The sequence below is a fragment of the Glandiceps talaboti genome, chromosome 14 (assembly GCF_964340395.1).
Source record: "Glandiceps talaboti chromosome 14, keGlaTala1.1, whole genome shotgun sequence".
In the NCBI taxonomy this organism is placed as follows: domain Eukaryota; kingdom Metazoa; phylum Hemichordata; class Enteropneusta; family Spengelidae; genus Glandiceps; species Glandiceps talaboti.
In genome coordinates, this window is record NC_135562.1 from 7,161,839 (window position 1) to 7,306,017 (window position 144,179).

At 36.0% G+C, this 144,179-nt stretch overlaps 7 protein-coding genes across 7 annotated transcripts in view; 4 read left to right on the forward strand and 3 right to left on the reverse strand.

The window, feature by feature from the left end:
- LOC144445620 (nucleolar protein 4-like) overlaps positions 1 to 6,436 on the reverse strand; it is an 82,290-nt gene extending 75,854 nt beyond the window's left edge. The window contains exon 1 of the mRNA XM_078135235.1: positions 6,176 to 6,436. Coding sequence (XP_077991361.1) covers positions 6,176 to 6,436 — 261 coding nt within the window. The remainder of the gene's footprint in view (positions 1 to 6,175) is intronic.
- A 40,623-nt stretch (positions 6,437 to 47,059) lies between these two features.
- LOC144445674 (DNA primase large subunit-like) lies at positions 47,060 to 59,341 on the forward strand. The gene is made up of 14 exons (XM_078135311.1): positions 47,060 to 47,237; positions 48,444 to 48,550; positions 50,386 to 50,480; positions 50,990 to 51,110; positions 51,325 to 51,420; positions 51,859 to 51,915; positions 52,801 to 52,881; positions 53,350 to 53,493; positions 53,633 to 53,815; positions 54,411 to 54,537; positions 56,264 to 56,346; positions 57,016 to 57,084; positions 58,062 to 58,156; positions 59,152 to 59,341. Exons 1-14 carry the CDS (start codon positions 47,072 to 47,074, stop codon positions 59,339 to 59,341), a joined length of 1,614 nt encoding a protein of 537 aa, XP_077991437.1. The 5' UTR covers positions 47,060 to 47,071.
- A 1,409-nt stretch (positions 59,342 to 60,750) lies between these two features.
- On the forward strand, positions 60,751 to 81,045 carry LOC144445723 (cytochrome b5 reductase 4-like). Its single transcript, XM_078135366.1, has 16 exons — positions 60,751 to 60,943; positions 61,978 to 62,209; positions 69,409 to 69,509; positions 70,942 to 71,023; positions 71,698 to 71,787; positions 72,549 to 72,603; positions 72,950 to 73,007; positions 73,967 to 74,060; positions 74,567 to 74,599; positions 75,778 to 75,903; positions 76,753 to 76,893; positions 77,444 to 77,596; positions 78,070 to 78,220; positions 79,046 to 79,129; positions 80,010 to 80,174; positions 80,757 to 81,045. The coding sequence occupies exons 1-16, from the start codon at positions 60,896 to 60,898 to the stop codon at positions 80,809 to 80,811; spliced, it is 1,668 nt and encodes a 555-aa protein (XP_077991492.1). The 5' UTR covers positions 60,751 to 60,895; the 3' UTR covers positions 80,812 to 81,045.
- A 4,167-nt stretch (positions 81,046 to 85,212) lies between these two features.
- On the forward strand, positions 85,213 to 97,114 carry LOC144445912 (ADP,ATP carrier protein 1-like). Its single transcript, XM_078135554.1, has 5 exons — positions 85,213 to 85,335; positions 88,179 to 88,613; positions 92,282 to 92,625; positions 96,432 to 96,573; positions 97,037 to 97,114. Exons 1-5 carry the CDS (start codon positions 85,213 to 85,215, stop codon positions 97,112 to 97,114), a joined length of 1,122 nt encoding a protein of 373 aa, XP_077991680.1.
- An 18,813-nt stretch (positions 97,115 to 115,927) lies between these two features.
- LOC144445913 (uncharacterized) lies at positions 115,928 to 116,686 on the forward strand. The gene has a single exon (XM_078135555.1). The coding sequence runs from the start codon at positions 115,928 to 115,930 to the stop codon at positions 116,684 to 116,686; it is 759 nt and encodes a 252-aa protein (XP_077991681.1).
- A 1,605-nt stretch (positions 116,687 to 118,291) lies between these two features.
- Positions 118,292 to 124,730, reverse strand: LOC144445700 (uncharacterized). Its single transcript, XM_078135345.1, has 5 exons — positions 124,561 to 124,730; positions 122,820 to 122,928; positions 122,455 to 122,568; positions 120,708 to 120,786; positions 118,292 to 120,021 (listed from the first exon to the last, which is right to left on the reverse strand). Exons 1-5 carry the CDS (start codon positions 124,659 to 124,661, stop codon positions 119,930 to 119,932), a joined length of 495 nt encoding a protein of 164 aa, XP_077991471.1. The 5' UTR covers positions 124,662 to 124,730; the 3' UTR covers positions 118,292 to 119,929.
- An 11,577-nt stretch (positions 124,731 to 136,307) lies between these two features.
- Positions 136,308 to 141,918, reverse strand: LOC144445980 (regucalcin-like). Its single transcript, XM_078135635.1, has 5 exons — positions 141,756 to 141,918; positions 140,396 to 140,578; positions 139,574 to 139,789; positions 138,517 to 138,648; positions 136,308 to 137,093 (listed from the first exon to the last, which is right to left on the reverse strand). Exons 1-5 carry the CDS (start codon positions 141,916 to 141,918, stop codon positions 136,888 to 136,890), a joined length of 900 nt encoding a protein of 299 aa, XP_077991761.1. The 3' UTR covers positions 136,308 to 136,887.
- Positions 141,919 to 144,179: the final 2,261 nt, after the last annotated feature.

The following is a 144,179-nucleotide window of genomic DNA, read 5'->3' on the forward strand; positions in this document are numbered from 1 at the left end:
TGTATAGCTCCTAATTAGAATGCAAATGCATATCACTACAACGAGTCACATACTAGTATTCCATAGACGAAAACCTGTATCTGACAAGTTCCCGGATGTCCACTGATCCGACCTGAAGGATGACGGGGACTGATCCGGCTCACCGTGCACTAGTGGCGTCTGGGTGTTCCAGATGCCCCAAGATGATAGTCCTGTGTTGATTTCCTCTCTACGTGATCGAAACTATATCAAATTGAACAAAAATTTAGTCTCTAAAATTATGCATATAATTTTACTGATTAACTTCGTAGTGTGTGCCATATTTGTAGTAAAATATAAAAGTGTGTTTAAAGAAATAAAATTTTTATGTGAAGCCTTTACTTTCTTTTAAATATTTACAGTATATTAGCTTAGTTTTTTATTCGGCATAATTCCTGGCACCGTACAAAGACCATAGAAATCTGCACGACAATAATATCTGCAATTTTGCAACATTTATAGTAGGTAAAAATAAATCCTGAAAATCTATATACATGTACTATATTAGAGGGGTTTCAAATTTCTAGAGGTCAGGCTGTGACCTCCTGCTTAATACGGGACAGTAGTGCACTTTCCTCGAGTTATTATCGACACGGATAAAGCAATACATTTGGCTATGCGTGTTACAGTTACCGTAAATTGACTCAATCTCGGCTATACCTACGACATTAACCAAAATGCAATAAATTCCAGTTAGTGTTGGCCTAGTGGTACAAACCGGCAAACCCTTTCTCATATTAGCAAACCATGCATTCTTCGGGTCTTACATTGCCAATGGCGACTTCGGAGTAAAATAACAAGTAAATCGGGATTTAGTCCCGTTTGCTTTAGACCAATTGAGATTAATTGTAGGTAGGAGATTCTCGATGTACCTGGCTCCATAGAATCTTCAATTAGTATGATTTCGGAGTAACTTGTACAAATCACTCGTGTGTTAGATAAAATCCATTATCTGTTCACAAAAAAGTCAGACGACTTGATCAAATAACAACGTAACTTTGATTTGCAAAATTATTTACAAATATCAGTATTATTAACAAACCAAATATCGCTTTGCTATTTTTTTTCCTGATTAAACTATTTATGGCGAGTGATTCGGAAAATGGACCGAAGACCCTCCAACACAAGGACCCTGTCATTTTGTATCTCAACTCGCGTGCCATGATTTATTTTGCTTTATGGATTTCCACAAAGGTTTTTAACAAGCCCCACGGTTGAAAAAATTTCGTAGGACCGACCAATTAAGTTTTTAATGAGCTGGCGCTAACCAGGGACGGGAACACGCACGAACGTGCCTCGCAATTCGAAATGAGCTCGGGATCGATTTTCTCCTTCCCGATTAAAACCATAAACCCCCATCACTCTTATCGGTTCTTAGCGTCGGTCACAGCAGGAAATTTTGATCCCACCAAAATTTATAAGGTTCGAATTTAATTAAGTATTTTTTTTTGGTCTTCGTACATGTTCAGGCACCTCTAAAACATGCCTGGACGATATGGTGAGCATACGCGATCGCGAAGCCATATCATACCGACAATCCACCCTTATTGTGTATTCCAAAATGGGTCGTTTTCTGCCGAAGGCTTTAACTTGTTTATTTCAAATTGTTGTCGTCTGCTACATTTCGAGGCGCGTTTTCACATTTTGTATTTCTGAAGTCAATAAATATCATGAATTCAAGATTTTGGGGTTTTTGCCCCTTTTTTACAGTTGAAAATGAATGTTCCAAAATTTTGGCGGGAATCTTGTGGTCGAAAATACATGTATCTGTAGATTCAGAACCGTCTGAGTTAGAATTTAGTTACGCACAACATATGGATGAACTACTTGTAACCTGAGGTTTGGGAGAAAGCAAAGCGTATTCTGTCCGGGTTAAAATGGCCTACTTGGTCGCTTTATTATTTGAAAAAACACTAACACATATCATGGCTGTATTAGGGGAGACATCCATGCACATATCACGGTAAAGTGGACGAATCGTGTGACTACAATTGTGTGAATTTAGAGAGGGGATTAATACAAAAAGTGGCAAATGTTACATATTTCTGTTTGACCAACCGGTTGCGATTAAATAAAAAAAAAAACATGATGTTTGTTTAGCGACTAAAATAGATGATGGCAACATTGTGGCACTTATAAAGTACGCAAAATAAAGTGAAAAACATATTGATGAAAAATATAACAGGGTGTCTATTTCACGAAAAACATGTGTATACCATACTCCTCAAAATACAGAGTACTTTTCTTCCATACCCGCCGGGTAAAAGGCGTCCTGCGTCACAACATGCTGAAAAAGTAACCGATATATTCCATAGTACACTAGTAAACTCCTATTGCATAAACGTACCTTAAAAACAATGCAATAACGCTAAGTTCGATCTGTCTTCAATCCATAACCGATGTCGGCCAGGTTGACGACCTATCAAGTATTTTCCCGCTAAAATCATGAACAGAAATTCTTGTTGACTACTATTTTTTTTCGGATGTCAACTTTTCAGAATCATGTAAATACTCACTGTGTGTATAAGTCTAAAATTTAGTCGAAACATTACCAAAATATAAGGGTTTGTTTTTTAAAAAGGGTTGAGGCTCAGATTGTTACTCTGCTTGAGATTGATTATTCCACTCTAACCAATCCCGCTAGATTAATTTGCCTCACTTTGGGTGTACTGTTTCTTTTTTCTTCTTATACACAACTATACAGCAGTTCTATAAAACTACTAAACGACACGCGTGGCAGAGATTACATATATTGTTGATACAGATCACGAGGTGACATGCCCAATTCTGTTCACCGTTTTTTTTGTTCAGTACAGGCCACTGCGACAGGGTCGAAATTAAGGGGAAAAATGTAGTTCTGAGTACGGATTTTCTTCTACGTGCGTGGTACAAAAAATAATGCGATGGAGTCGCCCCACACAAAATACCTGATACGGTTATTAAAAATGAACGACAGGGTATGATAGTGCTATAGTGATCACCTTCAGCAACACACCAATCGAAATGTGATTGTGAGCGTAAGCGCTTTCTCATGTAAAAATTGTTTCCTCATAAGGCACGCAACACAACATCATTAATTTTCAGTAGAGAAATTTTTATGTCTTTAATATTTGACGTTTTCTTTTAGTTCTCGGGCCTTCAAATAATTCCTTTATCTTTTGAGACTCTTTTAAAACGCTGTGGGGAAAAGGATTTTCGGGAAAATAATTGCGGGGCGTAGTTCGTAACCATGACGGGAGGGAAGAAACTATTATTCAATAGGGGTAGGAAGGTTAATGTGAGGGACGGTTGCCTCGTTCACTTTCATTTCCTGGTTGGTGCTAACAATGGAAAGTCATTTTGTGCGTCATTGTTCACAACGCGTTCATCCTTCTGACGTTCGAGAGAGGCTCTTATTGGCGAACAAAGTAGGAGAGCTAACGACTTCAAGTCAGGAAAAAAACTGACGTCGATCTAACGACTAGTCCCATACCCCTGAAGGAGTATTCCTTTCTGGCAATTTTCTGAAACGTGTCCGCGCACCCGATAACGTCATTGCGTTTCCTTCTTTAAGTTCTTTTTTTTTCTCGTAAAGGAAAATTAAAGGGCAGTCCATGGATTCAAATCGTATGAAACTAGTAGTATATATTGCAACCATAATACGATCACCATACGGGCTCGGATTTATTTTTCTTCTGCACAGATCATATATTACAATGACATAGAGAAGGACGCGACGTCTAGTCAATCAATTTTCCCCATGTGTGGAATATGTTGTGGTATTGGACAGTACAAAGACGCCTGTCCACGTCTTTGTATTGCCGTGTATTTGTCAAACTCTATTCGACTAAACCAACCCCGGCATCTGTGTTTTTAGAGAGAGGGGATCCGTGGGATAAATTGACCCCCATTAAAAAAAACACCGTCTCGTTCCTGGGGTTCCTGTCCCATTTCCTCGCAAAGTTTCGTCAACCCTTACGTCACAATCACCACCTACATGGAATCACCGAATCCTTTTTTTTATTTCCATTAGCTGCTTCCATTTCTGGCATACTGGATTTTCTTCTTCGATATTCACGCTAGGGAACAACTCAACTAAGTGGCTGAACGCTCACGACGCATGCCTCTCAAAGAATGGAGACGAAATTACTCTCTTAAATTGGCAAATATCATTTGGGACAGTGAAGGCGGCTCCATATCTTTGGAGCAAAAATTTCCTATGTATGCAAGCGTAAATTTGCCAGGACGAAAGTGAGCTATGCGTGTTAAGTTTTGTTAAAATGGTGATATGTTGTTTTATTTTTTTCCATATGGGACGGAGATTTTCCATAATCGTAACTGATTGTATGTGCGTTCATCCACATACACACGTACGAGTTTTCATCGGCCGTGTTTTTATAGCATACTTGGTGATTGGCGTCTAGTCTGGTAGACAAGTAACATGTGACACATCGACCAATATTCAGCTTTGCGTTACTCTCTCCTCACAGATCCTTCCTATGAAAATAAATAATTTGTAGTACTTGTATTGCTGATTGTATCAGGCGCCACACGACGCACATCCAGTCCGTCTAGTAGGAGTGATTTTCGTCCTGCGTAATTCAGGTAGCCGGTTGCAAAAGTGACTGTTGCGATGAATTTATTACATACACGTCACATAGACCTCAGAAAGAACGATATATTACTAAAATGGAAATTTATTAGCGAGCGAACGATCGAAGCGAGAGGTCAGAGAAACCGTTGTGATTGCGGTCCTGGGACATTACACGTTACCTCCATATGTGTGTGAGTAACGCTCGGGATGGATGATGCAAATTTGATCGATCGGTCAACGTCCACACAGCGGACATAATACGTCGCAGCTGACGGAAACAAGAATATATACAGGTTATCCGCATGTCGGACGATTCGTAAACGGAACCGTCAACTCTAAAGGCAATGCTACTTCCTGTCAGGTTATTAGTGAAAATAGTAAAAAAAAAATTATTTCAAATTTTGAGTTGCCGTAAATTAGGATGACGGAACTGCACTACGTTGGCCTCTACTCTACCACACACGTCATCCGGCCCGACGCAGCATGGACCACCGCACACGCGAAGTACATGTATTCGTATTCATATTTATAAGCCAAACTTAAACAATGCAGCGAGATTTCAACTCACTGGGGAATTATACAGACTGAGAATGCTTTAAAACGATAACACATATGTCATGGGCTGAAACGCGCCTTTTGCCATTCTGGCTCAATGTAGCAATTTGAAATTTGAGAAAAAAAATATCAAAATCCGAATTGAAGCCCCAAATTATCGTTTCTTGCATATCAGTCACATACAAAATATTAAATGCGGGGCGCAGAGGTTTCATTTTTCATAGCACTGGGCGATTTTTTAAAGTCCAACGTCTGCAGGCTTGCTCGCGCATGTCTTTTATATATGGATGCTTATGGAAAGGTGATTGACACGCACATACAGCCTACCTAGTGGTGCATATAATATTAAAAGTGTGGGAAAAATACAGGCATGTATTTGGAAATGCATAGTGTGAAAGCATCATAGACTTGTCTCTGTTACATTCAAACTTTAATATGTTCGAAGTAGAAGTTTCTAGAGCAAACATACGCCGTTTTGCTCATACAAACACCGGTCGATATAAGCACTTTAATCGGCGCAACGGCGTATAACGGAGACCACTGTATAGGATAGGGTAGGATACAAAGAACACACGTATACATCATTACCCTAGTAAACAGAATCGAAAAAATAACCATCCCAGTTTTGAAAAATAAAAAAATAGGGATAATATTTGACTGTATGGGCGCACTGGATATTATTAAATCAAAGCATGGTATTAACGGAGTTTCAATTTTGAAATACCCAATTTGGGAAAGTGGTGTCAAATCTCCAAAAATATAAGGCTAGAGTGATATTGTGGATATGAAGGTGCACTGCCTTTAGTATTGGTTTCCCTCTTCGGCAAGCTTTAGTACTAAGGTTCTATGTCGTCAGAAGCATCCCTCCGAGTTCGATATATAAGTAATGGCGCCTCGCTCTAGCTGGCGTGTTTTGGTATTATATTATCATCGTATTTAGTGTTGGGCCACCAGGTACATGTACATGAAAGAAAATAATATTAGAGATTGGTATTTTACTCTAAAATGAGTCAAAGTAAAATATATTACCGTAGTTTTGACCGGGACGTAGAGAACATCCTTCATGGACTCGTCACCTTCCCCAGGTCCCAGTTTAAATCCCTTCGCTTTAACCCAAAATCTGAATTTCGCGTTCTCCGTCGTCGGTGCTTCTTCGCCGTTGAGAAATCGCATTATCCTATCGTGCTTTCTCTTGGTAACCGTCTTCGTCTTGCCACTGTCGCCGTAGTTTCGTAGAGCCCATGTTTGAAACTGGTCGAACATTTCCGCCTTTGTTTGTCCGTTTTCCATGTCGTCAGGTCTGCGGTGTCAGTAAAAAATATGTGTGCTGTCCGTCCCGATCCGTGTGGCCAACGCGACCGTAGAAATTTCCTGTACGAAGCGCTATGTAGTATAGGTCCCGGTAGCGTAGCAGAACACGGATTGAGCGTATTGCCAACCACTAGATATACATACAATGAATATGTAGAACACACAGTGCGCACATTGTAATCAGGACAACCTATTGTCAGAGACTGTCATCTGGCCGATACGGCCCGGTGATTGGTCGGTGTACACAAAAGCCTCCAATCTCTGTTGGCTTGTCAATCACAGATGTCCCATATTGGAATATAACAGAGACCCGCCCGCCTTGAAAATTGCTACGACAAGTAACTCCAACGAAAGACAAAAGGATGAATTTACACCAATAACCCCCAACAACCCCACGGAAAAATATACCATCCCGGGACAGCCATAACGAATACGTGTAACAGCCATATTGAATTGGCGGCCGGGTACTTTCAGCATATAATTGTATTTTGTTTATTTCTGATGCACTTTTTCATATTCAAAATTAAAATGATAAATGAATCGACCCATTCTTTTTAGTTGGGTGAACGATTTTTCTACGTTTCATCATGTCTGCCGCGGAGACGGTGATAGAGTGAATGCACGTTCCACAGCAGACTGCAGGGCATAGATGGATAACCACACGTTCTCAACGCAAGGGTACGATTCGGTTCTTCAATTTTACCGTCGCCAGCTGGTAATATCTCGACGGAGATGTACTGCCACATTTAAACGTCATCGAAAATTTACAAGGTGCAAAACCAACGTTCATGAACGTCGTAAATTTTCCACTTTCCGTTTTATCAACGAGGCATTGGCCTAACGATGACTGACACTGAACCCACCGCGGACCACCACTACACTACATACATTCGTAATCGTGATTTGATGTTATCACAAAAAAATGTTGTTATATATATTTGATTTTTTTAAAGGTGAGACGAAACCTATCAAAGTGATACAGACTGAAGGACATTTATACGGTAATTTTTTTGCGGGGCAGAATAATTTTGTCGGTACTGTCTCTCAGATAAGTAACTACGTCATCTAATGAAGCTTATTGTTTACTATCTACTCTGCCGACCCGAGTCTATCCTCCTCACAAAAAGAATTACCTGTTCATCCTGCTATAATCCTGGAGATAAACCATTTCTCAGGGGATGTGTCTCTTTCCCTAGGCAAACAAGTCGGAGGGGCGCACCCAATTTGGCTGTAAAACTACCACTTCCGTCAATTTTGACGGAATTTCCAACATTTTTTGTGAATTCAGTTAGTTTCTGTTGATTAAAATATCGTAAGACCCTTGGGAACATTGTCAAGGTGTCGCAGATGTGTGCAGTACCCTCCCATATGAGAATGGTACTTTCCAAATCTGGTCATCTGTGTATGACTGTGGAGTGTGTCTCCTTGTCTCCATTGTGAAATAGATGTTTGAAACACAATTGTGTCAAACCTTTACGTTTTCATAAAAGTCAATTCAAATTGCATCTCGACGAAACTTGGGACTGGAAATCCTTGGCATCAGCCTGTCAATGAAAACAGTCTTGAGATACGAGTGTCGGAGACAAAAAGACGGACTAGAAGTACATCTGTGCCATGGTTACTTAGCCCAGGGCACTTAAAGGGATGCAAATTGATCACGGAGCAGGAACAGTACACCATGGATATTCACCTAGACGCTGATTTACAAAGTAATGCTCTAAAGAAGTGTATCGGCCATGTAGTATGCCAGGGGCCTCGATTCGGGAAATCAGTGTCTTTCGGATGGACAGCATGGCCTCGCAAAGAGAAGCGGTAATCGATGGCAAATCTTCAACGTTTTGACGTTAGACACTGTTGATTACATCAGACCAGTAATCAGAATAAGAAATAACCCCGTACAATGTCATGATGATTTTAATTTCTCCAAAGTACGATTTCCCCCTTGAAATAATTACATTGAAAATTAGCCGGTGCATTTTTCCCCACGATTCCCTTCGCAGCGTCTTTTCGGTAAACATGTACTATTCGGTATGAGATTAGCTGTCGGATATTCATTTTGTCCTCCAATCACGTCTCTAAATTGTAAGTACCAGAAGCTTGACGGGATGGAAATCGCTCGATGCCACTCAGCGCGAATTGCATGTCGGTTTTATGTCTTCTGTTCGGTCCAGAACACTTTCCCGCCAAAAAACCTTAACAATTTTCTCGTTTTTCTCTAATTTTTTTTGCACATTTCCACTTTATTTTGGACCAAAATCATAGAAAAAGAAACGTTCTGATATGAAACGAGTAATTTTTTTGGTTTTAAAAAGGACCACGTCGACAAATAATTATAACCGAAACGGGGTCATTGGAGAAATCATGGATACACTTTAGTCCAGCAAGAAATGAACACGATCCCCCGAGAGTATCAGTGCCGTCCTAGAAGGTTCGTCCGAAATATTGCGCGGTGAGATTTACATCATTATCAGGAACAAGTTACTGGCCCACAACATAGTAAGCTTTATACAGTTGCAAAATATTTTTGAAACATCTTTGATAATTAATATTTCATAATAGCCTGACAATTTACTTGGGGTAATCTCACAGATTACAGATGTTTCATTTTTTGTACTTGTTTTAAATCTAAAATAGACAGGAATAAATCACATGTGGATTGTACCTATAAGTGTATGACTAGTTAAAGCAATAAATAATCTGCATACAGCTAGAAGCGTGAGGAAAGTTTAGTTTGGTTATTTTAGTAGCAGAGTTCAAACTGAGGTTGCGGCAGACACTCTCAACGTGTTCAAGTAACACCAAGTTTGACTTTTATTTAAGATAAACATTGCTGTATTGCATATTTGGCCATAAATCATTGACATTTTCACTTATCGTTAAATCGGAATAACTTTGCCAGTATGATTTGGATGGCACAGATAGCAGTTTGCTAAATTTAAAGATGGCCTTTCACAAATTTCAGATATTGAATATTCATTTTGTATTTTAAGACCTGTATAGATCTCTGTCTGTAACTGCCATGCTCTGTATTTCTCTATGTTTCTCCCTTTGGCTATTCTCTCTGTCACCCTTATATAATTGTTTAACTGTGTATGTATGTATGTATGTATGTATGTATGTACTAGTATGTATGTATGTATGTATGTATGTATGTATGTATGTATGTATGTATGTATGTATGTCTCCCTCGCTCTGCCTGTCTGTCTATCTGTCTGTCTGTCTGTCTGTCTGTCTGTCTGTCTGTCTGTCTTTCTGTTTCTCTCTGTCTGTGTCTGTGTCCCCCCTCTCTCTGTTTTTTGGTTATTTTGATTGTTTCATTTTAAATCAGAGTCTGGTGTTATTAATTTTATGATATTATGTCGTTTAAGAATATACACACGTTTAAATATATTCTGATAAGATTGATTTGTGATCACAAGTAATTTCCAGTTCCTACCGACTGATTCAAACCTAGGGAAGTGGACCAAACAGACCGTATGTAGTCATTTAGAAAGAGAAAATAACACGAGCTGGTGAAGCGTCACACTTGCCAATGTAGCTGTTGGCAATTTACACACGTTACGAAAAAAAAACGGAGACAGTTTCCTACAATCATGGTGTGATTTAGAAAAAAATAGTCACGTGATAAGCGACCGATGTGATTTTATTTCCTTAAATATCTTGATAGTTTCACAAGGAATCATTTTGTATTTTGCATGCATGCACGACGCGACGATGACGTAAAATGCAATAAACAGTGAATATTGACAATTTAGATTATTTTTCACGATTTGTGATTTGGTCTGAATGTGACGTTAGAGCGATTCTATAATGAGAGTCTACCACCAAGATCACCAGCCAAACCGACAAAGAACTTAATTACGATGGACTAAAATTTTGCGGCTTTCTCAAAATTTATTCAATATAATCCAGGAACGTATATTACTTCCATGAGCTTAGCCACCTTCCCTTGGAATTCACTGCTTTCATGTTTGATCTTGACGTAGTGATTTTATTTCTTAGTGGGGAATTGTAAGCTAGACATGAATACTCAGGTCGAATTCCAACTGGGTATCAACACGAAGCCTGGTTCAAGCAATTTCGACACTATGTTGATTTTCTGGTGAGATATTATCGTCGTTTCGATGGTAACGCGACAATTTGCCGCGACTAGTGTCCCATGAATATCTTAGATCCTAAGGTAAAGTCCAATTTTGCGGTTTGGCAAGTTTTGTACGTACACAAAGAATAGAAATAGAAACCTGGCTTGACGAGATGGAATTTCTGTAAAGCTTTGTGGCGCTAAGTGACGATGCCTGGGCGAATGTAACCGTTGTCGTCTGCTCGTGACGTCAGAATCCCGAACGACCTTATTAGTTGTTCACACTTATGACACGACCACTGTGCTAAATCTATAGAATGACCTTTAACCTATTTCATTATCAATAGCAAGGGATGTGGCGGGTTGTTGGGTTTTTAATGTTTTGTTAAAATTTGAACAGTACATAATATTTACCATTAATAAGATTATGGCGCTAAAGTTTATGCAACTCATTAATATCAGATTAACATAATATTGTCATTTCAAAAATGGCCCGGGAGTTGGCGAGAGTGGTATATTGTTTTTACATAAAACATTTCCTCAATCCATCAAAGTAAAGCAAAAAGTACATTTTGCTATCCTTGGGACGAATTCTTTACGTAGGTCTGGGGTGTAATTTGAATACCCATTTACGTGAACGTTTTCAAATGACGCACTGGAGTGTAAATCGGCAAAATTGTATACTTATGTTCGTATTAAACAGGTTTTATGTACCAATCATCCAGCCCAATTCAAAACTATCATTTAATAGTGTTATAGGAGACAGCCAAACATATCACTCAAATGTATGTCTGTCTGTCTGTCTGTCTGTCTGTCTGGCTTTCTGTCTGTCTTTCTGTTTGCCTATCTGTCTGTACCATTTATTCATCATCATCATCATCATCATCATCGTCGTCGTCGTCGTCGTCGTCGTCGTCATCGTCATCATCATCATCATCATCATCATCATCATCATCATCATCATCATCATCATCATTATTGTCCCGGCGTGTTAACCACACCATACACGGATGATCTGTGTAATCAAGGCACTTGACTTTATATCTCGATCTAAAGCATCACAGTCTGTTAAGAAACATGTCTATAAATTGACGTTATTTGCACCGAGTCCCGACAGCACCACATCATCATATAATTAATTCGTCAACACTGAATACAAAACAGAGGGAAAAAAAGTCAACAGATACTGTGATGACTGTAGAGTCGATCCCCAGAATGGGTGATTTAGTAGAACGCTATCAAAATCCTAAATCAGTGTCTCTGTTATTAATATCTCTATTAATATCATACTTCATCTGGTCATTGAAGACAGAATACACTCGGAGGATGAGCGAATATAATTCTAATCTCTCTAATTTCCGAAAGAAGATATAACCTTCAGATCCTTGTGCACAATGCTCGTTTATCGTATATATCGGGACGGTTACGTAACGGAACGGAAAGGTGGAGATAATAAGATCGGGGGGATTCGTTCAAGATGTAGGATTTATATGTAGAAGTGTCTGAAAGATAAGTAACACCTCTCATCATTATGTACAACGGACAGATAGATCTTTTGTGTGTTTTTTCTAGCCCACTACATTCTGAATTCGAATTGTGTGCCCAATTAGCAGTTGGTTTGTATCGTGTTTTTTTCCACTGCACACACACACACATGCATAGTCTCATAGAGCAATTTTCGTGAAATGATGCCCATTTCACATGATGGTATCAAAGACGCTGAAATCTGATGTTATTGTCGGTTCGACTTGCTCATTTCGACCAGTGGCATGAAATTGATTATCCCGATTCACTGCCATGAAGGCCAGTTTGTTACGTATGAAAATTGAGCTTGATTAAGGCGGGAAGGTCACACAATAATCACGTATGTACGACAAATTAATCAGTCCAGGAGAAATCATCCTGTCTATATATGTTTCACAGAGATTCAGTCTGAAGTCGAAGCTCGCCTTGCGGCTATGTCATCCAAGACATGACTTTTTTTTTCGGTTGCGGATTAGCGTAAAATGTGTGCGTGTGAATATCACAGGGTTTAATGAACAAAAGCGTCAAACTGCACCCATAATCGTAACATATTGCGATGAACGAGTTATTCATGTTTATGCCATTAAAAACACGCCAGAAAGTCAGAAAAGGGACCAATTAAAAAAAAGAAAAACAGCACAAAGGGTTACGTGGTCCTATATCGCCTAAAATCACGGGTTTCCAATTATGTATTTCGTTGAACTAGGTATTGTTGTCAAACGCAGTTCAAACCATCTAAAGGTTGCCGAAAAGGACGAAAAATTAAGACTGGAATGAATAACTAACGGCTTCTATTTCATGGACCTCTCCTTACTTAAGAAACACGATCTTTCAAGATCTTACAATTTATTTAGAAGGTATTCGTTTCAAAATCATGTCGACATGTTCGGAAAAAAATAATAAGTGATCCTACACTTGCAACCCTGACTTTTGGTGTTCGTATTTCCCCGGCCCTGCTTCAGAGATCGGCGTTGTTCGATTTCATTTTTTTTATCCCTAGCTTTGCGTTTTCTATTTCGTTCTAATCCCAGAATCGGTTTTACAGGATGACTTCGAGACAAGTGTTATATTTCATACTGCAATATAGTCGCAAGATGAATACTTGGTGACATCTATAACATAACCTAGGTATGAAAACCAGTAAATGTCAACTTTTTGCCATATGGACGAGAAATTGGTATTTATTTTTAATAAAACAACTTTTCTATATTTTTCTATTTCAAAAAATTATGAGAAACAACATATACCAAGTCCATGTTTGTAACTCAATAAAATTGCAAAAAATTAAAAAGTGTGTAAAATGTTTGTTATTGTACGTACAATAACAACATTTTCTCACTCTTTTTTATACAGCGTTTTGCTATTTCTTGAATCACAAACATGGAATTTGTCGATGCTGTTTCACATTTAGTTTCAAGTTTGAAAAACATGGTAAAGTTGTCCCCTTTGTCATCGAATAATAACGAATATTATTATTTTGGCATTTTACATTTTCACATCAGAAATAATCGAAAAGGAAAAAAATGGATGGCTGAAATACATTCTATAAGCGTTTTTACTTAACGTCAGATATGAAGGTAGGTCAGTCGGTCGGTCGGTTGGTTGGTTGGTTGGTTGGTTGATAGGTAGGTAGGTAAGTAAGTAAGTAAGTAAGTAAGTAAGTAAGTAGGTAGGTAGGTAGGCAGGCAGATGTGTGTGTGTGTGTGTTCGATCGTTGGGTGGTGGGTGGTTGTTGGGTATGTATGTATGTATGTATGTATGTATGTATGTATGTATGTATGTATGTATGTATGTATGTAAATCTGTCTGTCTGTCTGTCTGTCTGTCTGTCTGTCTGTCTGTCTGTCTGTCTGTCTGTCTGTCTGTCTGTCTGTCGGTGACAAACGTTAATTTTAGTGAACCAGTGTTTTATCTTTGCATATTCTAGCATTAATTCCAATATCAAAATAAAATTCGCATGACAAAGATAATGTCATAACATTATGACTAGACACTTTGTTTTCAATAAATGATTAATTATAGCACGTGAATGCAATTTCGACATTATTCATTACTTGTAACTAATAAGGTTAAAATCTTACCAATTTGTCAAGTTAGTATATAGCACATTGCAAGTTAGTGGTCACTGGCTCTGTTTAACACAACCAGACATAAACCAGGAAGAACTGTGCATTCTACACCTTTAGATACCAATATCGTAATTTTCGCTACATTCAATCTGGATGAAATATATCATTTTTAAACATACTGCAACTAAACTAGACACAGACACACGGGTGCCAATGTTTTGACGTCTGCATTTGATATATGTATGGTGGGACGGCAATTCATTTCATTTTGACAAATTGTAGCAAGACACTGTATTCATTCAATATTGCTATCTTAATAAAGTGTAGCGTGCGCAGTTTCTTATTGGTTTCTGCATGGCTGCATCAAAGAGGGCCAGTGAACACTAACCTGGAACGTGCTGTATAGACATTTATTGTCGTGATTTAGAAAGTCACGTCCTACTTCATGTACTTAGAAATACGCGGGATATAATCTTCCATAAGGTAACTAGTAACTAAACTATAAATAGTTGAAAATTTACGTTTTTTCTGATACGATCATCGTCTCCATGGCAACAAAATGTACGAATAAATTTGTACTATATCGGGTAGTACTGGACAATTCTGTAAGTTGAATAAACTTTTGTTCGACTGGTACATTTTGTATTATACCACCCGTGGTCAAACTCGCTATACAGAATAATATATTACCATGGAAACGTTTATAAACAACAATCGTACTGAAAAGTAAATTATGTTATGTTATGCACAGAACAAATTTTCAATGATTTTAAAGAATAATTCTGTTTTCCGAAAGGTTTGTTCAATCGTATTGATTGTTACTATCAACTTGCAAGGAAATAACATCGATAGATACCACTGTTGTGGTAATTACGACGTCATTTCCTGCAAAGTTTTCCCACAAACCCTTGCAGGAACCCCCCCCCCCCCCCATGGAAGAACACGTGCAATATTTGCAAGACTTAAAAGTCGTGTACGTTAACAAGCGCTCTTTTATCATATCGTATGTAAGTTGATAGCCGTAATCAATACAAGTGTACTTACAGCAGGAATAAGTCTGACTAGACCTTTCCTTTAATGATATTGGGACTTTAAGTGAGAATCGACCTCGAGGTCAAATTTTCTTTAAAATCATCACGATAACACTTGCTGACGTTCATAAACACGGCTTCAAGTTGGCAACAATGTCGCATCGAACTAAGAATAAATACTTGATATTTCGTACTCAAATAAAGAATATCGACCACGTTTCTCCAGTAACTATGCCTAATTTGTAGCTTTAAAGACTAGCTCTTGCTCAAGTATCAACAGACTCCCAAGCCTTTCAATTCTTTTTCGTGAATGTTGACGTCAGCAGTCTCTATAGTGAATACAATTTCATCGCCTGGAACTATAGACGTTGGAGAGACAAATCACGACAGCCTTGTGATTTATTTCTTGTATTTACAAAAAAATGTATTATGTACAAGCACAAAAAGAAGTTACATCAATCCTATCAGGTTTTCGAAACTTTCTAAAACACTCTCTTCTCAGCTTTTTTTCACTATCAAACCTGAATGCAACTTCATTCTTAATGGGAATTTATATAGGATTACTACTTCCTGATATCCACTATTTTTGTGGATACTCCACTTACCCAGTAGAATTAAAAGCTGGACAGTTTTATAATCTGTGTTCTTTGTGATTCTTCCTAGAGGTTCTATAAACTAATATTCTGTTCAGTAATTCCAACATCATCTGGACAAAGTTTACAAATAAAATTTCTCATAAAGTTCAAACTCTGCAAAGCAACTTTACAGTGTAAATATCTGTGTTCGACGTTCATCAACACAGGTTCATCGCCGTGCTCACAAACATCCTGTCCATTACGTGATCACGACCGAGTTAGACTTTTCACATGGCGACTGCGTAACAAGTGAATCTGTATCGCTAACCACTGACTAAGCACCGTGAAAAAGAGTTTCAATCATAAATTAACTTGAAAGTTGTCACAAGAATCAATATTCCCATTCATTTGATCAAATGACAGATATTCTTTTCAACATCTGGCACTTTCCCGCCATTATTCAATGAACGACATTTTATGTAACCTTTTTTTGTAGTTTGTAAACTTTATTTTGGGCTGAAAATATAAGTGATCGTTATTTATGAATATAATTAAAACTGATCACATTCAACACCCCCCCCCCCCACTTTGAAATTGATGTAAAATTGACCACATTTCTCCCCCCTTACAATTTATGAAAGTGGGCTTTGCATGTCATGTCATCGTCAGTCTCTTTCGTGATAGCCTTAAGGTTCTAGACGATTACATACTCACCAAACAAAAACGACATGATACTTTGAGACTTTTGTTTGAACAGAACCATTATATTCCTCTTCTTTTCGAGTAAGTGTTTCATTCCCTCTGTGGAATATCATATTTACATCGGAAATCAATATTTATGGGATTTTTAAAACTTTGATTACAGTGACTGATCGTCTGGTGTATTTTTGTTCTGTGAGGTGCATAACCTGCTGTACATAATATCTAACCTTACTAAATACAGTGTCGTCTTTTCGTATCTGATCATGTAGAACCATAATTGTCAGGAGTTATGACATCTGTAGTCACAATGGGTCAAAGGTTACGACTCGGGGGTAATCATAAGCAGGTCAAAGGTTACGATAGGTCAAAGATTATGACATCTGTAATCAACGTGTAAGTAGCTGTCGATAGTTCTTTCTGTAACTAAACAAATTGCGCGAGTTTCACTGTAAGCTATCTCGCCCAATTTGAGGTAATGTTGAGCAATTTGTGATATTTTGAAACAATCTCACATAACAAAAGTAGTTTTCTTTATGACAGCTCCCCAATTACATGTATTACCTACAGATAATTGTGCATACACAGGCAATTTTGAAGAAAGGTCGTATTCTATTATGGTCAAAGACAAGACAGGGAAACTGGCCAACATGATGTAGGTTTTTAAACACAATAAAAATACACATACATACTTTCCAACCACTACAATACAAATTAAAACTAAAATCTGTATGTTTCAGGCTTATTCCAGCTCATCTGTATGACAATATGCAAATATACAAACAAACAAACAAACAAACAAACAAACAGACAACAACAACACCAAAACAACTTACTAGTAAAATAGGCATGGCTGACATCTTAATTACTATTATTGTGGTTTTTTTTAAAGGTAAAATCCAAAATGGGGATATTTGAAAAAATGGCCATAGCAATTTACAGTTGTGTATGTAAATATGCGCCCTGATAGTTTCAATACATTTTGATATTTTCAATTTCGATGTAAGAAAACATTCAATAACGTAGAAAACGTTTACCGTGTCATCAAAATAACGATATAAACCTCAGTACATATGATATGGACAGATATTTATCAATTAGTTCACCGATGCTTTTGAATAATCCTATTCCTATTCGTCTTTCTTGAAGAAAAAGCACCGGGAAATAAAGCTAGCTTTAAATATACTAAAAGGTCGTTATAAACAACGATTTTCAGAACTCAATTAAAATGGCCATATGAATGAGGAGGATTGGGTATTTATTTTGGATTTTTAATTTATATATTCAATTTTATTATGGTTTTCTACTTGAAAAGTCAATGTGAAACAGCATAGACTAATTCTTTGTTTGTAACTCAATACATTGCAGAAAGCTAAAGTGTAAAATGTTTGTTATTGTACGCACAATATTAACAAACATTTTACACATTTATTAATCTTTTGCAGTTTATTGAGTTACAAACAAGGACTTGACATATGTTGTTTCACACTGATTTTTCAAGTAGGAAGTCATGATAAAATTGTTTTGTAAATTATAAATCCTAATTTAAATAAAATTGCCCGATCCTCATCGATATGGCCATTTTAATGTTTACAAAAAGTTGACGTCAGGTCTTGACATTTTGTGTTTTCATAAGCTTTGTGAAAATGAAAATATTCTGTCATTTCAGGAATTGAACAGGTTTCTCATTTCATGAGTTTATACGTTTTGGTGATAATTTTACTGCATATCCAAACGTCTTGTAGACTGAAGGGTTCTTTTGTTTTTGTCATACTATGATAAACTAAAATAGAACAGTGATTATAGTGTAGCCCAATAGGTATTTTGCGTGACTAAATCCGGAAATGACGTCGAATGACGTAACAAGTTGCAGCGAGGCTATCGACTGATAATTTTGCATAAAGCGTTCAGACACTTGTAATATTGTGTGTAACGTGAGGTATGAACTGTAAGTTGTCTTTTTGACGACGATTGAAGACAGATACAGGTGGGACTGACATCTCTCGTTTGTGTACGAAATAGTAAAGTGACATTATACGTCTTACAATAAGTTGACTGTCCATTTTTCAAACGTTATTATGCTCAACCGCGTAGATCTTGGAACGGCCGCACCAACTTGAAGGTCGAAACGTTCCACGGAAAGGTGGTCGCAATATCATATGACATGAATACTATACACGATCATGACTACTACACTTCACAAAGGCTAAACTGGACAGAGACAAACATGCAATTTTATTACACAATTGTTTTTATTTACCATATGTTTTCCAATTTCTTTAAGTGCGATATTTAGATATTGTTCCCCAATATCTTTCTGTGTTCAATCTAGGAAAATATGAGTGACATAAGGGGCCTTGCCACTACAAGTCGAGAAGTCGAGGATGAATAGTGAGAGAACACTTAGATGTATATTTACAGCTTTGAGTAGATTTTATGCAAATAGCGGTTTGGCACAATTCGTTTCTACTCTTCAAGAATCTTCAAGCTTCATTACCTATTCAGTCAGTCAGTTATTAAAATAATTGTTGGTCCTATCAAAATCTAACTTAATGATTTCCTATTACCAAGTGCATTGTGCTTTACTTCATGCTGTAACTGGCGAGTGCTGACTTGATCCAGGAATCCGAACTTGATTAGCCAGGCGGGACAAATTTGGGGTATCAGACGACACTGCTGCAGGTGTCAATCATTAAACGGCTTTGTGATTGGATTTCAATAGGATGAAAATAGAATACAGTGTAAGAACATATCAACGCTACAGTAGTTGGCGCCAATCAGTGCTAGGGTTCGTCCATTCTACAGACGGGTGGGGCCCCTTTGCTGCATTGTGTTACTCTTTCACAAAAAACATCTTGAAGTCCTCGTTATCGTCACAAATTCAAACCCCTTTGATGACCTGTGATTACCTTCGTCAAATCCCGTCCGTAATTTCAACAGAGTAATCGAACTTCATTAATATACAACACTCATGAAGGCTTGTAGTTCGGACTGCCGCCCCTATATTCTACGCCATTTCCAATCAAGACTTGGGTCGTCCACTAAAATTCAGAAATAAATCACCCACCGCGCGCACGCGCGTTACTGTACAATTTGTAAAACGCCATAGTAAACAAGTTAAAAAGATGTACAGCTGAACACAGAATTTTCCCCCAAACAAGTACGTATGGGTGACGGTTCAATTTCGTTTTAAAAGTTTTAAAAAAAAACACACGAAAAACAGATAAACATATGGTGCCCTAGTAGTAATAGAGTATCATGGGTATGATAGATATAGTATGTATGTATGTATGTATGTATGTATGTATGTATGTATGTATGTATGTATGTATGTATGTATGTATGTATGTATGTCTGTCTGTCTGTCTGTCTGTCTGTCTGTATGTATGTATGTATGTATGTATGTATGTATGTATGTATGTATGTATGTATGTATGTATGTATGTATGTATGTATGTCTGTCTGTCTGTCTGTCTGTCTGTCTGTCTGTCTGTCTGTCTGTCTGTCTGTCTGTCTGTCTGTATGTATGTATGTATGTATGTATGTATGTATGTATGTATGTATGTATGTTACAGATTACTGGGTCAGGTCTGACAAAATTGCTGAATTTTCGTTTAGTATATTATTACGTAATTTTTTATCCAATTTATCCACTTTCATTTTATTTGTTTACTTGACCTGTGTTACTTGACCTGTGTCTTTTTTATCATTACTCAACCGAGGTCGTCGACATTTGACATTTCATATAATCGGCCAGGTGGTCACGTGACTAATCGATCGGCCTACGGATGTCACAAACCATATATGTCTATGTTTACAGCAAAACGAAAGACGAACAAAAATGAAAGGTCGTGATTCGATCCTAGATTCTAGCATTAATGACAATACTGATAAATGCATTTTATCAGTATTAGCGTAATCACTTAGGATGGATTAGGATTAGTCATTTGTGTAGGACCAACTATTTCTGTACCTCTACCAGATAATTGTTTTCCCGCCATGATTTAATCTTAATCCGTACTGGGCCTTTAAGATTACACGATTACACAAACGGCTTAAATTAATCTTCTAGTTTCCCATCTTAGCAGGACCTTTCAAGAAATTAGAATACATTTATTATTATTATTATTTTTTGCACATTTTTGAAATTCATCTGGTTGCCTTCTGACTGAATGAAAGTGCATAAATATGCCCACCAACAAAATTCTGTAAAACAACCAGAAAGTTTGTACTATTACATTATGTAGTATAATTTTCTTTGTCGTGGATAGTAAGGAAACACTATCACAAACGAGTAAAACTATACGTAATTCTATGTACCATGTGCGTCACACAGAAGCCAAAATGGTTGTCACAGTGACGTTGGAAAATGAAAAGAGTCTAAAATGTATCTTGTAAAACAAATCTGATGCAATCATATTTTTACACCACAATAGCCTGGAATACAGGGTAGTAAAATAGAAAGAGTCATGGCATATTAAACCTTTAGAAGATATAATGGAAAGACTTAATACTACTGCGGAAAGACAGCTATCAGATGACTAAGATAAACACAAACTAAAACTCTTGTTTTTGTTCAATATTGTACATTACACAAGAGGACGTTAGTGTTGCCTTGGTTATGTGGATACAATCATGTTGTAATCACTACACTGTGCGTAGACACTGAAGTTGTAAATGTGCAGCCTGCTGAGGGAAATTTGCTATCATAGACACCACGCTGCTGTTAGTATAGTATGCACCAACTTGCACTGATACCTTATATCAACATGGTGCAGCGTTGGTTTTAGTTTGTGCCTGTGTTAGTTTCTCAGTGATAGCTGACTTGCCTTCGTCGTACTTAATATATGTATTAATCGTACTCCATTTGCTCTTAATGGGCCACGATAAAACACTCGATGTTCTCTTAATGGCAGTCTACATACGGGTATTTTGAAATATTCGCGAATTTCTTCACTTCTCAACTTGTAAATGAGTATTGTTTGAGTAATTATCATTATACTAACACACAAGACAAGGTGAACAAAACAATATGGGGCCCCGGCGGTCTACATCACGACAACCGTGACGTGTGTTACGTCATTCTATTGTGTCTGAAATATAAGCCAAAACGTTCAAAATTGCCATTGCTTTCCCCCGATTTTTCTTTGACATTACTGACGCTTGTATAATTATAGAATTCTCTAATATTTTTCTTCATTCAACCGGAAAATACTCGTGACAAAAGGGTTTGTCTTGCGACTAGTAGTGACAAAGCCCCTTAGGCCACTCGTTATTTTCTCGGCTGAAGGAAGGAAAATATGATCTAAGTATTGTACACCGCCTGCAACTGTTTTATCAAAATTTCAAAATGATTGTCATATAGATAAATACGGAACTGCAAAAATACTAAAAGTTACACCAAAGTCAAGCTGGAATTGTGTACCTTTGAGGTTTGTTTACGGTAGAATCCCTGAAAATCTAATCATAGTTGTTCAAATCTCGCCAAACTTTCCCCTTATGAAAGTTTGTTCCAGCCCCTTTTGAAATCATAATGAAAGACAGTTTGGTTTCACCTTCTAGTTTTTGAAGAAATCGACCATCTCGCATATCCCCATATTGTTAACACAGCATTCGGTGGCCATATTGGATTCTAAAATGGTTTGATTTTGATGTCATTTTCACACCTATTTCAAAAACTTGTACGGTAACCCGTGATTTTTTTCCCTTGATGTTAGCAGAAAACGAGATGGGATTCCTTGACTAAGTAACTGAAACAGTTGGTTTTTTTTCGACGCATACACTAAAGGAAATAAATTGTATAGGGAGTTTACTTGTCATATTTCTGGCTTTGTTTTTATTGTCCCGATTCGACGAAGTCATTTGCGTGAAATGATGACAGTTTATTGCACTTCATTAGATTTTATCACTGATTTTCATTACAACTCTACCAAATACAATCCCCAGTTCAAGAAACATCCCAAACGACAAAGCCCTAGAAATTATCACGCGATCTTTGATAACACAATATCGTGATTGAATGGCGGGAAAATATTGTATCAGACGCAGACGACATCATAAATACGTAGATATCAAATGACAGCCAAGGAGAAATTCTTTTGATAACAACAGCTTGATTCTCCGTTCGATATTCCCATTACTTATATGCATGCTGATTTTTCAAAGCCATTTTACGAAGACTATATTTTCTTATTAGCCGATAACCATTTTTATTTGGGCCCACATACACGCACGCATCGACACAGACTCAACCTCACGAACATCAAGAGCATTACACAATGACACACATGCACATATGCATGTACTCACTCACTCACTCACTCACACATACATACACACACAAACAAACAAACAAACAAACAAACAAACACACGCACGCACGCACGCACACACATATACATACATACACATGCATGCATGCATGCATGCATGCATGCATACATGCATACATACATACATACATACATACATACATACATACATACATACATAGTCACATACATATATCCATGCATGCATGCATGCATTCATGCATGCATGCATGCATACATACATACATACATACATACATACATACATACATACATACATACACACGTACACACGTATACGTATGCCTTTAGTTTGACGTGTTATCAAATTGAAAAATGAAATAAAAAATAAAATTGCCAATACAAGTCTACGTAGAATTACACAGTCGACGAATTCAATTTCCGTCTCAGAGTTATGCCCATATATCCAGTTTTACCATCGTATATATTATATAACACACAAATGGCCGATAAGATCAGATTTGGGTCTCAGGATAGATTTCCACTGGCGAGAGTTCGAAATCATCGAATGTTTTCATCCGACATTAAACTTTGATATCGGCATCAACTGTTTCCTTGTGTGAGACAGGTAGTCGAATTTTTAATAGCACATTGCTCGCGTCGATAGCTCGTGTAACTTGTGTCTTAGATGCAGGGGGAAACTGTTTGGTTGTAGTAAAATAGATCTGGTTGTGTTTCTAATTATTTCAGTTTCCATCCTCTCAAAAATAAAATATCTGAGCTTGTTTCAGCACTAGTATTCGTTTGTGTTCAAGTTATGATCCGCCATTTTGTCGATCAAAACCAATTTGGCTTTCATTTCGCCATAATTTTTCGATTAAGTGGCCAGAATTATGTAAATTCTGTACCAATGCACAGCTAGGTCCAGGTGTAAAATATTCCAGACTTCACATCAATCGTCCCTAGATCGTTCAGTTGTTTTTATATATCTGTCCGACATTGTTAGAGTATGTCTGAACAAATCACTAGAGCCCTGACTGATGGCGTGCCGCAAGGAAAATAAAGCTTAAAAAGAATTAAACACATTGTCGTCTTCAGGGTAGTTTGTATGAATAACACAACGTCTGTCTGACGTGCAAATAGTGCAAGGCAATTTTGGCGGGAATCGACGTAACCGACACTGCAAAGGTTCAAATTAGATATTTCGATTGAGGATGCTTCAACAGTGGAAACGAAGGCTTCATTATAAAGGTAAACGGTGGGCATCTGCGTCCCTCCGCTTACATATTCCCAGAAAGCTTTTAACTTGAGGCACCGTCTGGATTCTTTGCGACTTTTTAGCAAACATCTTGAGGGCCCGTACTCTACTACGGTTTAGGATTACGTTGTAGTATGTGGTGTCGCTTTATCGCGCTGAAGCTGTCAGCGTGCATTAGTGAGCTTGCAAGCAGTGAATAATTTATTGTCGCTTAGATGAATCTGGGACACTGAAAGCTAACCGTACGATGGACTGGAATCCGTTTCCATTTCACGGGTCACCTAAAGCTCACACACAAAATCGTTCACTAACATCGGCAGCCAAATTCTTCAGTTTGCCTTTTCAAAAATCTCCTCGAAACCGTCACTAAATTTTGATGAAAACTCAACCGTAAGCATGAATATACACCCATTCAAACATCGGTGTAAAACTGAACAATACAAAATATGAAAATAATCGAAGTCTCCGGGAGATTGGAATTCTCGTTAACGAAACAACCTGAACCCTATCGACCACGCACGTATATCTTACGTCGGTCGTGTTTCTATCCGGTAAATTGGTCACTCATCAGCGTTATCATTGACAGTCAAAGTGGTTCTTTAAACTCGACGCACTTGCATGTAATCATTTGTAGTTTGAAATGTATTTATGCATGGTCCCGCCGCTCTGTGTCCAACGTGTATTTGTTGAATTAAAAGGACAAAGAAACGCTGTATAAATTTGTAAGTATAAAAAGGCCATTGATCTGGAACCGTTGATGCTCGTTTTAAATGTAGGAGTAGTAGTAGAAATATACACGTACTAGCATACTTATTATTTGAATCCATCACGCAGGGGTGCAGGGTCGATCTTTTACATTTTTCTATATATTTCCCACTTCCTTGTCTGTGGTTTTTCTGTCATGTACTATTTGCTTACAGTTAAGGTTAAATTTTCACTCTTTGTGGCGCTCCCCCCTCACCGTTGTTATGTTCTGTTTGTTTGTTTGTTTGTTTGTTTGTTTGTTTGTTTGTTTGTTTGTATGTATGTATGTATGTATGTATGTATGTATGTATGTATGTATGTATGTATGTATGTGTGTGTGTGTATGTATGTATGTATGTATGTATGCCTGCCTGCCTGCCTGCCTGCCTGCCTGTCTGTCTGTCTGCCTGCCTGTCTGTCTGTCTGTCTGTCTGTCTGTCTGTCTGTCTGTCTGTCTGTCTGTCTGCCTGTACATTTTATATATCTCTGTTTCTCATTGTCTCTTTCTCTCTCTGTTTCTTTCTCCCCCACCCCTTGTCTCGTCATCCCTTCCTATCTCCCTCTGTTGTGTTTCCCAAGAAAGTGCTCGTTATGATTGATTGGTGTTGCAGCAAATAGCTATCTCACCAAAGTAGAAAGAAGCGTCAGTCTATGTCTTGCGGCTCATCATAGTAGGCTGAACTAGGCTAATAGAGATCACATCGTGACATCAGTAAGAAGCGAGGGCTAGTTTACAACATATAGAGTTGAATCTAGATTATTTTTTACTGATTTCAAGATCATGATGACAAACAAACACACACTTAAAACAATTATCACTATTCAAATCTAAAATCGATCCAGCTAAGGTGGGTCGTGATAAATCTCTGATGGCTCCACTGGTCGTTTCGTACAACGGTTCTACTAAATATAGATTAAGTGTACAAACTTCCCTTTGTGGTTTACTATGACAGGTTACTTTGCTAAAAAGTCAGATTATCGTGACATCAGATTTTCTCTCGTATCTTAACTCTGGACTCGAGACGCAATGTGGGAATGTTTACATGTATGTATGTATGTATGTATGTATGTATGTATGTATGTATGTATGTATGTATGTATGTATGTATGTATGTATGTGTGTGTGTGTGTATGTATGTATGTATGTATGTATGTATGTATGTATGTATGTATGTGTGTGTGTGTGTATGTATGTATGTATGTATGTATGTATGTATGTATGTATGTATGTATATGTGTGTGTATGTATGTATGTATGTATGTATGTATGTATGTATGTATGTATATGTGTGTGTATGTATGTATGTATGTATGTATGTATGTATGTATGTATGTATGTATGTATGTATGTATGTATGTTCTTACGCATGGTGCACATCTCGCACGTACAGTTACAAAACGTGCATACATTCTATAGTTATAAAACGGTTCTACATTTCATAGCAAGGTATGACAAGTTCAATCTACTGTAACAGTTATAAAATGATCGTAAATGTCACATACAGAGTTAAAACCCGGATGTACATTTGACATATACATATACATATACATATAGCTATAAAGCATTTGTACATAATACGCTGGAAATTTCGCATACATGTACTTTTCATGTACAGTTATAAGGCGATTGTATGTAAAATGGTACAAAGTGTCGATTGAGGTTCTTAGATTAGTACACAGCTGGGAACAGGCCCAACAATAACCCTTCCTGCCCTCCAGCCTTCAGTCCTGCTAACAGTAATATAAGATTTAATCTTGCACGGTGATCGGTTAGCTGTTACCAGAGAAATACGACAACAATCAGAAATTGAGGGGACTGTAATTATCCTTGTCACTTGTCGATCTCGACATGAATTACTGCCTTTAATAACCATACACTTGAACAGATTATTGACATTGACAGTGACTGTGATGTCATCCACAGACACATTTTTTCCTCCTTTTCACTTTGTGTGTTTGTGTACATGTGTGTGTATGTATGTGTGTGTGTGTATGTATGTATGTATGTATGTATGTATGTATGTATGTATGTATGTATGTATGTATGTATGTATGTCTGTCTGTCTGTCTGTCTGTCTGTGTATGTACGTATGTATGTATGTATGTATGTATGTATGTATGTATGTATGTATGTCTGTGTGTGTGTGTATGTATGTATGTATGTATGTATGTATGTATGTATGTATGTATGTATGTATGTACGTACGTCCGTCCGTCCGTACGTACGTCCGTACGTACGTACGGACGTGTGTGTGTGTGTGTGTGTGTGTGTGTGTATGTATGTATGGCCATTACCTTTAAATTTCCTCTAAGGGTTTGTGATCATAGGGGAAAATTAATGTTCATACATGTTGTTTATTAGATTTGACGTAGTGCCTGTTTTGTATCTAGATGTATGCCATTGCAAACTAGGAGAAAACCAATCATACGGTGAAACATATACCATTTCGGAACTTGGAACTTTGAAATATTTGTTTCAAGGGCGAGCGTACGTGTGGAAAAAATCTATGGGTATTGTGCAATTCTGATGTTACCATCACAAATGACACGACTCTAGTTAATCCTCCTGTAACAAATGAAAACAAAACTAGACACAACCTTGAATTTCTAATAATCATGAAAAAAAATAAAGGAAGGAAACATTTACTATATGTAAAATTCCCGAAGCATTTGTTTTCAGGGTAAACGATAGAGCATAATTGGTCTTCATTGTACAGTTCACTTGTATCAATTCGCTGTATATATGTGTTTAGATCGGGTTTGATTTAGAATGCTCTCATTCATATGTTGTCCCTAGAGTGTCACTGTCTAAAGTAAGGTACATTTGGATTCAGATTTAACAGTTTCTATTTATTAGGATTCAATTATTTATGTAATAAATAACGTAAATAATTCAAGTCACCGTGTTGCTGATAACAGATTACGAATCTCCCACTATCGTCAAAAATCCCCATTTCGTATAAGCCATGGCTTCTGCGCTTACCGTTCCAGGTTTTGATTACGTTTGTTCATCTGTCTACCTGCTTGCCTGTCTACCTGCTTGCCTGTCTGTCTGTCTGTCTGTCTGTCTGTCTGTCTGTCTGTCTGTCTGTCTGTCTGTCTGTCTGTCTGTCTGTCTGTCTGTCTCCCTCCTCTCTCTTGCTGTCTTTGTCTCTCTGTCGCTCTGTCTCTCTCCCTCCTCTCTCTCTGTCTGCCTGTCTGTCTCTATCTCTGTCTGTCTGTCTGTCTGTCTGTCTGTCTGTCTGTCTGTCTGTCTCTTTCTCCCTCCTCTCACTGTCTCTCTCTCTCTCTCTCTCTCTCTCTCTCTCTCTCTCTCTCTCTCTCTCTCTCTCTCTCTCTCTCTCTCTCTCTCTCTCTCTCTCCGCCCGCTATCTCTTCCTTTTGTTTATCCTATTTGTCTAAAATAGCCTAGGATATTTAACAATCTCATATTGAGGCCACCTTGATCTTTTTGGGGCGTGTGAATGTTTTCTTTCACTATATGGTGTTGTATCGTCCAGCCAATACTAGATATGAATGAATGAACCATTGTTCCATACTTCAAAGTAGTTCCCGTCTGAGAATGTATGTTTTCACGGTATGACAATATACTTTTCTCGATAAGATTGTATTCCATGCATGTATATTGAGTGAAGATGGTTAGATTCTGAGGAAAGAATTGTTACGTCTAAAGGACACTCAGCCCAGTGATGACAATTTCGCTGCTGGAGTTGGGGTTGATACTTTGCTCGGGAAATTCATCTACCGTGAAAGTATGTGTTGATGACGGAATGTCTTTGTTATTAAAACGGACAGGGTCAAGATCTTCAATTTTCTCTGACTTTCAAAATCGAAACATGCTTGATAATGACTAGAAATTGTGAGATCAGTAGAACCATTTGTCAAGATGAATAAACAGTTCGATGGTGTAATTTTTGGTCACACCATTAAACTGTCGTTGATATCAGAAACGAAGAAATAATAACACACATGTAAAACCATGGTGATTTTGAGCATATTTCAAGTCACAAATCAACACGCATTTTCTGCAAATATCTAAAATTTACATGGAAATGTATTTCACATTCACCATTAAACACATTAAACAACATAACCCATACAATCTTCCACTTTCAGCATTCCCGGCCATTTCCCTCAACGATTCCATCTTTCCCCGTGTTTACTTTTTTGGAATTAGGTGCTTCGAAGGTGAACACTCTCAAATTATTCAACATGTATGTAATGTTGGAACGAAACGATTAATGTACAAATTGAAATTCTATCTTCGTAATTCGTAATTCAACACTTATTTTTCCCGTCACGGTAAATTGTACTGGGGGACCCACTTGCCCACCCCTTGCAAGTGAATCCGTCAGTGTCGGGGTTACACCACGTTTGCATCAAAGTTTAACTATATCTTCAATATCTGCCGCAAAAATAGTAATTTAACAAAAACGTTATAGGTATACTCTAACAGTCAGCATAAACAAGATGGATGGATGGGTTTTGAATGTTTGTCAGTGGTTATTTGTCACAGTTAGCCAACCAATCAGCCAACCAGCCGTCACGCGTCCCAACGACCCCTCCTCAATCATCAGGATGTAGACATTCTGAATTCAAAGCCGGTGATCAAACCAACTTGTTCACTATGTAGACAGTGCATGTACTAGTACTGCTCCAAAATGACCCGACAGATGTTTTGACTTCCAGTGGTACCAAGCCCTTTCCCGCCAAATAAAAAATAATGTATACGAAAGAAAAAACACATTCCCAGTACATATCATTTTAGTCAGGACTTATTATCGATACAAAATTGTTATTTAAAAAAAATCGAATTTAAAGATTTTTTTACGAAAAATTTATTGTCTCTCTTAATTTGTCGCCGCGTGACGGTTCTGGTTAACAAACATTTGGTCTTCGCCCCTCCATTTTGTTTATTAGAAGTAAATGATCACGAATAACGTCCCATGAAATGTTTTCCTTAAAGACACGGTGGTTTTAGTGACTTTAACTTTAACTATATGGGCTTTAACGATGACCGAAGTCACACCTATCCAATCATCTGTTAAAATAATGTAAGATTCGTGTCTGAAGATTAATTCAATATCTCTATTTTTCAGATGTGTGTGTGTGTGTGTGTGTGTGTGTGTGTGTGTGTGTGTGTGTGTGTGTGTGTGTCTGTGTGTGTCTGTGTGTGTCTGTATTTAGAGTAAGGCTGTCCTCATTTCCCGATGACGTATTACAGTGTCTAGTCTGACGGCCATTTTGAATTAGAATTTCGATACATTTGAAGTGAATCGTTTACTATCGTCGGAATTGACTACTCAACCGTGTCTTCACCTGAGATGTAAATTCAATTTTAAAAATCAAGCTGATCATCTCGCGAGACTTTGCTCATAGCGAGACCGACCACAACCACTGCATATCCAATTTCATTAGTGTTTCCAGGAGACGAACTCGTTATGATGGGACCGTTCGTGAGGCTTTCTAACCGGAGGGTTCCATGCGGCTCTTTTGTTCGTCATAATAAAGGGAAATTCGGTACATATTTTCCATCTAATATAACTCTGACTGCTTTCGTCCCAACAAATATTATGAGCACGTTTGCTTAATTTCGGATATTGTAAGAGTTATTGAGAGACTGTTATACGCCTTAACAAAAGTAGGAATATTGTGAATGCAAATAACCGGGGAATCAGAGCATACCATTCCAAAGACTCACTCGTTTCCCTCTCAGTAAGTGCAAATGAAAACCGCCATCGCATATTGCGGGTCGGATTTACCATTCATGTTGGTACGGTGTCAATTTTGCAAATTGTATGTAAATTTTAATACTTGAAAAATGAGAGTCCTTTGCTTATAAAAAATGCTGCTCTTGCCATGCATGAAATAAATGGTGATGGGTCACGTCACCGCGATACATTTGTACGGTACGGTTAGGGGGACCACTGTCAACGTTGTCAGGTATACCATTAAATATGCCATACGGACCATACTACAAGACAAACGCCGCTTAAATGAAGCAAGAAAATGAAAAACGACGCTAAATTGGGTTCTGTGTTCATTCTAAGCCGGTTCAATCGAAACACTGAAGTGGGACTCGCAATGGACGAGAATGGAATAGAAATGGAAGTACGTGAAATCACTTACAACAAGGCTCTTTGCGGGTCTTTGAAATCGGCGGGACAGAAGAACTCAGCCACGCAATCTCTCCTTTTATCACGGTTAATTCGTTCGCATGATTCATCTCTGAAGCACCATGGGTAGTGTTCATTTTTTTTGTTAAGTTCGGCGAAATCTAAGCGTAATATTTCGCCGACAGAGAAAGCAACCAAACAACTCAAATTGAAACAATAAAACGGATTGGTATTTCAAATGGAGGCGTTTTGAGCGCGAAATGGAAGGTTTTTTTTTTTTACCAGACTTCAAAGGACTGAAGAGTGAATTCCGGCGATCCTATAAGCTTACCCCCTTTTATCGGGTTTCTAAATACGAGGAGAGCCGTGTCATATTGGACGATTCTGACTGTGATTGCCGCGACGGAAAAATACAATCAAATGAATTCGTGCAAAACTCAGTAAAATTCGTCCGACAAGCGTTTATGGCGCAAATTATAGGTACAGTTTTTTTTATGGCTTCGTTGAATTTTTTTCATGCCGGAGGCGCTATTGCAAATCAGCGTTAAATTTTATGGGCGACCAGATTCGTTCAAAATTGTAAACCTACACAGAATTGAACAGGTAGTGAGTATTCGTTGTACTGGGTTTTGCACCGGAACGATTCAACACACTCTAAAATAACACAAATTGTCACATATGTTGTTTGTATTGAGAGAAACTGATTATTTGAGATCCCAACAGACTACAGACCATAACTTTCATTGTTTAATTAATCTGGCAACATATGTTATCGGACTCTGTGTATGTGTATATTTATTCAAACAATTTGAAAAGGTTCAAACCCTTTCCGTTTAAGTTCTGAGTCAGTATTTTAAAAAACCCAAAAATGTTGCCTCATTTGCATATTTCCATATTTGGATGAATGAAAAACAACAACGATGCCATATACACAAGTACGCCGAACAAACAAACAAACAAAACAAAGGAAGAAACAAAGAAACAGTCATACAAACACAAACAAACGAACAAACAAACAAACAAACAAACAAACAAACCTGACACTGTATATATTCAGATCATATAATATTATTCGGAACGTCTCAAAAACATTGAATGCAAAGACTTACTCCCTCCATTTGCGTAAATTTGAACCGATGATACCTCAGGTTTTAGAATCTCGTTTAGCAACGCCCAACGGGCTTAGAATTGTTTATGACGTGAATAAAAAAATATCGAAAAAACGATGACATCATAAAAATCATATATTGGGAGTGGAATTTGTAGTAGTGGAATGGAAATGAGATCACCCCCCCCCCCCCCGTGTCATTCGCTAAATAACATAGACAAACATCATAATCAATCTACTTTTTTTTAATTGCGACTATTTCACAACAAAAATGATCATCTTTTCTAAATTAACCAAAACAAACAAGGGAGAAAAAATTAGAGAACGAAAAATGTGAAATATTTTTCACTGTCAAGTACAAAGCGACGAGGACAGTTGCTACCGCTACAGCGCATACTATGGTATACAATGTAGTTATACATAACACCACTGTACAAATGAATGATGTGGTCGAACGTTACCATATGTACCGTGAGCGACCATATGAGGATATGACGCTATCATCTCAGTTGCTTTGATAACATAGCCTATAAATTTATGAAGAATGCGTCTGTTTTTCTTTTTATTTAAAAGAGCATAAATATAATTTTTTTAGATTCTTCTGTGATGAGTACAATTCAGATTTAAATGGCACCTCACTTCAAATTTTAACACATTCACATCAGGATCCAATTAATACTGCTTCTTACAAATTCCTATTTCAGTTGGTATATTGGCATATGGACGAGTCGTATTGAGGAACATAGAAGTATAAACATGTATATCCGATCACCACCATTTGAAATATGGATTGAGGGCAAGGTAGTGTATGTGGGGAGAGAGAGAGAGAGAGAGAGAGAGAGAGAGAGAGAGAGAGAGAGAGAGAGAGAGAGAGAGAGAGAGAGAGAGAGAGAGAGAGAGAGAGAGAGAGAGACAGAGAGAGACAGAGAGACAGAGACAGAGACAGAGACAGAACGTGAGAGACAGAGACAGAGAGATAGAGACAGAGAGAGAGTGGTATAGAGAGGGAGGGAGGGAGGAACAGACAGACAGACAGACAGACATCAGACAGAGGTATACAGATAGAATTAGAAAGACACGCGAAATACTGTGAAAGAGGCAATCGCCAACGAGAAGAAGACTGAAAAGGGAGGCCAACTATAAACTAGGGACATAAAGCTAGAGACAGATAGACGCGGCCAGGGAGAGGCAGAGAAAGACATAAGCTTACCGTGGAAAGTGGAACAGTTACTGAGCAAGTGAACACGCAATTTTCATGAACTCTTCACTCACCTACACTGCTTTCCCGTAACGAGGGTAATATTGCAAGATAGGGTGAACTTTTACTGGTAGGTGTATTGTACTAGTGCTATGTAACTTATTAGGTTCATCTAAACATCCAATAAAAGATTGAACATTTCATTCAGTATTGCCTCGCTTATACCTGCTATAAATCTTGTTTATAAAAAGACAGAATATTTGAGGCGCCTTTTTTGGTTACCAAGTCGAAGTCGGGTTTATCGTCAGGCTCAAGCTTTGCTTTACGACTAGGTCTTTGACTACTAAAGACGAAAAATTCCTTAATTAAAATCAAACGGACGGGTACATTTCATACGATAGCTTGATTTTCACTTGATTATATTTTTTTTTTCTGTGTAAAATTCGATTAACGTGAAATTTTCTAATCAGGAGTCGGAATCGAAACGATTTTGATCAAAATAAGAAAAAAAAAGTTGGGCCAAGGCTAAAAAAAATAGAAACAGATAAATTGATTCGGGTATAATTAATGAACCCTCACTGAACGATCAAACTCCGTCATTACAATTTGCAGACAGGACTGCATACAAAGTTAAAGGCGTCGAAATTGATTAACTTTGTACAGATAAGGGGAAAGTTGTGATATTGCGTTGAGTCGATCAAAGCTGACAAAAGATTTCGTTTGGAGTCAGCCATTGTGAATGATGGCCCGGTCCAGCAATAAGCTACAGTGCCATTGATTTATATTTCGTAACGCCGTCACGAGCGAATAAATAGAGTATAAGAAATTACGGACTGGCTAATTTTCATTGACAGAGAGAGTGGGTCACGTGTTTGTAATCGTTCAAACGAACACATAATAGTTGATCGCAGAAAGCGGGAGAAATTGGAACGTTTATTGAACGGGCCCGATAACAGGGCCGCCATTTTGTGTTTTTTTTCCTCGGCGTTGGTATATTATGAAGACAAGGGTCCTGTTTTTTTTTGTCTGCCGCTTTAATTTTGCCCCATTATGCTTCAAGGGTGGATAATCTAATGCTACAAGATCGAGAATAGTAATTTTGTAAAAAAATTTAGAATAAAAATACGGAGAGGGATAATTGTTTCAATTATCTTGGGAAATTGTTCGCCGCAGTGTGATTATTATCGTTTGGTTTGGTTAGGTTTTGGCGGGACCAATGCAGCGATCGACACAGATTCGCCACATTGTTCGTAGAGGGGCTATGTTCAGTCGTACATAGAGTGTTATAACTACTTTACCTATGAACAAAAATTCAGCTCTTTTCTTTTCTATCGCCTGAGAATTAATGTTGTATGTAACTGATTAATGATGTTACTTTCGCGAGTAATGATACAAAAATATCGAGGCATTTTATGAAATTCTCAGTATAAATGTTTCCTTCTATAGTTAAAGAAAACATATTACTTGGTGTTGGAGTGACTGGTTGCTCATAATTTGAAAGCAGTGAGCTCATAAAATAGTAAAACGTGCAGTAAAAATGTTTGTCAATGGTCCAAATTGAGCTGAAATTACCAAGCACCACAATGTTATGCACGCAACCCCTTTATACATCATGACTTTATGTACGTTTAGATGGTTGTACTATTTGTGTGTAAATGAAAATGACGAACCCTAAAAATCTATTAACAACTCATACGATTCTATCTAAATATACTATAAATTTATCATGTACGCAAAATGTACAACTGGAATACAATAGTGAAAAGTGGTATTTATATGGTAAAAAGCCTGCATTGATGAATTAGTATTCCATTTCTATTAGTATTATCATCCGATGAAAGGATGCGTTGGGGACATCTGGTCGTTGGTGGCGCACATCATTCGATGTCTCAAAATGTTTGAATTTTGAGCAAATATGTAGTTTTGAGGTTCCAGCAAAAATTTCGATAATATGATGGAATTATTTTTTCGGCCAAAACCTCAGCCGATATCTCACTGCATGCAGTTATTTTAATTGTTGTTATCTGGTGAATTGGCAATGGGTATTTATTTTAGATCATTTTTTAATTGTTTAAACAACTTCATTATTTTGAAAGCATTTTCCTAGTTTATTTTCAAAACACTTCCTGTTCTTACAAAATAAAATTTTTTAAGATAATTTTTGTTGTTGCAATTATTGGGTTAAAAACATGGACTTGATCGATGTTATTGCCTTTTTTTTTCTTTGAATTTTTTTTTTGAAGTAGAGTATAATTGTTTTGTTCATGAAAAATCCAAAATAAAATACCGCTTTGTTGTTATACGCAGGTAACTTAACTAAATACAATTATTAAATAATTAAGTGGACACAATTCAAAATTAAGAACATGAATTGAAAAACAGAAAATAAAAAATTGAAGTGGACAATACATTCTGATAGCTGAAAATACTGTGATTTTATTACCGACACCGGTACACAACTCGTCATTTCCCACTACACCAAACCTCGCCGTGATGGCGGAATTTACAAAAAGAATTAAAATAAACTGGCGACATTATATATATATACGATAACATTGTTTTGTCATCCAAATCCTTTTATCAGCCAATCGAGATTCTACAATTTCTCACATTGACTGATGAGCACTTTTAAACCCGAGAGGTGATGATTCGTAATAACAAAAAAGAAATTTCATCAAACCATATTGCACAATTACGACGTGACTGAACCATATTTTACGAGGTAATATTTCGTTGCACGGAGCGATGCAGTTTGAATGAGCTGGGGAATTTAATGCGATTGTTGGGCGCGGGGCAACGACATTCAGCGTCCCAGGAAGCCCCCGTAATAAGATACCTATCTCCGGTGTCGTAAACATTGTTTTCGACATCACAAGCTGTTTCGTGCATGCGTTTCATAATAAAATCATGGTGGTATAGTAGAAAGGGTCTTTCAAACGTGCGATAGTAAAATCGATAATCTATCCGTGACACCGAGTCGAGTACCATCGCCTCGTATATATTTACTCTACAAGTACACGTAGTATGGATTCATGTGGAATAAAGTGTGCTCGGCCCACAGCATTTACATCGTACATCGCTTTGGGAGTTCCACTCCTATAGTTACGGGCCCGGGTACGTGCATTTGGGGGGGGGGGGGTGGTCAAGGGCAAAAATACTTCGCGTGCGATATCGTAATAAAATTTCAAATTTACTGGAATCAAACAAAATATAATTCCTAAAATAAAGCAATATACTTTATTCCGATGGGATCACGCAGAAGGCCGCGTATACGTAGTTACCAATTCTATCGCAATGCTATTTTCACAGTTTCAACGAGAGATTTATAAAAAAACAACAAAAAAAAAAACAACAACACATACTGAGGATGTAGGCCTAACCAAAATAAATGGGTGGTTCCGATTAAGTTCAATTTTAGAATAGGTGGGGAAGGTAGATTCTTTATTTTATTATATAATATATATACATATCTCTCTCTCTCTCTCTCTCTCTCTCTCTCTCTCTCTCTCTCTCTCTCTCTCTCTCTCTCTCTCTCTCTCTCTCTCTCTCTCTCTCTCTCTCTCTCTCTCTCTCTCTCTCTCTCTCTCTCTCTCTCTCTCTCTCTCTCTCTCTCTATGTGAGTGTCTAGTTCAGGTAGTTATGTTTTCCATTGTTTCCCATATGTTGTATGTGTTATTGGTTTCTTCTCATCAGATGTACAACCATCACAGATCGGAAGAACAGTTTTATATTATATTGTCTTTTTAAGTTGATGTTTATAAATGTTTCTATTTCTATTTCTTGAGAGACGTCACAATTTTCGCCATCTTATTTTTTTTCTCGAATACGTTAAAAAAGTTTAGGGTTGGAAGTTAAAAACTAGGTGGGGTCGGGTAACTGGAACCAAACTATTTCTTAGGCCATATGAGGACTTCATCATATATATATATATTTCAGCGAGAAAGAAATAACATTATTAGCATTGATCGATATACATTGCCATTACACTTTCCTGCAGCATTTGACCAGTATAGGTAAATAATAGATGATATCTGGAGAGAAATCTACCAAGTTTATCAAAGAAATTAAAATTGTGCAAAAAAAAATTCAAAGTTCGAATAAAAAATAAACTCAAAATTATGGAAACTAGAAAAAAGTTTTCCACAGAATTTTAATTATTTGAAGATATGAGGTTTGGAGATATAACTTAGAAAAACAACCGGAATAACGTGATTCCCCGTAAATAGTTGATCAAAAACGAAATATTGTTACCTGGTATTTGGGTATTGGTTTGACAGGGTTGGGATTGTTAAAAGATTGGCAGCCTGTTTAACGAAGTTGTTATAGAAAGTGTACATTAGTATTTTTTTAACACCTTTTCATGAGATCATTTCACAACTCCATCTTTAGTGAATAAATAAAAGAAAAATAAGCTAAGAGTGAAGAGTGGATCCTACATTCATTATCAGAATAACAACGTCTCTTTATCTTGATTGTTAGCAAAAAACGACGACTCCTTTGTCAGGGCCTCGGGTTTCAGGGATGCAACGATGTGGTTTCCATGGCAACGAGTGTATAATGATCACATATATACACATGTGTTGTCGTTATTACCTACCCGATGGGTGCTTTCATAGCGTAAACTGATGATGGTAAACAACGGAGAACCGTTTTTGATAGATAGGTAGGTGTGATAGTTTATGAAATTTGCGACTACTGTACTGTACTATTCCTGTTGGTATTGACACAGTACAAGTAACCAACCGTAACCAGTACTTAACTAGCGATCAACATGTTTATCGTGAAAACAATCCACCTATCCATACGGATTTTTGCCATCAAATCCGAACTCTACCAGCATAAAATGCAAACTGTAATAAACTGTTCGTCATGGTGATCATATGTAGTGAAAATTAAACTAGACCGTACATGTATGATGTACAGATCACACGCTGTCTCCCCATGTGTCAATTGTAACACACTTTTGTTAATATTCGTCAACCGTTTCACTCAATGATCATGAAATATTGAAAGTACATATCGTTATGTTTTGTCACATTCATGTACACGTATATATTAATTTCAATTATTATGCGACATGTTGCCATGACTATAAACACACTTGTACCAGTACAATTATGACAGTTTTCAGTTATAATATACAGAGGGCGTGCTTCTACTGATGCTAATAATACTATATACAGGAAATTTCGTCTTAGACGGCAAATGCTATTAAACGATGTATCAAGATCAGTGAGACTGATCACAAAGTTTCATGTTGAGATAGATACAATAAAGATAACACACAAACATCCCTTACATAGTGTCTGCTCTATAGACACAATAAAGATAACACACAAACATCCCTTACACAGTGTCTGCTCTGTAGACACAATAAAAATAACACACAAACATCCCTCACATAGTGTCTGCTCGGTAGACACAATAAAGATAACACACAAACATCCCTTACACAGTGTCTACTCTATAGACACAATAAAGATAACACACAAACATCCCTCACAGTGTCTGCTCTGTAGACACAATAAAGTTAACACACAAACATCCCTTATACAGTGTCTGCTCTGTAGACACAATAAAGATAACACACAAACATCACTTACATAGTGGCTGCTCTGTAGACAAAATAAAGATAACACACAAACATCCCCTATACAGTGTCTGCTCTGTAGACACAATAAAGATAACACACAAACATCCCATACAGTGTCTGCTCTGTAGACACAATAAAGATAACACACAAACATCCCTCACAGTGTCTGTTCTGTAGACACAATAAAGATAACACACAAACATCACTTACATAGTGTCTGCTCTGTAGACAAAATAAAGATAACACACAAACATCCCTTATACAGTGTCTGCTCTGTAGACACAACAAAGATAACACACAAACATCACTTACATAGTGTCTGCTCTGTAGACAAGATAAAGATAACACACAAACATCCCCTACACAGTGTCTGCTCTGTAGACACAATAAAGATAACACACAAACATCCCATACAGTGTCTGCTCTAGATCTGTAGACACAATAAAGATAACACACAAACATCACTTACACAGTGTCTGCTCTGTAGACACAATAAAGATATATATAGTACACAAACATCCCTCACATAGTGTCTGCTCTGTATTTTGTTACATTTGTCCCTTACACAGTGTCTGCTCTGTATTTTGTTAATGATAGCAAAAAACAAATACAAATATAACAAAATACAGAGCAGACGCTATGTAAGGGATGTTTGTGTGTTATCTTTCTTGTGTCTATTTCGACATGAAACCTTGTCATCAGTTTCAATTATCTTGATATATCGTTTAATAGCATTTGCAAGCTAAGACGAAATCTACTGTCAATACTAGCTGCTGCAGCGAGTGTATTTTGACTGTGATAAACGAAGGATCGATTCGTCAGCAAAGTGCATCTAGGGGTGAACATTCCTTGAATTGTTTGAATACACTTTATATCAACGGTGAGCGAACTAAGTTGTATGTATGTGATTACGATGCTGGAAGTTCACGTTGCGGTGTCGGCGTTTGTACGGTTATATATACACCACAGAGAAGTAACGAGACTTGTCTGTGCATACACGAACACCAATACTGAATTGTTTGTCGTGTTAATATATTCAACTTGAAATGCAAAGCTTGTCCCCGTTTCTCGACACTCTGTACAAAATGAGAACAACTCTCAATCTGGTCTTAGATGATCGATTCTCGGTGATGTCAGGTAAAATGTAGAGAACACTTGTAGTAGTTCGCAGAATACAATTAACCGAACGGGTATCACTTTCAGCACGTGATGATCATGAACAGAGTACATGTAAGAGAGTGCCGTGCATTCAATTTGCCATAGGCACCATATGATGTCGCACAATCTCAATATTAAAACGAAATCGTGATGAAAACTGTAGCGTTCACACCATGTATGTATGTATGTATGTATGTATGTATGTATGTATGTATGTATGTATGTATATGTTATTTGCCAAATACCGTTCCATATCTTGCTGCGAGAGGTAATTTTTCTGGTATAACGGAGAGCCGGAGGCGAGCCGTTATACCAGAAAAATTACCTCGAGCAGCAAGATGTGGAACAGTATTTGGCAAATAACATACTTATACGTCACCTGTGACTATGAATTCATTTTTGAATGTCTAAAAATGCTGTTTCATGTTAAAATAAAATCACTTCCGCGTTATACTGTTGAGCGTAGTATCATGCACCTCTCTGGTAACTGCAATGCGGTTGTTTACATGTCAGCCTTAACTTTATCATCCAATTAGAGTGCGCGTTTGCTCAGTAGTATGACGTAATGTTTACTATTTGCATATCACTCATAGATATATTCAAACTTATAACCTTCAGCAGAAAAATGAGTGCGTCTTTGTTTTGCGTACTGTATTCCATTAAATTTACATAAATGTTCGTGATATACTTTGTTGTTCTAGTTAAGCCAAAAATGCACACTCTGTGGTGGTAATTTTGATATCCTTCATAAATTTAGGAATTCATGTTCACGATCGCGTGACGACCGTATCTGGACTATCGCCGTTCTGCATGGAATTTTTGACATTTTCCCTCTGACACAAAACATACAGTTCAAAGACTTGTTACAATGTATACAACGGTGATATTTTGTTCGATTGACAACAAATTTGGCATTGGAAATGCTGGTTATAGCTCGATCTCTAGTTGTCTGCTAGATTTGTTTACAAGGGGATGTGCAGTGATCACGTGATACAACAAGCAAAAATACGGCTGTTGGTGAAAAATACGCCTGTGTATCTGCAGGGCTCTCAACCAATCAGAATGCGAGATTGGTGACAGGTGACGTATAAGTGTGTGTGTGTGTGTGTGTGTGAGAGTGCGCGCGCACACATGCGTGCGTGCGTGTGTATATGTTGTCGGTGGCCAAGTGGTTAAACCACTTGCCTCTTACCACTGCGGTCGGGGTTCGAACCCCATTCAGGGTTCGTTTAAATTTACCACGCTGTAAGTAAGAAGAGTGTCGTTCAGTTTGACTCTACCGAACAACGCAGGTTTTCCCCGGGTACTCCGGTTTCCTCCTGCATTAACACTGAACCCATGAGGGATGGCCCTCACTGGACTTCTTGGGAGACAAGTGTTTAAATGCTTAAAGAACTATCCAGTATAAATAAAGATTATTATTATGTGTATGTATGTATGTGTATGTATGTATGTATGTATGTATGTATGTATGTATGTATGTATGTATGTATGTATGTATGTATGTATGTATGTGTGTGTGTGTGGGGGGGGGGGGGGGTTCTGGACACTCCATGTCTAATACCGGTACAGGACCTGACGAACCCTTCTCACATCAGAGAAGTGGATCACTTTTTTTCATGGCTTTCTAACAGTTTTAGGTTTTGTTGGGCAAATATGGCCTTTCAAAGTCAGTTTCCATAGCAAACAGCTAAAATGAATTGTTGTCCAAAGTTTACATTTACTGGCTATTTAAAAATAAGTCCCTCCCCCTTTATTTTCGAGAACAGTCTGTACATCTGTTTGTAAGTAGCTTACAGTCAAGGGGGATGTCGTCCCAATACTCAAAATTACGTCACAGAATTGACGAAGCTGTCAAAGTCTAGTGTTAGAAAACTCTGTCACCTATCACGTATACGTTTTGTGGAACCATCACAATCAACCAACATAGCTAGGTTTTTCAAACGTCTTGCAAAACAACCGTTACACACCTTTAACCTAGCCGTCTAATCTCAACAAATTCTAACCAATACTACACGTTGTCTTTGAGATTCGTTAGATTTCATCAAAAGTATCTGAAAAAGTGTGTAAATTTGATGTTGGCATGGAGAGAAGTAATTCCCAATCACAACGAAGTCCGAAGTGTGCTCGCTGTCGTAACCACGGCGTGGTTTCGTGGCTAAAGGGACATAAACGGTTCTGTAAGTGGAAGAACTGCATCTGTCAAAAATGCATTCTTATTGCTGAGAGGCAGCGTGTTATGGCGGCCCAGGTGGCCCTACGGAGACAGCATGCACAGGAAGAAAGTCTTGGTATCGGAGTACCTGTTTTATATCCGACTTGGTCAAAGCATCAGGAGTTGACGGTACCAGTGACTGGTGACAGACAGGCAGTTGTTTTCAGTAAAACCTGTACAGATGCTCCCATGTATGTGTCGACGAATCCAGGTTGGCCTAGGTTTAATAATTTCTTAAATCGTTTTAAATTGATATGATATAGTATTAGGTTGAACGTGCTTTCTCTTCAGGGGAGAGAGAGAGAGAGAGAGAGAGAGAGAGAGAGAGAGAGAGAGAGAGAGAGAGAGAGAGAGAGAGAGAGAGAGAGAGAGAGAGAGAGAGAGAGAGAGAGAGAGAGAGAGAGAGAGAGAGAGAGAGAGAGAGGAGGGAAAGAGGGGGGAGAGGGAGGGAGTGACACATACACAGAGACAGAAACAGAGACAGAAAGAGAGGGATAGAAAAGAGACAGAGACGGAGGGGAGAGAGAGTCGGACAGACACATGTACAGACACACATACACGGAGAGTTTGTGTGTGTGTGTGTGTGTGTGTGTGTGTATGTGTGAGAAACACACATATTGAGACGGAGAATAGACGGATGAAGACTTATTTTAGGCGGAGGGAGGGGACACAAACGCACAGAGACAAATTGTGGGGGAGACATACAGAGATGAAGAGAGAAAGACACAGAGTGACAGATAGTATACACTGTAGACTCTGCAGTTTCGTTATATACAACAAACTAATACTTCATGCATGTTGACTTTCACACACGGTTTACCTAAAATAAATCATAATTCCAACAGAAACTAGATCCATATATAATTCTGTGTTGTAGTTTCTGATTTTGTCTTATCTTTTCGCAGTATATAATTTCATTACCTTTCTGTGAAAGTTTACGAGACGACAGACGTTGTTAAGATCCGAAGTCGACCATTGACTTCTTAAAACTTGACTACGATTAGATTGTAAATTAATATGCAACAAAGTATCAACACTGTGCACCCCTCAACTTACTGTGGTCGAGAGTTACATGTATCAGTATAGGCAACTAAGGTTTACTTTCAAGTCGGGTCTGTCTATTCAACATGATTGAGCTTTGAGATGATGATGATGATGATGATGATGATGATGATGATGATGACGATGATGATGATGATGATGATGATGATGATGATGATGATGATTTCTCTTTGTAGATTTGTACTTAAATGAACACAATACAACGAAATGCCGTTATACAGGAATACCGCTGAATCAAACAGGACGACATATTCGTAATCAGCCATTGATGGTGACGATGACAGCCAACAGTGGAAGTATAGAACAAAAAGACATGCCAGCAGGAGAATGTACCACTGACATCGAAGGTAAACTTGTTGGCATCGACATTACATAACCCCTTGTGGTTCCATGATTCCTTCTCAAATTTACGTCCCTGACCCCTACCTAGAGCAACATGCACACCTCCGATAGCTCCTTGCTTCATCAGCTCCACATACACCAAATTTTGTGTCTGTCTGTCTGTCTGTCTGTCTGTCTGTCTGTCTGTCTGTCTGTCTGTCTGTCTGTCTGTCTGTCTGTCTGTCCCATTAACCTCACCCATATATCATTGTTTTTTGACTCATGGATTGGTCTCCTCTTTGATCTTTCGAGAACTTCAATTTCAGTCATCACGTGATATCAATGTCGAAACATGTACTATTATACAACAAACAAACCTTCCCGCCAAAAATTGATTTATGAGAATACTTTCCATTTTTAAACAGTATTTAACCCATTGCAAATTTACTTCAGATAATGTTATTCTTTATAATTTATAATGTGAATTAGGTTTGTGTTCATACAATGGAGTCATCATCGTCATAAAATCACAGGCCTATTGCGGCAATTCTAAAACATGTATATATATACTGTATATCTATCTATCTATCTATCTATCTATCTATCTATCTATCTATCTATCTATCTATCTATCTATCTATCTATCTATCTATCTATCTATCTATCTATCTATCTATCTATCTATCTATCTATCTATCTATCTATCTATCTATCTATCTATCTATATATATATATATATATATGAGCTTAAATGAGTTTATAAGCCTCGGTGGAAAAAATGATGCTCTAATTGTGAAATATGGTTGACTTTGTAGAAATAAATTGGCTTAGAAATAATGTTCTAAGACAAATATATTTTATTTCTGTTTTTTTTTTTGCCTTCGAAGGTGGTGACCATTCACACCAGCCTATTTTGTGTAGAAGTACGGCAAGTGCATTTACCGAATACAGAAGATTGTCAAGTTCAAGTACTTCCATTGAATTTCATCTTGGACGAGAACGACGACGTCACATCGAAGAGACTACTTCCCAGGTACCGGTAGGACTCCCCGGACAAAATTCGCTCCATCCCCGGCATCCTCCCCAGTCCTCGCGATCGTCAGTTCATACACCAGAGGCGGCTGTATCCGCGACGCATTCCAATTCACCGGCTAGCACACGAGGTTCAAGCTCATTTCTCATCAAACATATTTTATCAGAGCTGTGAAATAAAATGAGCATATTTAATCAATTCAAATGTGTCCCTTGCTTTAACAGGGTAACATGTTTAATTTCAAAGGGAACGGATCAGAAAATAGAAAAAGAACCCCTAGCATAGCCCATATTTCTCATCGTCGTAAACTATACAACCTCTTTTACGGCAGCGTCCAAAACGCTATGGTTTGCGAGAATGATATCTAGCCTCGAACTTCAACCTATAGTCTGAACCTTCGCTGGGATGATCTCGACAATGACCGGTCTCAACCATAGGTGCACATTGTCAATTATCAAAGTCAACCAAGTTCTACTATCTAGGCTAAAATATTTCGGATTTTTTTAGATTTTAATAATTAGCTTACCCATATCACATGAACGACTGTTATGGAGAATATTCACATTAATTTCATTAGTTCATTTATAAAATTCTCTCTCTAATTTTCCTTGCCAGAGTAACAAACACAACAATTTCCATTTGTAATGAGCATAACACCCACATATCTATTAATAATAAAATAATACATGGATGTGGTATATTTTGTTAAAATAATAATAATAATAAAAATTTATCTGACTAATGAATTAGGATGACTAAAACCTGCGCATGCGTAATTGGTAACGATGATCGATACACTCGACTCTAGGAAATATTCACGCTGCACACCGAATATTCATGATTCTAGTGATACCGATACCTTTCAGTGCTCTTCAGTATGTAAAATAGCTCTAATGAATATTCATTGTGCAACATGAATATATTATTTCTGCTGACTCCCATGATGCAATAGCCCATAGCACCGTATACCCTATAAAGGCACAAGATCAACTTGATGCCTCTCTGAAATCGCAAGTAATTGTAGATGATGTAACATCGTGATCATAAAATGACTCTCCAGAACCTACAGTTTGTGAAAATGTCTCTATTTCCTGGAATGGCGTTCTCTTTTAATGCAACAGACAAAATGTGAAATATATGAAACATGCAAGAACTTTGAATACTTTGAAGAGGCAGCACTTTATACATGTAAGCTTCTGTACAAAATTTGTGGATAATTAAGTCACAACGTTGTAACGAGTACGTAGATGTCACTAACATTCAAGGGGAACACCAATCCGAGAAATGTATGTTTTTTCGTAACTTTTGATTCTGGATAAAGTCATTTCATGATTTCACATCACATAAAATTTCTTACGATTCCGTGACCAAGAAACACCAAATTGTAATTGCTTTACTGTCATTTTCCTAGCACTCGTCCAGTGTTGCATTATGGGAGTTAGCAGACATGCATATGTATTAGAGGAACAATAACTATTAAAAAATGACTATTTATCTGAAGATAATAAGCACTTGGGAATAATCTAATTTCTACTTTATAATCATAGTTCTCTGTCGTTTTTTCGTCTTGTACCCCATTTTATTGTACTTATGTTATTTTTAATATTTTCTCCTGGAATTATGATGTGTTTGAAATCAAACGGTGCTAGCTCGTGATTCTCCTGTGGAAATGAGATATAGATCAAAATGAATCGTAAAGTACATGTACAGTTATTTGTGTAATAAAATTCATGTTCGTGATTCTGGTTTGTTTGCTGTACATTTTTCCTCGATCGAATTCAATCGATTTGCGTTAATTGTACTGTGCTGTGCATGCATGCTGTGCTGTGCTGTGCTGTGCTGTGCTGTGCTGTGTGTGTGTGTGTGTGTGTGTGTGTGTGTGTGTGTGTGTGTGTGTGTGTGTGTGTGTGTGTGTGTGTGTGTGTTGTAATAATACATGATGAACTGTTTAACTTTTAGAATAAAAATCCGGGTATGGCCAGCCAAAGGCAAATTACACTTTTTGACGTTGGAGGCGCCATTGCAAAAATGGCCAAGTGCTATCGCGCATATTATGCATATCGAGTAGACTAAACTTACAACTTTTATCAAATTTGAAATATCATAAAACATTTCAATATAGAAAGTGTGACTCGAATAGTAATGCTTGTATGGTAAATAACCATAAATAACCATGATTTGCCTAATTAAAAAAAAAATCAAATTGATATTTGCTTATATAACAAAATTCTAACCGAAAATGGTTTTTGTCTCTACTTATCAAATCGTAATCAACCGCATTTTTCTTGGGAAGAAAGATTCAATATAGAAAATATATATTGATCATCAATTCAATCAACTGAAAAACATGTCTCACAGCCGTTGATATCTCGGCCACTTTTAGTAAATCTCGCGTGAAAAGTCTTCATACATAACTGCGCATGCGTTAGTGATGAGCTCAAAATATGGCGCGAATGTGAAGCTACCCGATTGTAAACATTATTGAACTTGGAAGTCCCGATCATAACACAAATACTCATAATCGTTCTTCGATATTATACATTTTAAAAAAAATATAATGGAGTTTGGAACAACAAAGAAAACTCGACGTAGGAAATCAGCGTTACTTACTGGCGATCGTCGACGAGGAGCGTACACTCACAACTTATTGTTTTACACCTCCCCACCGACAGACAACATATCCTTGGTAGAGTTTGAAGATTTTGCCATTGATCGGTTAAAAGGTAAGCGAAAATGCAATAATAACGTGCTGTTCTCGTGGTTGACGTTACTGTGTGTGTGTTGGGGGGGGGGGGGGTCACTCACGTTGACCTTGGCACTTGGATTCGTGGTGGGGACCCTGGGGTACAGGAGTGAGTGGGGATAGATCAGTGATCATGGATGTTTTTCAGTGCTTTTGATGGGGTGTGTGTGGTGGTGGTGGTGGTGGTGAGGGGTTGTTGTTGTTGTTGTTGTTGTTGTTGTAGTTGTTGTTAATGCAACTTACATATAATAGATTTCCAGACCATTTTAATTTTGGCATAGAATCCTGGTAAAGTACCCAGGAAGTCAGGTAGGTTTTACCATGATGGATGTATTGTATTGTATACTAATACTATTAGGGAGACTACTAATACATCTATGATTTTACCTACTTGTTTTAATTCTAAGTTACTCCGTCTACCCATTACAGAAACAAGATTTGAAATTTTACTCAGTGAAACTTGAAAGAGTCTCCAGCAAAGATAATGGAAATAGAAAGTGCCAAGTAGTTGTACTTGTAGCATTGTTTTTTCCCTTGACTTTTATCAGTCCAGATTTTGAACTCAAAGATAAAAATGAAATGTTTTTGAGTACGAACCCCAGAGCAATACAATATGCAGGCATTGTAAATAGATACCAGGTAAAAATTAAGAGAAGGAATTTATGAAAATTAAAATTTGGAAAATTATTTTTTATCAATTGCACATAACTGTAAATACTACTCTGGCAATTGAAAATGTGGTTTACTTGAGATAAACACAAACTAAAACTGTTGTTCGATGTGGTAGATTACACAAGTGGAGGATACTAGCAGTTCTAATATAATCACCCATCATCGCAAACCACAGCCACTTTTATGGCACCGTCGAAACTTGCCGTCTCATTATTTCGAAGTGTAACAGAAGAAATAAGAGCTCTGGTTTGCAAGAATGATAATCACCCTGTACTTGAGATAGTGTAAACATGGGAAGTCCCAAAATTGTACACTGCAAGATCACAGAAGTCATCAAAAATGCCACCCTACTATAATGAATACAATTTTGCAGTAGAACTAAAAAGGCTAAAATGAACTCTTATAACACAATCAAAACTCTAAGTTAGTTGGTAACAAAGCTACATGTTCACTGTTGTGATATAAGTTGTTACGATGTTTTTTGAATGAAAGTCCAATTGTTCTTGTCCTTCAGTTTTGAAGCATGTAGAATCTACTGGTATCAAATATGTCAGAGGTAATGAAAAATATCAAGAAGCCATGAAGCAGTTGAAAAAGACGATGCCAATAATGGTCAAAAATGTAAGTATTTATTATTCATATTTGTATAACTGTAGCCCAGATTACTCACACTGCATGCTATGATGGTCTCCAGTAAACTTTAAATTGAGGAATTTAACACGATGATGTATCTTACAGTGGTTTAGAAGTCTGATAGGGCTGAACAACACGACGCATCTTACAGTGGTTTAGAAGTCTGATAGGGCTGAACAACACAACATATCTTACAGTGGTTTAGAAGTCTGATAGGGCTGAACAATATGACATATCTTACAGTGGTTTAGAAGTCTGATAGGGCTGAACAATATGACATATCTTACAGTGGTTTAGAAGTCTGATAGGGCTGAACAATATGACATATCTTACAGTGGTTTAGAAGTCTGATAGGGCTGAACAATATGACATATCTTACAGTGGTTTAGAAGTCTGATAGGGCTGAACAACATGACGCATCTTACAGTGGTTTAGAAGTCTGATAGGGCTGAACAACACAACATATGTTACAGTGGTTTAGAAGTCTGATAGGGATGAACAACACAACATATCTTACAGTAGTGTAGAAGTCTGATAGGGCTGAACAATACAACATATCTTACAGTAGTTTAGAAGTCTGATAGAACTGAACAACACAACATATCTTACAGTGGTTTAGAAGTCTGATTGGGCTGAACAACATGACATATCTTACAGTGGTTTAGAAGTCTGATAGGACTGAACAACACAACATATCTTACAGTAGTTTAGAAGTCTGATAGGGCTGAACAACATGACGCATCTTACAGTGGTTTAGAAGTCTGATAGGACTGAACAACACAACATATCTTACAGTGGTTTAGAAGTCTGATAGGGCTGAACAACACAATGTATCTTACAGTGGTTTTAGAAGTCTGATAGGACTGAACAACACAACATATCTTACAGTGGTTTAGAAGTCTGATAGGGCTGAACAACACAACGTATCTTACAGTAGTTTAGAAGTCTGATAGGACTGAACAACACAACATATCTTACAGTGGTTTAGAAGTCTGATAGGGCTGAACAACACAACATATCTTACAGTGGTTTAGAAGTCTGATAGGACTGAACAACACAACATATCTTACAATGGTTTAGAAGTCGGATAGGACTGAACAACACAACATATCTTACAATGGTTTAGAAGTCGGATAGGACTGAACAACACAACATATCTTACAGTGGTTTAGAAGTCTGATAGGGCTGAACAACACAACATATCTTACAGTGGTTTAGAAGTCTGATAGGGCTGAACAACATGACATCTTACTGTGGTTTAGAAATCTGATAGGACTGAACAACACAACGTATCTTACAGTGATTTAGAAGTCTGATAGGGCTGAACAACATGACATATCTTACAGTAATTTAAAAGTCTGATAGGGCTGAACAACATGACATATCTTACAGTAATTTAGAAGTCTGATAGGGCTGAACAACACAACATATCTTACAGTGGTTTAGAAGTCTGATAGGACTGAACAACATGACATATCTTACAGTAATTTAGAAGTCTGATAGGGCTGAACAACACAACATATCTTACAGGGGTTTAGAAGTCTGATAGAACTGAACAAAAAAACAACATATCTTACAGTCTATAATGTTTTCTACAAATCTGGTAGTTGTCTTTCCAACCCATCACATTGAACACCATTACTATAACTAAACCTGATTATGTTACATTTTTTTTCATTTAATCTGATTATGTTACATTTTTTTCATTTAATATTTTGAAGTTTCAGATATTTCATTGTTTGTAGTATATTAATATGTAATTAAATATTCTCTATTTGTTTCAACTTTTATCATGTAAATGCATTCATATTTTCCATTTTCAGACCAACTTAGAAGATGAAGAAAGTGATACAATATATGACGACCGAAGGAAAGATCACATTTCACATTTTATCTTAAGACTGGCGTATTGTAGGTCGTAAGTAAAGTTTGCCTCGATAGCTGTCGCTGTCTTGTGTTCAGACAATAATCTGCATATCAAATATCCCTTATGAAAAATTTTATGAGTGTGTCCTCTTGTGTAAAATTTACATGAATTTCTCTATAGTGGGGAGAACACATCATGGCAGAAACATACCAAACATGGCAGGCTGTGTGGCAAGGATGGTGTATATAGATAGCATTATGATTTCTCTATAGTGGGGAGAACACATCATGGCAGAAACATACCAAACATGGCAGCCTGCGTGGCAAGAATGGTGTATATAGCATTATGCTTTCTCTATAGTGGGGATAACACATCATGGCAGAAACATACCAAACATGGCAGCCTGCGTGGCAAGGATGGTGTATATAGATAGCATTATGATTTCTCTATAGTGGGGAGAATACTGGGTAGGTACATTGTAAATAGTGGACTGTAGCCATTGGCTAATGCTTAGTGAATACACTGTAGATAAACTCTTTTTATGTGGTGATTGTTTACAGGGAGGAACTGAGAAGATGGTTTATAATGCAAGAGATGGATTTATTCCGTTATCGATTCCAACAAGAATCTAAAGAGAGTATTACAACATTCCTACAACAAAATAATTTACACTATGAACCTGTAAGTACACATCGATGACGGTATTACTTCTAATGTGAATTTGTGCATCTTTCTTACATTCCTCTTACAGTAAACATCTCTTCAGCGGAGAAAATGTATTTATTGCCAACCAAGATTGGCTTTTAGAAGTAGAAGTGTTTTGAGATTGTTGGAAGTTCACGGTCAAAGCTTCATGATGTTGATGTACATATTTATGTGATTTCTTTTTAAACAGATTCCAGATAAAGAAAAAGTAAAGATTGCCAAGAAGTTGGCAGATTCTAGTTATAATATGTCAGTTACTACGGTGGATAACACAGATTTCTTCAAGGTTAGTAGTTTCTTTTACATATGATTTGAGATGCCTTGATGATAAAGTGTCCGATTTTAATGGTATGATTAGTTTAGATGGCGAAGAAATATGACTCTGAAAATACAAATCCCACGAACAATTGGTCTGTAAGGGACGGTTGCATGGTGGTACATAAACTCAATAAACGAACTTTCTTCATTTAGGCCAAAACCCCCTCTCAACAACTTCACAAGTGCGTCACTGACACCTTTTTTTATGATGTAAACCATGGTGAAATTTGTAGCAGTCACACCACTACGATTGTTGTCATGTAAAAGCTGAAAACACAGGAAACACATTCTTGCTTGGTGCTATATAGTCCATATTTTCTGTTCAAAGACAATAACTTGGCTTGAGTATGGTATAATGTATTGTGTAGCTAACATGTATGTCTATTATATCATGTGATACCTGTAGGTTCCATTTATTGAAGCTTTGGATTTAGTCAAGTCAAGGAAAGTATACCTAGAAAGAGTAAGTATAATCTCTTCTCAGTTTCATTTATCTTAGGAGTGAGATCAATAGTTCAATGTAGGATAAAAAATGCACTTCTTTTAGTTTTGGGTAGGATGGATTCAGCATTTTCTAATCCTTCCCAAGAAAGTGCATCTAAATACATTGATCTGAAAAGCAAATTCTGAGTACAACACATGACATCATGCTATGTTTTATCTGTTCACCACTGCAGGGATTTGCCTAGTATGTATGATTCTAAATCATATTTGGTTTGTTAAACTTTGTTCATTAGCGCAGGAATTTGCCTATAAACCTAATATGATTTGGTTTGTTGTTTGTTATTTCAAGGCTATGCCTATGTACCGAGATCTGACTTGGTTTGTTGTCTGTTTGTCATTACATGGCTATGCCTATGTACCGAGATCTGACTTGGTTTGTTGTCTGTTTGTCATTACATGGCTATGCCTATGTACCGTGATCTGACTTGGCTTGTTGTCTGTTTGTCATTACAGGACTATGCCTATGTACCGAGATCTGACTTGATTTGTTGTCTGTTTGTCATTACATGGCTATGCCTATGTACCTAGATCTGACTTGGTTTGTTGTCTGTTTGTCATTACAGGGCTATGCCTACGTACCGAGATCTGACTTGGTTTGTTGTCTGTTGGTCATTACAGGGCTATGCCTACGTACCGAGATCTGACTTGGTTTGTTGTCTGTTTGTCATTACAGGGCTATGCCTACGTACCGAGATCTGGCTTGGTTTTTTGTCTGTTTGTCATTACAGGGCTATGCCTACATGTATGTATCGTGATCTGACTGGGTTTGTTGTATGTTTGTCATTACAGGGCTATGTCTATGTACCGAGATCTGACTTGGTTTGTTGTCTGTTTGTCATTACAGGGCTATGCCTACGTACCTAGATCTGATTTGGTGTCTATTATCCTGAGTGCTTTCAGATCTAATTTATCCCATGCACTGGCTGTAAGTACATATAATAACTTTATACTGTAAAATTATCATGTGTGAACAGACACTCTATTGACTGCTAGCTAACTTGGAGATACAACACTACATATACTCTAGTTACTGAGAGTTCTGAGCATTTATAGGTTTCTTATGGGTATTATTAATAATTACTGCTTGAACAGTTCAACTTAGAAAAAAAAACATTGGGCTTTTGATCATTCCTGTTAGACGATGCTCATCAGAATGACAAATTCTATAGTTCCAACTGACCACTAGGTGGCGGTATGATCAGCCGATTGTAGATGTTTGGTAGTTCAAATCCCCATCTCTGTTGATCTTGGGATTATAGCATCTGATGTTGATAACCTTCCCACTAGATTGAAATCTCTGTATTAAAAAAAGTTAAACTGATCGTGATTTGTAATTTTTGTAATCTTTTGAGCTACCAAGCTGATGAATATATGCCAATATCTTGTTTCCTAGGTAACAGCAAGAGCAGTGCCATATTTGGAAGAGGACAGTCGCTTATTACCAATGTTGACATCACTGAGTAAACAATACTTGGGTCAAGATTATACCAGTAAAAAAGGACCAGGAGAGAAAATATCAATTGATCAAATTGATTCTGTGAGTTTTTACCTGGTTATCTTATGTATTGTGATATTCTCCCTGAACATGTTAGTTTGTGAATGTTTGTGTTTCTATTCATGTAGCCATCTATCATTTTGCTACTTTGAAACTATTGTTATTTTTTTTTATTTTGTAGCTTTCTAAGAAGTCCTTCCCACTATGTATGAGACACCTACACGAATCATTGCGACAAGAACATCATTTGCGCCACTGGGGGCGTATGCAGTACGGTTTATTCCTCAAAGGCATCGGTATAACCCTGGATGATGCCCTGAGATTCTGGAGGTCAGAGTTCGCCAAGAAAGTTGACCCAGACAAGGTAGGTCAAATATACCTGGATTTCCCAAGTTCATCAGCAGGGGTTCTCACATTTCAAAATCTTATTGTTATACAGTGTAGCATGGATCAATTTTTAAAAGGAATGTACCAACATTTGCTTAAGACTTTCATACATACGCCGTATAATTTACATGAACCAACATTTGTGCAGAAATAATTTCCCTAAGTTTTCATGAACTGAAATTATAGATCTCAAGAGCTTAACGCTTGAAGAATGGATTACATAGCTATTAGACTTGCTGAAGTCTGTTTTTTTTAATTCCTTATTTGAGTAAAATGTTTTTTCAACACAAGTGTGTTCTTTTGTGTGAAACAGCAACCTCAGTGAGTGGTTGCAAAGTTCCAGTCTTCCAACCGTTTGCTGCCAAGTCCATATGTAAAAAAGGTATAAATGTTTTATCATAACTAAAGGGTGAGATCAATAGATCAATGTACATGTAGGATGAAAAACTAAATTATAAATTTTTAAATATATATAAGATTTTCCAAAAAAAACCCAACTGTGGCTGTTTCTTTTACATAATCTATTTTTTAGACACTAATCATTTCAACCTCTTCCCTGTTCTCACTTTTAGTTTGATAAGTCGTATGCGTACAATATACGTCATAATTATGGCAAGGAGGGCAAGAGAGCTGATTATACTCCATATAGTTGTATGAAGATTATTATGAGTAATGCACCTGCTACAGGAGACTTCCATGGTAAGCTAATATCATGTCATACTATCATAGTGTGTCAGAGACTTCCATGGTAAGTTGATCATGTCATACTATCATAGTGTGTCAGAGACTTCCATGGTAAGCTGATCATGTCATACTATCACAGTGTGTCAGTGACTCCCATGGTAAGCTGATATCAAGTCATACTATCATAGTGTGTCAGAGACTTCCATGGTAAGCTGATCAAGTCATACTATCATAGTGTGTCAGAGACTTCCATGGTAAGCTAATATCATGTCATACTATCATAGTGTGTCAGAGACTTCCATGGTAAGCTAATATCATGTCATACTATCACAGTGTGTCAGAGACTTCCATGGTAAGCTAATATCATGTCATACTATCATAGTGTGTCAGAGACTTCCATGGTAAGCTAATATCATGTCATACTATCACAGTGTGTCAGAGACTTCCATGGTAAGCTGATCAAGTCATATCCCTCATCTATCCATGATATACAATAGGCCCTCATTGAGTTGCTCGTCTTGTGTTGGGCCCAAAACCACAACCCCTGCTTGTAAGGTTTGGACTTAAGATCTATATGTGTAAACTTTATATAACCTCTCACTGACTACACTTGAGATTTATCATAAACAAATTGGAGCAATTCATTGATATGGGAGTGTTGTTGATAACGTGACAACTATGATGACACATTGATTTTTGACACAGATTGAGTCTACTTACCACATTGTACAATCACATTACTGTACCTCCATCCAGGGTTTTCACTAACTTTTAGAGAGGGGGGGGGGGGCAAGTCAGAAAAGTGGGGGGGACCAAACAACTGTGGAATGTTACAGTAATAACGCAACAATAACCAATCACTGCTCAAGTTTGTACAAATTATGATATGGGTATGTATGCTGGTATAATCTATCTGTCATAGTTTGATTCTGGAAGTCATTAAGAAAAGTTATCTTTCAGTTACATAAACAAACTAAAAAAGTTTGGTAAATGGCCGCAATGGGACAAGTAGTCAGCTGTATGGCCATTGGCCAGAACTCAGTGAAAAACACTGTTTATAGCCGCAATGGGCAAGTAGCCAGCTGTATGGCCATTGGCCAGAACTTGGTGAAAAACACTGTTTATAGCCGCAATGGACAAGAAGCCAGCTGTATGGCCATTGGCCAGAATTCAGTGAAAAACACTGTTTATAGCCGCAATGGACAAGTAGCCAGCTGTATGGCCATTGGCCAGAACTCAGTGAAAAACACTGTTTATAGCCGCAATGGGCAAGTAGCCAGCTGTATGGCCATTGGCCAGAACTTGGTGAAAAACACTGTTTATAGCTGCAATGGGCAAGTAGCCAGCTGTATGGCCATTGGCCAGAACTCAGTGAAAAACACTGTTTATAGCCGCAATGGGCAAGTAGCCAGCTGTATGGCCATTGGCCAGAACTTGGTGAAAAACACTGTTTATAGCTGCAATGGGCAAGTAGCCAGCTGTTTGGCCATTGGCCAGAATGCAGTGAAAAACACTGTTTATCCAAGTAAAAACATGATCAATATTTATTGAAAGGGAATGCCACTCCAGGAAATAGAGACATTTTCATACACTATGGGTTGTGGAGAGTCATTTCATGATTTTACATCACCTACAATTACTTGTGATTTCAGAGAAACATCAAGTTGTATTTCGTCTTGGAGTGGTGTTTGTCTTTAAAAGTCATAGAGTAATATTTCAGTGTTTTGATTGATTTATACAGGGTGTCCATTCCGTCACTTTGATCCTAATTTACTAAAACAGAGACTTGGTTCATACGGTGTATCTAAGGAAGGCATAACTGAGGTAGGGAAAGTATCCTGTACATCAATTCTTCAGATTTTGTTTGTTTGGTTACATTTTCTTTGATTGTAATATCCTTCCCAATGTTCTCTTTAGCCCCCTAATGGACACAGCCCGGAGGGGCGTATACGTTAGGTTCCATCCTCGGCCTTTGACCTTGACAAACATTTTCAAAGTGAAATGACTGAAATGTTTCTTTCTATGTTAACTCAAGAAGTTGAATACACAAAGACTCCATTTGAATGTGTATACAATATAAATAAACAAAGGAAGCTTTCTTTTTATACCTTGACCTTTGACTTTGACCTCCATGTTCAAGGTCAAATGAAATATTGGTCAATAAATTATGAAGTTTTGTATCTAGAGACACCATTCACATTTGCACAATAACTTTTGCCATACAATACACCAGTTTGGGTGCTATGTCTTCAGTGAAGGCTTGTTCTTTTAGCCAAGGAAAATATTAATGATGTAATGGTCTCTCACTGTTAATGGAAGAAAAGCACTGAAAATAAGCTTTACACCATGAGGTTTTTCTGGTTAAGTGACATCATTGTGACTTTAGTGAGGTTATTATCATAATGTATAATGTATGGCATCTGTTTAAGACTTCTTTTTGTGTTATTGGCCACTGTTATGTCGGTATTGAGAAAATTCTTGACTCTTTTCTAGATAATGGGTTTCGTAAGTGGAGGCCACTATCAGTTAGCTTGTACCAAATACTTTGATCTTACACATAAGGTAAGTATTGCAACACTATTACAACCTGCAAAGAAAAAGACACCGATGTGTTTGCCAGAATAAAGTGAGCCTAGGAAAGATTTCATGCAAAGGCAAAATTTGGTAAAAACAACAAAGCAACTGATACAAAAAACAACAGCAGATGCCTTTAATGTAGGTTCATGCAATGCTTTTGTCTGTTGGTTTATATCTGTTGAAGTTATAATGTAACAGGAACAGTCGTACTTACGTAGCCGTATGTTTGAGGATTGGGTATTTATTTTGGATTTTTAGTTTACAAAACAATTTTATTGTGGTTTGCTACTTGACAAATCTATATGAAAACACATTATGTTAAGTCTGTGTTTGTAACTCAATAAATTGCTAAAGATTGATAAATGTGTAAATGTTTGTTATTGTACGTACAATAACAAACTCTTCACACATTGTTTAGCTTTTTGCAATGTATTGAGTTACAAACACAGACTTGGTCTTTGTTGTTTCACATTGAGTTTTCAAGTAGGAAGCCATGACAAAATTGTTTTGTAAACTAAAAATCCGAAATAAATAACCAATCCTCATCCATATGACCAATTTAATGTTATAATGTCTATCAGTAAACAGAGTTATATGATCTGGACTTCTGTGGTGTTTATACTTTGATAAGTTACTGGCACTAATTATATTGTATGTCTTTGCAATGAACCTTCACTCATTCCTGCTTACCACAAGCAAGCATATGCATCTGTGCTTTTTTTTTTGCGGGTTGCAGCTCCCTGTATCAGTGTGGTTATAACTCAGAACCAATCTAATTAAAATCTGATATAGTGAATATGGCAGAAGATTAGTGGAGTCAGGACACATATTGTTTCCTTTGACCTCAGATACCATTGTTTCATTCTTTCTGATTGTGCAATGAGTTAGCAAGGATCGTCAATATATTGACTTTTATTCCAATTCCAATATAATGAATTCCGATTTGTGATTTTCTTTTTCAGTTGGAAGACTCTGGTTTAGGTTTGAACCATCCTAATCAATATTTTGATGAGAGTCAAAAGATATTGAATCCCACAAGCCATGAAAACAAAGGTGAGTGAAAATTAGCTATTTCAACTAGTGAGGGCGCCCTATCAGAAATGCCCATGTTTTATGTACTCCTTTTTACTCTGTTGTCATCTTTGAAATCAGAGTTTGTAAAACATACAACACTTGCAGCAGTTGTCTAGACATACTGCTGATCAGAATGTTGTTTTATCGGTGGTGGAAAATTAAAACAGGTTTTGAAAGTGCCCAAAAGATGTCTTATTACACTATCAAACTGACTGATATTGATACAAAAGAATAGCTGGTGCCACTGATGTAGATTCATGCTATGCTTTTAGCAGTTTGTTTATGTCACTGTAAAACATAGTCATATCATTATATACCATGTGACTAACTTGCAGACAAAAGCATGGCATAAATCTACTTCAGAGGCAATTGCTATTGTTTTTGTGTCAGTGTATGTTAGTTTGGTAGTGTGATAAGGAGAAGACTTTTTGCCACTTTTCAAAATCAGTTTTAATTGTCCACCACTGATAAAACGGTGTTCTGATCAGTATCTCTAGACAACTGCTGCAAGGGTTCTACTGTAAACCTGGAATTTGGAAATTTTTGTCGAGTATATGGTGAGTGTCACATTTTCCTTTCCAAAATTTGCCATGGTGGCGCTCTACTTCCTGTCTGTGTGTACCTTGGGGGTGTACATGGTATAGGTTACTCAGTTAATCATAGAGCACTGCTGCTTTCCTAGATGTCTGAACAATACGAAAAACATCCCTGATTTACACTTCTACAGAATACCAAGGGACAAAACTCTTAAGAAATGGTACTATGAGGTGTTGATACCCCAATTTGAGCAGGGGTGCTGTATTCTCAATTTCCTGTTTGAAACCTGCAATGACTTATTAGAGGCTACATCTGTGGTATGAATATTCATGATATGCAAAGTATCACTGTTAAGGGAATTCATTGTTTATTCTAATCTTGGGAAATAGTAGAAACTTACAACTTAATTACTTTTTTCATCTTATCAGGTTCACAATTTAGCCAATCAAACTCCCAGAAGCCAATGAGTCAGAGAAGCACACCTTATTCCCAAATATCTACCCAGGGTTCCCAGCAGGCAGCAAAGGTCAAGAACGAGGTACAAGATGAGTTTGATGACTTAGAGATGAGTTATGAGGAGTTTGACAGCATGGTGGCAGAGGCTGAGAAGAAGGCAGATGAAACGTCATAAATGTAGTGTTGTGGACTTCGGATTTATGAACACAGAATTATTTTAAAAGCAAAATTATTAGCCTAGTCTACCTTATGTTCAATTGTGTAGAACACTTTTGTATAATAAATACTGACAGTAAATAAAAATGTATAACTTAGTGAACGTGTGCTCATATCTGCTTTTGTTTCAAACTACATGCACATGTGTGTGTGTGTGTATGTATGTATGTATGTATGTATGTGTGTGTGTATGTATGTATGTGTGTGTTTGTATGTATGTATGTATGTATGTATGTATGTATGTATGTGTGTGTTTGTGTATGTATGTATGTATGTATGTATGTATGTGTGTGTGTGCTTGTATGTATGTATGTATGTATGTATGTATGTATGTATATATGTGTGTGTGTGTGTGTGTATGTATGTATGTATGTATGTATGTGTGTGTATGTGTTGATAGATGTGTCTCACTGGGGAGAACAGTGCTCAATGCATTCAAATCTCAACCGAAGAATAGCCACTCGGGCATACAATTAGTTATGTTTATGAAAACAAACAAAACAGATAAATAAATAGATTAATACCGACAAGCATCAACAAGAGAGTAATAAATCATTATCAACTACAAAAATTACTATACTTTCCTAATATGTTCGAAATGGTCACAATTGTACATACCCCACAATTGTGATCATTTCATGTATAGGGAAAACATATAGTAATTCTTGTAGTTGATAGTTACTCTCTTCTTGTTACTTGTCAGTATCTATTTTTTCATTCATTCATTCATTTATTTATTTGTTTTTTTGTTTGTTTTCGTAAACATAACTAACTACACCTGAGTGCCCTGTGCTTAAATCTATAGTAAGTAAATTCACAACTCTCCATGATTTTGAGTTGTAATTGACCTTCATTGAGCTTCTTATACTGATTAAATCAGTACGTTGCCATCTGTGATTATTTCAAAATTCTACTGTACAAGCTGGTGTAGAGTTCATTTATCGATGATCCAAATCAGGCTTACTGTACGTGAAACGATCTGAAACTTTTTTTTTTTTGTTTTAGCATGTCTGTCATAGTATACATGATTTGGCTATTCAAAGGAAACAAAGCAAAAGTTCAAAAAAAATCACGGAAAGGCAAAGTGAAAAACATGGTGTAATTGAATGCTTCATTTATACATGCCGGTAAAGACTAGTACTGCTTTCTTCTGTGAAATTCTCAACGTCAAAAAAATTGTTATTCTTTTGTTTTTCCACGATGTCGCTGATCCGTAACCCCTGACCTTAAAGAACGGTCATAGGTCATTTGTATCACGTGACACTTAGAATCTTCCTCAGAATCTGATGAAGCGGTACCGTCAACATACTCTCTCCGATCTTGCCGATACGCTGCCTGTTGATATTGTGGACAATAAGAACACTCACTCAAACGTAACTTATTCAAAGAAGCGCCCAGAAATAATTTCAAACTGGGTTGCGGATCGTCAAATTCAACACTTAACCATTATTCACTGTTAGATGGGGATGACACTGAAGTCGAATCCAAAGAACGGAGAGACGATCAGAGAAAGATGGCTTCTTCAAGAGAAACTGGAACGGCGAGTTTATCAGTACCACAGGTGAGAAATATTGATCGTGGCTTCAGTTGCAATTGACAGTATATCTCACGATTTCAAAATAATCATTTCAACACTGATCGTTTGTTTGTGTGTTTGTTCTTTTATGACATCTACTTTACTTTCTAAGTTTTGACAAAACTCTTGACACACTGACATCTTTCTAAAAACATAATTTCTTGCCTGTAAACTCAGCTGGGTGAAATTGGAACAGAATTAATAAAAAATAATATTCATAAATTAGTATACATTATCATATGTGCAGGACAGACATGTAATAACATCAAACACGTAAATGTGATAGTGAGCTCGCCCATAGGCGTAGACAGTCTACGGCTAGCCTAAAGGGGCAAGTGTATTAAAGACTATTGTCTATTTGTGATGTGACTAGACCAGTTTTATATTTAAGTTTATAACCATTTTCCTGTTTGTAATCTAGCCCTAGCTAGCGAAGTTTAATACAGATTTGTTTTATAGTTGGTTGCAATAGTTCATGTTATCTGTTGTCGAGACTCACTGACTCCATCAATGATTGCAGCGTTATTGATTGTTTCGTAGTTGCTAAGCTTGTGATCATTGTGGAGATTGCACTCAGCATTCTCCAGAATGTTAAAATTTAGAAAGCTCAGAAATGGAAAAATAAGTTGTTGTTTTTGCTTAGAGCAGTAAGTAGGTAAAAATTATCTTGAGTTCCCCGCTCCATTTTACCCGGCCAGGGTTCCCTACCGATGGTTTTTATTGAGTATGTAAAATCTACCAGAATTTCACAGTCATTTTTAACAGGGTTGCCAAACAGAGTTATGGTGGATTCTATAGCAAACTTGCCCCTCTGTCCTTATCTGTTATGGGGGTGGGGGGTGGGAGTGGGGGTGGGTTCTCGAAGTAAAAACATTGCCATTACAATTATTGCAGTGGGTTTCTACTATATATATATATGTATGCACAATCCCCCCCCCCCCCGTTTACAGTCTTGCTTATTACAAATCCCTGGGGAGATAATTTAACCAGCGTTAAAAAAATTTGTTTTCTTTCCCTAGGCACAATTTCCTGCCATTAATTCACCACAGAGACTTGGAGGTTCCGCTGCATCTCTCCAGACTCCAGGTCGTGGCAAGGTAGCATTAAAACCAGGCAGGTCTTTGATGGACTGGATCAGACTTGGACGAAGTGGTAAAGATCTAACTAGTGTCGGAGGAAAAGTGTTACAGGTTACGAAAGAAGAGTTAGCCAAACATAATAAACCGGATGATGCTTGGATGTGTTTAAAAGGTGAGTGGAATAAAATAAATTAAAGTGTTGAGACTCACAGGACAAGTGGTTTGCAGTGACTTTTTTCTAGACAATGTAGTTGGACTCAGACAGAACATTAATCTTTCTAGCAAAAAATGAATCATAGATCTTCAGGGCTTGGATTTGAAATGTATGCTTGCGATAGTCGCATTTATCCAAGTGAACTGTTTCAGCTACAATTTTCTATTGAGTTCCATTGGTCAAACAGACTATCACCATATCAATTTAAGAGTCTAGATACAATGTTTAGTAGTCTATGTGTCCTGGACTACTGCTAATTTGGTAGTCTAGATACAATGTTTAGTAGTCTATGTGTCCTGGACTACTGCTAATTTGGTAGTCTAGATACAGTGTTTAGTAGTCTATATGTCCTGGACTACTGCTAATTTGGTAGTCTAGATACAGTGTTTAGTAGTCTATATGTCCTGGACTACTGCTAATTTGGTAGTCTAGATACAATATTTAGTAGTCTATGTGTCCTGTACTACTGCTAATGTGTTAGTCTAGATACAATGTTTAGTAGTCTATGTGTCCTGGACTAATGCTAATTTGGTAGTCTAGATACAATATTTAGTAGTCTATGTGTCCTTGACTACTGCTAATTTGGTAGTCTAGATACAATATTTAGTAGTCTGTGTGTCCTTGACTACTGCTAATTTGGTAGTCTAGATACAATATTTAGTAGTCTATGTGTCCTGGACTACGACTAATTTGGTAGTCTAGATACAATATTTAGTAGTCTATGTGTCCTGGACTACGACTAATTTGGTAGTCTAGATACAATGTTTAGTAGTCTATGTGCACTGGATGTAATTATATATAAAATATATAATATAAAAATATCCATGACCTAAGGGTTGTCAGTCACTACGATTCTAGCAACTCGTAGTGACAAGGGCCCCATAGGTCACTCATATTTTCCTTGGATGAACGAAGAAAAATATTGGGGGATAATATCTAAGAGTACTTTCATGTATGGGATAGATATTGGTAAATATACAAAATGGTCACTTTCTGCTAGCAATGCTCCTGACGCAGTGAGTCGATATCTCTTACACAACACAAAGAAGGTAGACACAACTCCATCCCTTGTAATCAGTTTACTATAAGAAGATAATGGATTGTTCAATTTGTTGACAGGTTGACTCTCTACACCATATATTTTTTCACTGTACAATTGCATTTAAATGTTTGAGCTGTATTAGAAATATATATTCTATTTACAAATTTTGTCACAATTTTGGATGAAAATGTTTTGAGTGAAAAACAGTTGTCTGGCAGACCTAGAGAAATAGTTGGTCCAGAACAAAAAGAATAAACCTATGTAATGCTGATGGTGTCACTGATTGAATGGAATGCGTACACGTACGGGGAACATTATCGTACAGGCGTACACATAATGACGTGTACAAAGTTGTGTTTAGTTACACATTCAGAACACAAACATGAAAGACAGTGGATTGCGTACACGTACAGGGAACATTATTGTACAGGCGTACACATAATGACGCGTACAAAGTTGTGTTTAGTTACGCATTCAGAACACAAACATGAAAGACAGTGGAATGCGTACACGTACGGGGAACATTATCGTACAGGCGTACACATAATGACGCGCACAAAGTTGTGTTTAGTTACGCATTCAGAACATAAACGTGAAAGACAGTGGAATGCGTACACGTACAGGGAACATTATCGTACAGGCGTACACATAATGACGTGTACAAAGTTGTGTTTAGTTACGCATTCAGAACATAAACGTGAAAGACAGTGAAATGTGCACTCTCACATTGACATCTTCTGTCCAGAAAGTCAAACACATGACTTTGTTTTCTAAGTTTGTCGGTATTTTTGCAATTTTTTCTGCAACTACCCAAATGAAAAACCGAACAATTAGTTTACAGTTATGCCTCCGAACTTTGATATAAAAAATACGACATTTAATAGAAGAAAAATGATGAAAACTTGTTTACAGTTATGTGTAGACTGCCATTTTGACATAGCATCATCCTATACAGAATGCCTGGGTTGCTAGGAATCACATGACTATGACACTACGGTACACGTATAGAACACACGTAACTATACACATCTAAACCTCTCTAATGGTGTTACTGACTCACTGACTGTATGAATACCTTCAATGATGTTAATTCTGAAAATGTTATACTCAACTGTAAACTTTTTGTATATGTACTTCTCTGTATAGTTTTGAAAATTAAAAGATTCATAATTTGGCAGAACGTTATGACTAAATTCTCTCTGTAAGGCCTAACAAAAATAATTGTTTGGTTCCGGTTACCTGACCCCACCTAGTTTTTAAGTGCTGACCCTGAACTTTTTTTTCCATATTCGAGAAAAAATAAAAATAAAAATAACAAAAATTGTGAAGTCTCACGAGAAATAGTGGATGCGGAAACTGACATCAACTTAAAAAGACAATTGTTCTTCCAATCTGTAATGGCTGTACATCTGATAGGAAGAAATGAATAACACGGAGACCATTTGGAAAACAATGGAAAACCTGAACTAGACTGTCTGACACTCACACAGACAAAAAAAATATAATAAATAAACTAAAAAATCTATCTACCCCACCTATTCTAAAATTGAGCATAATCGGAACCACACATTTTTTTTTTATTAGGCATAATAAAATACAAATCGGCAAGGAGTGCAACGAATATGAACAGTGTGGGACTCTAATTATTTCTATGTTAGATTTATTTAGGCCATATAAAAAAGTTGTTTGGTTCCGGTTACCCGACCCCACCTAGCTTTTCACGCTGACCCTGAACTTTTAGAAAACAACAGAAAACATAACTACCTGAACTCGACACATGTAAAAAAAAATAATTTTGAAAAATAAAATAAAAAATCTACCTACCCCACCTATGCTAAAATTGAATGTAATTGGAACCACACAATTTCATGCAAAAATTTTTGTTGTTGCAGAAATAACATACTCATACTGTACACTGTATGTGTATTACCATCTATTACATGTAGATGGGAATGTTTTTGGACAAATCCGACTCTATTCATTTGTACCGAGCCTGTGGTCACCTCAGGCGCCATACGATTAAATGAGGTGATATATTCAGCTGCTCTGAAAGGTATCAACAACAGTAGCACTCAATACGCAGCCGACCAAATGAGTTTATGTACAAATTTACAAGGAGATTTTAATTTATTTTCCTTTACACTGTCTGCCAAAATAAAGTGCCCTGAACAACTAGTAAAATGCCACGCAGTCAAATTTTTCACATCACAAAATAAATCCGTAAAAATTCTAAACCATTTCGGCCCAAAATTATTGTGGAATTAAATTTTTTTTTTGAAAAATTCAAATTTTGCACGTTTTTTTTTAGTGGGAAACCATTGGAAATTCACAGGCTATGACTCATAAATTCTGTGCTAATACCTCATCATCCGACATGTAGATTCTTTTGCGCAACTTATTTGTCATTATCTCTTTACTTCAATCCTCATCACATGGAAAGAGGTAATCACTGTCATGGCAACAGCTTGTTTCCATAGCAACATCATCATTAAACACTGGATTTACAAGAGAGCTTATGATGGAAGTATTGAAGAGCCCTGTTATAATGAAGACAGGAATTCAATAACAGGAGGTCAACAACTTTTTATGATGTTAATTATTTTGTGTTCTTCACCATTAATCTTTTTCAACTGTTATCGGACGATCCATCACAAATAACATGTTTTGGTAAAAATAGGCTGGATATACAGTTTAAATAGTTAAGAGAAATTTATTTCAACAATTTCCAGATAGAAATTTTCATAATTTAGATGAAGGACTCTTTCGATAATGAAATATATGTAGTAGAAGGGCAGGTAAAATTGATCACAACTTTGACTGTAAACTGATTTAGTGAGAGAAATTGTGCCTGGAAATTTAATTATTCTATGCTTGAGTGTTCTCAAGGATTCCTCACCAACTAATGCCATAATTTCATGAAAATCAACTACAAGTCATTTCCAAAACTATATGCTTGACTGTCTTGAAAAAATCATTACCAACTACTGCCATAATGTAATGACATGACAGGGTTTGAAATTAGCAGTAGTATAGGATACATAGACTACTAAACATTGTATCTAGACTACCAAATTAGCAGTAGTCCAGGATACATAGACTACTAAACATTGTATCTAGACTACCAAATTACCAGTAGTCCAGGACACATAGACTACTAAATATTGTGTCTAGACTACCAAATTAGCAGTAGTCCAGGACACATAGACTACTAAACATTGTATCTAGACTACCAAGTTAGTCGTAGTCCAGGACACATAGACTACTATACATTGTATCTAGACTACCAAATTACCAGTAGTCCAGGACACATAGACTACTAAATATTGTGTCTAGACTACCAAATTAGCAGTAGTCCAGGACACATAGACTACTAAACATTGTATCTAGACTACCAAATTAGCAGTAGTCCAGGACACATAGACTACTAAACATTGTATCTAGACTACCAAATTAGCAGTAGTCCAGGACACATAGACTACTAAACATTGTATCTAGACTACCAAATTAGCAGTAGTCCAGGACACATAGACTACTAAACATTGTATCTAGACTACCAAATTAGCAGTAGTCCAGGACACATAGACTACTAAACATTGTATCTAGACTACCAAATTAACAGTAGTCCAGGACACATAGACTACTAAACATTGTATCTAGACTACCAAATTAGCAGTAGTCCAGGATACATTTTATTAATATAATTATACCATTGTAAGTGATATTTAAAAAATCGAGGAAAGTAATGGGCAATTTTGAGCATTTTAACTCATGTGTCGAACACAGCAGAATCAATGACGTAAACACACTTTGTTGTGACATGAAACGACCAGAGTATATATTCCATACTTTTGTGTTGAACCTGGCTCGTGCATGGTATAATGTCTAATATGCTTGTACTGTGCACCCTCATCGACTACGTACCATATTTGTCTTTGCTATTACTGGCGCTGGTATAATTATGTTATTCTCCAATACTTTTCTTCAGCCTAAAAATACTCATGACCTAAGGGTTGTCAGTTTCACCACTCGTCTGACAAAGGCCCCTTAGGTCACTCGTATTTTCCTTGGCTGAACAAAGAAAAATGTTGGGGGATAATATCTAAGAGTACTAGTATGGGGTAGATGTCGGTAAATATACAAAAAACAAAACAAAATCGGTCATTTTCTGCTAGTGACGCTCCTGAGGCTTTGAGAGAATCTTGTAAGAGATAGTAAATAGGACACAGAGTAGTAAATGTAGACAGGCTCCTGGCCATGGTAACCATGGTTACAATGTAATTAGTTCACTTTCTGTAACTTGAGATTGTAGCAATTCAGTGCCTTTTCTCATCTTCACTCACCTATTACAGTTGATCAAATAGACATCTAATGGGACAGATTCGATTACGAGTTTCTTAAAAAAATCTTGGTGATCGAAGTCTTGTTATTTTACTTTCAAAATAAGTGAAATTTAAACCTGCCTTGGAAGGTCTAAAGTGCAAGTAAGCTTACAAAGCCTGTCTGGGGTTTTAGGGGAATTCCATGAAAGAAGTTAGTGTAAGGCAATTATGTCTGTTACTCTTAAAGAAATGACCAATCTGATTAAAATCTGAAGCGATGAAAGCGGCTAGATTTCTGTACAACTTGGTGTCAGTTTGTTTTGACTCGACTGAACAACGCAGGTTTCCCCAGGCACACTGGTTGCCGTCCAAACGACTGAAACAGATTGTCTGTAAATTGGTTTACAATTTGGTTTGATAGTAGATAGACATTAATAAGTAAATAAATCATTATTTATCTACATGTGAACTTTATATATGTGAACTTTATTTTGAATATCACCCTAGGCAGGGATGTAGAAAATTTTAGTAACAGAAGGAAAAAAGGTTTTGCAAGGTGGAAATTGGTATGTGAACATGCAGTGACCACTTTGCAGTCACAGAGCTGAGCAAACTCAGGAGGCCTCTGCTGTCACAATTTTTGCAAAATTTTGTAGTTCCATGGTTGTTATCAACAAAGGCTTTCCTTTACAATGGGCAAATTCAACACAAGTTTATTTGTGTTTTTAAGCATTTTGATAGTATTATTGATGTTTCAGGAACTTTTCCAAATTTTAGACTTTTCTCAACTGGAAATTTATCACTGACACGGTTATTTTTTCTGCCTTTTGGCTATTTTCTACATCCCTGTGTAGGTGATATATTATCCCTGCGTAGGTGATATATTATCCCATCTTATTTATGGTTTCATAAGTATATAAAGATTACATTACATGCTCCTTTCTAGAAGAGTCTTAAAACGTATATTTTCCGACAATGCTATTGCTGATGTTTTTAAATTGATTGCTAGTTTTTAAATCCGATTTTGTTTTTAGAGAAGCTTTTAAAATATTCATTGTGTTCTTATGCTTGATTTTTATTGTTGTTGTTCTTTTGCTAGTCTTTCTCATTTTGTAATGTTCAGACCGCTGAGACATGTTTGTGTAGTGGTCTTTAAACAATAAATAATTATTATTATTATTATTATTATTATTATTAGCACCTATATTTTGAATATCACCCTGGGGGGTAATAAGTTATAATATTCCATATCATATGTTATTGTTTGGTTGACAGGTAAAGCTTACATTAGCACCCTATAATATTTTGGATATCACCCTGGGGGGCAATACATTGTAATATTCCATGTTATTCTTTGGTCTACAGGTAAAGTTTACAATATCACACCATATTTTGAATATCACCCTGAGGGGCAATATATTGTAATATTCCATGTTATTCTTTGGTCCACAGGTAAAGTTTACAATATCACACCATATTTTGAATATCACCCTGGGGGTAATAATTTATAATATTCCATGTTATTCTTTGGTCCACAGGTAAAGTATAGAATATCACACCATATTTTGAATATCACCCCGGGGGGTAATAAATTATAATATTCCATGTTATTCTTTGGTCCACAGGTAAAGTTTACAATATCACACCATATTTTGAATATCACCCTGGGGGTAATAATTTATAATATTCCATGTTATTCTTTGGTCCACAGGTAAAGTTTACAATATCACACCATATTTTGAATATCACCCTGGGGTAATAATTTATAATATTCCATGTTATTCTTTGGTCCACAGGTAAAGTTTACAATATCACACCATATTTTGAATATCACCCTGGAGGATTTGATGAACTTATGCGTGGCATAGGAATTGATGCAACAGATCTTTTCAATGAGGTTAGATATTTACTTTTCTGATTCCAAGTTACTTTTGAGTAGCCAAATTTAGAATTTGGGTATTTTATTTCATGTAGAAGACCTTTTGTAATTACGCTATATAATAATAAATAAATGTTTATTCACCAATGTTATAAAATTAACCATAAAATATATACATAATTATATAGAATACATGGCAGAAGGGATCAAGAAATACCAAAGCTAGTCAAGCTTTTATCCCCCTCAGTGACTAACAGACATACTAGTACTTGTAGGTGTATATATACAACATTCCAGATTTCCATACGAACTATCACAAATAAGAAACATTTTTTTAAATGACAAAGCACAACAAACAACAATGGAACAGTAAAATTGATACACAAACATTTCCCACAGTGCATTTACTGTCAAACAGCTACTTTCACTGGTCCCTGCGTCATCACCTGACCTATGAGTTTCTTTGAGACCACAGGTAACTAGTAATCGCCATCTTGTATCCGCCATTTTGAATTACCATGGAAATGTGTATATATTCCCACAATCCTTTATGGTATTTTTGTGTGGTAGGTAGTCTCAGCCAATAAGATTCCTAGATGTGATTGCTAGTTACGAGTGTACATATTCAATGTACGCAGGGACTAGAGAAACAGCTACTTGCACAACAATATATTTTCATTGAAACAAAAAGTGGTGATCCTGAGGCTGGTATTGTTTGCCAAAGAAATAATTTAATCACTGAATCATTCATACATAATTTTTATTCGAGAAGAGAGTTCTGTTATGTAGGTGTAAAGCACACACACACACACACACACACACACACACACACACACACACACACACACACACACACACAAACACACACACACATGCACACACACATGCACATGCTCATGCACACACACATGCACACACACACATCATACAGACAGACACATGTGCACACAGACACACGCGCACACAGACACACACACACACACACACACACACACACACACACACACACACATACACACACACACACACACCACACCCCCAAGCAAAAACAGAAAAACTAGCGGGCAAATGCACTGTAAAATACATTCTAGGAAATGTAACTGACTCATAGTCTCGTTCATTGTTTTTTACTGACAATCTTTGGAGGTATAGTGTTTTCATTCTTTGCTTTCATAAGTTTTTTCAGTCGTGTATGAAATGTCATCATTGTTAAGGAAATTGAAATGAAAAATAAGTCATAAAAAAGGAACTGATTTGGATTCAAACACATCTCTATCACAATCCACAAGAAATGTTTCCTAACACAACTTTTTTATGGAAAGTTGAAAAATTATTCGTGCGAATGACAAGTATGTTCTGTTGTCCTTTTTCTGTCAAACGTTGCCTTTGTTGTCTTTGTTGTATAAAATGGCAGAAACAATAATTTGTTGAATATTTTCATATTTTACAGGTTCACAAATGGGTGAATTTTGAATCAATGTTAGAAAAGTGTTTTGTTGGCAGACTATCTGAATCCAGACCATTTCGACCAGGTGAGTCAGAGCGCCCTCTGTTGACCAAATATAGTAAAGGACTTAGGCAGTAAAATGTTTTGACAGAGATGAACAAGTTACTGGTATCTTAATGTGTATACTTTAGCTTTTGAGACTGGAAGACATGTCGATAAACTATCACGGACAGAACATGTATTTTTTGTGAAAATGAAGGTCTAAATGTTCCTGAAGATGAACTACATGTTTTGTTATTTTGTCCTTTATACCAGTCTCTTAGAAAGGAACTAATACCAAATTATTTCATACAGTACCCAACACGAGATAAAGCAATAACCTTACTTTCGACCAGCAATCAACTTACACTTTTTCAGTTGTCTATCTTTGTATTTAAAGCGTTCTTACTCAGAGAGAAGACATTACTATCTTTGTAATTTCTATTTTATTTGTCATTGTGTTCCAAAAGTTACTGTAATATTTATCCTCTTTTCGTTGAATGATGGGCGGTGGCCCTATACTTTTGAAATAAATCAATCAGAGTGAAATATGTATAAGGTTTTTGACAACAACTTTTCACAAGAAATATAACATATTTTTTTATGTAAAATACTTTAATTTTATTCATGGGCAAGTATTTTCACTTCTATCCTAAGTACCAATTTTGGATGCTTCCAAATTACACTATAACAATTTTGTTTTATATTATATTCCTACAGCCTCTTCCAAATCGTATCAAGCATTGAAACCTCCATCTCCTGTTATACCCAGACCTCTACAACCACCGCAGAATACAGACACTTTAGATGGTAAGGTTTGTTTTACTTGTCTTCACAATTCTTTGGGAAACACCGTCCCACCCTATCCATTATAGAGAAAGAGAGATATTAGACACTCTGCAGTTACTTTGGACATTGCTGTGTGTAGATTTCTCTTGGGAGACAAGAAATTGTAATCTATGCAAGTTGGAACTATGTAGGAAATCAAAATACGTAGAATTTCAGCACAGTATGATTATAATAAACAGCTATTTGAATAATAGGCTATATCAGACTACAGACAGGAAATTGAGAATACAGCGCCCTCGCTCAAATTGGGGGTATCATGACCTCATTGTACCGTATTCTGTAGAAGTGTAAATCAGGGATATTTTTCATATTGTTCAGACATAGAGGAAAGCAGCAATGCGCTATGAATAACCAAGTAAACTATACCATGTATACCCACAATGCACACACAGACAGGAAGTAGAGCGCCACCATGGCAAATTTTGAAAAGGCCTTCTGTTATGATAATTAGTGTTTATCTTTATTCTGATTTTGTAGTCTGTTGAGGAAATGTACGTATGTAAATATTATGATGTATGTTTCGTATAGATGATGAGATTGTCTTGTTATATCATCGACAAATAAAATATCGCACTGATGACACTCACAATATTTATATGAGCTTGATTGTTTACACCATATATGCCCCTGACCTGTTCATCTTGCAACGATCCAAGAATTTCACCTCTAACACCGCAATGCGAATGCCCCCCCATGTGTTTCATTGTTTTTTTGCTCCCTAGGAAGAGTACAAATAGATGGAGTAGAGAATATACAAATTGACAAACAACCCCCTAGGTAAGTGTAGGGAAACAAACTTTTTCACTTTGTGTAAAATTTCAGTTTCAAAAATGTATTTCCAAAATATATTACATACAACCACATATACTAAGTTTAGTGACATTTACTGTGAGTCTTTGACCCCTAAATACAAGTAGAATGAACCAGTTTCTGAATGAGAGTAACAGATAATTGGAATGTTCTATTGTGAACAGGGATGTACAGGTTACAAATGGGAGTGTTGTTGCAGAGAGAGGATTCCATTATGGTTTAGGGTCGACATAAACTCTTGAACTTGGTAATGTATTATTTGATAACGTTCAGGTCCAGTATTTTGTATGATCTTTTGCTTTGTTTTTGACAGGCATGACTGGTTCCAGACAAGTTCCACAGTCACAATAGTTATATACACAAAATGGAAGGTATGATATTCAGGCATAGATTCTACAAATCAGTATTTGGATGCTGCTTTTCATAGAAGTTACAAAGTACAGCATTATGTGCTACAAAATAGAAAATTTAACATTTTTTGAGTACCTACTTGTCTAGTTTTACCCCGGTAGTTTATTTGTTACTTCTGGCCACAGACCCCATTTTACAGTATTTAAAAAAAAAATTATACTTCCTTAAGCATAATTTATGAAAAATCAGAAAAAATAATGGCAATTTTGACTCACATAAATTTGATCACTGCAAAAGCAGTGATGTAGATGCAGGTTGACATGCCATAGAAAAATCAGGGTATATAATCCATATTTTCTGTTCAAATACAATAACTTGGCTTGAGTATGATATAAACACATTTACACATGAATGTATGAAAACAATTGGAAGAAAGAGTTACAAGCAAAATATACATCACAGAAACTGTACTTTTAATGGTGGCCCTAGTTTTAAAACGGTATGCAACAAATAGGCCATTCCAGATTGCAAACAGGAAATTGAGAGAATACAGCGCCCTCACTCGATTGGGGGTGTCATCACCTCGTAGTACCGTTTCTTAAGAGCTTTGCCCCTTGGTATTCTGTAGAAGAGTAAATCAGGGTTGTTTTTCATATTGTTCAGCCATCGAGGCAAGTAACAGTGCTCTATGATTAACTGAGTAACGTATTCCATGGATACCCCCCAAGGTACACACAGACAGGAAGTAGAGTGCCACCATGGCAAATTTTGCAAAGGCCTATTTGTGTAGACAGAAACACGAGAGAGACAGTATTAAAATGCAGAATAATCAAATCATTGCATGACGAAAGTCCATAGTACATGTTACATTCGTTTTCCAATGTACTATTTCAAAGTAAATATATACTGTACTGTTCACATCAGATCAGATATGAAAATTTTGGAATTGAGGGGTATCTGTTCTTTTTCCACTATGCAGGACATGACTGGTGACAGAATTGTGATTGATAAAGTCAACAAGAAGTTCAAAATAACTGCTTTTGTTGACGACTATAGTTTACTATTACATTGGGGTAAGTAATGTTGTAAAAATCTTTGAGAAAACACAAGATCAATCAAGCAAAATACAGAGAGGGAGGGAGGGAGGGAGGGAGGGAGGGAGGGAGGGAGGGAGGAGAGAGAGAGAGAGAGAGAGAGAGAGAGAGAGAGAGAGAGAGAGAGAGAGAGAGAGAGAGAGAGAGAGAGAGAGAGAGAAATCTTTGAGAAAGCACAAGATCAATCAAGCAAAATACAGAGGGAGAGAGAGAGAGAGAGAGAGAGAGAGAGAGAGAGAGAGAGAGAGAGCGAGAGAGAGAGAGAGAGAGAGAGAGAGAGAGAGAGGGAGAGAGGGAGAGACAGACAGACAGACAGACGGACAGACAAACAGAGAGGACAGAGACAGACAGACAGAGACAGACATAGACACAGACAGACAGAGAGTAATGTGATGTACATATTTTAACTTTTGCAGAAGAAAACCATATCTTGCGATAAGCTAAACTCTTTAACTTAATTTAAATAATGTTTATTTATGTTACAGATTTGGAGGGCAATATTTCAACAAAATATGAAGGTAAAGTAAATTTGATTCTTCTTAAAATTGTCAATTCCAGCCAGTCAAGGCTTGTATAAAACCATATGGCACACTGTGATCTCTTATTGAAAACAGCTTAAAATGCTTAAAATACTCATATTCATAATGTTAATAACATGATGTACTAAAACTAACTTCAGTAATAAATGAATACAAATATGGTGGTAAACATTTGACCAGGTTTTTTGTCAAATCGCAAATAATTGTTGTCAGTTGGGCTGTTTTGATGTTCAGCATTCTTTTTTATACAAACAACTCAATGTACCCGGTATTCCAGAATTGTTATGTTCATAAGAGATTTTAAAGGGGAAGGGATGTCTTGTGAATTCACTATATTGACTGAAAACTTGGATATTAAACAAAACAAAATGTGTTGGTTTCATTCACTTTTACTTTATCAGTATGGAGCTGCCACAAGAGATTTGAAAGGGAAAGGATATCTTGTGAATTCACTATATTGAATAAAAACTTGGATGTTAAACAAAATAAAATGTGTTGGTTTGATTCACTTTCACTTATCAGTACAGAGTCCTTGCAAGTTGACTTCCTTTAAATGTTTTGTCAACTGTTTATATCTCTTATTGTAATTGTAAAATAATGCACACATCCGGAAATACTTTTGACGGAAGTTCCCTACCAAGGTGCCCGTACATGACAGGCAGGACAGCAACTCCATACTAATAAGAGAAAATTAATGAAACCAATGAGGTTTATCATATCTAACAACCACAGTTTTTATTAAAGGGGCTCACTTAGAAAAAGGATTAAAATCTAGATGTGAACAGTTGTCTGACAGAGCTATTGAAAAACTTGGTCCAAAACAAAATAGTAATCCTATGTAATCCTTATGGTACCACTGATTTATTTATTTATTTATTTATTTATTTATTTATTTATTTATTTATTTATTTATTTATTTTTTATTTATTTATTTATGTATATATTTATATATTTATTTATTTATTTATATATTTATTTATTTATTTATTTATTTATTTATTCAGCTTTGACATAATGTCAGGATGAGTCACACACGTTACTATTATTAAACACCTATAGAAAGTGACCCTCCACAATAGAACAAAAACAAATTGCTCATACAAATGAAAAGGTCGGAATATTTTGTCTATTTTCATTTTTTTAATTTGCATATCCAGTAAAATTAAGTGGAGGAGCTGGCAAAGTTGATATAGTGTTACAGAAAGAAACTCAAGTGAAACACTGGCAGAAAATTGGTAACCCACTCACAGACCATAATACTTTCCAGAAAATAAGTGACAGAGGTGAGTTGAGGACACAGGAGAAACTTAATGTGATATTACTGTCCGGAACATGCAAACCCGCCATCTTGAATATCCTGAATGTTGCATCATGGGAAATATAGATATGCATCAATCAGTATTGTAAACAATCATGTTGCATTGTTTGTAACCACAAATAATGTAGTCATAGTTACCCTGACCATTGTAAGAGGTTTATTGTATCGATAACTCCAGATTAGGTGTTATGATAACTACAGATAATCCCACAAACCTTTGGATCTGAGCATGCTCAGTATGGATTGCATGTTCCCTATTGGCTATTCCAGGAAGGGGCTATTGAAATGGCTTCTGTCTATACGTCAGTCTGTGTGTCTGTCTGTGTCCAGCCATTTCTCATGATAGATCTGTAAGATTGTATACTGTTGACGAATGCCATTTTGTGACCACATTGGAAGCAACTTTCACAAACTTTACTGCATTATGCTTTTACACCTTTGTTATTTTTTTGTATTTTTGTAAATGTTTTTGTGCAAAAAACAAATACTAGTAAATAAAAAAAATGACAATCAACTTACCCTCATGATGACAATATCTTGATTTTCACACAATTAGTTACTAGTAGTTGGAAATATTGAAGTCACACGAAGCATAACTTAAAAGAGCTTTTGCAACTTTGAGATAGTAAACTTAATTTTTGTTAGATCTATTCACCATAGCTTTGGCATAATAAAAATGAATTCTAAGAACACACATTTCCCTTAGATGAAGTGAAAAAGAAACATGACTGTACAAAAGGTTACCATGACTTGAGTAAAATCTCTGGACACTGATTGTAATTCACCTGTTTTTCTGTTTTCCTTGTTTTGACAGACATGCAGTATCGTAACTGTACACTGAAGTGTAAAGAAAGTGTCAGCCATGATACATATCTGATGTGTATGGAGTTATCAGAAGGAAGCAGAATGGTTGTACCTGTAGGGTATCATGTCTTTGTCAGAGATACCATCAATGGTAAGCTGTGTCCAGGGGCGCGTTCGATTTGCATAATCATAATCATGATTTATCAATCACAATCATGATTTTGCATTTGATAAATACCAATCACAATCATGATTGGTAATCATAGTAATCATGCCCTGAATCATGATTAACATGATTACAAGATGGCGGACAACGGTAATCATAGGGTGATCATACGCCTGTGGCTGACAGCAAGTTAGAAATGACGGAAAACATTATGTAAATAAATTGTGTTCGGTCAGATTGGTAATTTGTTTTATCATTGTAATCATTTTTGAAGATGTAAAATCATTTAATTTATAGGAAATGTATGAAACTTTAAAAAAATGTTTACATGTATGTAATCATGATCATGATTAAGTGTTTTGTTTACAACCTCATTTCGAGAAATGACGTCAGATTAATCACAATCATGTTTGGGCAAATCGAATGCACCCCTGTATAGTCTCGGTAGTTAAAGTGGCACAACCTGAGTGGTTAGAGCTGTTAAATAGCACTCCTAGTGGCCAAACTATACAATCCTTTGTCTTTATTTTGACAGGTATGGAAGTAGTTAGACCATTTACTGTTGTAATTCCATCGTTATCAACCAGTCAAATTGACCAGGACATATTAGATGGAAGAGTGTTTTACTTGATGGTTAAGATTTACCAAGATGGTGTTCTGACCCCACTCATTGGAAAACTGAATTCTGGTATGTACATTCACTCCACTGTAAATCTGTTGTTAGATTCAGATATTTACTTCAGAAATCTTACTTTTGAATAATATCAGTAACTTGTGACAAATGCATAGTATTCTATAAGACAGATCGCATCAAAATACCAATAAGAATCACTCATGTAAAATTTTAAGATTGAAAAAGCTCTTTTACAAAGTTAGTGTGTGTGTGTGTGTGTGTGTGTGTGTGTGTTATGTGTGTTGTGTGTGAGGGGAATGTATATCTCTAAGTGCGGTGTGTATGTGGGTAGGTGTGTTGTGTGTGTGTGTGTGTGTTTGTTTGTGTTTGTGTATATCTGGCAGGGTGTGTGTATGTAGGTGCATTTACTAGGTAACGTTATGTTAGCTGGCATACTTGTACAACTTCAGGTATTAAGAAATCATACCAGTAGGCCTTCTGAAAATAATAACAATTTCATGATGTCTTTTTGTTGTATTGTTTTCCAGGAGACAAGGTATCGGTCAGTAATCCTGATGGTAATTTTCAACTATTCAAATTAGACACATGTCAAAGGTTGTTGCTATTGGCAGCAGGGACAGGATTTACACCAATGGTCAGATTAATACATTATAGCCTTCAAATCAACAACATTAATCGGTATGTTTCTTTTAAATATCATGGTCGAAATTTCTCCCTCCCCCAAGAAACCCCCCCCCCCCCCCCCCCCTCAAAAAACAAAAAAAAACAAAAAAAAACACGAAAGAAAGAAACAATGCCACACTTGATCTTGGTTGTATCGACCTGTCTGTTCATCTGTCATCTATTGTCTGCTATATCTGTGACAAACATGACCCTCCCCCCTCAACCAAATCTAGTAAACTAGTGATTTAGGTTTGTCACTTGCATGTTATTTGAACCCCATTTGGCCATAAAATCATGAAGCTGGTACAGCAGTGTAAAGGTTCACCAACACATGAATACAATGAATGGAGTCTTGCATCGTACTTCATGGACTTGTAGTTGAGGAACGTCCTTTTAATTAATAATTTTCCCGCCAAATTAGAATTTCCAAAATTTGTGTCTTTCTGTAAATTTTCAGAGAATCTAAATTGTATTGTAGATCAGAATAAGAAAAATAATGTTTTTGAACTTATTCATGTCAAAATTTTGATAATGAAGTGATAAGATTTGACAAATTTGACAAATTTTGACAAATTTTGATTAAATTTGGATTCATTTAGTTACATCTGTTATGAAAGGGGCCAATCTGATGTAGTGAACTTGGAGCGATTTCTTTATTTACCTCTGTTTCCTACATTCTTTTTTGTTCCGTGAGTGAGCACCTTTGCAATTTAACAGTGTGTAATTTTGGAAGTATCTGTGTACAACACAGGGACATATTTACTTACGATATGTCAATATCCAGAAATCGAGTTTCTCAATACTTTGTTAAGGGAGAGTATTTTTTTTTTTTTCTTGTAGGAAAGTTACTTTGTTGTTCTTCAACAAAACTGAAAAAGATATTCTGTGGCGGGAACAACTTGAACAACTGAAAGAAGATGAAAGGTATGTGATAAGATGATTATCAATCTTACTTACAGTAGTGTATTTTAGTATTACATATGTACCAGAGATTACTTGCACTGATGCTCTCGCATGCTAGTAGTATTTTCACTACAGTGCAGTACCGAAAACATTATTGTATACCTGCATGCAAATGATATGCAAATGAGGATGCAATCTTTCACTACACACAAAACCACGTGATTACGCTGCATGATTTTTATGATGGAAGTCTGCTGTTTCAGATAAACATATGTAATAATAACAAAACCCCATGGCATGTGAGTTCCAGTGTGGGTACTCAGGGGGTATTTTCACTCATGCTTGCAGTGTCTTCAAGTGAAAGTACAGGCGCAGACAACACTGCAAGCGCTTGTGCAAATACCCCAAGTATGCCACACTTGCACTCACGTGTCATGGGGTTGTGTCATACAACCTGTGTGAAGTAGGAAGAGAAATTGAATGTTGTAACTAGTGTAGCTTTAACTACCTAGGTACATGATTAAAAATAACAATCATTTGAGTACTTCGTTGACACCATGATGTCCGGCCATGCATTATGCATTCAGAACTATAGGTATGCGTAAGAATAAGTTGACCTGCTTATTCTATTTTGACCCCTTAGCATGAAGTGAAGTGCTATTGCAGGTACAAAGAATATAAGTCAACTTTCTTGTTTTATTTTGACCCCCTAGCATGAGATAAAATGTTATTACCAGGTATTGAGAATTGAATCCAAGATACAGTGTGGTGTATAGACTTTTACCACCTAGGTGATAGACACATCATAAAAATAACAATCATTTCAGCACTTAGTTGACACCATGATTCCAGTTATGGGTTGTGTCATATAACAGCGGAATCTTCATTTCATTCTTGCTAGGTTTGGCTGTACTTACATTTTGTCAGAACCGTCCAGTGAATGGAAAGGAGCTACGGGTAGAATACGTAGAGAATTACTTGACACCTTTCTTCCTAAACCTTCAGATGATCTCAAGACTTTAGTGTGTGTTTGTGGACCAACACCATTTACAAAAAATGCACTACGGTGAGTATCAAACATTGAACTGTGTGTGTGCAAAAGGGCTACCTCAGTGGAGGAAATAAACAACAATTTTAGTAATCATAATATTTTGTTCAATGTCATGAGTTTGTAGAATATATCAGAGTGCCTTGGCAATTTTACCTGGGTTCAACACCAAATTTTATGGTTTAGTGTATAGTAATCTATGCAAGTTTTTCCAGATTTCACTCTCTGTTTAATACCAGGGTTACCCATCAAAATGATAGTACATTGCAGGTATTGAAATCTATGCAAGTTTGACAAGACCCCCCCCCCCTTTCTGTTACCAGGGTCCCCACCAAAACTATGATACAAGGTATGAAAATTTATGCAAGTTTTACCAGATTTCTCCGCCAAGCAAAAACCATCAATGAGAAGGATTTTACTGGTAAACCCACGTCATGGACTGGTGATAACCACCTCCTGAGTATGGTATGCCCCCCCCCCCTCCACCCCCAACCATGCTTACATTACATGGTATTCATTGTAGAGGAAGACACATAATGCATCTTCAAACTGGTACCAGATCAATGTATATCATTCGTTTCTGTGTTTTACTATTTACAGACAACTGACAGACTTTGGCTACAAGGAGGAGGACGTCCATGCCTTTCTTGCCTAGAGAAAAGTTCACATTCCAATCGCAGAAAGAAGCTATAGTCGACAAGCTCAAAGTGTTAATCACATAATTTTATATCATATGTACTGTACATGTTGTATTGAATTATGTAAATAGACTTTAGGGGATGTCGTTTAGAATATGGTATATTTCTGTTTAATTTAGTGTACAGTGTATAGAACCATATACAGTGCTGGCAATAAGGGTGTACAGTAGTGTTTGCTCTGTAGATGTACACATTTCAACTCAACATACAGTGCTGACAATAAGAGTGTTTGCTCTGTAGATGTAGATGCATCTGTAGTCTACATCAATCATGCAAACACTACACTCTTATTGCCAGCACTGTATGTAGAGTTGAAATTTGTCTGCATCTACAAAGTAAATGTTACACTCCATTACTGTACATTGCTGAATGGTTACCAGTTCCTGACAGAAGTGCGCCCTCTACCATCTGAAATAAAGACACAATTTTCATGATTTACTTTACTAGGAATGACAGAATGATGTCATTTAAAGACTTTGTCAAATGAAATGAAAGGTTACGTGCAATGATTTGTCACTATGAATCTATTTTCAGCACAAACCATAGACATTGGAGAGCTCTCCAACATCTATGGGCAAAGTGATATACGGTGACGGAAATACACTACAGTACACTAAATTGATGAAAAAACGTCATAAAAAATGATGAACTAGCATTGACAATCGAAATAGTGGACCAAAAAAAGTCTTTGTGTGATTCTTTACATTGGAAATATTACTATTTGCATGCTAATTAATTATACATACATCAGTGGTTGAATTGTCTTCGAATTGAAATTAAAAGAAACAGGAAAAAACTCTGGAGATTCAGATTTGAAAATAATATTTTTAGTGACAACTGTACCTCGATACTGTGTCTGATGGTTGTTTTTAATAAAGAAGATCTGATGTTTTACAATACAAAATATTAAATGTCTCTTAGCTCAGTCTTTACAAAGGATATGTTACTTGTATCTTTTATTTAGTACTGGCAGATATACTACTATGGAGTGTTTATTATAATCAAATCTAGGTAGACCTACACTAAAACTGCTATACATTTCATTGCCTGAAAGTGAATTTAACCACCTAGGTACATCATAAAAAACAACTATTAGGTTTCTTGGATGACACCATAACCTGCTCGATATGCTACTTATGCATTACCTTAGGCACATATGATAGTAAGTTGACCTTGCTCTGTTAGCACCCTTTGGAATGAGGTAAGGTGCTAGTACAGAAATTGGCAAACCTTAGACTGTTAACAATCTAACAAGGCCAGGATGTTTTATTTTGTGAGCGCACTCTCTATAATATAATATAATATGACTATTGTATGCAAATTCACATTTTAGCAAAAATGATATCACAGGTACATGACTAACAACATCCACGTGAAATCCTAATGTATCCAGAGATGATATGATTTATTTTTTATATTTCAAATCATGAATAAGTGTTTAAACAATCAAAATTTAGAAATTAATGATTTTTTGAAGTTGGTTTTTGGATGTTGATGTCGATTTTCGAATTTGAAACTCGAATTGAAAATCAAAACGGGGTAAACAGTGTTTTATTTTACTGAGCTTGTAATTGGTTACAACCTTCACACAATTGCTAATTGTAATAATATTTACTACAGAACTATACCTCCAGCCTGACACTAAATCATGTGGGGATGCAATTACGTCGTCATGTTTATAAGAATGCTGTTGGGGGTGAGCACAGATTTCTGTGCTAGAGTAAAGACTTTGACGACATCAGTGGAGATGATCATAGTAATCGTAATGTGTACATGTAGGAACTAAACTAGTTTTTCTCAAGTGACAACACATTCTATCTCATGAGTTCCTATACCACTATCTTGACAGAGCAAGGTCATTATATCAGCGCAACCAAAGCACTGCTATCAACCACTTCCACCTACATATGTAACCTACCACATTGAATGACAATAGTTTTAGTTTTTGTCTAAGTACTTGTTGCATTTGTCCAAAGAAGAATATAGAATGCAAGTGCAAAAACTGGTGTCATTGTATTGTACATGTTTTTAGGATGATCACACAATGTCACACAAGGTCAATGAATTAACGTCATTCCTTTAGGGGGGAAGAGGTCTGGCGTTAATGTCATTGCTGACCTTCATGTTCCCACTTTTAACCAAATTTTGCAAACTGTGACACTTTCAATGATAAAAGGTTTTGTTTTTACTACTGAGATGTTGATTATAAATTACTGCTAATGTGTTATACATTAGCCTTGGGTGTCCAGTTAATATTTTGATGTGTTTACCATGCGTTAATTTTGTCTTGACCATTTGACATGTTTTGTCATAGTAGATTGACTGCTACCATTTTCACCATGATTATACACCATATATAATTGTGTTGTTGTCACACTTGTGAACGTTTGTATAGGAGGGGGTGGGGAGGGGGGTCTAAACAAACTTTTGTATGACATTGTATGATCCTCCCATTGTAGATCCACTATTAAAAATCCACAGAATATCACTAAAGTTGTAAAAATGAACAATTCACCCAGATGATAATGCCCACTCATGACATGACAGAATATATCTCATGTTTGCCTCTGGGCAAGATTTTATTAATGCTGGTTGTTTGAAAATTTACAACAATTGCAACTCATAATTATCTGTTTACTTCCATTGGGCCAATTTTAATATCAGGGTGGGCCTTTGAAATCTTTGATGGTGTTGACAAGATATGATGAATCAGTGAACAAAAAAAATATTAAACACTGGAAAGTTATGTACATGTTTATTTATTTTTTTGTTTGGCTCAAGGTTTGACCAGATCTTATCAGTGTTAATCTAGTAACTGGTTTTTCAATCTTTTATTTGTTATTAAGTATCCATATATTACAATACACTTTACTTTGATATGTATTACAAATGATGTAAATAGAAAATTAAAAAAAAAATGTTTATGATTGTGACACTGTTGTTTCATCAGTCGCATTCTTCCTGGCAGTTGTGTTGAGTTGTTTGGTAGAATCACAGACAAGAGACTTGCTACCGGGTAGTTTGTTGAATTATCAATACAGCGTATAACAAGGTTACTGTTTACTGGCTCTGTTGGATGCTACACTTTCAGATAGAAAGATTAAATAAATTTAAGTTTCCTGCTACATTCTGTCTTAGTGGAAGGAACTGAAGTGCTACCATGTCATATGCAGACATCAGAACATTGGCACATGCCGGTATGTCTGCGTCTAGCTAGTCACAGTAAGTTTAGAAATGGTTTATTCCATTTAAATGTAAAAATATCACTACTTCCATGTTTTTAACTAGTTCTATAGCAAGAAATTGCGATCTTGCTATCTTAAAGTGTAGAATGTGCAGTTTCTTATTGGTTTCGGCATGGTTGTATCAAACAGGGCCAGTGAACACTAACCTGCAGTGCCCTATAACTAGTCTAAGAACAAGCCACTGGGCACTCAGGCTTAGTTAGTTATGTTTACAAAAACAAACAAACAAACAAAATAAATAATAAATAAATAAATAGTTAAATAAATAAATAAATAAATAAATACAAACACCAACAAGAAAGTAATTAAAATCATTACTACACGTATCAACTACAAGAATTACTGTTTTTGTATATGTGAAATGGTCACACTTGTACAATATTTACACATTTATTTATTGTTTATTTATTTATTTTGTTTGTTTGTTTGTTTGTTTGTTTGTTTGTTTATTTTCGCAAACATAACTAACTAATGAGCCTGAGTACCCTGTGTTTAAGTGTGTCAAACTCTTGTATTTATCTTCATTCCAAATTTAGTGCTTTTAAGTTTTATCACAAATCTGAGCCAATCCACTGGACTAAAAGTCAAGAGTACTTCAGTTCAATATCTAGAAATATCTGAGTCCGGGATCGTAGTCACGTTCACGTACCTGTTGCTTTTTAATACTGGTTTTTACATCAATAACTGTGCGTATGCGCTTAGAGTTCGATGACCTAAATGAGAACAATATGCGGCCACGTGATCACATAGATCACGTGTTCCATGTACGTAAAACTTTGCGGAGGACTATTTCATGGTTACGTTATAAGGCACTGAGAAAACTTTTTTATGGTCGTGTTTGTCAACAATTCACAGAGTTTGCGATCCGAATTAAATATTTTGACGTCAAGAATGCTTTCCGCTTATATAACAATGAAAAATTGCGCTGTAATTATGTGATTTTGGGGGGACTATTATCAAAAGGGCGGCAGGTTGTTATATGCGCTTCGGTCCATTCTCACGTCACCGAGCATTCCTTCTTATATTCTCACTACAAACTGGATATAGTCACTACTGTTATATACCAATTCTGACTGTTTTTGTGAGGCATATCGCTGATATTTGTCTATCAAGATGGGTAAAGGCAAGAAATTCGACCTTAGGTCATTTGCTGTGGATATGGCAGCCGGTGGTACCGCTGCAGCTATTTCTAAGACGGCTGTAGCACCAATCGAGCGAGTGAAGTTACTTCTCCAGGTAGGGACTCAGTTTTTCGTCAGTTGCATAGTCACGCGCTGTTTTTATTTAGTTTTCCCCTCCCCGTGAATGACTATCCCTAAAATCTCGGTTTGAACCTTTCCATCCTTGACATAAGACTAATGCAATTTCACAGGTTTTATTTACTTTTAACTTATCTGTATCACATACATTTCGTGTGACCCATGGAAGTATCACCCATTTCAACGATGTGAGTCTCTGACACAGCGTACGCGTGCGTACTTTTGCGAATGCGTGAAAATATTCAACTGCCACGTTAAAATAAAACACAACTGACCGTGATAAAAATTGCAACTTCAAAGTGAAAGTTTATGTATTTACTTCTCATCAAAGTACGCTTTAGAATGAACCCATTTGAAACATATTTTCTGAATTTAAAAAAAAAATGTAAAGTAGTTCGCATGGCAACAGCAACATTGTGACGATCCGTGTGACGCACAGTCGATCCTCATGACGAAACAAAGGTTGTCATGTGGGTTTTTTTTTTTTTTTTTAGAATTTGTGAAATATTCCTTTCTCAAAGTGTACAGTTCTTATGTTAAATACAAGAAATATACGAAAACATTGCAAATAAACATGAAAATGTGTAACGAAGTTTAACTGTTCTAAAAGATTACGACGTCTGACATTTTTTGTATCCCATTTTCGTGTGACCATGGAAGTATCACCCACTTCCATTATTTGCTAAGACCTCATAAAAAAATTTGTGTGGTTCCAATTACGCTCAATTTTAGAATGTGTATGTCTATAGTTCAGGTAGTTATGTTTTCCTTTGTTTTCCATCTGGTCTCTGTGTTATTGGTTTCTTCGCATCAGATGTACCAGCCCAGCATTGCAGATTGGATGGAAGAACAGTTTTATATTGTCTTTTTAAGTTGATATCAGTTTCCACATCCACTATTTCTTGCCAGACTTCTCAGTTTTCGCTATTTTATTATTTTTCTCTCAAATTTTATTTGTAAAAAAAGTTTAGGGTCGGCAGTTAAAAACCAGGTGGGGTCGGGTAACTGGAACCACACAACTTTTGTTATTAGGCTTAATATTAATAACAGTTCACTTTTTATATTAGAGTTTTGTGACGTACATGTAGTAAATAAACATTTTACTTTTGGAGATATCTGATTAAAATTCTTACAATGTAAAATGTGCCTGGTGTATAACGTAGTATTTGTAGGGGTTTGAAGCGGTTTGCACCAACTTCGCCATATAATTTCTTCCATGTATGAATCAACCCATCTATGTACCAGTGGATGTAATTCTTTTTTTTTTTACTTCACCAATTTTGATCGGTTTGCATTGTGAGACACTAAAGTTTCACAAGGTCTGTTATTTGACCACAACTTCATTTATCCAAAAGTGATTGTACAGGATAGCTTCCTTATGACTGTGACATTGTTTCATACCCTTTCAAAATAAAAGTTTTGAGGAATACTTATTTCTGTGTTGGTTGGTGCATCAACCAGCTAAATATAAGCCTCCCCCCAAAAAAAACAAACAAAAACAAAACAAACAAAACAAAAACAAAAAAAAACAAAAAAAAATATGTAAATGTTAAATTTAGTAAAGTAACAAAAGAATGGAAAGAATCAAGAATAAAAAAAAAGATTGCCAAAATATGTAAATGTTAAATTTAGTAAAATAACATAAAAGAATGGAAAGAATCAAGAATAAAAAAAAAAAGATTGCCAAAATATGTAAATGTTAAATTTAGTAAAATAACATAAAAGAATGAAAAGAAGCATGTCATCAAAAATTTGCTATCCCTTTTATGAAGTGTAATCCATACTGACATGGGTGATAAGAAAATAAATGAAAATTAGAATTTCACTTTGAAAATATACTCTTCAAAAAGAACATGTAAGTTGTTGAATTTTTATTTTTTTATTATGGAACCCTTTGTTTTGCTTTGAAAATTACTTGAATCAGGTGTCCTCTGGACTCGGAGTATGCATTTTTAATTACATGAACACAGTAAAAGTGTAGTAGAAATACAGAACACCCATTCTGGCCCTCACATTGTGTCACATGTTATATCTGAGGCAACATGAAAATATAAATATATTAACATGATTCATTTTCATGTACATTATGGAACATTTTCAGGTAGGTATACAATGATTGTTTGGTATTACAAACTATTTGCACACACTCTGGTGCAAGTAATCTGGTACATATGTATATGACAGAACCCTACGATCTCACAATGGATGGTAGGGCATACAGAAATTATTTTCACTCGTGATTTGGTTTATTCTGCTGTCGTATTTTCATGAATGAAAGTATGTTTCATAGAAGTGTATAATTATCCAATGGAAACGTTTAGAATACCAAATACCTTCAATACATTATTAGTAAACATCAACATCGATTATGTTTACATACGGAAAGTAGTTGAAGTGTTATTTACTTGTTTGCAGTGAAAATACCTAACAATTTGCATAGTTATGTGATAGGTAAGGGACTAATTTGCATAGTTATGTGATAGGTGAGGGACTCATTTGCATAGTTATGCGATAGGTAAGGGACTAATTTGCATAGTCATTTGATACTTCAGAACTTGCGGTGGTCAAGAAAAATAGTGAAATACTTTATGAACCAACAAAAAATTGTTCAAAAAGTGTGACTGGTATGTGCTTAAAAACAAATGCATTTATTTGTTTTTTTCATCAGGGATTGGTAGGATCTATTTTATCTTAATTTATCTCATTTGCATAGCCAACTGTGAAAATACCAGTTTTATTTCTGAATGTACATCAGATCAACGTACACAGTGGTACATATGTAATAATATTCTTTACTGTATATTCATTTCTGATGTATAGGTCCAGGCAGCATCCACCCAGATCTCTGTTGACAAACAGTACAAGGGCATCGTTGACTGTTTCAGTCGTGTTACTAAAGAACAAGGTGTGAAATCCTTATGGCGTGGCAACTTGGCAAATGTCATCCGTTACTTTCCAACTCAGGCGTTGAACTTTGCCTTCAAGGACAAATACAAGCAGCTGTTTTTGTCAGGAGTGGATAAGAAGAAGCAATTCTGGCGTTTCTTTGTTGGAAACCTGGCTTCAGGTGGTGCTGCAGGTGCAACATCTCTCTGCTTTGTGTACCCATTGGATTTTGCTAGGACACGTCTGGCTGCCGATATCGGCAAAGGTGCCGGTGAACGCCAGTTTACTGGCCTTGCCAATTGTCTCTCCACTATCTTCAAGTCTGATGGATTACTTGGACTGTACCGTGGATTTGGAGTGTCTGTACAGGTGAGTTATGTGATCTAACTTTATTTTCAAGAGATATTCATAAAGTATTCATATAGTCTTAAAGTAACCATAAGGATGAAGATTTGGTATTTTGGGGGGATTATAAAACAATTTTATCATGGCTTCCTACTTGAAAAATCAATGTGAAACAACATAGGCCAAGTCTATTTTTGTAACCCAACATATTGCAAAAACTTGAAAAATGTGAAAAAAGTTTGTTATTGTATGTGCAATGACAAAAATTTTACACATTTATTAATTTTTATGCAATGTATTGAACTACAGACAAGGACTTTTCATATTTTGTTTCACAGTGATTTTTCAAGTAGGAAGCCAAGATAAATTTGCTTTATAAATTTAAAAATAAATAAGTACCTAAACCTCATCCATTTGGACACTAGCCCTTATATGAGTTAGATTAGAAAGTATTGCTATAATAGTTTTTCACTTTGGCATACCATAATTTTAATGGGAAAAAGAACAAATTCATAATTTAGAACACGATAAATTTTTGAGCTGCTTGGAAAACTTGAAGTATATGGCAACTTATAAATCAAAAAACTTTCTTTGTATTATTAGTTATTAGTTATTAGTTATTGCAAAGCAAAAACCAAAAGTTGAAATTTTCTCACATTTCTGTAAGATATCTCATGAAAAACATGAAGTATGCCCTCTAGTGACAGCTTAACTAATTCTTTTTTATCGTGTTCTTCATTTTAACCAAAGTTGAAGTTTATTTACAATTGCTGTGTAGGATCAGTCTTTGAAAAAAAACATGAAGTATGCCCTCTAGTAATTTAACTAATATAGTTCATTTTCCCTTATTTTGTCAAACTTGAGGTGTCTCTAAGTGTCCAATTTGTATTTTGTTCTTAATTGGTGCATGCAGGGTGGACTCTATAAATCCCCGTTTACCCTTCTCAAATATAATGCCTTTGTATGGTAAAGTGTTATATTTGATTATTTTGACAACAGAAGTCTTAAAAGCTACACTCGCTGCAACTCGAACATTTTTTGAAACTGATATAATGACTTGCTTGTAATTTTGTTATAAATGAGGAAAGAAAAGTGACATGTGTAGGAATTGAACCCACGTCCCCTAAACACTAGACAGCATGCACATGCCCATACCAGCCAAGCTAGCGTGCCAACTGCTAGATAGCGTGAATTAATCCTGATGTGTACTTTCTTTCCTCGAGGCGGTGGCGAGAAGTCAACTCATTTTTTTAAAGCTTTACCTTTCAACCTAAGGATCGAAATAGATTCACAGGTCTCCCTGCCTAAAGGGTGGCTAACTCTGAGGATTATACGATGCAAAGGCTTTTAAAAATAATTTTATTGAATGACAGTATTGAATCACCTGTAGGTAAACGTATATTTGTGTAGGTGTATATATACTATGGTGGAATATATCCAATCAAATTGATATGGGATTGAATCCAAAGATTGGCACCACAATGAATTAACAATTCAACTTATTACTACATGTATACTAGTACTTAGGCCAAATGAAAAAAAGTTGTTTGGTTCCAGTTACCAGACCCCACCTAGTTTTACACGCTGACCCTAAACCATTTTTTTACATATTCAAGAAAAATAATAAGAAAGTCACAAAAATTATGAAGTCTCGAAAGAAATAGTGGATGTGCAACTGAAAAAGACAATATAAAACTGTCCTTCCAATCTGAAATGGCTGTACATCTGATGAGAAGAAGCCAATAACACAGAGACCATATAGAAAACAACGGAAAACATAACTATCTGAACTAGATGTAGACACTCACATATGGAAAAGAAATAAATCTAAATATATAAAATCTACCTACCCACCTATTTTGAGATTGAATGTAATCGTAACCACACAATTTTTTGTATGCCTTACAGATAAAACAGACCTCTAACAATGTCTAATGATTGGTCTTTTAAGAATTTTCAGTAAATACATTGTTGGTTGTCAGATCGAAAAAGATAATACCTCAGTTACAGCTAGCGTAGTTTTAACATGTATTTTTGTTTGTGCAGTGTTCTTTAGACTTTAAAATTCAATGACAAGGACACGAACTCATTCATTTAGAAACTTTTCTGGAGGGGGGAGGGGGGGTTAAAGCAACTTTATTTTTTAGTATAGAATTAAGGTGAAACATAGAACAAATCTATATTTATAAGTTATAGAACTCAATAGATTGCAAAGAACCAGAAAATTTGAAAAAAAATGTTTTTTTATTGTACAGGAACTTCAAGTGATTTTGTTAACAGACTGGGTAAACACAAGTAATCAATATGTCACACACAGTCAGTCCATGCATCTATCACTTCCGCATACATTGGAAAACCACAATGTATAAATAGTTTGATTACTTGTGTGCATTCATAATTGCAAGTGGTTATACTTATGTGGTTACTCAGTTTGTTTATAAATCATTTTCTGTATGTATAAAATTAAATTCTTAAGACATTTTTTTTTTTGTGTGTGCAATTTTTCATCCATATGGCCACTTAGAGTGGTCATATAGATGAGGATTTGGTATTTATTTGTGGATTTTTTAATTTATAAAACAATTTTAACAATTTTATTATGGCTTCCACTTGAAAAATAAATGTGAAACAACATTGACCACATCTGTGTTTGTGGCTCAATATGCTGGATAAAGCTAAAAAAAAACAAACAAAAAAAACATAAAGAATTTCTTTTTGTACGTACAATAACACATTTTACACATTTATTAATGTTTTGCAATTTATTGAGTCACAAACAACTTGGACTTTGCATATGTTGTTTCACATTGATTTTTCAAGTAGGAAGCCATGATAAAATTGTTCTATAAAATAAAAACTCAAAATAAATACCAAATCCTCCACAATATGAACACTTTTAAGTATAGAGATATGTGCCGCAATATGGTAAAAATTATTAATTGTGGTAAAATTCATTTTATAGCAATACTATGAATTTTGTATAAGTTTGTCTATATTCTGTTAAACCTTGACACAACACCAGTGATCAATAAGGGATATATTACTAGTAAAATTTAACTTTTAACATTTATCATTTATCTATTTTCTATAGCGCCCTTTCTATTCTAAAACAAATATTCAAAAGCGCTGAACAAACAATAACAATTAAAAATTAAAAATATCGGGAACTGAAATAAAATTAAGTATATATAAGTTAAACTCGTGAGATAAACATACATAAAAGACCCGATAAAGCTACTAAAATACTACAAAGTATCATTATTAAAATCATTACAGTCCATAATGCTATTTAAAAAGGTGTGTTTTCCGCTCACGACTGATAGCCATCAAATAACAACTACTTAATTTCTAATATTATTTTCCACATTTTATTGACTATATTCAGTAATTCTGTATTGAGTTATACTTTGCTTTGCTTATGTTTTTATTGTGGTTGAAGCGATAACATTATTATGGTGAGGGTTTTAATAATGCAACTAGTTTTCATAAATATTTACCATAAATTAAAATATATGAAGTGATTGGTCATATTGGGTTTGCATTACCAGTTACATATTTTTGATAAATATTTGATGTAAATATATGGACAAATTTTCCATGGTTTTTAATACAAGGGGCATAATTTTTAAATGTATTTCATATAAACAGGTAAAAGATTATATATAAAGTTATTTTTGTATCATTGTTTCCAGGGTATTATCATCTACCGTGCTTCCTACTTTGGATGCTTTGATACAGCAAAAGGTATGCTGCCTGATAATTTACGTGGCAACCTTTTTGTTTCCTGGATGGTCGCTCAGACTGTAACCACTCTGTCTGGAGTTGTGTCATATCCATTTGATACTGTGCGTCGTCGGCTGATGATGCAGAGTGGTCGTAAGGACGTCCTGTACAAGGGAACCATCGATTGCTGGAGGAAGATCGCCAAGAATGAAGGTGCTGGCGCCTTCTTCAAAGGAGCCTTCTCCAACGTCCTACGTGGCACTGGTGGCGCTCTAGTCCTGGTGCTGTATGACGAAATCAAAAGTCTGTTGATGTAGGTGACCGGTGGCAGGTCCACCAGTCATCGGGGGGAGGGGGGAGTAATCAGTGCTACTAGACACACCAGTCAAAATTGCTGCAGGTATAGTAAAAACACCATCCTATAAAATCAGTTAGCTGAAATAAACAAATTGAGTTTACATCTAGAGAATTGGGAAGAGGAAAAGATCACAAGCATGGAAATTGACAACTGAAAATTAGCAGTTATTAGAAAAAACATCATTGAAAACAATCTCACGACAAGAACTGTGACAGCAGACAGAAAAGCAGTATGATCAAAATTTATATTGAAATTGAAATCAAGGAAACAATAGCAATTGTAATACCAGACTATAACATAATGCTGACCTTAGAGTAAAGGAAGGAAGTACTATGGCCAGTGCATGGCACCAAATGTGTATCTAACCAAACATCTGACATTGATACGCAACCATCCGGTGGAAATAAGAACTATGAAGTACTGTATGATAAAAAAGTGTCCGTTACAAACAATTGTCCAGTTAGGGTATATAGGCAACATATCTACACTTGCACATAACTACAATATCTAACAGTTTATAAGATCAACTGTCTACACACCCAGGTATCTGTTCCAGTTGGCCTGTTACTGGGGGGTTGCAGGCTGGCTGTGATATTTCATTCCATCTACCACACCTGAAGTAATATATTCTATCAAGACTTGCTGTTACCAACTACATGCAGTGAAAGAAGCGTCCTGGAATCATCTCTCCGACTATCTCTGGCCATCAATCACCAATCCACACAAAACCTTACAGTTGAAATGAAACTCATATGCTGAACACAGAGTTGGGGGGACTTTGTGAACAGTCTACATTCTACAATCCACAATTTAACAGCACCAGTTATTCATCGAACAATTGGCTTGTACTGGGGGGTGCAGGTCATGCGTTCAATATCGTTAGCCCCATTCAATCAAAGATCTCTACAGCTGGATATAGTTATAACATCAGTGAAGAGTTACATCTGAAAGGAGAGAGTTTTAGAACATTATTGACAGCGCTTATACCAAACTTGAATGCAAGCAAACATCATCTACTAGAAAGACTGCACATATATAAATAGAATACAGATCCTGGGGTTTCGTCATGAAAAAAAAACAGTGTGTACCCAAGAAAATTGGCTACTCTCGGAAGTATGACAACATCACCAAGAGCGCTGGCATCAGCTAAAACAACAACAAAATAGAACAACATGAAAAGAAGGAATGTGTACTCCGCACATCAGGAGAGGTTGGGCTGTAACTGGGGGGTTGCAGACCACCTGTTAACACATATACTAGGACTATCACCATCAATTTGTGAAGATTCGCTACAAGACCAAAATTTGATGCTAAGTGTTGAACATACGTGAAAGAAGTTTAGTTAACATCAAGGAAGAGAAGATAGAAAAATCAGAAGGACGTTTGACTTTTGTCAGATGAGTCAACCACACAGCTTTTTTGAGATATCCCCGCCCATCAATCCACACAACCAACCTTGCAATAGAAATGAAACAATCTACATCTATAATCCACAATTTAACAGCACCAGTCATTCATCGAACAATTGGCTTGTACTGGGGGGTGCAGGTCATGCGTTCATTTTTGACAACATCTTGCTCACTCTGAAGATCTTGGCTGTGGTGATATCATAATAAAAGAACTATTTGCTGTGTGGACACCAGTTTTGAAAGCACTATGGAGAATACTTAGCACCAAATTTGAATCCGAACACCTAGCAAAATTACCTTTAATGAAGACTTGTCAGCTCTTCTGTCTACTCTCGGGAGTCATCAGACAATAAGATCAGGAAGACATCTACCAAATGTGACATCAAGAAGAAAATAAGACTATCCATCAAGGTTATCTGAAGAAGTTGGCCTGTTACTGGGGGGTACACAGGTTAGCTTATATCCATCATTCACATCTAGTAATACCAGTACTATTAGAAGATCAGAGTGAATATAATATCTTACAACATCTCTAGATTCTGTGAACTGCACATGTGTGAAACAAGTAATGAAGTTACCATCAAGGAAGAGAAGATAAAGAACATCAAAAAGACATTTGACTTTTGTCAGATGAATCATCCGTACAGTACTTTAGGATATCCCCACCCATTATTCCACACAACCAATCTTACAGTTGAAATGAAACTCATATACTAAACACAATCCACAATTTAACAGCACCAGTTATTCATCGAACAATTGGCTTGCACTCGGGGGGGTCCAGGTCATGCGTTCAACTTTGACAACATCTTGCTCACTCTGAAGATTTCGGCTGTGGAGATATCATAACATCACTAAAGAACTATTTGCTGTATGAGAGCTATGTAAATCACCGTGGACAGTACACAGTACCAGGTACACATCAATAGATTATTTACCAGAGCCTTTTGGACTTACAACTAGCTAAGCATCATCATCTTGAGAAAGTGTATAATCGAAGTGGTCAGTCTGGAAAAGATCAGAATTAAGTTAACATCTACCAAACGCGACACGTAGGATAACAATAGTATTTGAAGTAAAGAAGTTTGAAGTTGGTCTGTTACTGGGGGGTGGCAACCAGCTATCATCACCATCTTGAAATGAAAGGAAGAGTATAACATCTATAGAAATTGAAAAGTATGACACCATCCGGATCCGTTAAAAATTTAGGACATCATCAGTATTATCACCAACATTTGATGCCATGAACTGGACATACTACAGAAATACCATCATTGAAGAAAAAGATTGAGAAAGTATGCTGAACATCAAAGAATTTGGTCCAGACCTTGTCAGCCTCTGTGTTTACGAAGAATCATGAGACAAATGAAAAATATATGAAGAAAGAATGAATTAAATGAAGAGAGTAACATCAAGTTGAAAGAAAGGAAGAAAGAAGGCCGTTCTGCCATGAAGATAACTGCTTATTATTTCATCTTTCAGTTACGAGAGAATCAGTACTTATCAGATACCATCATTAGAAAATGAAATTAATTGTACATCATCATCATCATCATGCAAAATTAGTTATAAAAAGTGAAATGAAAAATTTGTTTATTCCAGTTTAACCAGGAAAATATGACCTTTCCTGAAACTGAGCTGACATCATCAAAGCCAGTAAACTGCAGATACCATCCAGAATGCTATTATCATCACAGCCATTCTGTTGAAGTGTGTTTCAGTGAACCATCTTGCACTGATGGAGGGAATAATTTATCTCCTGCTGGTCAGGAGATGAAGAAAAAAAAAAAATCTAAAAAAAAAAATATTAAAAGCCAACCAAACCATGAAAAAAATTTGCTGTGTATTATCATCAGTTCAACAGCCAACCATTAACATCAAGTGAAAATGTAAAATACCAGTCGTTTGTGATATGGAGAGAAAAAAACGTTTGGACTGTATGTACTACCAAGATAGTCCTCATGTAGAGAATTTTACAATGTATTCCAAATAAGAACTTGGATAGAGAATATGCTGTGTTAGATGCCTGTAAATTCCATCAAGAAGACCACTTCTAACATACCATCGAGTTGTTGGCCCATACCAAATGAGTCATCAAAAAGCAGTCCATCGCCTGAAGATCACATCAGACCACTGTCTTACCACTTTGTACCGTACCTTACCCTGTCATATCATTCACATCATCCAAACCATCCATCAATACTTCCTAATATATCCTACCTAGGATTTATCCTTATACATTATAAAAAATTAAAAAAAATTAAAAAATTAAAAATTAAAAAAAAATCAGGATCACCACCACTATTCTGCAAAGGTACAGTACAACATTATAAGAACTGTAATCAACAACAGTGCAGCAAGCAACAACATTCAACGTGTAAGAAGACAAGAAACAGTGGTAATATCAGGACTAGGCCAGCAACGTAGAAGTGGCACTCCAGTAGGCATCACAAGACAACCATCACCAAGACAACCGTCACCAAGTCAACCATCCGTGAGCTGAACCTCAAGTCAACCCATCTAGTCATGTTATCCTCAATTAAAATATTTCCAAAATGACCCTTCTAGGGTGTCTCCTTAAAATAAAAAAAATATAAAAAAAAAATTAAAAGAAAATGTACAAAAACAGAGGAATAGTTCCACCAAGACAGTAGAGGTTCAGTTTCAGAATGCGGAGCAGTAATCATTCAAATAGTAACTGTATAAGATCTCATCAGCTACACTTCAAAACAACAACTATCATGCCATGAACATCCAGTGTTGGACCTTACCAAGCAATTCATGTATGCCAATCCACCGTCATCAATACTTCCACATATATCCTACCAAGGATCTATCTATAAAAACAACAAAATCTACAAAAAAAAATTATATGAAAATTAAAAAAAAAAACAGGATTGATACAACCGAACCAGAAATGTCCAACACCAGCATGAATACTCATCTACTGCTTCCAGACAACTAAAGTTATAACATCAACTTCTGAAGATATACCATCAACTTTCATCTATACACCAACAAGCACAGCTGTATGAACATCACCAAGACATCATCACATAAAGCCTACAAAAACCAAGTGAAGAAAAAATCAACCATCAATTTATGCCAGCAGCAACCAACTAATAGAACTTTGGCAGACTTTCCATTATCATCACTATCATTACCATCATTAATTGAAACATCTCCCGACAACCAACTAGAAGAACTTTGGCAAACTCATCATCATCATCTACATTACTTATCATTTTCTATCTCATTCTGACTTTATATAAGAACCTTTCAAAGTCAGTACATTAAATCATGGGTAAAAAAAATATTATTTTGGTATTTGTGTGTTTTTATAAATACATTTTTCAGGCAATTGCTTGATATTTTCTATATTTGAGAATGCTTGCTCTTCACAATGTCTTCTCAACACATGCTTAGGAAAATGAATTCAATATTTTACTACAGAAAACAGTGCAAATTGTTACTTGATTTTAAATCTACCCACTGTGCTTGATGATATCAGTAGTACCCCAATATGATGTGAATATTAATGAATTGGTGTTGCTGGTAAATGAGCCAATCACAAAGAGAAACATTTTCTGATTGACACAGTATCTATAAGTATTAAAGTGGGCTGAGTTTTTGCTGCATAATGGAATTACTACTACCCTGGTAGTTGAGCCTACAATTTACTAACGGTAATATAAACTATTGAATGGATATTGGTTTAATTCATAGTCTCAGTAGGGAGGTGTCCACAGAGAAATAGTAATTCCAATATTTACACTATGTTGATCACAGGGTGATTAGAATCACACAACAGAAGAACCGCTGTCGCCCACTTGTGTAATCTACCACATTGAACAACAACAGATTATAATAGTTTGCGTCTATCTTTAAAATGAAGGCTGGATTAAGGTCGATTCATGAATACTGATCTGTTGGATAAAGGGAAGTTCAGTATTGAAACCATCAGTTCCAACCTAACCGTGTGTTGAGAGGACATAATCAAGATCAACCCAGCAAAATGTTCCTCATTTTTAATATTCCTGAGAATTAGAAACCTGACTTGCTAATACCTGTATAGTGATCTGATTAAAGTTCTCTTCAGCTATCTTCAAACTTTGCCAAATATGAAAGCATGTACCTGGCCATCTTGAGATGAAAAACGGGAGACATTTGGGGTCCATCTTGTTTCAAAGGAAATCGTCAATCATTTATTTTGCCCAGAGTTAAAATGGGACAAGCTGAGTTGATAAGCTTTTTTCTACGCCAAAAAATAAGAAAAATGTATGTTTCCGATAACATGACTTCAGAAAATTGGGTAGGTAGGTCAGGATGTTACTTTACATTTTATTTTTTTATTCACTTTGACCCAAAGACATACTTCTAACAGTTGATGAGGTGTAAATGAAGACAATTATAATGTGATTTAGAAGTAGACAAACAAAATATACAGACGTACTGTTCTGTTATAGGCTGAAATCATCGGACATTGTTTCTCTCTTGAAAAAAGTAACTAAAGATACTTTTTGGCAAGGTTTCAGACAAGTTCCACGGTAACAATAGTTATTTACACAAAATGAAAGGTATGATATTTAGGCATTGATTCTACAAATGAGTATTTGATGCAGGGAAATAGAAGCAAATAAAAAACTTATAATTTTACCTTTTTGCATGTAAAAAATGTTTAGGGTCGGTGGCTTAACAGGGTCTGTCTGGTTATCGGAAACACACTTTTTCACTTTACATGAAAATACCTACAAAAAAGTTGATGGATACCTTCTATGACATAATTTATATTCTGCCATTCTTAGAAATGTTGAAAGCCGCATACATAGTAGAGAGTACTTGTACACATTTTGAGACATCAGATCCTATAATTTATGTCCTATCTATACTAGTACCTGATTTTAGTTCAGTCAATTGCAAGTGATGGCAAAGTATATATATTAGAAAGTAGAATACTGTGAGTACCTTTTTATATGCAGAAAAAAATTACATCCAAACATACGGTCATGCCATTAGGTAAATGAATCGTTTTTCCATCTCAACTTTTTCAAAACAGGATATTCCCCTCATTAAAAAATAATAGGGTGACCCCCACTAATCCACCCCCCCCCCCGAACTGACCGATCCCTTACAAGTATGTCACTTTCTTGCAAAAACCCTCAATGATTCTCTAAGCTTTCAAAAATTTATATTTATTTTGAAAGTGGAATAACTGTAAAGACAATGAAGAATGTTTTATGTCTTGATACGTCTTTTTGTTCAATATTTATGGTACTTCTTTGGTATACAAGTAGCTGCAATAATTGTAGCGTTTGATGTGATTTTGAGGGCTTTTTCGTCTGTTTTTGTACCTTTTTACCTCCCGTAAGGGTACGGGAGGTATTAAAAGGGGAATGTCTGTCTGTCTGTCTGTCTGTCTATGTGTCTGTGTCATCATTTTTTAAAAATCGGCTGGCTCAATTGTAATGAAATTTGGAATATATAATCTTTAGGGTAATGGCTAGACCTGATTAGGTTTTGATCTGTTAATGTTTAGTTAGAGAAATTTGCATATTAATGAAATCAACTAATTATGCAATATCTTAAGACTGCATACTTCAATTTCAATATAATTTAGTACATACATTAATCATAACAAAGCGGATATGTCCTATAAAACTTTTGATATAGCTTACAGTTTTAATGAAAAATTTGCATAATTAATGATTTTAGGTAACTAGGTTGTATCTTAAAAATGCAAGCTTCAAATTTCGTATAATATGATACATATATCAACCATAATAATACGCACCTGTCCTATGAAGTTTGTTGCTACAACTTTTACCTTTAATGAGTATTTTGAATAATGAACAATATTCAGTAATTAAGCAGTATCATACACTCTTACAAACATTAACCTAAGAAAGCACGCTTGTCCAAAAACAAAGCCTGTTACCATTGTTTTTTTTTTTTTAAATTTAATGAGTTATTTGCATAATTAGTGATTCCCTTACGGGAGGCATTCAGTTTAAATCTGGTTTCGTTCCGACGTTTAACCCGATTCAAACGCTACAATTCATCCCCTAATGCAAATGCAAATAGACGAGACCACATTGAAAACGTGAGCGAGGGGTCAGCGTACTACCCGTTTCAAACTGCTGCATGCCTTGCTACATTTGCCGATTTTGACGGAATTGGGGTACCTCTGAACATTTCTTTGGTCTTGAAGGCTCCGTAATTAATGTTGGCGTTAGAAAATGTCCGATATTTTGCCAGGTAAGGCGTAATTTAGCAGAAAAGTCCGCCCAACTTTGCGATTCAGATCTGAATCGGTTCCATCTATTTGCATTTGCGTTAGAGGAATTGTAGCGTTTGATTCGGGTTAAACGTCGGAACGAAAAAAGGCACAAAAACAGACGAAAAAGCCCTCAAAATCACATCAAACGCTACAATCATTGCAGCTAGTATACAAGAAGCATCGTATTATAATAAAACTTGAGATGGTCATCACCTTAGATTGAAAGATTCATCGTTGGGGGCGTCCCACATTACTGTCGCAGAATAAAGTGCAAAGTAAAGTATAATTAGACTGGTTTCCAGTTCCATTTCAGCTTTGATAATAATCTTTACGGCCCGGATACGGGTTTTGCGATTATAGGTATATGATAATAGCCAAGCTTACATTTATTTAGACAAACTATAGAACTCTTTGCAACTTGACAGTCGCCAAGCTTCTATAGTCTGGACTGTTTCAACTGAAGACGTATTTGTGTTACGACAAGAAGACGCATGTAAGGTCAAATTGATTAATGAGACTGAGCAAAGGGTCAGGTCATGTTATTCTATCTTAATAAGTGGAGGTACGTCATAAGTGTCACAATAAGTGATAAACTGTGCCCCAAATGATTTTAACAGCTCTTTTAAGTAAGGACTTTATAGAATAATTATTAGACTATTTATGAATTGAATTTACTGTATCAATGAACATTTTCTAAATATGGAAAAAAAGAGTGAATTTCGCTGTAAACAATTGTTTGTTAACCATATTTGTATTACGGAATGAACATTAGTTTAAATGAAATGTTGGTGACGTATACGGTTGAAGCACAGTGGAATTTGTTTCAGAAATACTTTTCAGATTGCAAAAGGGGCCTTGGACGAGAGACACTGTTTGGTATGCACTCCGTGAGCAGAACTTCAGAGACAAAACATCTCAAGGAACTTTTATTCCTGGCTGCAACTAAATTGAGGAGTTCGATTGAATCGCTCCTATTTTTGAACAAATGATATTTCATGAATATTATATTTTCACTAATTATGCTAATGTTTAAGAAACGCCGGCAATTAATTTGTTGTGAAAATATTCACATTTTCTAAATTTGTGATTTGTTTTTCAAGTTCATGACAACATAAGAATGTAAAGGATTATGGACAACATTGCGTGCCGACAACCAACAACACATTTTTGTCTGAAGTTTAAATGATCTTCCACGGTCATTTTTCACCATGTTCCCCTATTTTAAGATTTTTCTAGACTTTTGATATGATCATAAAACGTCCAGGAATCGTGTATATATGACAAAATTAGTGCCATAAAAATAGGGTAAAGGTTAATTATATAACATGACTTGTGTTCCGACACGGTCGTATGTGTACACACACACACACACACACACACACACACACACACACCCACACACGTGTGTTCCAGCATGGTCATATGTGTACACACACAAAATAATACAACACAGTGTAAGATATGTCTTTAATATTATATTTTGAGCACATGTTGGTATTGTTAATATTTTGATTGGAAAAGCACATTACCATCTACATGTATTAAGAACGTAACAATGTGTATTTCCTGCAAATCGAATATGTTATTGAATGTGAACAAACTCCATAAGTTTATCGGGAAAATTAAAAGTCGTAAGTTATTTTTCTGTTCTTTATTTATTCCAAATCAATTCCATTTTTTCATGTTTTATGTCTAATGTTGTAATTATAGTGGTAATGACTTTTTGACCGACTATAAATACGCTACCCAAAATATGGTGGTTTTCAGGCAAAACATATGTTCAAAACATTATGTTGTCACAGGGATATTGTTTAGGCAAAGCATTCTTAAGCCTACATTACGTTTCCGGATGGAAAGAGCCAACCTATTTTAGAATTCTGTTTTTGTTACAATGGACGTGTCTAACCAATATATACTAGAAGCAAGGAAATTTTTCTAAATTTCATTTTGTGCTCATGTTTTTTATGTAAGCTTTCAAATAATCCACTTCATATGGTGAGTTTGTTACCATGGCAACTGATGTTCATAAAATCGTCCCTTTTGTAAACGCACCATAACAAACTACCCCATGTAGGGTAGGCAATATGCAAATAAATCTGATCAATACTAAATTTGTAACATCATTTGTCAGATGCAGTTGTATTTTACCATACAACATGTTTAGGTTTACTGTACGTTTCCATGGAAACACCCCATTTTAAACAATTTTGTTACAATAGATAGCACCTATTCATATAGGCCGAAAACAAAGAAAGTTTTTTCTCGAAATGTTATTTCTTTCCATGTATTATATTTAAAAAAATGGAAGAATTAGCTTTATATTATGGTAATTTTCGTTAGCATTTCAACTGATGTTCATACAATGACTCCCTTTTGTGAACTCGGTTTAAACTATCCTACTTAGGGTGGTTAATATTCTATTAAACTCGATTATTATTAAAATTATTATTTCTACACTTGATTGTAGTCTCTATGTATTCTAGTGTTTGAGTAATTCAGTAAGTGAAATTATATTATTTTTGACAACATATATAGCCACCATTCAATTAACTAATTTATGCATATGTCGCGAAAGAAAGTGAAATGCATATACCTCATTTGATATGTTACCTTTGTGCCACTTTTGAATGAAATTGGATATTGCATTTAGTATTACGGATGGATGGATAGATGGATAGATGGATGGATGGATGGATGGATGGATGGATGATGGATGGATGGAGAGTTTACGGACTCCGAAAGACCCCGGGGAGTGTGGTATATTCGTGTAATATATAGATGCAAGGTTACCTGTCAGGAAATGTATTAATTATTAATTTTATGTAACTATCATTGTCAGGAAATATATATGTCGGCGAAAATGAAAAAAATTATGACTTTAGAGATAGTTGACAGATATCAACCATTGAAAAAAAAAACAATCTAAGTACCATTGATAAATTGGTTGATAATGTGACGCAATGTTAACAACGTAAAACATTCTATTCTTGCTGTCTTGACGGCTGAAAATAGACATACAATGAGGTAGGATCAAAGTGAAAAATTCAGGGAAAAATCATTTGTTATAAGGATAAATAATAGTGCAAGCTGCTTGTCCTCTTCAAAAATTGTTGGTCGTTTATTGTTCAGTGTTCATGTATGTACGATGTATAGTGTACTATAACGCATTCGTTTGATTTTGAATAAGGAGCACAAAATGAGACAAAATTATATGTTGTATCGTCTTATTATGGCCATGTATTCCTGCACCAAAAATCAACACATTTACATATAATATGACAAACTCAAATAACAGAGTATGAAAATGTGCATGCATCCACTGTCACTAGGCAACATATTTTGTGAGATACTGCGAGATTTTTTTCTACTTTCCTAAGCGAGGATTACTACAGTAACTTTTCCAGATTTCGTGGGACTGCTGTGAGAAAATGAGAATTCTTACATATTGGCTCACAGAGATCTTCAGAAAAAAAGCAGTTGAGCTACAGAAATCCAAAGTTTACACAGGATGTAATTGCAGGGTAATTGCAAGAAATGATTAAAGGTTTTGGTAAACCTCGAACCGTTTCCTTTTTACCGTGTTCTTTTCCGATTTCTCCCAATAACAAACTACCGCTATTTGTTGCAAGGCTTGTACATAATCATTTATCTAGCTCAGTATCTCAGGAAATAAATGCACTTTCACATATTTATCAAGTGTAATAATCTATAATTTATACCAAAATGTATGTGGTCAAAATATAGAAAATAGACCAACCTATGAAGAAAATTTTGCGACAATGTATCAATAATGGTGACCTATACATTGACCTCTATATAATTTGTGTACAGTGAGGGCGCGCCACTCAACAAAATCTTGACAATTTTCCCATAGTGATTAAATGAGTAGACAAACCGACTTGTAAACTCGTGGTGGGACAGAAGGAAGTTTAACACGCACATGCCAATGGTTGTGTTCGTGCAGCAGAAACTTATAGGATTTGGAGCAGATGTTACGTCTGTCAGTCGAAATAGGAATGTATACACTTTACCCAGTGATGAAGTAAAGCAATAATATCGTAAGCTTATCACTTCGCTGTATTAAAATTGTTAAACTGTTACGATGCTTACCATAAAATATGTAAACTTTCTGATGCGTAATTATAGCAATGTTATGTGGGTTTGAATTTCGTTTATTATTTACCGTGGAAACGGGTGTGCATATCTCGGGTATGTAGGGGATCATGAACGCTGAGTGAAGTCGAGGATGGCAAGCTTTCCTGTGCTGAGAATACTAGGTGGGCATTTGAACAACATTTTTGACAACTAACTTTCATTGGGACTTGAAAAATCACAGATATAGAGCTAACTTTCCTGCATAAATCATGAACTTGCATGCAAGACTACACCCTTACGGAAGGCATTCAGTTTAAATCTGGTTTAGTCATAATCTTCAGATTTTGAGATAACGTTGTAAAGGAAAATGTCCATCTTTTTTCTTTTTCTTTTTTGAATTTGTCCCAGTTACTAGAAGTCTCCCACGGGTTATACACAACTGTTTCGCGATCACTCAATCAAGTCATTATTAAAAGGTTAACAATAATATTTTTTTTAAGCCTGGGGATTTGAGCGTCTACTTTATATGTAGTATTGATGAATTACATTTAATTTGTATGCATATTTTTTTCACGACAAAATTGTCAATATAATATATTATATTAAAACCCACAAATAGATATGTTCATACACTTCACATATAGTTCACTTTATGTGTGAAAGCCTATGTGGCATCGTGAAAAATGACTGATGCTATTTATAATTTCCCCACGTAGAAATGTCAAAATCATGAATATGAAATTAACGGTAAACCGCGGCCGATTGTACACTTCTTAAATTCTAAGCTAAAAGCTGTTACCAGCATTACAATGGTGTGTAACACGTGACAGAGAGATAATCGAACATCAAACAGATGCCACTGTTGTTTTAGTTTTTTTATTTTCCAGATACCTCATGATGTTAGGTTTGTAATTTGGTTGATATACATCAATGTGATAAAAACATCAAGGACGTTCAGGTACATTATTATAGATACAAATAATAGGTTTATATATATATATATATATATATATATATATATATATATATATATATATATATATATATATATATATATATATATATATATATATATATATATATTATATTTGAGATGTTCTTACTTCACAACTCAAATCAATGTCCTGACCAAACAGTGAATGGCAATTGTTACCATAATGTGGTAACAGATTTGTCATTTGTATTATTAGATATTGATTGATAATACTATATATCACGACGAATTCTGATGTTTGGGACGCCATGTGATCCGTTGATTATTTGTTTCTTTTGGCGAATATAATATAAGGTTTTCGTGTTGTTTTCTTAATTTTGAAAGCGGATTCGGTAGATAAATCGCTATTGTGAAGGCCAGCGTTTACCATGTTACATCATAACACCATATATGGTATCACGTGCGAGATACTGCCATCATCATAAACACGACACATGGAACATTTACAGTTACACTGAGCCTGTGTCAGCCACATCGATTATTATGACTTCACCAAACAGAATTCGTGTTTATGTGATCATATTCCTTTTGAACATTTTAGGGATCTTTGTGTTCTTTGAGTTTCCACGGGAAATATTAACTGTTGTAACCATGACGAAGGCGGAACCAACTTCCGTCTACGTAGACGTTGGAGCTAACAGAGGTGATACGCTGCGATCGTTTTATGAAAAGAAACTTACAAACGACACCAATAACCGGTTTATAATTCTACCGAATGACATGTACAAAAGCGAGCCGAATGAATGGAAGGTTTTCGCTTTCGAAGCAGATTCCGTACATACAGCTGAGCTACAGGAGCTTGAGAAACAACACAGCAACCTGAAAATCTACACAGAAACGGCTGCATGGATTAACTCAGATGGCATCACGATTTATCCCGACCGGAAAAGTGACAGTAAAGGTTTTTGGGGCACGTCGATTTCTAATACAAAGAAAGACGTTAACAAAACTGCACCTATGCATGTAAGGAGTATAGACTTTAGTGCGTGGTTGACTGCACACGTTCAACCCGGCGACTTTCTGGTTCTAAAAATGAACATTGAGGGAGCAGAATTTGAGATATTGGACAAACTCTTGGACGATAATACTTTCTGTTTGATTGATGGTCTTTTTATATTCTACCACGCAAAGGCAGCTTTTCAAGGTAAAAACGAACTAGCAAATGAAATGCCAAACCGAGTGAGGAAACGGTCGGGGCAACGAGACTGTAGGGTAAAAATTCTATTTGAGTCTCAACATTGAGAAGTTCATCATGCAAACAATAACTATGTTAAATCTATTGAAAATTAATAATTAATAATTAATAGATTTTTAATGTCCTTGAAAACAAGACGATTTCTTTTATTTTGCTAAAATGACCATGGCAAAGATTTGAAAGATTATATCTTCGATTTCATGTCTGGTACACTGCCACATTTTACTCTCAGACTGAGAAAAAACATCTTGGCATATATTACGGGTGCTACCCAGAATCTTTCAGATAATTTTCGAATTCTGTATAATTGCTTACATATATTTATTTCTTATATATCAGTAGTTTCTTTACTATGGAATTTAAACCGTGTGTATATATCCCCAACTGGAGTGTTGGGTGTATATATAACACGCGATTTCAAATTGTCAAGATTGTCCTCAGAGTGCAAGGTTACTCGCAAATTACCATTTAGATCGTGCTGCATTATGGGAAATATATCCCTCCATTTGGCATTGACAACCATGAATAAATCACAGATGACAAAAATGTCTACTATCTCATCCGGTTTGACGAGCTGTGTCAAATGTTTACCTTCTTAGTATAGTTTTCAAAGTCATAGAATGTAAATATAGAATCTATGTTTAATGGTTTGTTTCTCTTGTAAACCACCATCTTGAATAGTGAACTGTGGAAATAAATGTTGTTTGATTAAAATGAATAGTTGCAAATAATCTGTCATATTCTTAGTAATCTGTCAGAGCATGTGCATGCCCAGTTTGGAGTCGCATATTTGTTTCAGAATTCCCTGTTACCTTATTTCGTTCGACAAGCTCTGACCGGTGGAAGCTTGACACTGTATCTCAGACCACGTATAGAAAACAGATGTACAATACAGCGATTTTCATTGTACTTGAGATTGCCACTGCACTGTTCGAAGTTGGGATTAGCACTGGAATATATTAAACACTGTCACCATCGCTGTGACCTCAATATTTTAAATGCTCAGTGAAATGAGATTGCCAAGCTGTTACGAGACCATGGTCTGACATCGAGATATGACGTCGTACATGGCCAAAGTTTAGTCAAATGGCGTCGCCTCAGATGTAAGCATTGCCATTGTCTTCTGCTGAAATGTCATATTTTATTATTTTGGAGGATTCTGACGTTTGGAATGAGATTTACGGGACGAATTTTCAGACGAAGGAGCTTGTGCAGTGCAACTATTATATCGGAAAGAAACATGTCCACCGTCACAACATATCAATGTAAAATATTATTGCACAACTCGGCTGGTCATCATCCAAGTACTACCGTAGGGAATAGGAGGGATAACTTATTTTGTTCTCCCGATTTTCCGAATTTCTAATATTATTTTCTTATAATTATTTGCTCTATATTTCAAATAAAGTTTTAAATATTGCTATGCCATCATTGTTTCCTCTCACTGTTTTTTCCTATTTCCTACAGTTATCACTGTCTTATCAGAGTTTACCAACTTTGCATTAATTAGTAGATTGCTAAGGAAATTAAAGGCTGCCCTGAGCGGTCGTTAGCTGGTTAGTCGTGCATACAGTGCACATAGCATGTAGCACGGCGTTCATGCCAACCTTGTCAGTGATATTCAAAGCATTGGGTAAGTAATCGTACAGCTTTGCATGTTTTGATGATGGCTTTTGTTTCAACTAAAATGTTAGATGGAGACTATTACGCTAAAAATCACTGGCCATTGTTAACTAAACAAAGTCCATCGAGTAAAGATAACTCGCCATGTGAAGCACGCCATTTTGATCTCTCAAATCAAATATCTTTGCAATAGATGTAATTCATTACAGTAGGAAGCATTGCCTTACGGCTGTAGTATAAGTAATACATGTCATATAAAATCAAAGGAAGTTTATTATTTTCCAAGCTGGGTTGTTCTTTTACATGATGGATAACAGTAACGTTACATACGTGTGATAAATCTGATGCACTCTCAACCACCATGATCGAATTTCCTTTCATATGTAACTGCATAGTGCAATACACGACCAACTTTCACTAAGTACATTATTTTTCTACATTGTCACCAATCTTTGCCAAACAATATCATATCAACCAAAATTTTGTTTTTAACTGAAAAAGTTGTTCTCAAATCTGATAAAGCCATTTATTATCTTTGAAAGCTGAGTTTCAATAACTATATGCAATTACACAGATAGGTCATTGTGCCCTAAGGTTCAATGATTAAAATCAATCAAGTAAACATACATACATACATACATACATACATACATACATACATACATACATACATAGATGCATACATACATACATACATACATACATACATACATATATACATACATACATGCATACATACATACATACATACATACATACATGCATACATACATACATACATACATACATACATACATACATACATACATACATACACACACATACATACATATATACATACATACATATATACATACATACATACACACATACATACACATACATACATACATACATACATACACACATACATACACACACATACATACATACATACATACATACATACATGCATACATACATACATACATACATACATACATACATACATACACACACACACATACATACATACATACATACATACATACATACACACACATACATACATACATACATACATACATACATACATACATACATACACACATACACATACATACATACATACATACATACACACATACATACACACACATACATACATACATACATACATACATGCATACATACATACATACATACATACATACATACATACATACATACATACACACACACATACATACATACATACATACATACATACATACATACATACATACATACATACACACACATACATACATACATACATACATACATACATACATACATACATACATACATACACACATACACATACATACATACATACATACATACATACATACACACACACATACATACACACACACACACACACACATACATACATACATACATACATACATATATACATACATACATACATTCAAAATGATGCACACACATACACAATTTAGTTTGATTAGAAATTGGGTGGATGTCAAATTCTTACAACTTTAAATTTCATATAATTTTTTCAACTTTTATTGAAATAAACAAAGAGTAACAATCCAAGATGCTTTGTTTAAAGCCATGATCCCAATATCTGACACTTTTTTTCTTTTTTTTTTCTTTTCTTCTTTGGTATGTCATGGATTCGCCTTGACCAACTGAAGATATTCAGGTGGAGAGGAAAAGAACTGCAACAGACATTCATACATTCATTATCATCCTTACAAACCAACACTTACATCCTTGCTGATACAACAGACATTCAAACACATTACAGTCATCAACTTTACCAACACACACTAATATCAGAGTTAATACACTTGTACAACACTCACTCATATACTCACCAACCCTTCAAACAAACACTAACATATTTACTCCAGAAGGAGAAATCCCACTGATGGGAATTAGTTGAGTCTATTGTGAGCAATATAATCGACTGGTCAGATTCGATCAACTGGCAAAAGAAAACGGCTAACGCAAAAAATCAAAGGCAAAAACAAAAGGCAAACAAGACATATACGGTCAAAAGTCTAAACAAAGAAAAACATTATAACACAAAGAATATCAAACAATCACAACAGAAAACAAAAACAAATGAAATAATGACAACACAAAAATATTTACATCATGATCTTTATAGCAATGGGCAATTAACAATCAATGAGGAAAAATAACTAATTGCACATGTTCTGTTGTATTCCATCAAATCTCTGTAAGAACGAGAATATCAAAACTTTGCCCTTACGGAAGGCATTCAGTTTAAATCTGGTACTTTAGGATGTTTTGGGGTTATTTTAGGGGCGCCTTCAAGACAACACGTCAGATAGCATATTCCCTGCGAATCCGGCTAACGGTTCTTGTATAATTATATAACGCTATCGTGCGTACTATGAATCGCCCCTGTCGACAATAAATACTCTAGTATTACGAGAAAATGAGACTGGGGGACAGTTATCAGACGTGTAGTGCTCGGGCTTATGACATTACCCCGGCATTACCTCTATCCACTATAGCATATCCACTCTTTTTAGTGGTCTGATCTGAGATCCACTGCACTGTGGCCACGCAATTGCAATCGGGCATGCGCAGAACTCAGTTGACGGTATTCGCTCAACTCGACATACGTGTCCAAATATCACATCGAAAATGACTTCTTCCCGTCCCATCCGTTTTTGTGTGATAGTATTCATTTTATGCGGCGTGACTTTCTCTTTATATTTTGGTTTTCAACACAAAATAGCAAAAGTTCCAACCGTAGCCTCGGAAAAGGCAGAACCAATTTACCTCTACGTAGATGTGGGCGGTAACAGAGGTGATACATTACGATCATTTTATGAAAAGAAACCTACACACCATACCAATAATCCATTTGTGGTTCTACCGAAAAGATTGTACAAACTTGAGCCGAGTGAATGGAAAGTTTTCGCTTTCGAAGCAGATTCCATACATACAGCGGAACTGCAGGAGCTTGAGAAACAACACAGCAACCTGAAAATCTACACAGAAACTGCTGCATGGATTAACTCAGATGGCATCACAATTTATCCCGATCGGCAAGGTCGCGGTACAGGTTTTTGGGGCACCTCTATTTCCGATACGAAGAAAAATGTGGATAAAACGAAACCAATGCATGTAAGGAGTATAGACTTTAGTGGTTGGTTAACTGAACACGTCCAACCCGACGACTTTCTGGTTCTAAAAATGAACATTGAGGGAGCAGAGTTCGAAATCCTGGACAAACTTTTGAAAGACAATACTTTCTGTTTGATTGATGCTCTTTTTATTTGCTACCACGCAAAGGTAGCTTTTCAAGGTAAAAACGAACTAGCAAATGAAATGCCAAACCGAGTGAGGAAACGGTCGGCACAACGAGACTGCAGAGTAGAAATCCTATACGAATCTGTACGTTAAGAACCCAACACAACAACCGTGTGTACAGCTAGCCGTGGAAACCGAAAATAAGTGTTGGGCTGTATTAGGAAACTGTTGAATAGTCCAATTATTTCAATGGCAGTAGGAGGTTGTTTTACACTTGGATATATTACGAAACTTGCCTATTTTGTAATCATTACTACTTCGCCTTATTTAATAATGATGGGCAAGTGTGTACGATCAAGCTTATTGTAGCTTTTTAGTTTTAAGTAGCCATGCGCATGAATAATTATAAATTTGGTTTAAGAATGAAAGCTTCAAATGTAACACATCTTTTAAAAATGTTTTGTAACCTTGTTTTCATTAGTTTTTTGAAATTATTATTATTATTTAATTAATATTACTTTCTTATTGTTGATGTTGTTTAATTCAAGGGGCTTTTATTTGTTATGTGGGTGACGTTTACTCCTTTTAATTCAAGTAATGTTATTGGGAAAACAGTGGATAGTGTAAATGGGTAAAATGAATATATAATAAACCATCCTGTTTGTGTGAAAGGTGTTGTATTTATACTAATAAATCAACGGTTATCATATTCGGTATTCTTTCAGTCTCCGAGTAACTGTTATATATTTGGCAAAGCAATATCGTTGCTTGTTGTTTTGTACAATTTGTATTATAACCAGGAGGGTGGTAGGTCTTCAAGATAGCATTGTGTAGGTCTACGTTCTGATGGCAAGTGAGGGCAAATGAAGACATTTGGTTGCTATGGGAGTGGTCTTGTTGCTAAGCATATATACTATGTTAATTTTATGTTTATCTACTTGCCTATTCATCCCTGTTATTTTTCCAATATACACCATCATTTCACTGTTGCTATGCACGTGGTCTTGTTCCTCGGCATATTGGCTTACATTTTTGAATTTGTATTCACTTGCATACCCATTAATGTTGGTATCTTGGCAAAATATTCTGGTATCGGGGTGTTGCTAATGGCGTGTTCATGATTACCACTGCAAATTGTGTAATGTCAATATCTGGAGAATAACACTTCAACCATATTTTACCCCCATCCACCAAGGTTTTTTTTAGAGATTTAACTTTTTGATAAGTTCAAATATTTTGACCTAATTTGCATATCACTGGTAAGATCATTATACGCTGAGCAACTCTCTATCTACACTCCATCAGAAACACCCCAACTAAATATCAGCCCAATCTGCCAAGTAGTTTTGAAGTAGATTTTTGACCAAAAAGACGTATTTTTATACTAATTTGGTATGACTGTTTGGATCATCATGTCACCAAAAAGCTTCATCTACCATTTATTGAGTGATCCTTTTGATTTGCACAATTTACCATCTGCACACTCTAAGTAATGTCCAAACCAAATACCAAGCAACCGTTCAGGCATTTTTTTCATTCTCGGACACAAAGACACAGACATAGACACACATACATTTCACCATGCATATATAGCACTACTGAACCGCAGTTCATGTTGACCAGGTCTATAGCATTATTGCACTGCTGTATTCAACCATGTGAAGATTATATAACAATATTGACAACATTGAACATACTTTATTCGTTAAAACCTCATAGGAACAGGAACGGACAATTCGGTTTCCAGACGGTCAATAAGGTTTGTTTACGTTTCGTCAGGTGACTATGCAAGACCGGTGAGGATAGCAACCTGCGACCTGCGAGTTGCACAACTGCGAACTGCGCCTGCCAGTTGCAAAATTAAAACTGCGACTTAATTGTTCTTTTTTACTTTAGGGGTGGACCATTCGATATCCGGGGGGGGGGGGGGCTTGGAAGATTGGTGGAGAGTCATTATTTTTTCCCACCTGCTTGCCTGCGAATTATTTTTTTTCTCCTTCGCCTATGCTGGCAACCTTTTTTTTCTTTGCTTCTTTGACGGATTTTTTTTACGTCAATGTTGAACACCTACATTTGTTGCCAAAATTATCTGTTTGGTTTTCGCACATGGTAATACAGAGAGTAAAAAGATGCTATTATATCACACACAGATTATATTTAGAAAACTACATATTTCATACATATTTGATTTTCAATTAAATAAACATCGTTGACAGTTTTATGCCATGGTATGGTGACACACTGAAAATACAAATCGGAAACTTGATTAGGGAGCTCAAACATTCAGATAGACCGGTCAGTTTCTCCAGCTTGGGGGATGGGGGTGTCAGTGTTTTTTTCCATTGGGCTGACAAAAAAGCACTGACCCCCGTGAATAAAATTTCATAGCATCTGACAGTAAGCTGTAAAGGGAAGAGCTTTGAGACTGGGATATGTCCACCTCTTGTGTTAGTGTGTGTGAATGGGGGGGGGGGGGTTCTAGGGGTCGCCCCCTAGAAGCCCTGGAGGTTTTTTTACTTCTAAAGGCAATGTTTAGGCTATTCACAGACACTTTCAGACAATAATTTGCAAGCTTTACAAGACAGCTCTAACATGTAAAAAGCAACTACATTAGGTTGAAACATGTTTGAAATAAAGTTCCATAGCATCTTGACAGTAAGAGGTGGAGGAAAGAATTTTGATTTGAAACTGAAACATGTCTACCTCTTATGGGGGAGGGGGGGGGGTTCTAGGGGTGTCCCCCTAGAAGCCCTTGAGGAATTTTATTCTTGAAGCCAATTTTCAAGCTATTAACAGACACTTTCAGACAATAATTTGCAAGCTTTACAAGACAGCTCTAGCAATTGTAAAAAGCAACTACACATTGTTGAAACATTAATTTTTTTTAAAATAAAGTTTCATAGCATCTTGACAGTAAGAGGTGGAGGGAGGAACTTTGATTTGGATATGTCTACCTCTTATGGGGGGGGGGGGGTCCTAGGGCCTAAAGCTTGTAAATTAATGTCTGAAAGTCTCTGTGAATAGCCTAAACATTGCCCCTAGAACCTTGTCAAGTTTTCTTTTACCAATTTTGGTGAATCTTATTGTTGGTTTAACGAATGAGTGGCCTCTGGGGTGATGGAGTCCAAGCCCCCCCCCCCCCCCCCGCCAGATATGCAGTTTTCTGTTTCTATTTAGGCAATTTTTAGGTTATTCATAGCCTCTGAGATATATATTGGCAAGCATCGAAAAGCTAAAGTAAATATAACTTTTTAAATAAGTTTTCCATGTTATAAAAGTGAGCCTGTAACATTGGTATAGGTGCATTGATATTGCATGTATAGTAAAGTTACTGATGTGTTAGAGTACTTTAGGAGGTCATACCTAGTGTACAATAGAAACTTGAATTTGAGTTGTGGTGTCGATACATGTAGTGTCTGAAATAGGAAGTATATCATCCATTCTGACAAATTCATACTGAAGAGACTACAACAATTTAGATTAAGTTCTTTTATAAACTATCCAATAGTACATGTATGAAGATTACCATTACAAAACCTTCAAGTTCACTTTGCCCCAAAGTGCAAGATAAGTGAAGCACTGATTGTGAAACAGCTAAACACTTACACGGCGTGTTCTGTAACTAGTGTGGTAGCTAGGTAATACATGTATTATATGTATAATTTTATGTATAGTTATGTTTGAACCCTTTTAAACCATTTATGAAAGAAACAGAGACAAGAACAAAATATATATATGCACCACAGGCTAACGAAACTGACTGGTCCCTGACATGTATTTGAAACTGTATGTCATGATTTGACAAGTGTCCTGGTTGGAGAGGTACGAGCAGGTTGAACAGTATACTCGAACCTGTGCATCATTTCCCTGCCAAGACATTTTTTCTACCAGCAGCGGTCCATTTTTTTCCATCACCCACTCATATCCGGATTTTTTTTCAAGCAAATCCATTCGGCATCTTTTTTTCCTGAAATCAGTCTCATTTTAGGTTAATCCGTGCAACAGCCCCCCCCCCCGAGATATCAAATGGTCAACCCCTTAGGATGTTTTTGGGTTATTTTGGGGGGCGCCTTCAAGAGACAGCACGTCATGCGTCAGGTAGCATATTCCCTGCGAATCCGGCTAACGGTTCCCGTATAATTATAACACTGGCGTGCGTACTATTATATGAATCGCCCTTGTCGAAATAAATACCCGAATCTCTAGTATTACGAGAAAATGATACTGACTGACATTTATCAGACGTGTAGTGCTCGGACTTATGGCACTACCTCTATCCACTGTAGCATATCCACCGGAGCCACGCAATTGCAATCGGGCATGCGCAGAACTCAGTTGACGGTATTCGCTCAACTCGACATACGTGTCCAAATATCACATCGAAAATGACTTCTTCCCGTCCCATCCGTTTTTGTGTGATAGTATTCATTTTATGCGGCGTGACTTTCTCTTTATATTTTGGTTTTCAACACAAAATAGCAAAAGTTCCAACCGTAGAGAAGGCAGAACCAATTTACCTCTACGTAGATGTGGGCGGTAACAGAGGTGATACATTACGATCATTTTATGAAAAGAAACCTACACACCATACCAATAATCCATTTGTGGTTCTACCGAAAATATTGTACAAACTTGAGCCGAGTGAATGGAAAGTTTTCGCTTTCGAAGCAGATTCCATACATACAGCGGAACTGCAGGAGCTTGAGAAACAACACAGCAACCTGAAAATCTACACAGAAACTGCTGCATGGATTAACTCAGATGGCATCACAATTTATCCCGATCGGCAAGGTCGCGGTACAGGTTTTTGGGGCACCTCTATTTCCGATACGAAGAAAAATGTGAATAAAACGAAACCAATGCATGTAAGGAGTATAGACTTTAGTGGTTGGTTAACTGAACACGTCCAACCCGACGACTTTCTGGTTCTAAAAATGAACATTGAGGGAGCAGAGTTCGAAATCCTGGACAAACTTTTGAAAGACAACACTTTCTGTTTGATTGATGCTCTTTTTATTTGCTACCATGCAAAGGTAGCTTTTCAAGGTAAAAATGAACTAGCAAATGAAATGCCAAACCGAGTGAGGAAACGGTCGGCACAACGAGACTGCAGAGTAGAAATCCTATACGAATCTGAACGTTAAGAACCCAACACAACAACCGTGTGTACAGCTAGCCGCGGAAACCGAAAAAAAGTGTTGGGCTGTATTAGGAAACTGTTGAATAGTCCAATTATTTCAATGGCAGTAGGAGGTTGTTTTACACTTGGATATATTACGAAACTTGCCTATTTTGTAATCATTACTACTTCGCCTTATTTAATAATGATGGGCAAGTGTGTACGATCAAGCTTATTGTAGCTTTTTAGTTTTAAGTAGCCATGCGCATGAATAATTATAAATTTGGTTTAAGAATGAAAGCTTCAATGTAACACATCTTTTAAAAATGTTTTGTAACCTTGTTTTCATTAGTTTTTTGAAATTACTATTATTATTTAATTAATATTACTTTCTTATTGTTGATGTTGTTTAATTCAAGGGGCTTTTATTTGTTATGTGGGTGACGTTTACTCCTTTTAATTCAAGTAATGTTATTGGGAAAACAGTGGATAGTGTAAATGGGTAAAATGAATATATAATAAACCATCCTGTTTGTGTGAAAGGTGTTGTATTTATACTAATAAATCAACGGTTATTATATTCGGTATTCTTTTAATCTCTGAGTAACTGTTATATATTTGGCAAAGCAATATCGTTGCTTGTTGTTTTGTACAATTTTTATTATAAAGGAGGGTGGTAGGTCTTCAGGAAAGCATTGTGTAGGTCTACGTTCTGGTGGCAAGTGAGGGCAAATGAAAACATTTGGTTGCTATGGGAGTGGTCTTGTTGCTAAGCATATATATTATGTTAATTTTATGTTTATCTACTTGCCTATTCATCCCTGTTATTTTTCCAATATACACCATCATTTCACTGTTGCTATGCACGTGGTCTTGTTCCTAGGCATATTGGCTTACATTTTTGAATTTGTATTCACTTGCATACCCATTAATGTGGTTATCTTGGCAAAATATTCTGCTTCTGGCTGTTGCTAAGGGCGTGTTCATGGTTACTACTGCCAATTGTGTAATGTCAATATCTGGAGAATAACACTTCAACCATATTTTAACCCCATCCACCAAGGTTTTAGAGATTTAACTTTTTGATAAGTTCAAATATTTAGACGTAATTTGCATATTACTGGTAAGATCATTATACGCTGAGCAATTCTCTATCTACACTCCCTCAGAAACACCCCAACTAAATATCAGCCCAATCTGCGAAGTAGTTTTGAAATAGAGTTTTGACCAAAAAGACGAATTGTTATATTAATTTGATATGACTGGTGGGATCATCATGTTACAAAAATGCTTCATCTACCATATTCATGGAGTGGTCTTTTTGATTTGAATAATTTACCATCTGCACGCTCTAAGTAATGTCCCAACCAAATACCAAGCAACCGTTCAGGTATTTTTTTCATTTTGGGACACAAAGACACAGACACAGACACACTCATACATTTCACCATGCATATATAGCACTACTGAACCGCAGTTCATGTTGACCAGGTCTATAGCATTATTGCATTACTGTAATCAGCCATGTGAAGATTATATAACATACGTCAGACTTTAATTACACTGTACATGTATACCTGATACATAAGACGAAATAATTAGTCTTTTGGATATAACTTGCATTTCAAGGTGACTTTCATTTGTAACAATTTTAAAATGCACATCACAAGTAATGTCCAAACCAAATATCCCTATCCCAAAAGGGCCTTATTAGGGAACTTCTATTAAATGTACATGTACATGTATTGTTGTACTGCTAAACAATTACTATAACAATACAAAAACAATCCACAACACATTTGACGGAAGTTGACAAGCAAGGCCAATGTGTCACTTCCGCCTAAATTCGGATCAATGCCATCTCCGTACTGACAAGTGAAAGTGGTAAAACTAATGCATTTATTTTATCTAACATCCAAGTTTTTATTAAACATAGTGAATCATAAGGTATCCTTCCTCTCTAAAGTGGAACACAACTCCAGGAAATAAATCATGGTTCCACCTGTCGTTATATGTAAACATTGGCATATCGTCGCACGGAACAGAGTGGAATCTGTCTATTTTCACTGTGATGTGTAAAACACTAACAATTAATGCATTCTTTATTTTCTGAATTTCAAAAATAACATTCGTTTCAATACTAACTGGCAACAGATGTGTCACTATATGGTACACAGTAAACTAGACAACTTACATACAGAGAAAATTGGACACCGTGTTCTTGATCATTCCAAATCATATCAAGAAAACTTGTGTACATCATTAGGCGAGCGACCTCAAAATACATAAAATAGCACCAATGATGTTTTGTGCATGGCTAATCCAAGCCATAAATTTATAAGGAAGGCATTCCTTTTAGAATGTAGATCAATCAAGTAGTTTCAAAGTTTCCATTGGTACACATGGGTAGGTGTATTGAACTTGGGCTGCACACCCCCATCTGAAGTTTGGGAACTACTCCACCACCCCAATCCTACCCCAGCCCTGTGACCAATGCTGTAAATACACTCAACAAAGCTAATGAAAAGCACACTAAAACAACACTTCACAATTTTCACAATTATTTCATCTATATTTTAAAATCTTTATCATAATTTTAATCATTAATATCTAATATGAGCGAGGCAATTTTTTGTCTATTTTAATCAGAATAACAAATTTTCAGAGCCCTCTTGTAAATCTTAAAAAATCACATTTATGAATGACACCCTAATTTCTTGGGTTAGCTTCTCGATATGATAAGCCTCAACACTGGAATATGCTATTTAAACTTCAGATTTTGTATTGGAATGGTCTATTTGATATCATATTCACTTGTGTACTGCCTATTACTATTTACAGCAATTTGGGGGAAAAAAATTCAATAATGTCATTATAAGTTGTTTTAAAATGCTGGATCAGTGTAAATATGTACACACAAGAAATTAAAGGTAAGGTCTGCTACCTAATGCAATAATGATATGCAAAATATTGGAAAAATATTCAACATGTACATCCAATAGGTCATCAGTATTCAAAACCCAACAGTGATATTACACAGACTATGTAACAACTGGATTTAGTATTATAAAATTGTATTCTGTAAAGAGAAACCAAACATAAACCTTTTGAAATCGTAAAATTCATAATATCTGTCCCTCTGGATGATGAGCTTGATTGTCAATGTCAGATTAATAATTAGCAATTAATATTTCCGGGTAGATATAAAATCAGGGGCATTTCAGACCAATTGATTATATTTTGTATAACTCTGCAATTGAAACATATTTTAGTATACTGTACAATTAGCAGACGAGTACTGAGTACAAATACTGTCACTTGTTGTCTCTGTGTAATGATCAATCTTGTCCAGTTTTGCCCCTGCAGAAAGTGAAGAAAAAAGGTATATATCAAAGAAAAAGTCCAGTGAGGCTTTTTTCTACCTTTAGTACACTTGTATTGATCACTGCTATCAAATTGATATGATTTTAAATAATAAAATAGTTCTAACTATTCAACTATCATAACTCCACATAACATGCTCTTCAAAGCTAATACGAATCAAATTGACTTAAATGTAAAGGTCAAGGTATCTACAGAAACCTTATTCCTGATAGTATGGGGGTAGACACTTGAACAGAGTCTGTATGTATTACAGTTTATGAGTTATGCTGTAAGTATTGACTTTTAACTACAAGTATGGCCATCATTGTCAAATTTGAATGTCATAAAACAAAAGACTTGTCCCATATGATATACTAGTTTCATTTTTGTGCCAGATTAAAAAGAAATCAGATATTGCATGTTCGACAAATGACATGGATGGACGGACATGCTGACAGATGGCATACACTGTCATATTCTCTCCTTCAGGAGACTAATGAACTGTCTACTTTGGGAATAACATACTGTTATAGTCTCTCCTTTGGGGGACTAAGGAAGTAAATCAGAATATACAATAGTCTAGCAAAATGCTCATCCAAGTCCAGCACATGACTTGACTCCACTCTAGGCACTGCTAGGGGCTATGTTCATACAAAATGTAAATTAAAATTTTGTATACTGACCTACAACAAGGTTATGAAGGTTACAGTAGTTGGTGCTATAGTCTAAGACAGCATACCAGGTATTGGAAGATGAATACGCCTGTAAGACACACATCATAAACATGGTCAGCATTATGATGAAAATAATCGTTTAAATATAGCACAAAACACTTAATTTGCCCACGCTGTACTCAAAGCACTTTACAATTATTACCCCTGGCACGGATCTATAACAGCACAACAGCCCTTTATACTTCCTCAACTACCTGGGCTCAGCATACAATCCACTGCAGGCCTCAGTACTCATGTAGGATTAAAGCCTTCACATTGCAACATCCATCCTACCAGGTCCCCAATTATACAGCTGGGTTGAGTGGGGCACAACCATGGTTCAAATCTTGACCAGTGACTTTAGCCATTGAGAAACAAATGGCAGCATAAGGCTTGATCCTGTAACCTGTAGATTCCAAGCCATCCACTCTATTAACCCCACACAACATGCTACTCATAGCTAACAAGAATCTAATTTACTTAAATTTAAGCTGGCTGTGTTTTCTATATTTGCTGGAGAATGGATCTTTCAAACCATGCCAGCTTTTCAACATGATACATTTAAAACAAATTCTTCATGTAAATAATGATATTGTGCACCAGTATTGCATTGTAAGGCACATTACGATTTTCATGAAAATGAGCAATCATGTGTGAGATAAAAACAAAATGTGTGAAGCACTGATCCATCCAGATTATATTTATGAAAGAGGTGTCAGGTGTGAACAATGAATTGATCCCCACATTAGATTATCTAGTGATAAACTATGATAAACTTCCAGAAGTATGGAGTAAGATACATGATTGTATATCTTCCTTGCTTACTATCTGCAAACAGCTGTAGGCTAATTGTGGTTACTTATTTTGTTTATTTATCTATCTCCTCCATGTCTGTACTATTAAGTTTGTTATTTTAGATTTGGAAATATAATTGTGTGATAATGTTACAGTGGATGACCTCATCATGTCAGGCGAGTCACTGGATGGTAATGCTGAACTTAAAACATTCACTGATGAGGGACACATACTACACCCAAACATCTATCAGTATATATATTGCTCACTACTATACTAAAAACACATTAAAGTGGCCATATGGATGAGGATTGGGTATTTATTTTGGATTTTGAATTTGTAACTCAATAAATGACAAAAGATTAATCAATGTAGAGAATGTCTGTTATTACACATACAATAACAAACTGTTCAGACATTTTAAAACCTATTCACAATGTATTGAGCTACAAATACAGACTTAGTATATGTTGTTTACCATTGATTTTTCAAGTAGGAAGCCATGATAAAATTGTTTTATTTTAATCAAAAATCCAAAACTAAATACCAAATTATCATCCATATGGCCACTTTAAACCAGTACCTTTAAATATGCACTGAGACTGAGCCCTTTTGATCCCAGCATCACTGTGAAAGCCACAAAACATAGAATAGGGAACTTGCAATCCAGACTGAGCATGCTCAGAAGCATGGACTATGGGATTATCTGTGGTTATCGTAATACCTAATCTGGAGCTCCCAATAAAATTAACCTCCCACAATTGTCAGGGTAATCATGAATTGATTATTTGTGGTTACAAACAATGTAACAGTATTGTTTACAATATCAATTCATTAGTATTTATTATCACATTTCCCATGATGCAACATTCAACATGGCAGGTTTGCAAGTTCCCTATTCATGACACAGACAACTTCTTACCTGTACAATACATAATTGGCCACTCTGCTTGAAGCTGTATGTCTGTGTGTCCACATACATCTTGACTGGTGTGGTATGAGTGGCTGTAATGTATGTACTGTTTGAAGAAAGTACCTAGAAGAGGCATGTCAAAAAACAGTCTTTAAAATTATCAAAGTTATTACGTAACATTTGCAAAGTCACTCCTCTCATTTTTCAGAATAAGTATAAGTGTGTACACCTTTTTCATTTTAGTTTAAACCTGCACTAACTGTAACTGGGGTATTATTATTTTTTTTCGATCAAACAACCTACAATGTGTACTGAAGATTGTTTCACTAATAATTTGACATTGCATGTAAATGAATTCTTATGATTGTACTTACCTTATATAGACATTTTTCACCCCCTTGCTTACAGTTATCAGGGCCTTCCCATTTCTTCATCTGATCCATCAATTTGGTGTTGATCTCCTGGCATTGTGTACCAAAGGTCCTATATGCATACAACAAGAACAACCTTCTGTACTGTGACAATGTAACATGAGTTAATGTTATAACTCAAGTTTTCACTTTTGTTGAATTATGTTTAGTTTTTACATGGCACTTTCCAACACTGTACTAAAATAACTTTACAATTAATCTCTTGCACGTACCTATAACATTACATCAAAACAGGATCATCAGTGGCAAAGCATAAACTGGTAACTTGTAAGTTCTGAAGTGGCCATATGCTAAATATTTGGCCGTCATACAACTTAAGCTTTTGTATCAGTGATCCCATGAAAATGATAACCCATGTGGCTAGCACACAAAAAAACAACACTTTCTTGATTACCAACATATTGCAATATGAGAGATACACATATACCACCTATAACCTTGACAAATGAATATGCATAGAGCATAACGATAAAATGCAATCTATGATGAAAAGCAAAATTCAAAACAAAACTTTTAAAGGTAATTATTCATAAAGGACATAAATTGGTGAGTCTTACACTTATTTTTTGTTCTAATTCACATGTCATATGAGTGATTATGGAGAAATACTAGTATATGCAGTCAAATCTTTCTCACTTTTGCAATTTCTTTGCACAACAAACAACATTTTGCTCTGGGCCTTAGCGATGATACACTCTTGAATTCAAACTGTGTGCAAAGACTGTGTCCTCTGTTTATTAATTTCTTCTGTTTTCTCACTTTCGCGATTTCTCTAGGATGAGAACAACATTTTTTTCTTGGCCTCAGCAATAATACACTCTTGAATTCAAACTGCAGGCAGAGACTTTTATATCAGTCTGGTTATTAAATTGCTTTTAGTGATAGTGTTGATAAAATTCTTCATGCTCAACAGGAAAATACAATTTGATTTGAAGTAACATTATGTATGTCTTCGGCTTTTAAAATGATGATCATGTACAGGGATTGTTTTAACTTTGGAAAACGCCCTCTGGTGGGGTGTATAGGGCTGCCAATCCGTCTGACAAGCAATCTGTATGTTGACATATCACATGTTGTAGTAAAGCACAATTCACATTCAACTGCAATCTGATTGAAATCCGATGTGGTGAAAGCGGCTAGATGTCCTTATTTACCTCTATTCATCGTGTTGTGACGTTTGTTTTGTTCGGAGTGATCGCCGCCTTCTGGGAAGGCGGCGATCACTCCACATCGGATTTCAATCAGATTGATTCAACTGCTGACAAGGGATCACTCTAGCTATCACAGTTGGAACCATCCTTGTTCTTTCTTCCCACAGGGGTGTGTAATATTTCATAGATTGTTGTTTTCTTATTGCTTAGAATGCCGTTTTCTTAGGAAAATATCGTACGAGTCTTGCTGCTACAAATGTATCAATCTCTATACTACTAAGAAATATTAGTATCTCTTCCCTTTACATGTAGGAATATATATTAATCAAAAGGTTGTTATATTTAGTCTGTAGACCTGGAAAACAACAATCTATGAAATATTACACGCCCCTGTGTTTCTTCCTCCATGTTTATAGGTCGTCGCACTGTGTGTTGACTCGGATATGTAAACGGGGCGACTGCTTCGCAAACTGCGCAATAGTACTACGTACTCAAACCCGGAAGTGAACGCCAACTTTTCTGTCGATACTTACCAGTGAAGTTTACAAGATGCGTGGAGGGGGTAGCTTGCTCCAAAGCCAATTAGTACCACAGTAAAGACGAAAAAACACGCGAAGACCACCTTGAGTGTCATATTTATCGGACGAGGAGTTTGCGCTTTACGTTTAGACACACACAGCACAGTGACATAACATGCCCTGACCTAGTACAGGAGCAAATCATGTGACCCCGCATGTGACTTCAACACAGCTCTTCCGAATACTACCTGTACCCACTTTATAGATGTGGGGATATATGCCACAATTAAACATAACACTTCTTTCTACTGTGTTCGCGCAAGTCCACTCACCACGAGATATCTCGATAGTCGATACTATCGACGATTTTATTGTATTCTGTTGGAAACATTCTGATACATATCTCGGGAAATAAGCGGTGCTTGTGTGCTAGACGTTCGGGCACCAGCAACGATTGGGTCTATGCTTGCACATCACAACTAGACCATCAGCATAGGCACTCAAATCAATGTGTAGAAAAAAAAAATGTATTGTATGTAAGTAAGACTAAATAAGTCTTATTTACATACATATTTTTTTTTAAATCATACACATTGATTCGAGTGCCTGTGGACCATAGTATGATGCAGCAATCAAGTATGCCGAATAATACAAAATTAAAAAGAGATATCATGCCTTCATTGAGGGAGGGGGGGGGGGGGGGTTCCGGACATTTTGGGGTCATTTCGGTGGGTGGGGACATAGGGGCGTGTAATATTTCATAGATTGTTGTTTTCCAGGTCTATAGACTAAATATAACAACCTTTTGACTATATATTCCTACCTGTAGTAAGGAGAAATAATATTTCTACTAGTATAGAGATTGATACATTTGTAGCAGCAGGATTCGTACGATATTTTCCTAAGAAAACGGCAATCTAAGCAATAATATGTGCCCCTATGGGTGGGGGCATGAATTATTTAAGATCGCGGGGGGGGGGGGTCTACGACAAAATGTTTGTCGAAAATATATTCAGCAGCATCACATCCCCCCCCCCCCACACACGGCACACACACAAACACCGTAATTTCCTCTCATTCCCTAACGCCGGGACAAGTTTCTGGGCTATCCATGCCAACCGTGACCCATTGTGTTTGTATTACTCAGTGTCACTGCCAAATTAGTGAACCAAAGCCCTTGGGGTAGTACACGTATGTGACGTAAAACGTGAAGGAAAGCGATACATAAACACGGCGTTTTGCTAGTAAATGAATATCCTATTGGAAATTTTAATAGTAACCAATATGGTCACTAATAGTTGACTAGCACTACACAGCATGAGAGGGGACTTTTGTGATGACGTCATGCTACTCTTCCTACATACACTGCTTGGTAGGCCAGATGCAATGCAAGATGCGTGTTTACATATCTGTCAATTGTCCATATCAAATCATATTTTTTAATATGTGTGCTTGGACCAGATTTCCATTGTGTCTCATTTGACCCTAGGGGAGCCGTCGTTATTTACGACCGGGGTCGGGGGGTCGGAGAAATATAGGGGGTCACTCAAAAACTGGGGAGGGGGGGGGGCTACTCAAAATTTGACATGTTAAAATAGCAACAGAAAGCATTCTTTTAGTCCCTGAGTTTCAAAAATCCCAAGGTACCTGGAGTACCCACCCCACTTGGCTCCCTCAAACATTGATTGATAAGCAGCAATCTTTGTTATACTCCTTCTTCTTGAAATACACTATTACTATACATCCATCATTTTATATGGAAATTCAAATTCAAAATAAAAAGTTTTGATTATGTATGTATGTATGTATGTATGTATGTATGTATGTATGTATGTATGTATATGTATGTATGTATGTATGTATGTATGTATGTATGTATGTATGTATGTATATACGTATGTACGTATGTATGTATGTATGTATGTATGTATGTATGAATGTATGTATGTATGTATGTATGTATGTATGTATGTATGTATGTATGTAGGTAGGTAGGTAGGTAGGTAGGTAGGTAGGTAGGTATGTATGTATGTATGTATGTATGTATGTATGTATGTATGTATGTATGTATGTACGTACGTACGTACGTACGTGTATGTGTGTGTAGTATTTCAAAGGAACACTCAACCTCAATTTGTATAATGTTTGTAGCGCACATTTAACAGTTAGTGAGTTATGATTGTAAAATGGGGGGGGGGGGTGAAAAATTTTGTGTCAAGGAGGAGGGGGGGGGGGTTACGAAAAAAATTCAAGCATTATGTAAGATTAATAGCGACATTGTCAAATTTTGTGGATTTTCAAAGCAAATCCTCCGAGCCCCGACCCCCGCCCCAGCTCGTAAATAATGAGGGCTCCCTAGCGTCCAATTGTCTGGCTGTTCCTTACGGGTTTTAAAAGTGTAATTTATGTAATTCTAACTGAAAAAAAGGTTGGGAGTTGAAAAACCACGTGTGACACTCTATACTCAACACCTGCAATGTTGGATTTTGTAGTGTCGTGTTGTAGGTATACCCAGGTACATATTTTGAGTTCAGTACAAAAAGGAAGCATCATGGTGAAATTGTCAAGAAGGAATTAAAAGTAGATAAATAAACTGACTCTCGACTTTCGATTTCAAACCAAATATTTTAGTTTTTCCGGCCTCGAGCTCGAGGATGGTGGTTGAATATTGATTATCGAATCTGGATTTTTATCAAGTGTTGTTTACTTCTTCATGAGATTTAATTGCATTATGTAAGATTAATAGCGACATTGTCAAAAAGGAAGTAAACTGGAGAAAAGTACAGATATTTACAACTCGTGACTTCAGAAACTAAGTGTTTTATTTATTCGCGTAGGAATGTGGAGTACTGATTATTGCTATAAAAATGATGTAAGTGTGTAGCGTATTCACAAATCAATCAGTCAAACGCCAGCTAGCTAGTCTACACAGAAACAACCAAAGGTGTCCACATTTCGTAGTCGGCTAGATCCGAAGAGAATGTTTTGAGAATGTTTCCGAAGTTTTTTCCGATTGTTGCCTTACTCGCTGTCAGCACACATCTGTACAGTGCCGAGTTTGTAGGGATCTCGTTAGGTGACAATGGTGTGTCTCTAAACTACACTTGCCACACTGAACAGGACCAGCAATCACACGTATTCTATACAAAGAAACCAGTGAAGAGGTTAGTGGAAGAAATCGTGACTTACCTTGAAGATGGTGCAAAAATCGTGCAATTCTGGTTTAATATTTCTAAGTTTGACGGTTTCAATCCATTGTTATATGGTGAATCTCCCGTCTATGGTTTATGGAAGTGGAACTGGGTATATGATCAATATGGAGAAACTCTACTATTAGTAAACACCAATTTAGACGCAAAATACTTTTCATTCGGTCTCCTTGATATAAAGAAAAAGATACTGGAGATTGAATTCACTGAAGATACAAACTCCAGTGCTATTGCTCATCTTTCATTTGATTGTAAAGTCAATTTTATCCTTCGACTACTTGAGTACATTACCTCTTCTGTCGATGAAGGAGCAAGAAAGGGAAAACTTTGTTACAGATATGTCATCGACAATTCCATTGAAATACGTTGTCAAAATGCTACGCATCATAACACATCTAGTAATATTGATGTGACACAAAGCTACTATACATTGAGTAAGGGAGAGTGGTTAGATCGCTTGGACACGTTGGAGTCCTTTTTGAGAAAATTTGGGGGCATAATCTCGCCAATCATTCTTGTGGTAGCGTTTGCAACTCTAGGTAAACTCAAGGTAAATAAACGTTTTGTTAATGGCAATGGCAATAGCGTTGTATTGGAGAAAAAAAACCTTGTCCTTGGTGGTAAATATAAACCGATAGGCTTTACGAATGCCTTAACATTTTGGCAGCACGCTAGTGAAGGCATGATGTTTAAACCGCCAATGAAATGGGATATGGTAGTGTACTTCATGCAGTTGTTATTTTTATTGTGGATTGTTATTCCTATTGGTTTGTGGGTTTTTTGGTTGCTTGGTGAATTCGCATATGATGAAGAAGAGAAAAAAGCGTGGAAAAGATTCAATAGCAGTTCTCTTGTCATTGGAAATCCTATACTTCCATTTAAATATATATCATTTGAGTATGACCTAATTGTTTATACCGTATTTTATGGTGTAGTCACTCTAGTCTTTGCAGTACTTTTCGTAAAATACGATATATTGCTGAAAAAATATTGTATTTTGCGCCCCTTTCATACCGAGGAGGATATCCCATATAAATGCAGAACTTCCCATGACCCATTCGAAGACACAAGTTGGTGTTCATCATCAGTAGTTTGTGATATGAGAAGGATGTATGCATTTCTTTCCCAAAAGTTTCCTCACGCCCATATTTATGAAAACTGTCTAATTATCCAGCGTGACCTGTGTATACTGAGTTTGAAAAAAATATTTGACCTAGACACGTGGTCAAAATATGGATTACCTTGTCCTTTTAATTTCATTTGTTTTCCTGTCGTCATCTTAAACGTACTTATTTATTACTTTATACTTTTCGCCTTTTTCACAATTTCCATATTCTTGTCCGCCATGACCGATAAAATGACATTTGCATGTAGCAATGCATATATCAAGACAATGTCTGGTTTTGCCATTTTTTTGCTACTTTTTCCAGTCTTTTTAGGGGTTATTTCTAATGATGTAGTATTTTTCATGTTATTGTTTCGATATTTTCTTATGGGAATTGCTTTGCATTTTGATACATTTGGACCTGTACTCGCAGCCTTAGCATTATTATTTTGGTATATAATAACATTCTATTGGGATTTTACGGATTATTATCAAAACGTCAAAGTCCTATTGTTTGAGGTATTGATGGATAAGTATGCAAATGATAAAACAGTTACATATAAATATGAAACTGACATCGATGATGATAACGCGTTGCCTATAGAGGATACTCCTATCATTCTTTTACTGGATGTTCCCTTTGCTAGAACGAACAGTAGTCATGCTTGTGTAACACGACGTTTTTTCAAATATGTGTGCGATGAAATTTATCCTGTGCGATATAAAGTAATGATTGTGATACTGAAAATATTCGGTATGACTATTTTTCTGCTAGTGACATTATTTGTTGTTCTAGCATTTGGCAGTCTGACGGTAAGCTCAGCATCGTTTTTGGTGGCAGCTATCGGTCTTCTACCCACACTTTATGAACTGATTAAAACTAAAGATACGCAGCGTCAGGAGTTTGTAAATGAGAATATTCGAACAAAAATTCAGGATGCAGTTCTAAAATACCATGATATTGAACGAAACGGGAACGACATCCCTCCGCAACAGGATGAAACTCTCGAGTGTTCAAGAACAAACTGTTACGAAATATTGACATGTTGCTAACTGAAATATTAACCTCCGGAAACAGCCGAAGATACCCGAAGTTAGTCTGTAGATCAAATCTTAAAAGACTGTACACAATGTCTACACTTTTCCAAAGGTCGACAACCCATAAATAGACATAATTCGTCAGCATTATCAGAAGTTTCAACATGATGTGAATGTTCAACTACTATTTAAAAATAAGAAAAAGCTCTTGCATCGATCATTTTGAAGTCTTATTATTCACTTCTGATAGTTTGTTAGTTTTCTTTTTCAATGCTTGTACCCATGTATTTTCTGACGGAGAGGAACGGGCTTAGGTGTAATTAAAGTGGCCATATGGATGAGAAATGGGTATTTATTTTTAATTTTTTATTCACAAAACAACTCAAATACGTTTTCTCCCTTGCAAAAATAATGTGAAACAGAATCGACCAAATCCGTGTGTGTAAGTCAATACATTACAAAAAGCTAAAACGTGTGTAAAAGGTTTGTTATTGCACGTACAACAACAAATATTTTACTTTTTTTTAATGTTCAGTAATTTTGTGAGTTAGAAACAAAGGATTTATAATATGTTGTTTCTCATTGTTTCCTTGAAGTATAAAAAACATGGTAGAGTTATTTTGAATTAAATATCAAAAACAAATACCCATTTGTTATCCATATGGCCACTTTAGATCGTCACCTACATACGAAATTGTACAATCATTATTAAGATACGAGTCACTTTATATTGATATAAACTTTACTTCGATGTTTTGTGGTTTTAAATTAGTTTTCATATCGAATATTGAGGTAATATTTGGAAGGAAGTAATAGTCACATATTCACTCATAATTTGTCTTTTCTATGTTTTAATGGCTTTTATATACATTTAACATCAATGGCAATTTCATTTAACAGGAACAAAGTTATCGTACGGTATATATCTTGTATTTTTTCAATTATTTTTACATAAGATAGCGATTACATATCATCTCAAATGTGTGATAAAATTATCAGTTAAAACCAGATTTAAACTGGAATGCCTTCTATAAGGGTATAGTCTTGTAATTTCATGATTTATGCAAGAAATTTAGCTCTGTATCTGTGATTTTTTAAGTCCCAATGAATGTTAGTTGTCAAAAATGTTGTTCAAATGCCCGCCTCCTATTCTCAGCACAGGAAAGCTTGCCATTCTCGACTTCACTTGGCTTTAGTGATCCACTACATACCCGGGATATGACATGTGCGTGTTGAACTACCTTCTGTCCCGCCACGAGTTTACAAGTCGGTCTGTCTACTCGTTGCATGTAGATTATTTCACATTCCTTTAATCACTACGGGAAAATTGTCAAGGTTTTGTTGAGTGGCGCACCCTCACTGTACACTAATTATATAGAGGTCAATGTATAGGTCATCATTATTGATACATTGTCGCGAAATTTTCTTTGTAGGCTAGGCGAGGTTTTTTTCTTCATATTTTGACCACATACATTTGGGTATAAATTATATATTATTACACTTGATAAATATGTGAGAGTGTATTTATATCCTGAGATACAGAGCTAGATAAATGATTATGTACAAGCCTTGCAACAAACAGCGGTAGTTTGTTATCGAGAGAAATCGGAAAAGAATACGGTAAAAAGGAGACGGTTCGAGGTCAATATAATACTTCCTAAACTTCTAATCGAAAATCTAAAAGACACGATTTCTCTTTATTTATCTGTGCGTTAGTGTGTGAAATTTGAAAATGATATGTCCATATTTGACGAAATTGAAACGATGATAAATATTTCACCTGTTTTCTAGTGAGTTTGCATCACTTAAGTACCCTGCCCCAGTCTTCTTTTTTCTCATGTTTGTCCAGCCAATGCAGAGTGCAGATCCAAGGGAAACACAAAATAACTCTCCCTACATCAATTGCTACTTCAGGGAAGACAACTGCAGAACTAATCATGAACAATTAACAAAAACATTTGCGTCGTCACGCCACTTTCCTGACCAGAAACAACAACTTCCGTTTGTGTGGCCACTACATCTAATTACCGAAATATGCCAATAAATTATGAAAACTAAAAGCTAAATCGATAATATTTCAGAACAGTTATGTTTTGGTATCGCAAATGTATGCACCAAGTTATAATGAACTTGAAGGGTGCGCTCTTGAGATATAGCCTAATTACTGAAAACATTATTTACGTAAATTGCTCATTAATATTCATGGGATGTTTACTAAAACCTAATCAGTTCTTGCCATTACCCTATGGAACACGTCTACAAAATTTCGCTTGAATTGAACCAGTTGTTGTTTAGATAATGGTAATGGTGAACTATATCTATTGTAGAAGTCCGGGCTACTTCAAAATATTTAATTCAAGCAAACAGTTACCTGAAGCTATGCTTTGAGTCAATATACAAAGGTTCCTTTCAAATCATGGCTGGTATGTTTGGTCACATGATGTTGATAGACAGCAGCGTCAAATGCAGACAGAGTGGTGATCATGTTTATTGATATAGTTTTATTTACTTGAATAAATTTCAATCTATTAACACAACCACAAGAAACTGGATTCTTGAAATCATTATCCCTACAACCCTTTATCCAATAAGGAGTAATTCCTCTAGAACAGGATTGATGTATTTGTAATCTGTCAAAACCTTACATAAATATTACTGAATGATATATTTAAAACCAATCAAAACCTTCAGACCCTATGCCATGAATTGATCGGTCTACAATAATTCAAGGAGTTGAATGCACAAAGACTGTGTACACCTATCTTTATAGAGAATAGTTTTCAAGCTGGAGCCTAATGCTATGACCTTAACCTTCATATCCAAGGTCAAATAGTAAACTGTTCACGACTTTGGAAGTTTTATCACAAAATACACGCGTTTTTTATTTTAGTAGCTGTAGTAGCAGGAATGACTCTATAACTTCGATAACGTGTTGAGCCAAGGCTCTTCTTACATAATGCTTAACCTTCATTCTTAAGGTTAGACCAAGGGCACGAGGCAATATGTACAATTCTGATGTATATCAAGAGTGGAGAAACATTAATAAAGACAAAAACCAACATGAAACCAATACGAAAATTCCAAAAGTGCTAACTGAATTTAGAGAAAATGCTTCAAGTGTTATCCATGATTGTGTAGAGTTTATTCAGGACAATATGACTCAGAATCAGATATGAAACGTTAATATGCAAATTAGTCAATACAGTAATGACATCTGATCGAAAGCCTGAAACTTCAAAATTATAGGGGGGAGGGGCTGAAGAAGCATTGTACAAATCATCATGACCCCCTCTTGATATACAACTTGAAACACGGCTTTTTGGAGAACTTCCTAAAGTGACCTGACCCATTTAAACTATATACAAACTGTGAGTCGTTTACAAGAAGATTTATGAGTTATGAGTTATAGAATCATGATTGTCAAATAGTTAGAGTGACCGGCTCAAAATCACTCTGATGTAGTAATACAGCTCGGTTGCTTTATTTACCATTATCTTTTCGTATATTGTTATTAGTTTTCGATTTGTTTTGTCCCGCCAGTGACCGCCTTCTTAGGCAAAGACGATGTTCCTGTTGCGAACACAAAGGAGGAAGTCAAACAAATAAAATAGTGCCAACACTTGACACTTTAAATTTTACAACGCAGTAACTTATAAGTTAAATATGAGGTATTTATTGTTATATTTGTACACAAATTATGTGAAATGGTACGCCTTCCACATATATAGTCATGTCAAACAATTTGTACGATGACCCCTAATTTTTTCCTTGATTTGAACTAGGAATAAGTTTCGGTTTTCTTAAAAATTATTTTTGATGAATTGGATGTAAATGATACCAGATTAGTATTCTATTATCAAAGAATAAAACCTCTTAAAACTCAAGACATATGCAAATGTGTAGTATTTACATTGCGGGAAATTGACTTATTGTAACAAACTCACATATGTATAAAGTACAGGGGCTCAAATAATACTATACCGCAAAGAAAATACTGTTGAAAAGCATTAAGATAACAGAAAACGTTTTGAGACGTACATTTATTTGTATCAGCTGCATTGCCTTATTGCTGTAACATGGTCGTCACATATGTGACGTCACTGAGCATATGATTATGATATTTTGTACTTTAAGTATTTATTAAGTTAAGAGTGGCGATCGCATGACAAATGTGTAATATAAATAATTCAAGAGCTTAATAAAATCAGTCAGACGGTTAATCTGATGTTTGGTGAACCATATGTATTGTAGTAGTCTAAGTTATTTGAACACTTTCAACTCAAATAATTAAGCTATACCTCAAGTCATTTACTACATGGTAACGGTACCAATGCCAACTGTAGACAATGTAGTCCTGCTTGCAATTGCATACGGAGTAAGTCGTCCCTTTCTTCGGTGTTGAGGGTCATGTTAGTAACCTAGATCCATGGCCTGCACTGGCTGCAAGCAGGACTACAGAACATGTTGACGGTGCATATTATGATTATTGATATATATCTTGAACTATATTGACCTCAACTCAGCTTATATATGACACTATGTTCTTTGGATCATGAACACTGACCTACTGACCATAAATTATATATTTGTGAACTGTGTCGATGGGCGAGTATTATTGGTTAGATCTGACTGACAGAACTGTAAATATTATCTAACACTAGATGAATGTTTAACAGCTGGGGACCACAACCAATCCGGCTGCAACTTATATTTGTGCTTACAACAATCAAAGCAAAAGTGCACCGGACCATACATAGACCTTGTATTATCATTTGTCTGAATTACTTTAATTAATGTATACGTGAATGTTTGATAAAATCAAATACAAGAACATTTTGGGACGTTGTTGGAATTCAGGGGCATTTCAGCTGGTGTGAAATCCGCCATATCGCTGGAAAGGACTGCGACACCATGATGGTGAGAGGAATAGAGAGATAAGGGAGTAGTAACAAAGATCACGGTAAATGGGCTAATCAAACAAATCAACAATTAAGAAATACATAGGAACACTCACACACACATACATACACACATACATACATACATACACACACACACATACATACATACATACATACATACATACATACATACACACACACACATACATACATACATACACACATACATACATACATACATACATACACACACATACACACATACATACATACATACATACATACATACATACATACATACACACATACATACATACACACATACATACATACATACATACACACATACATACACACATACATACATACATACATACATACATACATACATACATACATACATACATGAACAGAGCAACTTGTCAAATGATGTTAATTCAATATCAATAGTGTTTTTATATAGTCTGTAATATGAGTTAGCACCCTCATCTTATTTTAATAACTCTGTGGACATCAACCTTGGTGGTCTCAAGTCAGGCACAAATATAACTTGTAAAAGTAATTTTCAAGTTATTTCAAGTCATTTATTGGTTCTTGTGCCCGAGTTGAGACCATCATTTTTTATGTACGCACATAGAGTTATTATAATGAGGTGAGGGTGCTTAAGTAATGATAGACACAATTCTGGCACCATTACCTCATATAATATACTACTAACATGATTATAGGCAATGAGTTCCCCTCCATTGCCTACACATCTATTGAATTAAACTCCTTGTAATGTACAAAGTCATTCTGTAACAACATAGTTTTTAAAGTTTTTGCATTCAGTTCATTCAATGAAGAGACGCAATCTCACATAAGGTCAAATGAAAATACTGAATCATACTATATTGATTTGCTTGGAATTAAAATTGGACAAGTTTTATTGACTTGAAAAAATATATTAACACAACCACAAGAAACTTGATTCTTGGAATCATTATCGCTACAACCCATTAACAAATAAGGATTAATTCTTCTAAAACAGGATTGATTTAATTGTCCTGTCAAACCTTTGCACAAATAGTACTGATATATTTTAGACCAATCAAAACCTTTAGAACTAATATCATGAATTTAACATTCTACAATAATTCTAGGAGTTGAAAACACCAAGACTGTATTCATGTTTCTATACCTATCTCTATATAGAGAATAGCTTGCAAGCAATGCTTTGACCTTGACCTTCATATCCAAGGTCAAACAGTAAATTGTTTGATTGTTCGCTAAATTTGGAGGTTTTATTACAAAATACACCATTCACATGTGTACACCCAGAGTGTTACAGGTATGTTTGTTGTTATTCAGACAGATGTTTGACCTTAAGTTTTGTTATTATCATTATTAGTAGTAGTAGTAATAATAATAATAATAATAATAATAATAATAATCATAATAATAATGCAAATTTGTAATGCACCTTCCCTCGAGCTCCAGAGAGCTCTAGGTGTTCACAATTACTACCCCTGGCACAGATCAATGGCAGTACAATGGCCCTTTGTAATTCCTCAACTCATTGGGGAGCATACACTCCAATGCAGCCTCAAGAAATGTATATAATTAGTACTGACTTTCTTTAACTGTGGTAAATTGTTGAGCCCTAGGCTCTTCTTACACAATGCTTAACCTTCATTTTTAAGGTCAAACTTAAATTTGCACAATAAGTTTAACATGTACACAACAATCCAGTTGGGTGCTATGTCTTCTATGAAGACTTGTACAGCAATAAGTCCCTGAATACGTCTTTCACGTGGTCAAGATCACAATAATACTCTGATTTATTGCATTATAAAACTTTTTTTTTTTAAACTGTGTGATACCCTAAAATAGGTCAAATTAAAAGGAGATATCAATATTCATATATTGTGAACTCTGACCTATGTTAAATGTAAACATGCTATTATACCTTACATGGTAACCTTTGATTTATGGAAATTCATGTCGTAATGACTGCAAACTTTCTACTGTATCTCAATAATAATGAAATAAAACAATTGGGGATGACTGACAGAGAGAACAGAACCGTTGACTTAGAATAGTCACAAAATCATCCACTAAATGTATTCGGAGGCAAGCCTTTTACTCCTAGACCAGTCACTTTGAACACAGACCCAGCTAGAGGTTCTTTGGCCAGCTGTTCTTCAGTGTAATACTGACTAGCTGATGTAATATATAACTCATCATAGTTAGCACCTCCAAAACAACAAGATGTTGGGCAAGACACTGGCATCTCTAGTGTCTGCATGAGGGTACCTATAATGAAAAACAGTACACATTATCATATAACTCATCTTTTGTACAAATTATCATGTTCTATAATTATTTGTATTATTGATAAGGCCCAACAACAAAAATTGTGTGGTTCCGATTATGCTCAATTTTAGAATAAGTGGGGTAGGCAGATTTTTAAAAATTAAAAAAAAAATATATATATATATATATATAAATATATATATTCTTTTCATATGTGAGTGTCTAGTTTAGGTAGTGCTGCAATTGTCTATAACTTGACCAATATAGTGATTAGGCCTTAAAAAATTGTGTGGTTCCATTTACACTCAATTTTACGGGTAGGTAGATTTTAATTTCATTTTATAATATTTTTTTTTGTGAGTGTCTAGTTCAGGTAGTTATGTTTGCTGTTGTTTTCCATATGGTCTCTGTGTTATTGGTTTCTTCTCATCAGATGTACTGCCATTACAGATTGGAAGAACAGTTTATATTGTCATTTTAATTTGATGTAAATTTCCACATCCGCTATTTCTTGTGAGACCTCACCGTAGCAATTTTCAGGATTTTATTATTTTTTTCTTGAATATTATTACATTAAAAAAGTTTAGGTAAGCATGAAAAACAAGGTGGGATCGGGTAACCGGAACCAAACAATTTTTATTTTAGGCCTAAGTGCAATGTAGGCCCTACCAGACCAGGATTACATTAAAATAATGGGATACCATGAGTTTGGTGCTCAACCTTCTTAAATGGGCACAAGCTGAGTTGATATGATTTTGGTCTTACTTTGTGCTGTATAGCCAGTAGGTACTTGCAGTTTTCTACTTACTGAAGCATACCATTACTTACAATTGACTGAACTCAAACCGGGTACCGAGATATACATGTAACTTATCAACAATCTAATGACAATTTTTTATACTATCGAAAAAAAATATTAAGGAAATTCCTACTATACAGTCAACTGTTCTAACAATGCCATAAGACGAAGTGTAATGTAACAGAAGACATTCATTGACATGAATATATTATACTAGAATAATTTAATCTAGGCTGTAGGTATTTTTATTTGAGTACAAAGATTACACTCACCTTGTGCCACTTTAATTAATTGAGGCACCAAAGATATACACTATACAGAGCACTCTACGTTTTGCCGATATCGTCCTAAATGTTACATGTACGACAAGATTCTACACTCATCTTGTGCCACTCTAATACCTAGTCTTATTATGCCAAGAGCATTGTTGACCCCATCAGACTGATTTGCATATTTGACAATATGGGATTAGTGCTCACCTTTATAACTTAATATCACAATAAAATATTCATTGTTGCATGATATCAAAATTCCACATAATTCCATCATCCTCTAGTATTTCATTACTTGACCTCTAGAGGGCAGTATCTATTTGGGAGAGTGATGTGAACATGTGGGACTTACTGGTAACTGGATCTATTCTCAAGAGACGACCGCCTAGGTACATTGCCACCCATAATTTTCCATCAGCATCAACAGTCATTCCATCTGGAAACCCATTACCTTCTGGAATGTTGAACACAGTTCTCCTGTTACCTAAAAAAAAAGGGTAAAAAACAGAAAATTCTTTAGATCAAATTCCTTTCAAATTTAGTTATTCTAGTCGTGTTAAAGTTGTCTATTTCATACAGAATAAAAGGGACTACTTCTGTTAATCTCTATGTCAACTATAATAAGACTAAAAACATTTGTATACCTAACATCTTGTGTAGGACATTTCAAAATGCTGAGACAGTTGGCTGTATTATTCATTCATACACCAATCATGTGGTAAATCATGTGGCGGCATAAACTTGCACGACAATAAGCTTTCATACAATAAAGTTTCAAGGTATTCAATCTTAAATCTTGTCCCCTCCAAGATCTATGGTACAATGAAGTTTTAAAACTCATAAATATGTCATAAATATTCTAGAGAATAATAATTTTGGAACAAACTTATTTTATGTATGTATGTATGTATGTATGTATGTATGTATGTATGTATGTATGTATGTATGTATGTATGTGTGTGTATGTATGTATGTATGTATGTATGTATGTATGTATGTATGTATTTATTACATCCCTTTTGTATCAGGGGCTCACTAAGCATATTAGGAGCTGCACTAACAGAAACTTAAAATACATACACTACTAACAATTAGAGAAGATATGACTAGTATAATCACATACAGAAACAAACAAACAAACCAAAGGGAGGTAAGGCGAGTGAGATGAAAAATTATGTTTCAAATGTTGGTAGTCAAAAGATCTAACCTCTAAATTATTCTATATTAGTTTTACCAAAGTCTTTTCTGTTTTCAACTGCACCAATAAGGTATTGTTTGATAAGTTTAATATATCTATCTTCACTTATAGACCTATTGTAATACTTCATTGTATTAATCTGTCCAAGTGTGCCATGCATTATTTTTTTTCTCATCTATAAACTGATTTAGCATATACACAATTCACTTACTTAATTCTCCCTTTTCTAAGTCAAAATCAAAGGCATCAACTCTTTTGGTTGGTGTATCAATGTAATACATTATCTTGTTATCCAAGCTCCATCCAAGACCATTAGAAATGCCAATTTTATCAAAATGACGGACAACATTGTGGTCTTTATTTAAGGAATACATTCTTCCCTTTTGTGGATCTACTTTGGTTGGAACTTTCTCTTCACCCATTGTACCTACAATATACAAACAATATATTAACATACTAGTTTCAAATATTTGTCAACAGCAGAGTACTCCCAGAACAGAAAAATGTATGTATGTATGTATATGTGTGTGTGTGTGTGTGTGTGTGTGTGTGTGCATATGTACTTAGGATGGACGGAGGGAAGGAAGGACGGATGTATGTATGTATGGATGGATGGATGGATGGATGGATGGATGGATGTATGTATGTATGGATAATTGGATACCTACATGCATGTATGCCTGCCTGCTTGCATTACCTGCCTGCTTGCTACCTGCCTGTGTGCATGTGTATATATATGTGTGTGCACATACATCATGGGTGGGAGAGTGATGAATGGATGTAGTATGTACAGTATGAGTGTGTGTCCTAATCACTCCTTTCCAAAGTTAATATAGAGATAGGTAGTACTCCTATACTCTCTATCATTTGAAGTAAGATTATATAGAAGTAACACCAACAATTGTATCATACAGTCCCATTGCTTATAGTCTTAAAATGAAGTAAAACTGACATGAAATAGTCCCTGGCCTCATAGTCTTAAAACATGTAAAACTGATATGAAATGACAACTGTAAATTCAACAAATCCTCACCTGCCCAAAATCTGCCAGCAGCATCGCATTTACCATCATTAAACCTTGATTTTGGTCTGTCTTCATCCACTTCAACTAAAGTTGTCATTTCTCCACTGTCAAAATCCAAAGTACAAAATTTTCTATCCGATGCTACAACATAGCCTCCTTGTTGCCGTGGTACCGCTGTTCCAATGTAGGCAACTGAAATATTGTTGTATCATTTACATGTAGTGAGGAGATCAATATTTTGGTGATAAGAGTATGTAATAGTACACCAGGACATAAACACCTGGCAGTGATCAATGTACTGAGGAAAACAGCAATTTGCTTGCAGGGTTCAAAAAAAAATAATGTTGCACAGTTGATAGCACTACTATAAAATGCCTAAATAAGCATGTATTTCAACACACTTACCCTCTAGTTGACATCAAGATTATTTTTCAACAAATGATACAGATTAGGCACAAAAAAATTAAAATAGGTGGGGTAGGTAGATTTTTTTATTTTATTTCATTATATATTTTATTTCATGTGTGAGTGTCTAGTTCAGGTTTTCCATTGTTTTCCAAATGGTCTCTGTGTTGTTTATTTCTTCCCATCAGCCATCACAGATTGGAAGAATAGTTTTATTTTGTCTTTTTAAGTTGATGTCAGTTTCCGCATCCATTATTTCTCGTGAGACTTCACAATTTTTGCGATTTTATTATTATTTTTCTTGAATGCGTAAAAAAAGTTTAGGGTCAGTGTGAAAAACTAGGTGGGGTCGGGCAACTGGAACCAAACAACTTTTTTTATTTGGCCTTATTGGTAAATTTCCTTTGCCCAATGTTCCATAACAGGTGAAAGACTGAATATTATTGTGCCTACCATCTGGTATTAAGTTTCTTTTATCACATGTACATGTTACAAGACCAGTTTGCCCTCTAAGCCAATAGGGAACTTGCAAACCTGCCATGTTGAATGTTGCATCATGGGAAATGTGATAATAAATACTAATCAAATAGTATTGTAAACAATAATGTTACATTGTTTTTTAACCACAAATAATAAATTCATAGTTGCCTGGACCATTGTGGGAGGTTTATTTTATCGGTAACTCCTGATTAGGTATTGCAATAACCACAGATAATCCCTTTGTCCTTTGCATCTGAGCATGCTCAGTTTGGATTGCAAGTTCCCTATTTGACATGCCACTGACACACACAATTTCTAGTGACACAGGTGTTCCTCTATCTCTTACTATATAGTATATGGTGACGTCGAATCACAAGAAATGCCAGTTTTTATAATACGTCACCCACAACAACAAACTTTGGCTATCACTAGAGGGCACACTGTACAGGACAGCTAGTGAAACATTGAATAATTTTATACTTACCATCTGGTACTATCAATTCCTTATATGACTGTGTTACAGAATTCCATTGATTTACACTACTAGGATTATAAATGTTAACGAAGAGTAAAGTTTGCGTTTTCTCATCCCAGTGTGGTCCCTCTGTAAGTATACCGGCCTTCTTTAAAATCACAGACACAGACATTGTAACCCTGCAAGGTCAAAAAAATAAAAATAAAATGATGATATGACATAATTTATTTTGAATCAGTAATTTGACCTTATACGGTCTATAGTAAAGAACAAACAGTTATGTCAACATACATCATGACACCTATCTCATACCACAAAGATCACAATCAGTCAAACCCAGGAACTTTGCAGATTACCAACACAGCAACCCTGTGGAAAAAGTACATGATGTACAGTATTTTGTCCACAACAAGAACAATTCAGGCATTTGATAATAGACTTGACAAACTGTGGAAGGATCAACCCTTCAGATTTCACTTTTATGAAGATAAACCTACTCCTAAACAGATTCAAATAGGGCTGACATTAGAGGCCCAGTAAGGCCTACAGTCAGGAGAGGACCTGTAAGTATCTGTAAATACAACAAACAACTCCAGCTGTTTTCAAATACCTCTCACTCAAATACAGACATCTACAAGAACTCATTTTTTCCATGAGCAATTACAAACTGGAACAATTAAACTAGACAATAATTTGGTCACATCTGGATTGCTGGATGCCTCCAAGTTCAAGGTATCCATGCAGTGTACCTAAGTGTTTCAACCTCCTCTACCATTGAATATATATTACCAGTTATTGGTTTCTTCAATGTATATATACTGATACTGATGACACAAATCACAGACACATATATTTTATCCCCATAACACAAATGATCATATAACCAGTATTGTAATGTAATTCAATGGAGAGCGCATGCATCAAACACATGCAATAATTTTCCATAACACACCTTTGCACACTTTGCACAAATATGGCAAGTGGTGTGCTTATTTATAGCCGTTCACTCAGTGATTTGGTTTTGTTAATTTCTTCACTATTTTTATGCTTTTTTGGGGAATAATTAACATTTCATTGCCAATTTACAGTGATTCAAATGTAATGTTTCCATGCACACATATGGAGTATTTAAATGACAAAACACTTTATGGTCTGGATATAGGTTTTGTGGATCTCAGCAGAATATATTGCTTACAAGTCCTCCTAAACTTGAACCCTTCTGCTGTACAACGTCAAAACCAATATCCTGATTATAAAAACAACTAACTATTATTGTTGTTTAATGAGCTATATCACAAGTGTCTATCTACAGTGTGCCCTCTTAGCCAATTTGACATGCCACTGACGGACACAATTTCTAGTGACGCACCAAAATTTGAATGAATTATGTTATTATTAAAGTTTGAAATTGTTGAACTGAAGTAATTTTAAATTTTCTTAATACTTTTGTTTTCATTTGTTGAATGGATCATTGCCAACAATAAGAATTTAATTGACTGAAGTTTTTTTTTTTATATTGAAAACATTTTTTTCATTGTCAAATCTTAAGATCTAAAATATGCAGCTTAGCTAAAGATATGCAAATTAATTATGCAAATGAGACAACCCCTTCATTTCTCAAAATTGAGGAGAACCCTGTGTCATGATAGTGAGTAAAAATTAGTCTAGGGCATTCAGTCTTGCCTTTGATTTCCTTCAAATAGTCTAGTTTTCTATACATGTTTACAATCACTCCAATCATCTCTAGGAGAGGATAGAGAACATAGAGAACAAGAGGTATAGAAACTAGACTACCCTTTAACCAAATTTAGCATTTCTAAAACTATATGAAACTCTTTGGGTAACTTAAGGTAACGTCATTGGCAAATCGCATTCATTTTCACATTTATCCAAGTTCCTGGCCATTTCTTCACTGACTGAATGTATGGGACAGTTTGTCAGGCTTACCAACTGTGTAACCTCTTCTATGTTATGCCACTTCTATAGCAAAACTACTGGGAAAAAATGCTTTCAGTGAAGTTTTTTCCTTGAAACAACTGATTTCAAGGTTAAACTCTTCTCGTCTTCATAATATGTATGATTGTATCATGAAAACCAGTGTTCAGTTATAAGCCAACTGATGTTGAAACTCGTACGATTATTATACACAGGTTGCACTGTTTTACACTGTGACCAATTAATACAAGTATCAGTACTACTAATAAACACGATAACTACATTTTGCAGTACGTCTACCACAGACCGTATACGTACGGGGTGCAGACACGCCCCTCTCAGACAAACAAAACTATCCCCGGGCCAACCTACGATGTTGACGTATTAAATCGTCTTATAAAAATGATATGGACACATGCGCCCATAAGTAACGTATGCGAAGATAAATCAATTCTCAATCACTAATTACCTGAGTCAAACCTTGCAAGCTGGATGGAT

Excerpts from the sequence above, each read along its gene's own strand:
- LOC144445674 (XM_078135311.1), top strand. The coding sequence starts at position 47,072 with ATGGAGTTTGGAACAACAAAGAAAACTCGACGTAGGAAATCAGCGTTA. Across the intron at positions 48,551-50,385 it reads TGCCAATAATGGTCAAAAAT|ACCAACTTAGAAGATGAAGA; the intron begins GTAAGTATTTAT and ends TTCCATTTTCAG. Across the intron at positions 56,347-57,015 it reads CTAAGGAAGGCATAACTGAG|ATAATGGGTTTCGTAAGTGG; the intron begins GTAGGGAAAGTA and ends ACTCTTTTCTAG.
- LOC144445723 (XM_078135366.1), top strand. The coding sequence starts at position 60,896 with ATGGCTTCTTCAAGAGAAACTGGAACGGCGAGTTTATCAGTACCACAG. Across the intron at positions 78,221-79,045 it reads CAAATCAACAACATTAATCG|GAAAGTTACTTTGTTGTTCT; the intron begins GTATGTTTCTTT and ends TTTTTCTTGTAG. Across the intron at positions 80,175-80,756 it reads TTTACAAAAAATGCACTACG|ACAACTGACAGACTTTGGCT; the intron begins GTGAGTATCAAA and ends TACTATTTACAG.
- LOC144445912 (XM_078135554.1), top strand. The coding sequence starts at position 85,213 with ATGGGTAAAGGCAAGAAATTCGACCTTAGGTCATTTGCTGTGGATATG. Across the intron at positions 85,336-88,178 it reads GAGTGAAGTTACTTCTCCAG|GTCCAGGCAGCATCCACCCA; the intron begins GTAGGGACTCAG and ends TCTGATGTATAG. Across the intron at positions 92,626-96,431 it reads GAAATCAAAAGTCTGTTGAT|TGCAGCAAGCAACAACATTC; the intron begins GTAGGTGACCGG and ends AATCAACAACAG.
- LOC144445913 (XM_078135555.1), top strand. The coding sequence starts at position 115,928 with ATGACTTCTTCCCGTCCCATCCGTTTTTGTGTGATAGTATTCATTTTA.
- LOC144445700 (XM_078135345.1), bottom strand. The coding sequence starts at position 124,661 with ATGACACTCAAGGTGGTCTTCGCGTGTTTTTTCGTCTTTACTGTGGTA. Across the intron at positions 122,569-122,819 it reads GTGAAAAATGTCTATATAAG|GTACTTTCTTCAAACAGTAC; the intron begins GTAAGTACAATC and ends TGCCTCTTCTAG. Across the intron at positions 120,787-122,454 it reads GCCAATTATGTATTGTACAG|GCGTATTCATCTTCCAATAC; the intron begins GTAAGAAGTTGT and ends TGTGTCTTACAG.
- LOC144445980 (XM_078135635.1), bottom strand. The coding sequence starts at position 141,918 with ATGTCTGTGTCTGTGATTTTAAAGAAGGCCGGTATACTTACAGAGGGA. Across the intron at positions 140,579-141,755 it reads GGAATTGATAGTACCAGATG|TTGCCTACATTGGAACAGCG; the intron begins GTAAGTATAAAA and ends ACAATATTTCAG. Across the intron at positions 138,649-139,573 it reads CTTAGAAAAGGGAGAATTAA|GTAACAGGAGAACTGTGTTC; the intron begins GTAAGTGAATTG and ends CTTTTTTTTTAG.